Source organism: Saimiri boliviensis, chromosome 5 (genome assembly GCF_048565385.1).
Source record: "Saimiri boliviensis isolate mSaiBol1 chromosome 5, mSaiBol1.pri, whole genome shotgun sequence".
NCBI lineage: Eukaryota > Metazoa > Chordata > Mammalia > Primates > Cebidae > Saimiri > Saimiri boliviensis.
In genome coordinates, this window is record NC_133453.1 from 39978726 (window position 1) to 40122329 (window position 143604).

General features: G+C 41.2%; 4 protein-coding genes and 1 non-coding gene across 10 annotated transcripts; 4 read left to right on the top strand and 1 right to left on the bottom strand.

Moving 5' to 3' along the window:
* Nucleotides 1–3888: 3888 nt before the first annotated feature.
* Nucleotides 3889–55774, top strand: ORC2 (origin recognition complex subunit 2). Of its 2 annotated transcripts, XM_039470038.2 has the most exons (18): nt 3889–4109; nt 7935–7982; nt 9886–9989; nt 10494–10637; nt 18453–18542; nt 25600–25692; nt 27104–27135; nt 30607–30667; nt 32977–33170; nt 35157–35255; nt 38422–38531; nt 42815–42947; nt 44104–44200; nt 49412–49558; nt 50150–50321; nt 53297–53358; nt 53859–53977; nt 54556–55774. In XM_039470038.2, the coding sequence occupies exons 3-18, from the start codon at nt 9896–9898 to the stop codon at nt 54640–54642; spliced, it is 1734 nt and encodes a 577-aa protein (XP_039325972.1). In that variant the 5' UTR covers nt 3889–4109; nt 7935–7982; nt 9886–9895; the 3' UTR covers nt 54643–55774. The 2 variants fall into 2 exon arrangements, 1 of the variants encoding a protein (XP_039325972.1); XR_005579611.2 differs by lacking the exon at nt 53297–53358 and having other exon boundaries at nt 54556–54641.
* A 5265-nt stretch (nt 55775–61039) lies between these two features.
* Nucleotides 61040–77059, bottom strand: NIF3L1 (NGG1 interacting factor 3 like 1). 3 transcript variants are annotated; one of them, XM_003925670.4, is made up of 7 exons: nt 77009–77059; nt 74390–74849; nt 73040–73202; nt 70654–70780; nt 68845–68983; nt 66575–66658; nt 61040–61473 (listed from the first exon to the last, which is right to left on the bottom strand). In XM_003925670.4, the coding sequence occupies exons 2-7, from the start codon at nt 74823–74825 to the stop codon at nt 61289–61291; spliced, it is 1134 nt and encodes a 377-aa protein (XP_003925719.2). In that variant the 5' UTR covers nt 74826–74849; nt 77009–77059; the 3' UTR covers nt 61040–61288. The 3 variants fall into 3 exon arrangements, with proteins under 3 accessions (XP_003925719.2, XP_074255396.1, XP_010334756.2); XM_074399295.1 differs by lacking the exon at nt 77009–77059 and adding an exon at nt 75214–76001; XM_010336454.3 differs by lacking the exon at nt 66575–66658.
* On the top strand, nt 76978–99823 carry PPIL3 (peptidylprolyl isomerase like 3). Of its 3 annotated transcripts, none has more exons than XM_039470034.2 (7): nt 76978–77065; nt 78555–78627; nt 80147–80221; nt 83736–83829; nt 85028–85095; nt 92720–92838; nt 99652–99823. In XM_039470034.2, exons 2-7 carry the CDS (start codon nt 78625–78627, stop codon nt 99776–99778), a joined length of 486 nt encoding a protein of 161 aa, XP_039325968.1. In that variant the 5' UTR covers nt 76978–77065; nt 78555–78624; the 3' UTR covers nt 99779–99823. The 3 variants fall into 3 exon arrangements, with proteins under 3 accessions (XP_039325968.1, XP_039325971.1, XP_039325969.1); XM_039470037.2 differs by lacking the exon at nt 76978–77065 and adding an exon at nt 77080–77212; XM_039470035.2 differs by lacking the exon at nt 76978–77065 and adding an exon at nt 77227–77430.
* On the top strand, nt 84357–84463 carry LOC120364422 (U6 spliceosomal RNA). The gene has a single exon (XR_005579684.1). It is a non-coding gene; the product is annotated as a U6 spliceosomal RNA (small nuclear RNA).
* A 6639-nt stretch (nt 99824–106462) lies between the features above and the next one.
* CLK1 (CDC like kinase 1) lies at nt 106463–117957 on the top strand. The gene is made up of 13 exons (XM_003925669.4): nt 106463–106575; nt 108754–108914; nt 109155–109383; nt 110396–110486; nt 110865–110931; nt 112153–112269; nt 112359–112525; nt 113646–113740; nt 113823–113952; nt 115638–115720; nt 116026–116105; nt 116409–116499; nt 117519–117957. Exons 2-13 carry the CDS (start codon nt 108754–108756, stop codon nt 117660–117662), a joined length of 1455 nt encoding a protein of 484 aa, XP_003925718.1. The 5' UTR covers nt 106463–106575; the 3' UTR covers nt 117663–117957.
* Nucleotides 117958–143604: the final 25647 nt, after the last annotated feature.

Consider the following 143604-nt stretch of genomic DNA (forward strand, 5'->3'; position numbering starts at 1 on the left):
CAATGGCAAAATCTTGGCTCACTGCAACCTCTGCCTCCCAGGTTCAAGCAATTCTCCTGCCTCAGCCTACTGAGGAGCAGGGATTACAGGCGTCTGCCACCATACAAACTAATTTTTTGTATTTTTAGTAGAGACAGGGTTTCACCATGTTGGCCAGGCTGGTCTTGAACTCCTGACCTCAGGTGATTGCCTCATCCTCCCAAAGTGTTTAACAGATATAAAACATCAAGAGTTTATTACAGTTTTGACTAAATTTTCTGCTGGGTTCTACATAGTATGTTTGCTCTGCTTTATTCTTTCTCTTTCAGAGCTGAGGCTTTATTCCAAAGTTTGGTAATGCTAAAATTGATCGGAAGCTCAGCATGCAGGGACAGGGCTTATCAGTATGTCAGTGTAGGTCTATATTGATAAGCCTGGCTTTTTCAATTGGGGCCTCCTATCTTTTCTGATTAGGTTGCCTGGAAAAAGTCTTTAAATTTAATGCCCAGAGCCAGGCGCAGTGTAATCCCAACCAACATGGTGAAACCCTGTCTCTACTAAAAATACAGAATTATCCAGGTGTGGTGGCTCACACCTGTAATCCCAGCACTTTGGGAGGATGCATAAAATGGTGCAATCTTGGCTCACTACAACCTCTACCTCCTGGGTTCAAGCGATTCTCCTGCCTCAGCCTCCCAAGTATCTGGGATTACAGGTGTGAGCCACCACACCTGGATAATTCTGTATTTTTAGTAGAGACAGGGTTTCATGTTGGTTGGGTTAGTCTCAAACTCCTGACCTCAAGTGATCCACCTGCCTTTGCATCCCAAATTGCTGGGATTACAGGCTTGAGCCATTGCACCTGGCCCATGCTGCTATTAACGCAGCGATTCCTGAGACTACCACCTGGAGTTCTGTGACAGAAATAGGCTGCTTACTGGCTTCCCCCTCTGCAGGCCTGGATTCCAGCTTACCAACTATCTCACCTGTTTTTCTGTTCTGTTAATTTTATGTTTATACTTTTTAAATGGTTATTTTAGTGGTATTTAAAAAATCTTCAATTCACCATGTTTCACAGATGACATTAGAGATCTTTTAAAGCCAGCCCCTAAATTTCAAACTATAACTCAATTAACTGCCTGTGTCTCTCTACCCCTTACAATATTAAGCTGCTGTTTCCTCCATTGGAACAGTCTAATGCCCTACACGTTTCCGTGAATACATGGGAAGTTGCAATTTTATGGTCCCCTGTGACTTCAACTTCCTGCTGCTCTAAATCCTGCATCTCCATTCTGAAGATACAGCTCTTTGTTGTTTTCTTTTTCTTTTTTTTTTTGTGATACAGCTCTTTGTTTTTATCTGCGTATCTAAACGCAAAACTCAGCTCCTTCCCTCTATTTTACACACATATACCACAAAAACTATATACAAACCCACCACTGAAACCAAGGCCTCTGTATCTGTAGAAGCCTTTTTTCAAGCTGTGGAAAGGAGAGGAATGAAGGGGAGTTTACTGACATCATAGAAATATAAAAAACAGCCAGGTGCAGTGGCTCACGCCTGTAATCCAAGCACTTTGTGAGGCCAAGGTGGGCAGATCACTTGAGCTCTGGAGTTGGAGACCAGCCAGGACAATATGGTGAAACCTCCTCTCTATAAAAAATGCAAAAATTGGCCAGCCATGATGGCCTGCACCTGCAGTCACAGCTACTCAGGAGGCTGAGGTGGGAGGTTTGCTTGAGAGCAGATAGTGGAGGCTGCAGTGAACCATGATGGTACCATTGCACTCCAGCCTGGGCAGCAGAGGGAGATGGCATCTCAAAAAAAAATTATATAAAATGCATAAATTGAACATATCTAATCAATATTCCTAGGTCTTCATATTTTTCTTCAAATTTCTTTTTCAAGAAATGGGGTCTCAATGTGTTGCCCAGGCTGGAATGCAGTGGCTATTCACAGGTGAGATCACTGCTCACTGCAGCCTGGTACTTTGGGACCCAAACAATCTTCCGTGTCTCAGCCTCCCAAGTAGCCGGGATTCCAGATGTGTGTGCTTGGCTAGATTGTCTTGTTTTCTTCACATTTTCAAACACTCTTCAAGCACATCATTGTTAACTGTTAAGCTATGTTCTCTTTAACTTCTGTCTCTAGTCACCCCCCCCAAATTATTTTTATTTACAACGCACAAAAAATACTGGCTTTCCCTTCTGTTTTCTCTTTTTTCTTTTTGTTTTTGTTTTTCTTTCTTTCTTTTTTGTTTTTCCCTTCCGTTTTCTTAACTCCAGCTAACCAAAATGGAATAATGAGGTATCAAGGCTATGATAATTTCTTTCTCAACTGGATTTCCTGAACAGCTTCCAAATCGTGTGACTCCATCTCTTCTCTCCCAATCCTTCCTCCTTTATCCAATGATCTTTCAGTACAAATCTGACCAGTGCCTTAAGGGCCAACTAGCCCTTCATAATAACAGACCCAACGCTTGGCATTTTACACAGTTGTTACACTGAACTGGACCTTCTACCTGGAAAATTTAACCCCTCTTGGCTTCTTTTAAATTTATTCGATGCTCGGGTTTCAGTTTAAACATCTTTTCCCCCAAGAAAACTGTTCCTGACTCCTTCTGGACTTTTTTTTTTTTTTTTTTTTTTTTGAGACAGCCTCACTCTGTCGCCAGGCGCCAGGCTGGAGTGCAGTGGCACAATCTTGGCTCACTGCAACCTCCTCCTCCTGGGTTCCAAGCAATTCTTCCGCCTCAGCCTCCCAAGTAGCTGGGACTACAGGCGCACGCCACCACGCCCAGCTAATTTTTTTATTTTTAGTAGAGGCGGGGTTTCACCATGTTGGCCAGGATGGTCTCGATCTCTTGACCTTGTGATCCGCCCGCCTTGGCCTCCCAAAGTGTCCTTCTGGACTTTTAATTAGATATTCCTACCATGTACTCCAGTGCACTTCCCATAATCATAGCATTTTTCTCACTATTGTCCCTTAAATATCTTCATATGCTTAGTAACTACAGTGAATGCAAAGATCTTAGTTGTCTCGCTTGACATTGTGTCCTTATTGTCTGCTTCGTTGAGTACTCTGTAGTTTTGTTTTAAGTGAATCCAAATTAAATAGTACTCTGTTCTTAATACTGCATGGATCCCATCCAGCTTGATTCATTTTCTTCCTCATTTTCTGTCTTGTCTTTTTTACATTTTAGATAACTGAAGTCAATCATTTTCTCTATTTACTGTTTTCCCAGCCTCTTCATCCCACTAGCAATCCGATCCCATCTCCATATTCAGTGCTTCTCTTAATGTCTCTTCTCCGACCTTACCCCAAACCCTGGAGATGTACAAGATCCTACCTCACTCGCCAAATGACGAAAATTTTTAAAAAAGAAACGCGAATCCATTTCCACTAACTTTTTCTTCAAAAGGTAACTGGCGAAAGCAAGGAACACCTCAGCCTCCGGAGTAGCTGGGATTACAGGCATGCGCCACCACGCCCGGTTAATACTGTATTTTTAGTAGAAACGAGGTTTCTCTGTGTTGGTCAGGCTGCTCTCAGACTCCCGACCTCAAGTGATCCGCCAGCCTCGGCCTCCCAAAGGGCTGGACTACAGGCGCGAACCACCGCGCCCAGCCTCAAAGAACATTTTTTAAAGATTGCTACAAGACAAACAGCAACCGCTCAGCAAGCTACTCCTCCGCAAACTTCCTTGTGTTCAAACAACACTTTTCCTCTCTTCCCCGGAAACGGAAAGAGGAAAGAAAAGATAAGTCCCACGACCCAGAGCCTAAGGATTCGTTTTCCTCAGGTTTTCTGATGGGCGGAGCCGAGCGCCCGGCGCCGACTGGCCGGCGGAGCCATCGCTCTTGGCCGACTCCTCTTCCTATTGGCTTTCCCGGGCGCCGCCCCCTGAACAGGGCGGGAGATTCGGTGTGCCTCACGCAGGCCTCCCATCCCCCAGCTGGCCTCTGGGGCTCCCCATCTCCGCCGTCGTTGGGCGGAATACCAGAAACTGGCCTCTCCCGTTGGGGCCGAAGATTCCTTTCCTGTGGCGGCGAATCAGTGAGGTATCAATCAGTGAGGTATCGTTCGGCCGGCGTGAGGCGGCTGGGCCGGCACCAGCCGGAAACCTGGCGGTGAGTAGCGGGGTGTCGGGGCAGCCTGCCTCCCTTTCCTGCTTAGCTCGCGGCTTGTGAGGTGCGTCCAGGTGCACCCAGCCCCACGTCGGAACTTGGCCCCCAGCGTCCCGGGTCGCGCATCTCAGGGCTTTCCCTCGGTACTCGGGGCAGGGTCTCTGCGCCTCGCTGCCCCCCGCAGGCTGCCCGCGGGCTCTAGAACCCCTTTCGGGTGGAGCGCAGCAACTGGCCCGAGGCTGGAGGCGCAGGCCAAAGTCCTTTAATATTTGGGGTGAGAGGCTCGCTCTGGGAGGACCCTTCGTTAGTCCGCCCAGCAGTTACAGACCTTTTGTGCAAGAGACGCCTGATGCTAACATACCTGGTTCCCAGCTTACCCACCCGTGGAAAGGGAGAACTGTGAAGATCTGTAACCCAAGTGTTAAAGTGCCCCGTGAGGTATGAAGAGGAAGAGGTGAAGAGATCACGTCCCAAAACCACTGTAGCTAGAACCTTTGATGTCATGCTAGCCTGGAGACACCAATGTGTCCTGCTAACTAACTGATCCGTCACCTTGGGAGTCATATTTGGTTGTAAAATGTTGATAAGCCAGACTCTTTCAGTAGAGCTTTTCGATTAAAAGGACGTTGAGGCCTTACTTTTCGTTTTACAATTGAAATCATAATAGAATCGTTACTCTTTCCCCCAGTTAAATTGGAATCTGAATAGCACAGCCCTGCACCGTTATGTAAGGGCACTGCACGTTAAACGGACATCATCACTTATTGAGCCGTTTTTCTGTTAGATGTTGAATGAGTTAGAGCTGTACGAGAGATGTACATGGTTAAGTTGAAGTTTAAAACTATCTCAGTGTGTACTGCAGTAGGGAGCTAAAAAAGAAAAAAAAAAGTAAAAATACCGATAATTGAGATCATTCAGTAGCCACTTTTATATGTCAGGTTATGATTTCATTTAATCGTCAGGACTTTGGACAAAGTCACACAGTTACAAACTATGGAGTGGAGATTGGAACTCAGTTTTCTCTGATATTAAAATTGATGCTTAACCACTAATCTATACAACCTTCTTTTAAAAGAATTAAGTTTTTTAAAATTACAGCAAATCCTTTATTTGCTTTCAAAGGAGAGTGTGTTGCTAACACTTACTTGGTGCTGCTGAATTGCCTTGAAGTTAACTCCTTGAAAGGGGTTGACCTATAAGCACCAAGGCAGTGCCTTGAATGGTCATAATGGTTACTGAATATTGCTTTTTATTGTATGATTGTTAGGTAGCTTTTGGTTTTTTCTTTTTTCCAGGAACTGTTGGAGAGGAAAGAAGGAAAAGTTTCTCATGAGGTCTTTGTAGACATTTTCTTCAATTTGGTGATCTTGTACTATTTAATAAGATGCCCCAAAATTAGAAAAGTTAATGTTTCTATAAATAGACTTGACTACAAACAAGACTGAGTTAGGCTGCCTCTGTCCAGGCAATTCTTAGGTAAAATACCACAGGGAAATTGCCTAGGACAATACTCAGTTGCCTAGAATATTTCCTTTTAAATTTGCCTAGAAATCTCATCCCCCATCCCCAAGAATTACTAAACTTTTTCCAGTGAGAATTATGTAATGACCTTTACTTGCTTTTTGTTTTGCCAGGAAACTCAAAGCCAAAAATTCATTGCATGATTTTGTTTTCTGCTTTTCTTTATATTTTTTTCTGATGCAGATTCCCTATTAGCATTTATAATTTGTCATTTCTTTTATTGCATTTGCTCATTGACACTGCTTCAAATCGTTTGTAGTACACAGTAGTGTATAATTAAGTAAAATCATGTAGATTATGCTGACTCTGGCCATGCTCTTTGAAGTATGCTTGATAGAACTAGTAATGTTTTACCTAATGAACTGGAAAGTTTGAAAAGCTATAGAATTCTTTGGACATTCTATAGTTATGAGGTATAGAATACCCTAACCCTAACTGACATATAGGGAAATAATTAGATCTATTATTAATAGTTTTCAGAAATCAAAACAAGCATTTAGTTTCTGGCACAGTGATTCACACCTGCAGTCCCAGTATTTGGGGAGGCTGAAGTGGGCAGATCGCTTGAGCTCAGGAGACCAGCCTAGGCAACATGGGGAAACCCCGTCTTTACAAAAAAATACGAGAATTAGCTGGGCTTGGCATTGCATGCCTGTTGTCCCACCTACTCAGGAGGCCAACGTGAGAGGTTGCAGTGAGCTCAGATCGCACCACTGCACTCCAGCCTGGGTAACAGAGCCAAACGACCCTGTCTCAAAACAAAACAAAACAAAAAAGCCAAAACAACAAAATAACACAAGCATTTAGGATAACATTTTTATTTGATGATAGAAGAGGTATGTGGTATAATAGAGTGGTCAAGAAGTTAGGAATCAGTCAGACCTGTATTTCAACCCCAGTAGCCTTTATAATTGTGTGTATGCCTTGGCATTAATAATTTAATGAGTTTTAATTGACTTTATAATTGTGTGTATTGGCATTAATAATTTAATGAGTTACTAATATTTAATGAGTTAACTTCAGTTTACTCATTTGTAAATTGGGTAAATAATGTATGTAAAGAGAGATGCAGAATACCTGTGTAAGAGTATCTGAGGATTTAGTGAGCTGGTGTACATAAATGTGCCTAATACAGTGCCTCACAAATGGCCCCTCAAAAACCTGTTTATTTTATGCAAATATTATGTAAATAGATTAAACTTTTTCCTCTAATATACCCAGAATCCCCATAATAGGAAGCAGTATCATGACTAGAAAAATGGCCCAGGAAGACATGTTTCACAAGCAATGATCATAAGTTATAGATGAAATATTTATTTATTTTTTATTTTAAAAATTTTTTTCTTCATATCACAGCAAAATCCAATTTTTTTTATTTTTTGTTTAAAAAAATTTTTTTGGCCTGGTGTGGTGGCTCACTCCAGTAATCCGAGCACTTTGGGAGGTAGAGGTGGGTAGATCACTTGAGCCCAGAGGTTTGAGAATAGCCTAGGCAGCATGGCAAAACCTCATTTCTACAAAAATTAACTGGGTATGGTGGCACATGCCTGCAGTCTCAGCTATGTGAGAGGTTGAGGTTGGCAGATCACCTGAGCCCAGGAGGTCGGAGCTGTGGTGAGCCAAGATTGTACCACTGTTCTAGGCAACAGACCCCAGACTTTGTCTCAAAAAAAGAAAAATAAAGTTAGAGACAGGGTTTCACTCTGTTGCCCAAGCTGGAGTGCAATGATGTGATCATAGCTCAATGTAATCTTGAACTCTGGGGAAGGAATCCTTCCACTTCAGCCCCCGAGTAGATCTAGGACTGTAGGAGCCTGCCACCATGCCCAGTTAATTTTATTTATTTATTTTTTTGGTAGAGACAGGATCTTACTATGTTGCCAGGCTGGTCTTCAACTCCTGGCCTCAAGGAATCCCCCTGCCTCAGCCTCCCAGAGCACTGGGATTATAGGTATGAGCCACTGCACCCAGCACAGTATTTATTACCTTTATACATGAAGTATGACTTTCATAGAGTTGTGCAGATTAAATGAGATTGCATATGGAGTACTCAAAACTATGTCTAGCACATTGTAAGTGCTCAAATTTTGTCCTCCTTTCTTCCCACTCCAGGTGTTTCTTAGTCTCTAGGACTTTCTGGCCAAATTTATATGGTGGTTTTGTCCTTTATACCGTTAGAACTGCTTTGGCTTTGTAAGGTCTACATTTATCTATTCATCACGCTTGTTAAAACTTGTGGACTTGTTTTTGCCCTACTGCTTTTATTTTTCTGTTAGCTGACCTTGACAGTTCTTTTTCCAATTGCAGGTGACTCTATCTGAATTTTCCAGCTGCAGAATGTGTAGACCTTAAAAGGTAAATGAAAACTGAAACAAGTCATTTAAATGTGTCGATTGTCAAAATAAAACTTGGTAACATTGAATTAGTTATCTCTTCCTGCAGATAATGAACTCGGAAGAGTGAAATGGCTGGTCATAGTGGCCCCTGCCTGTAATCCCAGCAGTTTGGGTGGCTGAGGTGGAAGGATTGCTTAATTCTAGGAGCTCAAAACCAGTCTGGGCAACCTAGTGAGACCCTGTCTCTGCAAAAAAAGAAAAGAAAACCTGCCAAGCATGGTGGCATGTGCCTATAGTTCCAGCTACTTTAGAGGCTGAGATGGGAGGATTGCTTGAGCCTGGGGGTTAAGGCCACACCAACACAGTGAGACCCTGTCTTAACAAAAAAAAAAAAAAGAAAAAAAAAAAAAAAAAGAAAGGAGAGACACAGTCAATAGTTTCTCCTGCCAAAAGAAAAGGTAAAAACAGGATTTGTAAGAAAGAGAGGAGAGAAAAAAATTCACCAAGAACGCTGAATCTTAGGTTACATTTCTTGGGTAAACTGATTAGCTGGTAGCAGTTAAATCATTAGTTATTTTCAGGCCAGTAGCATAATAAGTTCTGAAAGTACATTTTGTCAGACTAGCCAGAGTTGATCAGACTTTTGCTTGCTAAACTCTGATATTTGTTAACTAACTGTAAAGTGTTGGAAAGATTTGTGTTTACTATTTAGTTATCCAGATAACTAGAAAGCCATATTCATATTTGTAAAGTTGTTTGGTAAGTATTCCATAAAAGTAAAGGGAGGTGCTTGAGGATTTTTTTGATCCAGGCTTGGTACACCAATTAAGTGTAACAGACTCCTCAAAATTGATGGTAGTTTTCTAATGAACAGATAATAAGATCCACCAAACCATTATTCTTTGTTTGGTTACCACTTTTCTTTCTTTCTGTTCTTTCTTTTTTTTCAAACATGGAGTCTTACTCTGTCTCCTGGGCTGGAGTATAGTGGCACAGTCTTGGCTCACTACAACCTCGGCCTCCCGAGTTCAAGCAATTTTCCTGCCTTAGCCTCCTGAATAGCTGGGATTACAGGCGTCCACTGCTACATCCAGCTAAATTTTTTTTTGTATTTTTAGTAGAGACGGGGTTTCACCATGTTGGCCAGGATGGTCTCAAACTTCTGACCTTGTGATTTGTCTGTGTCAGCCTCACAAAGTACTGGGATTACAGGCATGAGCCACCATGCCCGTCCGATTGGCTACCACTTTTCTAAACACTTAGGTATTAACCACCCCATTTCTGTTAATGTGCTTGTCTAGATTGATTAGAGCTTTCCTTAAAACTTGAATTGTTTTTCTGAATATATTTCATTTTACTTTTTTCTGAGTATATTTTAGCTACCTTGATTGGATTTAGCTCTTCTCACCTCAGACATCTCTTTCCCTCCCCAGTTTTTTAGATAAAGAATTGAGTTACCTACAGTCAATATATATTAATACAGTAATGCATAATATGTTTTTCATACTTGAAAAGACTTTTGGCCAGGCATGGTACCTCTAGCCTATAATCCCAGCACTTTGGGAGGCTAAGGCGGGGAGATCACGAGATCAGGAGATCAAGACCGTCCTGGGCAACATGATGAAACCCCATCTCTACAAAAAATGCAAAAAATTAGCTAGCGTGGCAGCTTGCACCTGTAGTCCCAGCTACTTGGGAAGCTGAGGCTGAAGAATTGCTTGAACCTGGGAGGCAGAGGCTGTGGTGAGCCGAGATTGCACCATTGCATTCCAGCCTGGGCAACGGAGTGAGACTCTGTTTCAAATAAAAAAAAGGACTTTAAAAAATATTAGATAAAAGATGTGTATTCATTATGTGAATGTTTAATTTAGTGGTTGATATAATTCTTCATCACTTTTGAGTAACTTACTATTTTTGTTTAGGTTGGTAACAATGAGTAAACCAGAATTAAAGGAAGACAAGATGCTGGAGGTTCATTTTGTGGGAGATGATGATGTTCTTAACCACATTCTTGATAGAGAAGGAGGTACTAAGTGATTGTACAATTTGAAGAGATGTTTATTATAATGTTTATGGATTATTTCACTTTTAAGACTTTTAACATTTTATTTTGAAAATATAGCACAAAGTATTGATCTAGTTAGTAAAACTAAATAAAAATTGCTTTAATTTTTAGTTTAATTATTTCAAACTTTAATTGAAAATGTTAAATAAAGCCTAATCTAAAATGGAATGCTCAGTAGTCATAGTCAATGATAACTACCCATTGTAATTTAAAATATGTGGTTATTTTGACCCCTAAAAATATATACTTTCAACGTACGTACGTGTGTGTGTGTGTGTGTGTGTGTGTGTGTGTGTTTTAAACTATTTATATAAACTGTGGAAGAGTGGTCAGTTTTCATAAAAGAGAAAACTTTTTGCCCAGTTTTAATGACTATATAAATATTACTTTTTTTTTTCTTATTTAAATGTAATGTTTACAAAGAACTTATACCTGTCATCTCTAATTCTTTGGATGTTCTTATAGGAGCTAAATTAAAGAAGGAGCGAGCTCAGCTATTGGTCAACCCCAAAAAAATAATAAAGAAGCCAGAATGTGATTTGGAGGAAGATGACCAGGAGGTCTTAAAAGATCAGAACTATGTGGAAGTTATGGGAAGAGATGTTCAAGGTATTTAAGGGAATGAAATATACACTCATGTTTCTGCTAGTAGCAGAAATTGCTTTATAGGATACACAAAAGTAGTCTGATAGGTTAAACAGTGGGGTTCTATATTATAATATTTCTCATCTAAAAAGCATTTGCTTCAATTTCAGTTTTTCCACAGTTCTTTTTTATTAACAACCAGTCCTGCGAGTAGCTTTTAGTAACAGGGAATCTATAGACCAACACACTCTAAAGTTCTTTTCTTTTTTTTTTTAAATTTTTCCGGCATACATGTGCAGAATGCGTAGGTTTGTTACGTAGGTATACACATGCCATGGTGGTTTGCTGCACCTATCAATCCATCATCTAGGTTTTTTGTTTTTTTAATGACACAAATTTATTCTTTTACAGTTCTGGAGGTCAGGAGTCTAAAATCATGGTATGGCAGGGCTGATTGCTTCTGCAGGTTTCTCGGGGAGAATCCATTTCCTCCCTGTTTCTAACTTTTTTTTTCTTTTTGAGATAGAGTTTCACTCTTGTTGCCCAGGCTGGAGTGCAATGGCATGATCTTGGCTCACTGCAGCCTCTACCTCTTGGGTTCAAGTGATTCTCCTGCCTCAGCCTCCCAAGTAGCTGGGATTACAGGCACCCATGCCTAGATAATTTTTTGTTTTTTTTAGTTTTTTGAGACGGAGTTTCGCTCTTGTTACCCAGGCTGGAGTGCAATGGCGCGATCTCGGCTCACCGCAACCTCCGCCTCCTGGGTTCAGGCAATTCTCCTGCCTCAGCCTCCTGAGTAGCTGGGATTACAGGCACACGCCACCATGCCCAGCTGATTTTTTGTATTTTTAGTAGAGACGGGGTTTCACCATGTCGACCAGGATGGTCTCGAACTCTCGACCTCGTGATCCACCCACCTCGGCCTCCCAAAGTGCTGGGATTACAGGCTTGAGCCACCGCGCCCGGCCTAGATAATTTTTTAAATATTTTTAATAGAGATGGGGTTTTACCATGTTGGCAAGTCTGCTCTCAAACTCCTGACCTCAGGTGATCCACCCACCTTGGCCTCCCAAAGTGCTGGAATTACAGGCATGAGCCACCACATCCAGCAGTCATCTAGGTTTTAAGCCCCACATGCATTAGCTATCTGTCCTGAAGCTCTCCCACCCTCCACTACCCCCGCCCCCACAGGCTGTAGCATGTGTTGTTCTCCTCCCTGTGTCCATGTGATCTCCTTTTTCAACTCTCACTTATTAGTGAGAACATATGGTGTTTGGTTTTCTGTTCCTGTGTTAGTTTGCTGAGGATATTGGTTCCAGCTTCATCCATGTCCCTGCAAAGGACATGATCTCATTCCTTTTGATGTCTGCCTAGTATTTCTAGTTACTTTCAAGATATTATTTATTTATTTTAGAGACAGGGTCTTGCTCTGTCACCCATACTGGGGTACCATGGCACAATCGTAACTCACTGTAGCCTCCAACTTCTGGGTTCAAGAGATCCTCCCACCTCAGCCTCCTGAGTAGCTAGTAGTATCTTTTTAAAATAATTTTTTTAAGACAGAGTCTCCCTCTGTTACCCAGGCTGGAGTACAGTGGTGTGGTCTCATCTCACTGTAGCCTCTGCCTCCTGGGTTCAAGCGATTCTTCTACCTTAGCCTCCTGAGTAGTTGGGACTACAGGTGCACACCACCATGTCTGGCTAATTTTTGCTTTTTTTTTTGAAATGGAGTCTCACTCTGTCTCCCAGGTTGGAGTGCAGTAGTGCAATCTCAGCTCACTGCAGCTTCCACCTCCCAGGTTCAAGCGATTCTGCCGTCTCAGCCTCTTGAGTAGCTGGGATTAGAGGCGTCTGCCACCACACCCGGCTAATTTTTGTATTTTTAGTAGAGACAGAGTTTCACCACGTTGGTCAGGCTGGTCTCAAACTCCTGACCTTGTGATCCACGCGCCCTCGGCCTCCCAAAGTGCTGGCATTATAGGCATGAGCCACTGCACCTGGCCATTTTTGTATTTTTAGTAGTGACGGGGTTTCACCATCTTGGCCAAGCTGGTCTTGAACTCCTGACCTTGTGACCCACCCACCTCGGCCTCCCACAAGTTCTGGGATTACAGGCATGAGCCACCACGCCTGGCTCTGCTAGTACTATTTTTTTTTTTTTTTTTTTTTGAGACGGAGTTTTGCTCGTTACCCAGGCTGGAGTGCAGTGGCGTGATCTCGGCTCACTGCAACCTCCGCCTCCTGGGTTCAAGCAATTCTCCTGCCTCAGCCTCCTGAGTAGCTGGGATTACAGGCACGCACCACCATGCCCAGCTAATTGTTTGTATTTTTAGTAGAGACGGGGTTTCACCATGTTGACCAGGTTGTTCTCAATCTCTCGACCTTGTGATCCATCCACCTCGGCCTCCCAAAATGCTGGGATTACAGGCTTGAGCCACCGCGCCCGGCATAATTAAGGCTTTTTTTTTTTTTTTTTTGAGACGGAGTTTCGCTCTTGTTACCCAGGCTGGAGTGCAATGGCACGATCTCGGCTCACGGCAACCTCCGCCTCCCAGGTTCAGGCAATTCTCCTGCCTCAGCCTCCCGAGTAGCTGGGATTACAGGCACGTGCCACCATGCCCAGCTAATTTTTTGTATATTTAGTTGCTAGTACTATTTTTAAGATACGTATTTATTTATGGCCAGGCATGGTGGCTCACACCTGTAATTCCAGCACTTTGGGAGACTGAGGCAGGAGGATTGCTTGAGCCTGGGCAACATAGTAAAATCCCGTTTCTACAAAAAAAAAAAAAGTTTTTAATTAACTGGAAGCTGGATGTGGTGGTTCATGCGTGTAATCTCAGCACATTGGGAGAGCGAAGCAGATTGATCCCTTGAGTCCTGGAGTTTGGGATTAGCCTGATGTGGTGGCACACCCCTGTGGTCCCAGCCACCAGGGAGGCTGAGGTGGGAGGATCACTTAAGCCCGAGGCTGAGCATGAGGCTGAGGCAGCAGTGAACCATGATCATACCACTGCATACCAGCATGAGCCACAGAGTGAGACCCAGTCTCAAAAAATAAAATTAGCTGAGCATGGTGGCTTGTGCCTATAGTCCCAGTTACTTGGGAGGCTAAGGCAAAGGATTGTTTGAGCCCAGGAGGTTGAGGCTACAGTGAGCTGTGATTGAACCATTATACTCTAGCCTGGGTGACAAAGGAAGACCCTAGCTCAAAAAAAAAAAAAAAAAACAAAAAAAAAAACCAGATATTTATATTTTTAACTTATTTAAAATAGCTTTCTAAAGCAGGTTACTTTATTTTTGCCTTGATCTTTACAGAACTGGGAGGAGCATTTCAAGAAGTAGTGTTCTAGCTCAGGGATGCTGGTATTGTGTGTGTGATTTTAATTTTTACTTCTAAGCCAGATTCCTGCAAGATTGTTCTTAACTAAAACATTTTTTAGGCTTGAATTATATTTTAGTTAGGTTTTTCCTGTATACAAGTAACATAGATCTCCTCAACCTAGCTTAAAACAATGAAGACAAAGGAAATAAGTCAATATTGTTGGGCACTAGGAGAGTTGGAACTGGGACAATGTTAAAAACTGCGGAACTGTACTTTCATGAGTCTCTAGATCTCCCTGTGTCATCTCTGTGCATCTGTTCGGATTTCTCTATGCCACTTATTTTTTCATGTACAGATGTTTTATTCTCTCATACTTACAAATGTCCATCAAGTTCCCAGTGTTAAATGATTTGTTTTTCAGTTCTCCCATTCTAGATTCTCAAGAGTCGATTTCGCTCAATTCATTTTTTAAAGCTGGACATAGAAATAACATATAATTGGAATATCCACAGATAAACCACAGTTGAGCTATATGTGCCTATTACTTAATTCATTAACTATGTGGGTAGAGTCATATACTCCATGTATAGGGTTATACAGAAAATGACCACTGCTCCTTTAGTAGGTTTAGTGGGCTAGGTAGGGTCTCCTATGTGTCCACAGCTAGACAGTTGACATTTTTTGAGCATATTCTGAATAAAATTCGATTTTTTTGACTCCATATTATGCCAGGCCAAAGAAGAGAATCAAAACAGTATTCCAAAAAAAAAAAAAAAAAAAAAACTTTTATTGTCAAAATTGTTTCTTAAAAAAGTGGTATGTTTGTTGTAGAAATTCAGTGCTTCCAACCTTTCTCACATAACATCACTCACAGCAAATGATATTTAGAGGCACAATGGAATAAATAGAGGAGAATGCTGCAGACCAAGGACAAATACCCCAGGGCCCTAACCCTACCCCTACTACTGGCCTTGATTGTCATCCTCAAAGACCTGAGAGAATCAGTACTTAGCACAGATGAAACCCATACCTTTAATTAATTTATTTATTTATTCATTCGTTCATTCATTCCTCACACTGGTTGGGGAGCTTTGCCTTATTTTTTGGCATCATGCCTTATGTATTTTGACCTTTTAAAAATTATTGTCTCTTAAGTAGCCTTTTTAGACATTTTCTCTTTTTAGACATTTTCTCCTAATCGCTTTTTTCCACCCATAAAATTTCAATACTACATATATGCTGTATATCTCTTTATGTACTGTGACCCTTTGGCGGCCTCCTGAGTAGCTGCGACTACAGGTGCGCACCACAATGCCCACTAGTTTTTGTATATTTTTTAGAGGTGGGGTCTCACCATGTTGACCAGGCTGGTCTCAAACTTCTGGGCTCAAGTGACATGTCAGCCTTGGCCTACCAAACTGCTGAGATTACAGGTGTGAGCCACCATGCCCACCCTGCCTTTTTTTTTTTTAAGATAGCATATCCATAATGCATCAACTGGAATTTTCCAGTTTCATTTTCCAATTTCATTATCAGTAGACTGATAATGATACTGTTGATGCTATCTGAGTGTAGTAGGCTTTCATGTTTCTCAAATTTTCTTTTAAATCTTTTGCAATGTCTCATTTATACCTTATTTAAAACCAATTGTTTTAGTTAATAACTTTTTCAAGTTTATATTTTGTATTTGGCATACAGACAAAATATAAATTATATAAATATATAGTTATATATTCTATATTCTAATTATATATTCTAGTTACAGTTCTGTGATTGAAGTAACAAGTTCTCCATAAACAGAATTCTGCATATATGAAAACTAGATATACTATAAAAAATAGCATTGCAGATCATTGGGCTAATGATGAACTGGTCAGTAAATGGTGATGGGACAATTCTATATTTCCATTAAAAAGGGGGGCTCTCTACTTCCCATTATAAACACATTGTAAATGCTTTTAGAAGAAAATATAAGAGAATATGGTTTTGGTCTTGATTATAGAAAGTTTTCTTACAAAATATGTAATCGAAAGAAAAATTGACAAATTCAACGAATTAAAACTCATGTTTCTCAAGAAAATTAGAAGACTACAGACTGGAAGAAAATGTTGCAAAAGACATGTCTGATAAAGGACTTTTAATCCAAAATATACAGAGAGCTCTTAAAATTCAGCAGTAAGAAAACAATTCAATTAAAAAATAGGCAAATAGGTATTTGAACAGATACCATATGCTTATTTGCCATCTGTTTTTATTCTTTATTACCAAGGAAAATAAATAGATGGCCAATAAGCATATGAAAATATGCTCAATATCGTATCATTAAGGAATTGCAAATTAAAGCAACAATGAGATACCACTGTGCACCTATTAGAATAGCAGAAATCCAAAACACCACCTCCACCAAATGCTGGTGAGGATGTAGAGCAACAATAACTCATTTATTTCTAGATAATGTAAAATGGTACAGCTCTGTGAAAGACAGTTGTGCTGCTCCTTACAAAACTCAGCATACTCTAACCGTATAATCCAGCAATTATGCTCCTTAGTACTTACCCAGAGGAGTTCAAAACTTATGTTCATACAAAAACTTGCAGGTGGACCTTTATAGCAATTTCATTCATAATGGCCAAAACTTGGAAGCAACAAAGAGGTCATTCAGTAAATGAATGGATCCACAAACTGGCATATCCTGACCATGGAGTATTATTCAGCACTTAAATACAAAAGAGCTATCAAGACATGAAAAAGACATGAAAGGACTTTAAAAGTATGTTACTAAGTGAAAGAAGCCAATCTGAAAAGGCTACATACTGTATTATTCCAACTATATGACATTCTGGAAAATGCAAAACTATGGAGACAATAAAAGACTAGTGCAAAGTCTATTTTATAAGAAACTAACACTTCTGTTCAAGTGACACCATAAAAAGAGTATAAAGACAAGCCACAGTGTAGAGAAGATACTTTTTCTGAGAAGAAACCTGTGAAAAAAGTTCAACATCATTAATGATTAAGGAAATACAAATTAAAACACCTCTCTTTTTTTTTTTTTTTTTTTGAGACGAAGTTTCGCTCTTGTTACCCAGGCTGGAGTGCAATGGCGCGATCTCGGCTCACCGCAACCTCCGCCTCCTGGGCTCAGGCAATTCTCCTGCCTCAGCCTCCTAAGTAGCTGGGATTACAGGCATGCGCCACCATGCCCAGCTAGTTTTTTTTTGTATTTTTAGTAGAGACAGGGTTTCACCATGTTGACCAGGATGGTCTCGATCTCTCGACCTCGTGATCCACCCGCCTCGGCCTCCCAAAGTGCTGGGATTACAGGCTTGAGCCACCGCGCCCGGCCTAAAACACCTCTCTTAATGAGATTCAGTTTGTGCTCATTGACAAAGATTAAGGAGTTTAGATAAGGCAAATGTTAGTACAAATACAGATCACTCGGAAAGCTTAAACAGTAAGGAGGATGAGCACAAGTTTAGCACTATTTTGTAATAAATTCATTAAATGTTGACGTAAATTACATATATTTAAATGAAAAACAACTGTTTCAAAAAATGAGGAGGGCATTGTTTTATATTTTTAATGTCTGGCTTCATAGAAGGCAACTGTATTATCTGCTTCACAGATTCCATTAGTCAATATGATAATGTATTATCATGTCATGTTGTCTCTGGAATACCTCATTATATACTCTTGATTGAGAGTCTAAAGATAATGTCTTAGTGTTATTGTGAAGTAATTTTGACCTTAGGGACCCTAGCAATCCTCAGGCCACATGTTGGAAATTGCTGTGCTAGGGAGTAGGATACTAGAAATGAGTATTCAGTAAGTTGTAGGTAGCAGTTGATATTTAAAGAGGAGATTGAAGAATGTCAGTTAAGTCAGGATCAGTTAAGAAAGCTTCTACCGTAAAACAGCTGTTTAAATCTCAACCTCAACAATTCTACTTCTCATGTTTTCTTCAGGAAATGAACTAATAAAGTTGCTTTAGTCTTCCCTCCCCAAGGGCAACTATTGTTATGCATTGAATGCATGTCCCTCTAATCTGGGGTTTTGCTATGTTTTTTGATTTTTACATATATGCCTGTATATCTTTGAATAGCATGTTAAAATTACATAAACAGGCCGAGCGCGGTGGCTCACGCCTGTAAGGCTGAGGCAGGCAGATCAGGTCAAGAGATCAAGACCATCCTGACCAACATGGTGAAACCCAGTCTCTACTAAAATACAAAATTAGCTAGGCATGGTGGTGCACACCTGTAATCCCAGCTACTGGGGAGGCTGAGGCAGTAGAATTGCTTGACCCCAGGAGGTGGAGGTTGCAGTGAGCTGAAATTGCACCACTGCCCTCCAACCTGGAGACAGAGCGAGACTCTGTCTCAAAAATAAATAAATAAATAAATAAAATTTACATAAATGAGGGATACAAATCTTAACTTTATTGTTAAAAGTTTTTCTTTTTTATGTTAATTTTGTTCTTTTTTCCTAAATGTATGTTACATTTTTTCTTTCAGAATCATTGAAAAATGGCTCTGCTACAGGTGGTGGAAATAAAGTTTATTCTTTTCAGAATAGAAAACACTCTGAAAAAATGGCCAAATTAGGTATGTTGCTTTTCTGATTTCTATAATTATTTTTCATCTTTCCTAAGGTAGATTTAACCACATTCCCCATGATTATCATCTCGCTGCATTTCCTGAAAGAATAAGAGAGATTCCCTATAGTTTACATAATAATGAGACATTTCCTAAAAGAAGGATGCTATATTAAGCACAATTAAGTTCATTTGGTTTTTTTTCATGCTCAGATGTCTTCTGTTTTCAGCTAGATTATAAGCTTCTTGTAGTATGAACAAGTCTTTGTTTTTCTTTAGTTCTCTCCAAAATATGTAGCTTTTTCTTTTCTTTTTTTTTTTTTTTAAGATGGAGTCTTGCTCTGTCACCCAGGCTGGAGTGCAGTGGCACGATCTCAGCTCACTGCAACTTCCGCCTCCCATGTACAAGTGATTCTCCTGCCTCAACCTCCCGAGTAGCTGGGACTACAGGTGTGTGCCACCACACCTGGCTAATTTTTTGTATTTTTAGTAGAGAGGGTGTTTCACCATGTTAGCCAGGTTGGGTCTTGATCTCCCAATCAAGTGATCTACCTGCCTCAGCCTCCCAATGTGCCGGGATTACAGGCATGAGCCACCATGCCCAGACGTAGCTTAGTTTCTTCACAAAGTTTTTTGAAGTAGTAAGTGCATTGAGAGTCACACAGAGATATTCTGAATTGATTAAATAAGAGTTTTGCTGGGCATAGTTGCTCATGCCTGTAATTCCCAGCATGGGAGGCTGGGGCTGGTACATCACTTGAGGTCAAGAGTTTGAGACCAGCCTGGCCAACATGGTAAGACCCCGTATCTACTAAAAATACAAAAAAATTAGCTGGGTATGGTGGTACACCTGTAGTCCCAGCTACTCAGGAGGCTGAGGCAAGAGAATTGCTTGGACCTGGGAGGCAGAGGTTACAGTGAGCTGAGATTGACCGCTGCACTCAGCTGGGTGACAGAGCAAGACTCCATCTCAAAAAAAAAAAAAAAAAAAAAACAAGAGTTTTACACTGTATATGGAAAAATGTGGTTTATATTATAGAAAAATGCTTACATAAAATTATTAGGAATAGTCTTCTAACGTTTTTCTTACTTGAGTTACCACTATACCAATTATACTTCAATTGCTGATTTTCAGAGAACTAAGCTGTAGTAAATTACATATAACCTTAAAATTAAACTCAGTTATTTTTCAAAATTCAGGCCAGGCATGATAGCTCACACCTGTAATCCCAGCACTTTGGGTGGCCAAGACAGGAGTATCTCTTGAGGCCAGTAGTTCAATACCAGCCTGGGCAACATAGTGAAACCCTATCTCTATAGAAAATTTAAAACTTAGCCAGGCATGGTGGTACATACCTATAGTCCCAGCTACTTGGGAGGCTAAAGCAGGAGGATTGCTTGAGCCCAGGGGTTCAGTGTTGCAGTAAGCAATGATCACACCACTACACTCCAGCCTGGGTGACAGAGTAAAACCCTATCTCAAAATTAAAAAACAAAAACTCAGATGGCATTGTATTTTCATCTTATGGTATGAGGGGTGTCATCATTTTTGAAAGCCTTAAGGAAGGGAAATAATAAATGTGAAAGCACTTTGAGAATTTAAAAGATAATGTAAATAGAACGTTTGGAAATACTAAAAAGTCTGGAACAATAGAGTAATAATTATCTACCTGGTAAATGTAATAGTTGAAAAAGAGGACTTAATGTATAATTATAAAACATGTATGTATATTTCTTCAGTGGTTTGTTTTTATTCAATCACTGTAGCCAATGACACATGTAAACATTCAAGCTCAAGTAAAAATGAAACATGTTAAATGTTGATACTGATGAGGAATATATGAGAAGTAATTATAAAACCAGTATTTCTGAATATAAGTTAGTTAATCACTTGCTACAATCACCTTAGTTTTTCTTTTTTTGTGTGTGTGATGGAGTTTTGCTTTTGTTGCCCAGGCTGGAGTGCGATAGCACAATCTCAGCTCACAGCAACCTCTGTGATACTTATTTTCTTTTACCTCATACCCCTCCCAGGTTCAAGCAATTCTCTTGCCTCAGCCTCCCGAGTGGCTGGGATTACAGGTGCCCGCCACTATGCCCACCTAATTTTTTTTATTTTTAGTAGTAACTGAGTTTCACTATGTTGGCCAGGCTGGTCTCAAACTCCTGACCTCAAGTGATCACCCACCTTAGTCTCCCAAAGTGCTGGGATTACAGGCATGAGCCACCATGCCAGGCCTCAGTTTAGTTTTTTTTAAAAGGTATAACATTAAATACATTACTAATTTTGAACATAACATGGTACATACAATAATTTGCATGAATTGATACGTTTCTTAGTATTTATTATTTATATCAAGAAATTAAATTCTTTTTTGGTTGGGTGTGGTAGTTCACGCTTATAATCCCAGAACTTTGGGAAGCCGAGGTGGGCAATCACTTGAGGTCAGGAGTTCAAGATGAGCTTGGCCAACATGGTGAAACCCTATCTCTACTAAAAATACAAAAATTAGCTGGGTGTGGTGGCGCATGCATACCTGTATTCTGGCTACTGGGAGGCTGAGGCAGGAGAATTACTTGAACTCAGAAGGTGGAGGTTGCAGTGAGCCAAGATTGTACCACTGCACTGCTGCCTGGGAGACAAATTCCATCTGAAAAAGCAAGAAATTAAGTTTTAAATCTACAAAAATGGCTGAATCCTGTATAGGAGCACTGAGAAACCAGAGAAGAAATGCTGATGTAATTATTAGAAGAAAGATAAAATAGACATCAAGACCAAAATGAAACCCTATAACAGTGGTGCAGGATAAAGAAATACCACTGGAGAAAGAGGGGAGCTATTACTATGACGTGAAATAGAACTGACAGGAGTAATCAAGTAGTAGTTCTCCATTTGGAGAATCAGCATGCACATAACTTAAAGATGATAATGTGTTGTATTTGTAAGCGCTGGATAAAACTAATATTATCATTCTGTGCATTTCTGTCATCTCATCTGAAAGAAATACATGTTTTAAAGTCAAGAGAAAACAGTTTTATAGATACTTAGTCTTTGTTATTATGACCGTGAAATTTCAGGAGCACAATTTGACAGACTGATCAGACTTTCTAAAATCTTTTAGTTATGACCCATGTTTAATTACAGTGCTCTTTAATGAATTTCATTGACTCATTAAGTATTGTGCTAATTGTTTTTACATCTAAATATATCAGTAAAATGGAATGCCTTAATATGCAATAAATAACATGATCTTCCAGAAAATAATGTTATTCTGAGTATAAATGATGATTTTGGCCAGGGATGGTGGCTCACACCTATAGTCCCAACACTTTGAGAGGACAAGGCAGGAGGATCACTTAAGCCTAGGAGTTTTGAGACCAGCCTGGGCAACATAGTGAGACCTTGTCTCTATAAAAAAAAATAAAGATAAAAAAATGATTTTCATATAATCGGGCTAACCAAGATATAGGGCTAGAAATAGACTATAGTTTAGACAGGAAGGCTTTGTAAAATATTGCGAATGTATGTAGGGTAAGAAAAGAAATGTAAACAAAAGAGCAAAAGCAGAAGTACCAGGTAGAGAAGAAAGTGAGGAGTTCATTCAGGTTGGAGAAATAAATGGGTAAATTAAAAATAGATTGAAATCCAGCAATCCCACTATTGAATATATACCCAAAGGTTATGAAATCAGTATGTCAAAGAGATATCTGTACTCCCATGTTCATTGCAGTATTATTTCACAACAGTCAGGATATGGAATCAACCTAAATGTTTGTCAACAGATGAGCAGATAAATATAAATGAGGTAAAAGAAAATAAGTATCTTTTTTAAAAAAAGAAAATAGATTGGTTTGATAGGATCAGATAATAGACTTATCTAAAGCTATCATTTGGCAAGACCAGCTTATTGTATAAAATACAATATAGATGAATTATTAGAATAATGAAAATAAAGACAAAAATTTATAGCTTTTTTTTTTTTTTTTTTTTTTAACAAGACCACAAGTAACATCATAACTAATTTTTTTTTTTTTTTTTAGGGACTCACTGTGTTGCCCAGGCTGGAATGTGTGGTGTAATCTCAGCTCACTGCAACCTCCACATCCTGGGCTCAAGCAATCCTCCTACCTCAGCTTCCCAAGTAGCTCGGAAAGTCACATGCCTGGCTAATTTTTCTATTCTTTTGTAGAGACAGGGCTTCCTTATGTTGCCCAATCTGGTCTTGGACTCTTAGACTCAAGCAATCCACCCACCTTGGTCTCCCAAAGTGCTGGTATTATAGGCTTGGGCCACCATGTCCAGGAATAATTTTGTATTAGTAGAGTCAACAGCCTTGCCATTACATTTCATTTAACATCATCAAAAACAAATATGACATAGGAGCAAGAAAAGAATGACAAAAACTGTACACATGCCTTGAAAGTATGCATGTAGATGATTTTTTTGTAATAGCTATTTATTAGCTTTTTAATAAAGCAACACTGTATAGTGAAAGTAATAAACTAGAAATAGCTTATATATATACATATTTTTGTTGATTTATTTTTGAGACAGTGTCTCGCTTTGTCACCCACGCTGGAGTGCAGTGGCACAATCTTGGCTCACTGCAGCTTCCACCTCCTGGGTTCAAGCAATTCTCCCACCTCAGCCTCCCATGTAGCTGGGATTACAGGCATGCACCACTATGCCTGGCTAGCATGTAGATGATTAATACAGAGTAAAGGTCAGCCAGCTTTTTCTGTAAAGGGCCAGACAGTAAATATTTCCAGCTCTGTGGGCTAGACAGTCTCTGTTGTGACTACTGAACTTGACTGTCTAGCTGAAAAGCAGCTACAAACAATGTGTATGGACGGTGCGGCTATGTTCCAATAAAACTGCTTAAAACACGTGGAAGGCTGGGTTCGGCCCATAGACTTATAGCATGCTGTCTCCTGATGTAAAGAATCACTATTTGTAACTTTTTGCCATTCACAGTCATAACTACACAAAAAGTTATGTGTTACATAGTGATTCACCACTGGGCATGGTGACTCTTGCCTGTAATCCTCGCAATTTGAGAGGCCAAGGTGGGAGAAGCACTTGAGACCAGGAGTTTGAGACCAGCCTGAGCAACATAGGAAGACCCAGTCTCTACAAAAATTTAAAAATTACCTAGGCATGGTGGCACATGCCTGTAGTCCCAGCTACTTTTGAGTTTGAGGTGGGAGGATGACTTGGGCCCAGGAGGTCAAGGCTACAGTGAGCCATGATCACACCATTGGATGCCTGGGCGACAGTTGTACTGGGCATTGTGCCTGGTGCTTGTTAGACATGCTGAGTCATCCAAGAAATGTTGGAATGTCTGCCTATCTCTGCGTGCTCACAGAAGTGACTATCTTGTTCTTATTCCTCTTCAACTCTTTCTTCTTCTTTTCTCCCTGGTTCCTTTGTAGTTTAATCATTATTTAAAATCAGGTGGAGCATTTTTATGTTTCAGGATAAAACCAGAATGATCTCAGCTAAGTTGCTTTGTGCTTATGTTGCTTTTTTTATATGAAGTTTTTTTCTCTATCTTGTAAATTAGCATTTAATCCAAAAATGACGTAAAGAGAAGAGCAAGGACTGAGCCTTAAGTATGCTTAGAATGTTGAGGAGGCTGAGCACAGTGAAGAAGAGATGGAATAAACACCACTGGTAGCTTGGGAAGCAGGATAATGTCATAAGACTCAAATGGAGGAATAATATCAAGGGAAGATTAAAAACAAACAAACAACAACAAAAATACCTAGTGAATCATATAGAAGACCAAAGAGATTAAGTAAAAAGAAGCAGCCAATTCATTTGTAAACATTGTTATGAGTATCTTAGGTCAGTTTCAAAATTGGAGGATAAAAATGGGGGCAGGTTGGGAGGCCAAAGCGGGTGGATCACGAGGTCAAGAGATCGAGCCCATCCTGGTCAACATGGTGAAACACCATCTCTACTAAAAATACAAAAAATTAGCTAGGCATGGTGGCGCGTGCCTGTAATCTCAGCTACTCAGGAGGCTGAGGCAGGAGAATTGCCTGAACCCAGGAGGCGGAGGTTGCAGTGAGCCGAGATCGTGCCATTGCACTCCAGCCTGGGTAACAAGAGCAAAACTCCGTCTCAAAAAAAAAAAAAAAAAAAAAAATGGGGGCAGGTTAGAAAGGTTTAGGAGCCAGTAAAATGGCTTTCACTTGTGCTAATTTAACGATACTTTCTCCATTTAGAAAAAGAAGAAAAAAAGGAGTTAATTTGGTTTGTACCTTTTTTCTCAGTCAACAGTGTGCCAGTGTGAGTGTTGACTTGGGAAATGTAAATCTATTTCTTCATTTGGGTTCATTTCCCACATGCCTCTCATGATGTGACTGTGAGAGCATCGTTAAAGATAATTATATTTTTTAATTTAAAATGGCCCCTGTTATAAGTGATTTGGTCTTTGGTCTTTAGTTAAAAAAAAAAAACAGAGAAAGAAAGATTTAAAAGTAAAAATAAAATGGCCCCTAAACAAAAAACCACTATTTCATTTATGCTCAGTCGAAGAAATGGCCATCTGTTCAACACTATTTTATGCATTATTCATATGTATTATAGACTTTTTGGCACAAAATAAACTCTTCCACACTTTATGGAAGATTTAAAAGATTTTAAGGTATAATTTTAACTATGCACAGTTTTCACTTGATTTTAGATCTCATTTTCTGATCTTTCTTTCTCACCATGCCCCCCAACCCCAATCAAAGATGTACCTCAACTATATATGGTAAGAAATGAAAGGAAAATAAGTTGTTGATGGAGAGGAGAGTGTGGTAATTAGAGAAAGCAGCAAGGTCAAAGTAGTTATTTGTATTTTTTTGAAGAAATCTGGATAATATGAAGGAAAATTTGAAGATGCTGGGAAGACACCTAATAAAGGTAAAAGCAGTATTGCTCCTAATATGGGTAGGTTTTTGTTTCTGATAAAAGTAACAGGTATTTTTAAGAATTTTTGTAAGTGAAATAAGGCTATTTCCCTCTTTGTCTACTGTTGTCCTTTAAAAGTTTTTATATATTTCTTTGTTTACAGCTTCAGAACTAGCAAAAACACCAAAAAAAAGTGTTTCATTCAGTTTGAAGAATGATCCTGAGATAACAATGAATGTTCCTCAAAGTAGCAAGGGTAAGACATTACATTAGTTATTTGAAAAGAGTTTTCATAGTTGCTTCAAGATAGAGCATGCTACTTTTTCTCTTGTTTGTGAATTTTCATATATTTTTCTTCTCTTCAATTCTAAAAATTCAGTTAACAAAATGCAATTAATACTTCAACTTATGTACCTTAGTGTATCCACAGTTAGCAGTCAGTAAGAGGAAAAAATATCTGTGCTAACTGAAGTTGTGCAAATCAACAGGGCCAACCAGAAATAGTCTTTAAGTCCTATTGTCATTTGCTTGAGTTAGCCAATTATTTATAGAAGATTTGGCTTTGGCAAATGCTATATGAAATAAGGCATTTGGAGTTTGGAAGTCATCTTACAGATTGTGGAGCAGCTGTTTTTGAATGATCCATTCCAACTATATGAAAAAGTGTACACTTTATTTCTCTTTATTTGAACTATATACGGTAAGAAATGAAAGGAACACTGTTGTCACTTGCCAATATTTCTGTTATTTCATTTTTTAGAGACAGGATCTCACTATGTTGCCCAGGCTGAAGTGCATTGGCTATTCACAGGCACAGTTACTGCATGCTATTAAAGCCTTGAACTCCTGGGCTCAAGTGATCCTCTAGCCTCAGCCTCTCATGTAACAGGGACTATAAACATGCACCATTGTGTCTGGCTCCATTGTACTTTTGTTTGTTTGTTTGTTTGTTTGTTTTGTTTTTTGAGGCGGAGTCTCGCTCTGCCACCCAGGCTGGTTTGCAGTGGTGTGATCTTAGCTCAGTGCAATCTCCACCTCCCTGATTTAAGTGATTCTCCTGCCTCAGACTCCCAAGTAGCTGAGAGTACAGGCACCCACTATGACTCCTGGCTAATTTTTACATTTTTACTAAAAATGGGGTTTCACCATGTTGGTTGGGCTGTTTTGGAACTCCTGACTTCAAGTGATCCTCCCACCTCAGCCTCCCAAAGTACAGGAATTATAGACGTGAGCCAGCGCACCTGGCCAATTGTATCTTGCAATAATCAAAATTTAAAAGGGCTCCATTTTTCTTTTAGAATGTTACAGAAATGCAGGAAGTAGCTGATAATAATGTGAGTAATTATGAAGTTAATAGTGATAATCCTCTAGTGGAGATGGAATTAATTTAAAATTCAGTAGTAATGTGGTGGTTTCTATGTAGAAGCTGCAATTTTGCTTTTTTTTTTTTTAATTTTTAATTTTTTGAATAGAGATAGGGTCACGCTATGTTATCCAGGTTGGTCTTGAACTCTTGACCTCAAGCAATCCTCCTGCCTCGCCTCCCAAAGAGCTGGGATTACAGGTGTGAGCCACCATGCCTGGCCAACTTTACTTTTAATGAAACTAGACCATGATGAAAAGTGAAGTGTCTATAGTAAGTCATGGCTTTTTGTTTCATTCTTTAGGACATTCTGCTTCAGACAAGGTTCAGCTGAAGGTAAGCAATTGATTAAAAAGAAGCAAAAGCCTTAGTATTACAAAGTAAGACATGATGAAAAATCACCAGAAATTCAATGAAAAAAAATTAATCTCTTAATTTATATAGCGCTTTGTAATTTACAGATACTTGGTGGTTAAATACCTAACTTAGAGATGGAGAATATGAGGTTCAGAGAGGTGAAGTGACTTTTGTGAGTTCACCTGACTAGGAAGGAGAACAGCTAGAAAATGGAGCCAGGCCCCTGCTTTTTTTGCTGTGTGTAGCTGACCTGAAAATTTTTGGGGTTATGCTTTTATCTATCATGTTCTGTTTCACTTTTTGGGGGGCAGAGGGTGGTGGTGTGCAGTTTGATCCCAAGATGCACTAAATTCATTACTCTATCCTTTTATAATTTACATATGAAAACTTAGGCTGGCTTACACAAATACATTCCAGAATAATTAAAAGGAATTGACGATTTTTATCTCCTCCTTTGAGGGTTTTGTTTGTTTGTTTGTTTGTTTTTTAAGATGGAATCTCACTCTGTAGCCCAGCCTAGAGTACAGTGGCAGGATTTCAGCTCACTGCAACTTCTAACTTTCAGGTTCAGTGACTCTTGTGTCTCAGCCTCCTGAGTAGCTGGGATTACAGGTGTACACCACGTCACCAGGCTAATTTTTGTATTTTTAGTAGAGGCAAGGTTTTACCTCGGCCAGGTTGGTCTTTAACTCTTGACCTCAAGCGATCCACCTGCCTGGGCCTCCTACAGTACTGGTATTATAGGTGTGAACCACCACGCCTGACTTCCTTTGTGTTTTTGTGGTATAATTTTCTCATGATGGCTTGTCAAGTGGCCCTGCCTGGATGTAGGCAAGCTCAGATAGGAATGGACAAATTCAGAGCATTGAGTATGTGATAGTGACTGTGTCCAGGACTGGGCAGCTGTAGATTTACCTGGTCTTATATATGGTTTAGGTTAAGGGAACTCCTTATGTAAGAATGTGGGTGTTCAATGAAAGGGCCATATATGCAAAGCATCCTCCACATGCCAAAGGAGCCAAGAAACTAAAGGACAAGGCAGAAAAGTTTAGTTTGTTGGTAAAAGGTATTTTATTGGAGACAGAAGCATGGTCTTGGCAGCCACTAGATTGGTAGCTCTCTGCATTGTTTCTCTCCAGACCCAGGGCTTATAGCTTATATACTGTAAGGAAAGGGTATACATGTTCCAGCAAGATAATTAAAGGCAACCCTCTTTAATTGTCAAGAGGGCAAGAATGCTATATGCATTGTAGCCAGTAATTTGTGTGATAGTATCAAGGTTCACGTGTTCTTTCACAGAAGGCAGTAAATAAAGTAGGAATCAGGAGGCATTCATGAAACTGGGGCTAATCAGAAGTTAACATGGTGGATTAGCGTCTAAGATGGAGTCACTTTTGTCTCCACAGTCAGTATAGACATTGAAGGCCATGGTTATGGCCTGTAGAGGAATGTCCTATTTAGACAAGTCTGGGTATGAGATCAGACAAGCAAGAATTTCATTTGTCTTTAATAATGCTTTTTCCCTATATTGTATCTGGTGTGTTGTGTCACTATAAAAGGAGAAAAACTCATTGCCTTAATCCAATCAAGAATTTAGATTATTCTTTCTCAAGTTATGGGTTATAACCCATTAGTAGATCTTGTTAACTCTCCCAAAAGACCAGAAAACCAGAAACAAAACTACCTATCACAATAAGAGACAATATCGTTGTGACAGAATCTTAGTGTACTGTCTTAGAAGAGCAAGTTCAAGAGAAAATATGTATAGGGCTTAGGGATCCTGGGCTCAAGTGGCTTAAGGCAGGTTTTTCAAGATGGTAAACTGGTTGGTATTGGACAAAGTTGGGGACATGATAATTTAGGATTGGCAGACACAATGAAGAGAGTGTCTTAAAGTGTATCTTGATAACTGTTAATAGGATAATCTTTTTGCCCTGGGCGTAATCTGTTGTCCTGATAGGAGAACAATTTGCCCAAATGAGCAAACTGTCAGGATAGATTCATTTGCAGAAATTTTCTATAACAATTTGAGAAATTATTTATTAGTCTTGTCTTTTTGAGCAGGAATTTTCTGCAACAGTTACTTTGACACAGATGTTATGAATTCTCAGACTTAAGCTGTGTAGATCTATATAAGTTATCTCAATCTTGAAATCAGTTTAATAGGACATAACCTGCATTTTTAACAAATGAAGTAGAACAGAATTTTAAATTTCTGTTTAATATTTTTTTTCAGTTGTATATACACATATGTACTAGGTCAAGATGACAAAATGTAAAAATTTTTGAGGATCTTAATCAAAAAAGTTTGAGATGTACTGTAAATCCATTGGTAAAGGATTAGCTCAGTTATTAGAATACTATTCTTAATATCCCAAATCAGATTTTAATGATGTTTATAACTATCACCAACAATCTATTACAAGACAATAAACTTAAAATTTTTTTGTCATATTTTCATGTTGACAAAATCACAGGATACTTTAACTTTTTTATTAATATTGTCAGAAATTAACATGTATATAACAGTGGATGTTTTCATATGCTAAAAACTTATGGTGTTAAAGTATTCTATAAGAAAACATACTTTGTACTTCTGTAAAAAGTTACAATCTTTTAAATACAGAAAGTAAGAAAGTATAAATCTCTGTTTCTCTCCTCACTGAATGTAATACTTTTTAACACCAGTAAATTTCTAGAACATTAAAAGGCCCATTGCCATATACATAGTGGTGCCCTCAATGCTACATAATATTATCTTTTAAAAAAAATATGCTACTGGGCTGGGTGCAGTGGCTCACACCTGTAATCCCAGCACTTTGGGAGGCTCAGGTGGGTAGTTCACTTCAGGTCAGGAGTTTGAGACCAGCCTGGCCAATATGGTAAAACCCCATCTCTACTAGAAATACAAAAATTAGCTAGGCATGGTGGCATGTGCCTGTAATAGCAGGAGTATTGCTTGAACCTGGGAGGCGGAGATTGCAGTGAACCAAGATGATGCCACTGCACTCCAGCCTGGGTGACACAGCAAGAGACTCTGTCTGGAAAAAAAAGAAAAAAAAACAAAACTATATATATATATATATATATATATATATATCAAATCTGATAGGTGAAAGTAGTTCAAAAAGCTGATATACTCATTTGTTTGGTACATAATAATAAAAGTATATACATATTTTACAGATATGTAGAATTCAATTTCTAGAATCATTCTAGTTATCCTTTGGAATTTATATTTCTTTTGTTATTTTGTTATTTTGGAACCCTTTTTTGTTTCAGATAATTCATTTGTCATTATTTTCTAGTTTTAGGAACTAGGCTTTTCTAGTTCTAGTGCAATCTATTGAAAGCAAAATATTTTTCTTCTTTTCTAGCCTCTTTTACTCAGACCAGTCATTAACTTCCATGTTATTATTTAACTATAATGCTTTTTCTGTTTTTAAACAGAGCAATGACAAAAGTGAATTTCTGTCAACAGCACCTCGTAGTCTAAGAAAAAGATTAATAGGTACGTATTTCTTTTTACATAACGTTTTTATAAAAAGTAACATCTAAACAAGAGACAATAATAGTTAAGTATATACATTCTAGATTTAGAATGCTTGGGTTTTTAAATCATTGGCTTTTAGCTGTAACACTTAGCACCATGTCTTTCACATTATAGTCAGTGTATATTGAAGTCAGCTAAAAGGGTCTTTCCAATGAAATAACATGCCTTTTATTTGTTTTAAGATAGTTTGGAAATGATTCTATTGATTTCTTTGGAAATTTTATAATGAAATAATATTAAACAATCATAGTTGTAGTGAGTATTAAACAAAATCAAGTAGACAGACATGGCTTCTGCTTCCTACGAAATTAAAAATGGCTTCAGATTTTTGAACATTTAACTTTGGGGCTAATGACTAGACCTTTATATATCAGAAAGATGTCAACTTCTTTCATACTGTTGACCCTTGACAGTAATAGTATTAACCAACATTGTTAAATTCAGCTGAACATCAGGGCTTCATACTTTATAGCCCTTTCTTTTCAAGGTATTAGTTTCATAGAGTTGTTAAAACTGTATTTTTGGGCCGGGCGCAGTGGCTCATGCCTATAATCCCAGCACTTTGGGAGGCCGAGGCGGGTGGATCAAGAGATCGAGACCATCCTGGTCAACAAGGGGAAACCCCGTCTCTACTAAAAACACAAAAATTAGCTAGGCATGGTGGCGAGCACCTGTAATCCCAGCTACTTGAGAGGCTGAGGCAGGAGAATTGCTTGAACCCAGGAGGCGGAGGTTGCAGTGAGCCAAGATCGTGCCAGTACACTCCAGCCTGGGTAGTAAGAGCAAAAAAAAACCAAAAAAAAAAAACTGCATTTTTAATCATTATAAAAATGGTAATGCTAAATAATTTGATATATTAAAGCAGTAAAAGATCTGTATTGTTGTGAATGTTATTTCATATCAACTATATCCTGTGTCTTATGATTTCTCCTTATCCCAAAGACGAGTTGTTTTTTAGACAGAAGGTAAACTTCCCTCTTCCTTCTTAATCACCACAAAACATATATACCTACATGGAGGAAGCATATGTGTAAATAAGGTAGAGACATTTTCTGGTACCTGCTGCCACTTCTAAGCTGTGCATATATCATGAGCAGCAGTCAATGTGCATCTGAATCTGCTAAGCTGTATATGTCCACAAAATCAAGCCTGTTTTTTTCTTTTTTAAATATCTGTATTGGTTATATGTTGACTTGGGATAATCCTCTGCAGTATTTCTATTGTTCAAAATAAATACACTGATTTATTTGAAGTTTTTTTACTCATATTTTGGGAGTTCACTTTTAAAAATAGTTTTATGCCTGTTGAGTATGAAACTGGCTTTATTCTTATTTGGTAAGTGTAAAACTAGCTGTATTATTTCTGGGGAGTTGTGGAGGTGAGGTTGTGATTTGTTGAAAAAGATAATTCTTGAATCAACTCTGGGATGGTGTATGTGTATGTATTACTAGTAATAATTATAATCATAACTACCATTTATTGAGTGCTATATTAGGATGATGTTTTCGGTAGGCAGCAACAGAGAAATCTATAATGGTAGTTTAAGCCATAGACATTTAATTACCTCACATCAAAACAAGTATAGAGTTGCAAGTTCCATGGTTGATGTGATTCAACAGTATCATTAAGGACCCAGATTCTTCCTATCTTTTTACTTTGCCACTAGCATTTTTCATCTTTAGGTTTGATACTTCATGTTGCAAAATGGTTTTCATAGCTTTAAACAATGGGTATAAATAGCGGCTTTTCTTCTGTGAACAAAATCTTTCCTAGAAGCTGCCAGCAATTTTCCTTCAATTCATTGGTCAAGGGGTCTTATATAGTTAACCATGGTTGGAGCGGAGGCTGGGAAAGCAGGTATCTAGTAGAGGGAAAAGGCTGTTACCGTGATTCATACCCTAGGGTGGGGCATATTGCCATATCTTGCAAAATTGGAGTTCTGTTAGCAAGGAAGAGGGAAGGAGAACAGTGTTAGGTATGATTAACCATTTTTATCACAGTTCCTGTGTATCAGGCATCATTAGTTGCTTTATATACATTTCAGTGTAATCTTTACAATGATTTATTAAAATCTGTACTATTAATTTGATAAATAAATGAACAGGTGCTGAGAAAATTTATTAATTAGCTCTGGTGAAATCATGAGCCAATAATGACAAAACCAGGATTCAGACTCTTACTTCAGAGCCCACACTCTTTCCTTTACTCCACAGTGCCTCTCTTGTCAAACCATGAAATTGTCCGAATTGCTATTTTTCCCCCCACAGTTCCAAGGTCTCCTTCTGACAGTGAAAGCGAATATTCTGCTTCCAACTCAGAGGATGATGAAGGGGTTGCACAGGAATATGAAGAGGACACTAATGCAGTCATATTCAGCCAAAAGATTCAAGCTCAGAATAGAGTAGTTTCAGCTCCTGTTTGCAAAGAAACACCTTCTAAAAGAATGAAAAGAGATAAAACAGTAAGTGAAGAGAGACTTTAACCTTAAAGAAAAATTGTATAGTATCTCAAAGATAGGCTACCCTAAGAGATCCATATCTCTCAGAATAATATGTTTTCTTCACTTTTCTCTCTTTTCTCAGCCTTCCACATAAATTCCCATATATATTTGTTTCTACTTCTGGGCTTTCTATTCTGGCCTGTCTAATATTCATTAATTAATACCATAGTATAGGTAAATAGTATATGCTAAAAGTGATATCTCAAGTCTGTTGTATAAAAATGAACTTTTTAGGCCAGGCACGGTGGCTGACGCCTGTAATCCCAGCACTTTGGGAGGCCGAGGTGGGTGGATCACCTGAGGTTAGGAGTTTGAGACTAGCCTGGCCAACATGGTGAAACCCTGTCCCCACTAAAAACACAAAAATTAGCCAGGTATGGTGTTATGTGGCTGTAATCCCAGCTACCCAGGAGGCTGAGGCAGGAGAATCAGTGGAACTCAGGAGGTGGAGGCTACAGTGAGCCAAGATCACGCCATCGCACTCCAGCCTGGGCAATAAGAGGGAAACTTTGTCTCAAAATAAATAAATAAATAAAATTTTAAATATACTATGGGATTAGAATTTTAAAAATGACAAAAAGAAAAAAATGAACTTTTTTTTTTTTTTTGAGACGGAGTTTCGCTCTTGTTACCCAGGCTGGAGTGCAATGGCGCGATCTCGGCTCCCCGCAACCTCCGCCTCCTGGGTTCGGGCAATTCTCCTGCCTCAGCCTCCTGAGTAGCTGGGATTACAGGCACGCACCACCATGCCCAGCTATTTTTTTTGTATTTTTAGTAGAGACGGGGTTTCACCCTGTTGACCAAGATGGTCTCGATCTCTTTACCTTGTGATCCACCCGCCTCGGCCTCCCAACGTGCTGGGATTACAGGCTTGAGCCACCGCGCCCGGCCTAAAAAATGAACTTTTAAGTAAATATTGATTGGACAATTGGAGGCATGAATTCTCAGTGTATATTGTTTTTGTAATACTGTCAATGTGTTCGAGACAGTGTAATGAATGATGTCTTGAGAGACAAGTCGTTTGGAAGAACACTGCAGGCACCTCACTTTAGAAAATTATCCTGGTCCTCTGTCTAAAGATTCAGAGCAATTGAGGAGCCTACTGCTTAAATAGCTTTCTGTCCCTTTTTGCCCTAGAGTTTAGTCCTGCCCAAAATCAGAAGAACATATAGTGTGGGAAGAAAATTCCACTTTAATGGAATAGTAGGCCAGTTTTTTGGTTTGTTTGTGGGATTTTTTTTTCTTTTGTTACCTTGCAATTGATTTCCTCCTCAGCCACACTAATATTAAAGGATTTGCTAAGACTATTTGAGGCCAGGCATGGTGGCTCATGCCTGTTATCCCAGCACTTTGGGAGGGCAGTGTGGAAGGATTGCTTGAGGCCAGGAGTTTGAAACCAGCCTGGATAATATAAGACCCTGTCTCTGCAAAAAAAAAAAAAAAAAAAATTTAAAAATTAGCCAGGTGTAGTAGTGCATGCCTGTAGTCCCAGCTACTTGGAAGGCTGAGGTGGGAGGATCCCTTATGCCCAGGAAGTTGGGGCTACAGTGAGCCATGTTTGCACCACTGTACTCCAGCCTGGATGACAGAGTGAGACCCTGCATCAAAAAAGAAAAAAGACTATCAGGAAAAGCAAAGATCCTGATATGTAAAACCATCTCTCTTTTTTTAGTATAAATGGAAATTACGTATTGTAACTCAGGAATCAGTTTTAAAAACAGACTACTACTTCACCTAGTCATTTCTTTAACTTATATGATCCTAGTAATTACTCAGTTTTATTACTGAAATTAAGTATGTTTGGTCTTTAACTGGTACTGTTGCTTTAAAAATAAAATACTACCTAATAATTTCACATGTCCTATTTTACATTAATATTACTGTCTAATTTTGATATAAGACAGATATCTGAAGCTACTAAGGACTGACTATTCTGTTCACTTTCAGAGTGACTTAGTAGAAGAATATTTTGAAGCTCACAGCAGTTCAAAAGTTTTAACCTCTGATAGAACACTGCAGAAGCTAAAGAGAGCCAAACTGGATCAGGTATGTTGCAAGGAATGTTACTTCTAAATTTTTCTTTTCTTTTTTTTTTTTTTTTTTTTTTTTGAGATGGAGTTTTACTTTTGTTACCCAGGCTGGAGTGCAATGGCACGATCTCGGCTCACCGCAACCTTCGCCTCCCGGGTTCAGGCAATTCTCCTGCCTCAGCCTCCTGAGTAGCTGGGATTACAGGCACGCACCACCACGCCCAGCTAATTTTTTGTATTTTTAGTAGAGACGGGGTTTTACCGTGTTGACCAGGATGGTCTCGATCTCTTGACCTTGTAATCCACCCGCCTCGGCCTCCCAAAGTGCTGGGATTACAGGCTTGAGCCACCGAGCCCGGCTTCCTAAATTTTTCTTACTCTGTCCTGAAAATTATGCTACATAAGCAACAGATTTGAAAAGTATATACAAGTAGAATTATTGTTCTGATCAAATGAAATACAAGTTAATGTGATTATTACTTCTTTTATTATATAAATAGTAAATAGGCTGGGCACAGGTGGCTCACACCTGTAATGTCAGCACCTTGGGAGGCCAAGACAGGAGGATTGCATGAACCCAGGAGTTCGAGACCAGTCTGGGCAACATAGGGAGACCTTGTTGTTAGCAAAATTTAAATAAATAAATACATAATTCCCTGATTCAACAGACTCTAATTAGGCATTTTTTCCCTCTTACTGATTTATCATTTCTTCAGGATCTATGATAATCATCAGGGTCATAGTTCCTTGATATCCATGTACCATTAATCTCTGTTATTCATTTAACCTAAGTATTCACTAAACCTCACACTGGTGATAAAACAGTGATTGCAATCTGACTTTCTCTCAGTTAGAAACTTCACAAAAAGTAGAGGCTATTCTACTTGAGGATATTATGGAAAACTTGCCCAGTGTGGTAAGGTAACAAGGTTACTATGTACTATGGTTCCACTAGCTCATTTTACAAAAAAGTACCATATAGTTATACTTGCCTGGAGCTTTATTTCTCTAAGAGAGGAGACAAAACCATGTGAATGAGAAAATCTTTGTCAGTAGTAATTGCAGTTGATAATCTAGGTCTTGGCTCATAGGTAGTGAGACTCAGATCAGAGAATATAAGCAACATGGACAAATGACTCTAGACTCACAATAGGACTTCATCAGACTTAGAGGCAAAAAGATCTCTAGAAGGATAAAAGAAACACACCTGTCAGTAAGGGAGAGGAAAGCCTTTCATTGATCATAAACATAGCATAGCTAACCAATATAATCTTCCATAGTATGTGACAATAAGCATTTATTTTTCAGGTCTGTGTGTCAGTCAGAGGTTGGTTGATTTAGGATTTGCTCCATGTTTCTCTTCCTCATTGTACCAGCAGGCTAGCTGAGGCTTGTTTTTCTCATGACTGTAGCAGAGACATAAGAGAAAAAATGGGAAAACACACCATCTCTTAAAGCCTAGGCTCAAAGCTAAATTGCCAGTTTTGCCACATTCTAGTACAGCAAATCACATGGCTGAAAACTAAGTGAAAGGGCAGAGAACTATGTATGCTCCACCCATTTAGTGGGAGGAACTGCTAAATCACATGACAAAGGATATGGATACAAGTGGGGGAGGATACAAGTGGTGGCCCAGGCCTGTAATCCCAGCACTTTGGGAGGGCAAGGCAGGCGGATCACCTGAGGTCAGGAGTTCGAGATCAGTCCGACCAACATGGAGAAACCCGATCTCTACTTAAAATACAAAATTAACCAGGCATGGTTATGCATGCCTATAATCTCAGCTACTCAGTAGGCTGAGGCAGGAAAATCGCTTGAACCCAGGGGGTAGAGGTTGCGGTGAGCCAAGATCATGCCATTGCACTCCAGTCTGAGCAACAAGAGCAAAACTCCCTCTCAAAAAAAGAAAAAGAAAAAACAAGTGGGGGACATTAGAGTTGAAAGTGCAATTCTCCATGAATATTAAAGTTTGAAATGAGGCTGGGTGTGGTGGCTGACACCTGTAATCCAAGCACTTTGGGAGGCTGAGGTGGGTGGATCACAAGGTCAGGAGTTTGAGACTGTCCTGACCAACATGGTGAAACCCTGTCTCTACTAAAAATACAAAAATTAGCTGGGCGTGGTGGTGCACACCTGTAATCCCAGCTACTCAGGAGACTGAGGCAGGAGGATCGGTGAACCCAGGAGACGGAGGTTGCAGTGAGCTGGAGGTTGCAGTGAGCGAAGATGGGCCACTGCACCCTAGCCTGGGTGACAGAGTGAGACTCTGTCTCAAAAAAAAAAAAAAAAAAAAAAGTTTGAAATGAAAGTACATATATGAGATAACATTCTAGAATTCACTCAAGTGTGAATATGCTCAGATAATCCTGTGTAAATGACTACCGGAAAAGATACTGGTCCTTTCTCTGCTTTTTCAGGGCTTTGAACTTCAGAAGGGATAAGAGAGATTTTTTTTAACTACCTACTTAACAATTTTATTTAAAGGTAGTCCTGTTTTGCTTTATGTGGCTAAATAAACACTATACAAGCCAGAGTACTTGGAATATTTATTGCAAACCTAATCTTCAGTATTTAAAGAATATTTTACTTGAAAGGTGGTAGAATCATGAAAACATGGGAGTGCCAGAGTGAAGATGCATGTTTATCTTTTTGCAGGAGTTTTCATTTCAAAAAATGATCTCCATTTGATTCATCAGCATGAATTTCCAAGTTTGGGGTACAGGGCAATGCACTTACCTTGGTTTATTTATATTATTGTTTTTTAAAATTTTCAATACTTATCAAAGATAAAGGATCTGTTAGAAACAGCTTTTGGAAAAGGAGCAGTGATAACATGTTTATTTTACTAATGATAATGGTAAGTAAATTATAAAGAACCTTTAATGTTTTCTGAAAAAATGAAAGCCTTATTCTTGAAGTTTATAATAATTTAAATGGTTCTGGACAAAACTTACCAAATTCTTTACTGTTATTACTAGAAAGAATGTTAACAATTTTAAGAAAAGAAGCAAATCATTTTTGAAGAATTTTGTTTATCAGTTGATACACCCAGTGCCAAACCTGATTAAAGTAATATTTCAATTGGCTTCTTGTAAGCTCAGCTTCTAAGGAAATTGTTTGTTTGGATTGATTTGCTGTATGTGGTTTGAGAATGACTTCCCCCCCACTCCTTTTTTTTAAAGCAAACTTTGCGTAGCTTATTGAGCAAGGTTTCTCCTTCCTTTTCTGCCGAACTTAAACAACTAAATCAACAGTATGAAAAGTTATTTCATAAATGGATGCTGCAATTACAGTAAGTATTATTACAAACCCTTGTAAAATAATCATATATAATTTTACACGAATCTTTATGTTAAATCAAAGTAAGTTAACATCTTTTTACAGTGAGTTTGATATATTCATATATAAAAATAAATGGAAAAATAGACATTCTCCCAATTTTATGACTGAGATATAGAAGTATCACTTTATTGTATGACTGTTCCCAGAAATTCTAGTTTTTAAGAAATTCATGTGGTTTATCAGACTTTACAGTCATTGATAAGATAAATAGAATTATGTTAATGGTTTAAAAAACTTGAATATTTAATTTGCCAAGATTAATAAATATACCAATTAGTTCTGTAAAAGTTTCTTTAGAAGAAAAATTTAAAAAGAAAAAATTACATATATATATATACACCAATTAGATTTTAATCCAGTTTTCCACAGCATAGTTTCTTAAATGAAAGGATAATATTTACTATAATCTTATATATGTGTAACTATACTTTCAGAATTTTATGAGCAGATTTGTCCTATAAATATTTTACTATTTTAACACTATTTCCTAGAATATTTTTTCACTTTTATTATTTTCACATACCTCAGATTAAATTTTAATTTTTCATTAAAATGCCTAGAAGAGTGATTGAAATCAAAACACAGTATTTTATTTTATGATAATTACTTTTATCCTTGCATTTTAAAAGACTTGAACATAAGGAAGTACTTAAAATCTGCACTAATGTGAATATATATGCACACTCACAGTTACATTGTCACTGAGGTAAGTAAGAAGGACCAGGTACTGTGACCCACACCCATCACTGCAGTGCTTTGGAAGGCCAAGGCAGGAGGATTGCTTGAGCCCAGGGGTTTGAGGTTACAGTGAGCTATGATTGTACCACTGTCCTCCAGGTTGGGCAACAAAGCTGTCTCTCAAAAAAAAAAAAGAAAAGAAAAAAGAAAAAGGTCTACCAAGCCCTTTAGAACATAGAAATTGTCCACAGTTTCCCCCAGCACAGTTGACCCCGGACCCTGGTTTTCTTTTGCCAATAATATGTCCAAGAGTTATGCTAGGAAGGGGCTGGGCGCAGTGGCTTACACCTGTAATCCCAGCACTTTGGGAGGCCGAGGCGGTTGGATTACCTGACATCAGGAGTTCAAGACCAGCCTAGCCAACATGGTGAAACCTCATCTCTACTACAAATACAAAAATTAGCTGGGCATGGTGGCGTATGCCTGTAATCCCGCCTACCCAGGAGGCTGAGGCAGGAGAATCACTTGAACCCAGGAGGAGGAGGTTGCAGTGAGCTGCGGTTGCACCATTGCATTCCAGCCTGGGCAACACTCTGTTTCAAAAAAAAAAAAAAAGTTATGCTAGGACGAGAATGCTAAACTTGCCTGCAAGAACCTCAGCTTCTCTCAATAACTATTTATGGATCTATGCATTATAAATTTGTAAAGTTACTCTTCACTCTAATCCCATCCCCAGCCCATCATTTTTTTTTCTCCCAGTATGTCAACTCAGATAACTGAATTTGCTTTGCTTCTCAGACCAGTTCTGAGCATCAGCAAGATCATTGGAATTGCTAGCTCCCGGGTCCTTGCCTCTTTATTTCTGCTACTTCTACCTTGGTAATCTCTACCTTTGGAGGTTACTTCTTTTCTGTTCTTCCATTTCTAGGTTATCCTGCATTGCCAGAGAGCATCACATACTATTTCTGCTTGACCTTTGTAAACAATCACGGAGTTGGACTTTAGCTTCACCTCTAGCGCTTGGTGTTCTGGGTGGTCTCATTCACTCTCCTGGCTTCAGTTGGTTTCTGTATATGAATGACTCATGTAACTGTTACCTCCAACCCATACCTTACTCTCTTAGTAGCAGACCAGGATATCTGAATGTATATTAAAAGTTTCTACTTGGGGCTGGGCATGGTGGCTCACACCTGTAATCCCAGCACTTTGGGAGGCTGAGGCGAGTAAATTATGAGGTCAGAAGTTCGAGACCAGCCTGGCCAACATGGTAAAACCCCGTCTCTACTAAAAATACAGAAAATTAGCCGGGCGGGGTGGTGGGCACCTATAATTCCAGCTACTCAGGAGGCTGAGGCAAGAGAATCATTTGAACCCAGGAAGCGGAGGTTGCAGTGAGCTGAAATCGCACCACTGCATTCTAGCCTGGGCAAAAGAGCAAGACTCCATACAAAAAAAAAAGAAGTTTCTACTTGGATGTCCTGTAAATAATTCAACATGCATAAAATTAAACTCCTCGTAGGTCCATTGTTCCCACCTTCCCCTGTTATCTAGCAGAGTGAATGAGAGTGAATGTTAGTCATTCCATTTGTGTAGTTGCCTATCTGGCAAAAAAATGAGTCTTTTTTTTTTTTTTTTTTTTTTTTTTTAAAGAGACAGAGTCTTACTCTGGCGCCCAGAAGGGTGTGAACACAGATCAAGGTAGCCTCGACCTTCTGGTCTCAAGGATCTACCTCAGCCTCTCAAGTGGCTGGGTCTGTATATGTATGCTGCCATGTCTGGGCTTTTTTTTTGTATGTGTGTAGTGATGAGGTCTCAACATCTTGCCTAGGCTAGTCTCAAACTCCTGGGCACAAGCAGTTCTCTTGCCTTGGCTTCCCAAACTGCTGGGATTATAGGCGTGAGCTACTGTGCCCAGCCCTTTTGTTGTAAAATATTTTTTTACAAAAAATATTTTTGTTGTAAAATATTTTAATTGCAGCATTTTTTGTAATAGCAAAATGGGAACCAATCCATATGTCCATCAGGGAGCTGCCCCGAGCCATTCTTAAGTATTCTTTTCCTCAGTCTCCACATCTAATCAGTTTCCAAATTTTACTTGTTTGACTTCTTATAAAGTTCTTGACATGTTACATTTTTCCCTATGACAACTAAGTTCATCTTCCACAGTTTTGTTCCTTCCTATTCATTTTCCAAACATAGCCAATATGATCTTTCTGAAAAGAAGATATTACTTTCCTACTTAAAACCTTTCAGTTAATCCCTCATTAGTTACTTTTAAATGTTCATTTTTGGCCAGGCATGGTGGCTCACACCTGTAATTCCAGCACTTTGGGAAGCCAAGGTGGGTGGATCACCTGAGGTTAAGAGTTTGAGACCAACAGAGTGAAATCCCATCTCTACTAAAAATACAAAATTAGTTGGGCTTGGTGATGCATGCCCGTAATCCCAGCTACTTAGGAGGCTGAGGCAGGAAAATTGCTTGAAACTGGAAGGTGGAGGTGACAGAGTAGGGACGCCTGGGTAACAGAGCAAGATTCTGCCTCAAAATAAATAAGCACTTTGGGAGGTAGAGGCAGGCAGATCGCTTGAGGCCAGGAGTTTCAGAACAGCCTGGCCAACATGGTGAAACCCTGTCTCTACTAAAAATATAAAAAATTAGCTGGATGTGGTGACGGGCACCTGTAATCCCAGCTACTTAGGAGGCTGAGGCAGGAGAATCACTTGAACCTGGGAGGCAGAGTTTGTAGTGAGCTATGATGGTGCCACTGCACTCCAGCCTGGGAGGTAACACAAAACTCCATCTTGAAAAAATATATATTATTAATTAATTTTTTTAACAGACACTGTCTTGCTCTGTTGCCCAGGCTGGAGTGCAGTGGCACCCTAATAGCTCACTGCAGCCTCAAAATCCTTGGCTTAAGTGATCCTCCCAGCTCAGCCTCCTGAGTAGCTGGAATTATAGGCACCCGCCACCACACCCAGATAATTTTTAAATTATTATTTTTTTAATAAAAGTATTTTTGGCTAGACGTGGTGGCTCACACCTGTAGTCCCAGCAATTTGGGAGGCCAAGGTGGGTGGATTGCTTGAGCCCAGGAGTTTAAGGCCAGCCTGGGCAACATGGCAAAAGAGCCCATCTCTACTAAAAATATAAAAATTAGCCAGGTGTGGTGGCACATATCTGTAGCCCCAGCTTCTTGGGAGACTGAGGCAGGAGAATTGCTTGAACCTGGGAGGCTGAGATTGCAGTGAGCTAAGAGAGCCACTGGACTCCAGTCTGGGTGACAGAGTGACACTCTATCTCAAAAAAAAAAAAAAAAAATATATATATATATATATATATATATATATATATATATATATATATATACACACACACACACACAAACTTTTTTGCCTTTGCCTTCCCAAAATGCTGGGATTACAGGCTTGAGCCAGTGCGCCTACCCCTTTCCTGTACTTTTTATAAACTTAATTTAAGGAAACTGGTTGATAATAAACTTGGCAGTAAGAATTACTGAACTTTAATTTCATGAATACTATCTTTCCTAACAGCCTTGGGTTCAACATTGTGCTTTATGGTTTGGGTTCTAAGAGAGATTTACTAGAAAGGTTTCGAACCACTATGCTGCAAGATTCCATTCACGTTGTCATCAATGGCTTCTTTCCTGGAATCAGTGTGAAATCAGTAAGTTTCAAAATTGTTAAAGGAAAAAACATTATATACTCTGCCACTTCATGCCCCCACATAAATGAGGATGCTATATCTCATTCTGGAGTAAAGAATTTTTGTTGGCCGGGTGCGGCGGTTCACACCTGTAATCCCAGCACTTTGGGAGGTGGAGGTGGGTGGATCACGAGGTCAAGAGATCGAGACCATCCTGGTCAACATGGTGAAACCCCGTTTCTACTAAAAATACAAAAAATTAGCTGGGCATGGTGGTGCGTGCCTGTAATCCCAGCTACTCAGGAGGCTGAGGCAGGAGAATTGCCTGAACCCAGGAGGCGGAGGTTGCGGTGAGCGGAGATCGCGCCATTGCACTCCAGCCTGGGTAATGAGCGAAACTCCGTCTCAAAAAAAAAAAAATTTGTTTTAGACTTCATAGTGGTAGGATTGTATAGTGCTTAATACTATGTGTTTGGACGCAAAAGAATCTAGCTTTGAAACCATCTTTGAACGTCCTGCCTTGTAACTGACATGTATTAAAACTTAGGAAACTGTTAGCTTTGTTTACTACACTGAGTATCAGTGGTACTTCTGAAGGAGGGAATTGTGGGGTCTTCAGTTTTGTTATAAAATATGAAAATGCTTTATTAGGCAAAAACTACATACTATGAAAATGCTTCAAAATACAACAGGATGGGATGTGAAGGCTGTAGTTTTATAATACTTTTATCATAGATCATTTTTATTTCAAATGCTTAGTATCTCTTCATCATTTGAACATTAAAGCTGTTGGTGCTGGATACCAAGCCATGTAGTATTCCTTTTTTAGTGTCTGTAGTGTTTGTGTCCTGTATCATTTGATAGAACTGTATTTTTCTAATGTTTCTTATGTTCTTGGGAGCTTTTTCATTTGTTTTTGCCACCCTCTTATATTACCTATTACCTTTACATCTTTGCTGTTCTTGTTCTGTTTTCTTTTAGCTACAACTTAGGCCAAAAACAATGAACTAGATATACTCAAGTACCAGTAGAATTTTTAGAAGTCATTTTTTAAACTTTTGGAAAATCCAAATTCATTTTTAATTTATTAAAAACGGGTTTGATTTTCTAGTTGTATTTGTCCTATATGACAATAAACTGTAATTAATGTGGTACCTCTTGCACATTCATGATATAGGTCCTGAATTCTATAACAGAAGAAATCCTCGATCATATGGGTACTTTCCGCAGTATACTGGATCAGCTAGACTGGATAGTAAACAAATTTAAAGAAGGTAACATGAAATAGATGCTCTGTAGTTTTAGGCTAAAGTTAAGCATATACTTCTACTTATTCATGTATTTATATACATAGAATATTATTTTATTTTTTGTGGTTTTTTTGGCGGGGGGCGGTTGAGACAATCTGTCTATTGCCCAGGAGTGCAGTGATGCGATCATGGCTCACTGCAGCCTTGACCTCCCAGGCTCAAGCAATTCTCCCACCTCAGCCTCCCAGGTAGCTGTGATCACAGGTGTGTGCTACCATGCCCAGTTGATTTTTTATTATTTGTAGAGATGCAGTCTTGCTATGTTGCCCAGGGTGGTCTCAAACTTCTGGGCTCAAGCAATTCTCCTGCCTTGGCCTCCCAAAGGGCTGAGATTATAGGTGTGAGCCACCACACTCAGCCCAAAAAGATTACTTTAATGATGGCACTTAACTCAGTGCTCTGAAATAATTTATCCTTTCGCTATGAACTTTTTCTGTGAATGTAACTAATAGGAAAGAAAAAAGTTTAGTCTCACTTTCTTAAATTTATATATCCAAAAGCCCCTTATTTAAGAATAATTTTCAGCCGGGCGCGGTGGGTCATGTCTGTAAACCCAGCACTTTGGGAGGCTGAGGTGGGCCGATCACCTGAGGTAAGGAGTTCGAAATCAGCCTGACCAATATGGTGAAACCCCATCTTAAAAAAAAAAAAAAAAAAGAATAATTTTCTAAGTTATGTTTTGCTTGTGTAAAAGTGCCTCCATTTGAGTGGCACTACATCTTTGTCTGATATTGTTATATTGCTTAATGTTTTTATAAAACATTATTTCTTGGCCGGGCACAATCCTGGCACTTTGGGAGGCCAAGGTGGGTAGATCTACTGAGGTAAGGAGTTTGAGACCAGCCTGGCCAATATGGTGAAACCCCATCACTACCAAAATGCAAAAGAGTTAGTCAGGCTTGGTGTGCATACCTGTAGTCCCAGCTACTTGGGAGGCTGAGGCAGGAGAATCACTCGAGCCCGGGAAGCAGGGGTTGCAGTAAGCCAAGATTGTACCACTGCACTCCAGCCTGGGCAATAGAGTGAGACTCCATTTAAAAATAAATAAATAAATAAAACATTTCTTTATTCTGTTTACATATCACTACATTAGGATAATTTTATACATACTAAGATCTCTGGTTCTTTTGCTGTGAATGTTTTAGTCACATGAGTATGTCAGAAAATTGGAAATAGTATTATATAGTCTCTGACAGTTAATTGCCATTTTATAATGACTGAATTAAGAATTAAGAGAAGTAATTGAGCCGGGCGCGGTGGCTCAAGCCTGTAATCCCAGCACTTTGGGAGGCCGAGGTGGGTGGATCACGAGGTCAAGAGATTGAGACCATCCCGGTCAACATGGTGAAACCCCATCTCTACTCAAAATACAAAAAATTAGCTGGGCATGGTGGCATGTGCCTGTAATCCCAGCTACTCGGGAGGCTGAGGCAGGAGAATTGCTTGAACCCAGGAGGCGGAGGTTGCGGTGAGCTGAGATCGCGCCATTGCACTCCAGCCTGGGTGACAAGAGCGAAACTCCGTCTCAAAAAAAAAAAAAGAGAAGTAATTGAGAATGCCTAACTGCTTTGATGGATAATTTTATTGATAATGACAATAATCCTAGCTCTATTTCCATAGTACTTTTATCTTGTCAATATTCTAGCGCATTCTTTAGTTTTCTCTTCATTTTAACCTGAAACACTTTCTGTCCCAAATTTCCCTTCACACTTCTATACCCATTTTATCTACAGTCCTCTATAGAAATGGACAGTATACTTTTTTGGGTTTTTTTTGAGATTTGCTCTGTCACTTGGCTAGAATCCAGTGGCACAAACATGGCCCACTACATCCTTAACCTTCTGGGCCCAAGTGATCCTTCCAACTCAGCCTCTCCATTAGCTGGGACTACAGGCACACACCACCTACCTGGCTATTGTTAAAATCTTTTGTAGAGATGGAGTCTCACTATGTTGCCCAGGCTGGTCTCAAACTCTTGGGCCTTAAGGGATCCTTCTGCCTGGGCCTTCTAAAGTGCTGGGATTACAAGCATGAGCCCAACCTGACAATATACATTTTAATTCCAACTCTACACATTTGAAAACTTGATTCTTATTATTCACAAATTCTCTAATAGCAAATTTACCTGCTTGCTAACATTTATTTTAATCCCAAAATCAATATTCTTGGCACGTTTGCAAAGTGAGGCATGCACAGAGTGGCAAAAACTTCACATTGCCCAATGTACACATTCTAAGCAGAGGTCAAACAAGGTAATGCTCTGCCTTGTTTCAACTCTCATACTATAAACAAGTGTCCTTTTCACAGTCTGTTCAGTGCTACATTTTTCACATTTTTCTGCTTTTATGTTAGTGATTTGGCTGTTTAAAATGGCCCATAAGCATAGTGTTAAAATACTGTCCAGTGTTCCCAAGCACAAGAAGGCTGTGATGTGCCTTGGGAGAAAAACATATAGACTTCCTTCGGTTATGAGTTAGTGTTCTTGACTGTGAGTTCTGTGCTAATGGATCAACAGTGTGTATTAAAAATAAAGTTGCCTTTAGGCTGGGTGCCGTGGCTCACACCTGTAATACCATCACTTTGGGAGGCCAAGGCGGGCACATCACTTGAGGCTAGGAGTTCAAGACCAGCCTGGGCAACATGGTGAAACCCCGTCTCTACTAAAAATACAAAAAATTAGCCGGTCCTGGTGGTGCACATCTGTAATCCCAGCTAGTCGGGAGGCTGAGGCAGGAGAATCGCTTGAACTTGGGAGTTGGAGGTTGCAGTGAGCCAATATCACACCACTGCAACAGAGCGAGACTCTGTCTCCAAAATAAATAAATAAATAAAAATAAAATTGCTTTTAAACAGAAGCACACATAAAACAAAATTATATATTGAACCTAACCCTGTATTTCCTCTGGGAACAAGTGGTTCAGTATTCAATAATTCAGGATTTGCAGCAGTATTATAGAACTTAATATAATGAGAGTCAAGTATATATATTTCTCAGAACCCTAAAACTACTGCATATGTGAACATTTCTCATCACAATCATTGATTATGTAGGCATATAGTGAATTACTAGCAGGTTATCATCATAAGATAAACCTGTTTAGTTTTCAGTTCTTTCAGCCTTATTATTTAATTAAAAATCAGTTGCTGCAATGTTTTACTCCTATAATTTTAGCTTTTTCTGTATTGTCTTTAGTTTGCAACATAAGTTCTCCTACTTAAAGAATACCAGAAGCATTGCTTTTTATTCCTTTACCACAGATCCTTGTAAGACAGCCCAATATTGTTCGTATGCTCATTAAACTAGATGCCTAAGTCACTTATTTTGTGTGCATCTATGTGTATACATATGTGTGCTTTGGGGTGTTTTTGTTTTTGATACTGTTGACTATGGTGACTTCTAGATTTCAGGGAACCTGGGATTTTCACAACTTATCATCTCAGAATCTTTGTCACTATATTGTCTCTCTTACCCATCTACCCCCGAGTAGAAGAGAAATTTATTTGCTCTTTGACTTATACTCTATCATGTATGCCAGGTCTTTAGAGAGACTTACCAATACCCGTGGGTTTTAAATATATGTTAAAAATAAAATTTACCTGATTCAGCTGCCCCTTCACACTATTTTATTTTTCTATTTTCATATGGGTATTTTTGAAGACATGTCCTGCCTTCTTTTTTATTTCCTTTGTGCTATCAGAACTGTATGCTTGATCACCTGTAATTTTCTTCTTACCAAGCCCATTGACCTTAGCTCATCCTTATATTGAGCTCTGCTATATTTAGTAATGTCAACAGTTCCGTCCTCAAAATTCTTCCTTCACTGACTTTTATAATTTATCTGAACTTTGATGCCTTGAGCAATATCTCAACCACCCGCAACCCCATTTTTGGTCTCCTCCTTTGGCTTTTGTGATAATCCGAGTTTGCTGGTGTGTGTGTGTGTGAGTGAGAGAGAGATGGGGTCTCACTGTTGCCTGGGCTGGAGTGCAGTGGCACGATCTCGGCTCACTGCAACCTTTGCCCCTCAGGTTCAAGCGATACTCCTGTCTCAGCCTCCCAAGTAGCTGGGTTTACAGACACTCACCACCACAATGGCTGATTTTTTGTATTTTTAGTAGAGAAAGGGTTTCACCATGTTGGCCAGGTTGGTCTCAAATTCCTGACCACGTGAGCCACGTGCCTGGCCTCCCAAGTTTTCTATAATCTCTGAAAGCATTATATATAATGCTTTCTGAGCACTCTTTTTGTTTTTGTTTTTGTTTTTTTTTGGTATCTTTCCACTCCCACATTGTAATAAAACATGTACAAATTAACCTTCAAGCAATTGCATACATCTTATCTATAGTCCATGCCTTATTAAAGCTGCTTTCTTTAGGCTAAGCACAGTGGCTCACACATGTAATCCCAGCACTTTGGGAGGCCAAGGAGGGCAGATCACTTGAGCTCAAAAGTTTCAGACCAGCCTGGGCAACATGGTAAAACCCCATCTCAAGAAAAAATACAAAACTTAGCCAGGCATGGTGGTACATGCCTATAGTCCCAGCTACTTGGGAGGATGGCTTGAGCCCAGGATGTGGAAGTTGCAATTAGCTGAGATCATGCCACTGCACTCTAGCCTGGATGACAGAACCAGAACTTGTCTCAAAAAAAAAAAAAAAAAAAAAAACTGCTTTCTTTAGGGCCTTACTTAAGTGCTAATCATGCCTTGCCTATTTTATGAGTAAATGACATATCTTCTCAAATAAATTACATATCCCTAAGCAATTGTTACTTTATCCTATACTACTTTGATGTATTTTTTAATAACCTAGGCATTGTGTGTGGTAGAGAAAATAATCACTGCAATATCACTAAAAATAATTATTGGATTCTGGCTGGACATGGTGGTTCACATCTGTGATCCTAGCACTTTGGGAGGCCAAGTTGAGCCCAGGAGTTCAAGGCCAACCTGGGCAACTTAGTAAGACCCCATGTCTACCAAAAAAACAGTTAGCCAAGTGTGGTAGCATGCGCCTGTAGTCCTAGAGACTTGGGAAGCTGAGGTGGGAGGATTGCTTGAGCCCAGGAGTTGGAGGCTGCAAGTAAGCTATGATTGTACCACTGCACTCCAGTGTAGGCAACAGAGTAAGGCCCTCTAAAAATAATAATAATAATTGCATTTCCTTTCTTTTTAGATTCTTCTTTAGAACTCTTCCTTCTCATCCACAATTTGGATAGCCAGATGTTGAGAGGAGAGAAGAGCCAGCAAATCATTGGTCAGTTGTCATCTTTGCATAACATTTACCTTATAGCATCCATTGACCACCTCAACGCTCCTCTCAGTAAGTTAAATGTTACTATTTTTCCTTCTAGAGATAATCAGTCGTACAAAACCAATGTAAATCTCAGAATTTTACTGTTTTTAGTATGCTTTATCCCCTTTTACACATTTAAAAACACAAGTTGCCAAAAAGGTGTACTGAATCTAATTTAGAACATAATTTTTGGAAATAAAAATTCAGATACTAAATGAGGATATTTTCGTTTAAAGTTAAATGGAGGGAAGAGCCCCAACTGCTATTTTGGTCTCTTACTCTTTTTGTAATATTACAACATTTATATTATGTACTGAATTCACAGACTTTCTGATAATCCTGTAGAAGAAAATGTTAAAACATTATTAATTTTTTGAAGAGAATGCATTGGTAGTGCTAAGATTTTAATTTATGCTTAATGTAAAAATAAAGGTTCAGATGTTGATTGAAAATGAAATTAGATTGTGAGTTACTGATTTAGATATGGAAGTGGCAAAAATGAAAAACCTGAGGATTTATTTTTATTGAATTCTTTCTCATTCTTTTGTAAAGTAGAATCTAGTAACATGACAATATGAAAATAATTTGTAATTCTTTCTTTCTTTGATCATGTGCTAGTGTGGGATCATGCAAAGCAGAGTCTTTTTAACTGGCTCTGGTATGAAACTACTACATACAGTCCTTATACTGAAGAAACCTCCTATGAGAACTCTCTTCTGGTGAAACAGTCTGGATCCCTGCCACTTAGCTCCCTGACTCATGTCTTACGAAGCCTTACCCCTAATGCAAGGTAAGGATGAAAACCATATTTCTTTTTAAAAACTATACATTTTAAGATATGCACTACTAGGTTTTAATGGTGATACTGAAGTCTCTAGTTAATTTGAAGGATTAAGAGAAATTATAGTAATAATAGTTACCAGTACTGGATATATATAATAGGCAGACAAGTCAACAGTAGTCCATCAAATTGCCCAGTAATAAAGCAAGAGTACCAACTTTTTATTTCTTAATATATTTTGATATTTCTGAATATGAGCAGCTGAGTGGTCATAATGGAGAAAAACCAGACTTTTCATGGCTTTTACTTAAATTTTATGGTTAAATTTTTCATTGCATATTGAACATTCTGATCCAAACACTGAGCACTTTATATGCAATACCTCATTTGATCCTCATCACTAAGGTGGATAGTCAGTGACACAAAGACTTTGATCCAGATATGCCCAGCTCCAAAAATCATGCTCTTAAACATTACTGTATAGTATCTCCAGTCAATTCCTTACGGCAGCCTAACCGAGAGGCATATGTGAATTAATAAATGCAAGCTGGTTAGAGCATAAGCTAGCAAAAAATAAATTGCATAGTTAGCTAAACACAGTGGCTTGCTCCTGTAATACCAGCACTTTCGGAGGCTGAGGCAGGCAGGTCACTTGATGTCAGGAGTTTGAGACCAGCGTGGCCAACATGGTGAAACTGCATCTCTACTAAAAATACAAAGTTAAAATCATATTTTGGATCATCTCAATGAATACTTTTTTTTTTTTTTTAGTAGAGATACAGTTAACAGTTATTTTATTTTATTTTATTTTATTTTATTTTTTTGAGACGGAGTTTCGCTCTTGTTACCCAGGCTGGAGTGCAATGGCGCAATCTCAGCTCACCACAACCTCCACCTCCTGGGCTCAGGCAATTCTCCTGCCTCAGCCTCCTGAGTAGCTGGGATTACAGGCACGCGCCACCACGCCCAGCTAGTTTTTTTTGTATTTTTAGTAGAGATGGGGTTTCACCATGTTGACCAGGATGGTCTCGATCTCTCAACCTCGTGATCCACCCACCTCGGCCTCCCAAAGTGCTGGGATTACAGGCTTGAGCCACCACGCCCGGCCTAACAGTTATTTTTAACCTAAAATTAGAAATAATGTAAACATCCAAACCAATAGGGAAGTGTAAGTTTCTGGTACATGGTAGATAAGCAGCTGTTAAGACTTCTTTAGTTCTTCTTATATGTGGCAAAAAAAAAAGAAAAGAAAAACAGCCAGGTGTGGTGGCATGCATCTGTAGTCCCAGCTACTACTCAAGAGGCTGAGGCCAGAGAATTGCTTGAACCCAGGAGGCAGAGGTTGCAGTGAGCTGATATTGTACCACTACACTCCAGCCTGGGTGACAGAGTGAGACTCTGTCTCAAAAAAAAATAATAAAGAAATTGCATAATTACCCTGTTGAAAGAAGCTTTTAGTAACAAACCTTACCCCCTGCCAAAAACATAAAATTATAGAATTATATTTAACAAGATGAAGTGTTGAAAAATAGCAAACTTTGCTGAGAATTGATCATTAAGAAAAACCTGGCCGGGCGCGGTGGCTCAAGCCTGTAATCCTAGCACTTTGGGAGGCCGAGGTGGGTGGATCACAAGGTCGAGAGATCGAGACCATCCTGGTCAACATGGTGAAACCCCGTCTCTACTAAAAAATACAAAAACATTAGCTGGGCACGGTGGTGCGTGCCTGTAATCCCAGCTACTCAGGAGGCTGAGGCAGGAGAATTGCCTGAACCCAGGAGGTGGAGGTTGCGGTGAGCCAAGATCGCGCCATTGCACTCCAGCCTGGGTAACAAGAGCAAAACTCCGTCTCAAAAAAAAAAAAAAAAAAAAAAAAAAGAAAAACCTTACAGTGATTGTTTTCTGGACTTGCATAAAAATGAAAATGCATAAGTTTTTGGCATACCCAAGGATTGATAGGAGTCTTAGTTTGTGTTACACTGCTTCCAACCCCGTAATTTTACTTGGTTCACTCTCCTATGGAAATAATTCAAAATATGAAGAACTAAGTGGTTTTATTTAGTGCAGAATTTTTTCTGCATCCAATCATCCATTAAGAGTTATTTTTAATCTAAAGTTATAAATAATGTAAACATCGAAACCAATAGGGAAATAATAAGTTTATGGTACATGATAGATAAGCAACTGTTAAAACTTCCTTAGTTCTTCTTACATGTAGCAAAAAAAAAAAAAAGAAAAGAAAAGAAAAGAAAACCTTGTTTAGAAGTTTTTTAAAGACATGGGAAAAATCAAAAAGTGAAGAAGCAAGGCATAAAGGAGTACATACAGTATATAAATATATGAATTCATGTTATCTCCACCTGCCTCATTCCATGAAGATTTGAGATAGCAGCATACCCAGTATGATCTCAACACCAAGTGCTAATGGCTGTTATCTTAGGGATATGAGATTGATATTTTTATCTTCAGATGTTATTCTGTATTCCAAGTTTTCCACCAAGACTAACCTAAAAAGAAAAAAATACTTTCATATTTTATTTTTATTTTTGAGACAGGGTGTTGCTCAGATACAGCCTCAAGCTCCCAGGCTCAAGTGATCTTTGCACCTCAGCCTCCCGAATAGCTGAGACCATGGTGTGTACCACTATGCCTGGCTAATTTTTTTATTTTTTGTAAAGACAGAGTCTCACTGTGTTGTCCAGGGCGGTCTCAAACTCCTGGCTCAAGCAGTCCTCCCACTTCAGTCTTCCAGAGTGCTGGGATTATAGGCATGAGCCACCACATTCAGCCTATATTTTTCTTTAGAAGAAATAAAAAAACTTTCTGTTTAAGTAGGCAAGGATATGATATTCCTTGGACGAACAGAAGATAATGCAGATAGGCTAAATATTTGACATTTTCTTTGTACATTTTACTATTAGTTGTTGCCTTTTGATGTTAACATTTTGGATTTAAATTCCTGTTTTTGTTTTTTGCCTTTTTAGGGGAATTTTCAGGCTGCTAATAAAGTACCAGCTGGACAACCAGGATAACCCTTCTTACATTGGTACCCAATATTTATGACATTCAATTGCATAATTTTTGTTTTACTCCCATACCCCATACATTTCCTTTCTCTGGAATTTAATGACATCAGTGCAGTTTTTCGTAACAGTGAATAAGTGGTCATTCATGTTGAGTATGTCTGCCACATAGCAAATTTTCAAGCAGCTCCACAGATCCACTGCTGAGTGAGGTGTTTGCCAACATAAATTGGAAGACAAACCCAGCTTACCTTTAAAATTTTCTATGCTAACTATGGATCTGTATCTGCCAATTACCTATTTTTCATATTCTAGGCATCTTAGGAGATTAACAAACATTTTAATAATTGTTCTGCTCTTACGACTTCCTTGTTGCATCTTTAAAAGTCCTGTCAATACTTGTTGACTGCTCTGGGATAACAAGCAAACAGCACTTTTATTCTGAGTTCTTTCATACAGGTGTTTGTATATCAGGTCATATCTTAAGTGCTGACTTATGTTCATCTCCTTTTGAACTTGCCAGGCCTTTCTTTTCAAGATTTTTACCAGCAGTGTCGGGAGGCATTCCTCGTCAATAGTGATCTGACACTCCGGGCCCAGTTAACAGAATTTAGGGACCACAAGCTTATAAGAACAAAGAAGGTAAGCCTCTGCTATTGTAGTATTTATGCCAGAAATAGTCCATATTATTTACTCAAGGACAAGTATACCTTTGACTCAGACCTGATTTTGAAACTTAAGTTCCATGTTGGGTCACAGAGATTCATTTAGGCAAGTGCCGTTTGAGTTTGGAGAAAGAGCCATGGTAGAAATACCCTGCTTCAGAGCAAAGCAGAAAACTCCTTATGTGAAAAATTGGGCATACTTGAATGCATTAAATTTACAGGGAAAGATCTTGTTGAAAGGGGCAAGAAAGAACAGAGACATCAATAGTGTTAGATTCAGGACAGGGCAGGAAGGTGAAGAACGATCTAAAGCACAATGAAAAAAATAAATATCCACCTGTCCACCGTCTAGTTAGTTGTCTTTCCCGCTATAAAGCTGTTTAACTCAGTATATTTAAATATATATGACTGTGTGCCCTTTTGCCTTAATTTTTATACTCATGTTTAAAATATTACATCAAAGAAATAAATTCATTTTTTCTTTAGCCTCTACAATAGAAGAGTTCATATACCTCTTATAAATGACTAACATACAGGTATTCTTACATCTTTCAGGGAACTGATGGAGTAGAGTATTTATTAATTCCTGTTGATAATGGAACATTGACTGATTTCTTGGAAAAGGAAGAAGAGGAGGCATGAAGCTTTCCTTTATTCCTGAACCTCCCATGAAGGGTCATACCCTAGCTGCCACTCCTCTAGTTGAAAGTGTTGTGTTTACATCTGACATTAAATTATTTTTCCAGCATACAAGACAAATTTGGGAAGGGGGGGATGTCCTCAATTAGAACTTCTGATCAGCCTGGCTGGTACCGTTTAGTACTATGCAGCAGTCCTCAAGCTGGAGAAAATGTGCCTTTCATTCATTACCTCTCTGGAGACTTCTTGCTGGAATGAAACAGTGTGCTCAGGGACTATTTGGAACTGGATGTTTTTGAATTATTTTATACTTAAAGAGATATTATTCTGAATTTTTTGAGGGCCTTTTAACACTCCCCGAGCTGATTGTTTGCAAGTGTGTTTGTTCCAGAGTGTGGAAGTATAAAGACATGGGCATCACATAAATTGGCTTTGTTTGCTATTCTGTGTGTCAGAACCAACGAGTGTAATGGAGAGGGCAGGTCATCTCTTACTGATTCTAAAACAACATAAAAGATATAGATTGGGAAGAGGTGGGTGATCCAGCTTTCTCCGTTTGGATTGAGGCTATGTACTTGGTGAGGGCAGGGGAGGGAATGTATCATAATACTAATGAGTTAGGATAGCGGGAAAAACAGAGTATATAGGGTATCTACCCAGCTTAGAAAGCACAGGAACAGTATATCATACATTTGGAACAGTTAATGTCTGTGCCATGACCTTCATGATACCAGTGAGAAGCCAGGCTAGAGAAATAAAATCCTGAATTACATTTTAGTAATTGTTTTCAAGACAAAAAATAAAACATTTCATTATTCTTGTATATTGACATATTTTTCTTTTCTTGAATAACATGCAGGTGAGTAGCATAATGGCTGGCTGTAAATTAATCCTGATTCCTCTGTCAAGTAGACCTAAAACTCACTGTAAGATATTTCAGTTTTTTCCATAAAGTGATGATCTCAAGTCTCCTAAATATTTGCACGAGACTTTTTTTCTTAGGAAAGAAAAAAAAGGCTAACCTTGGCTACTGTCGTCAGCTTACAGTCGTCACATACCCCCTGAAATATCTGACACTTGGAAATGGAGTTCTTCCTGAAAATATCATTGCAATAAAATACGTACTGCATCAGCATTTCTCACTCATTTCTTATCCTGTAAACCTCTTTCATGAAAATATTTCCAAAAATGCTTGAAAATTTTAAATAATTTTCTTGTGGTATATAATTAAGTAATTTTGTTCAGGCACAATGGCTTATGCCTAATCCCAATACTTTGGGAGGCCAAGGCAGGAAGATCTCTGGAGCCCAGGAATTTAAGAACAGCCTGAAGCCAGGCACGGTGGCTTATGCCTGTAATCCCAGCACTTTGGGAGGCCGAGGCGGGTGGATCACGAGGTCAAGAGATTGAGACCATCCTGGTCAACATAGTGAAACCCCGTCTCTACTAAAAATACAAAAAGTTAGCTGGGCATGGTGGCACGTGCCTGTAATCCCAGCTACTCAGGAGGCTGAGGCAGGAGAATTGCCTGAACCCAGGAGGCCGAGGTTGTGGTGAGCCGAGATCACGCCATTGCACTCCAGCCTGGGTAACAAGAGCGAAACTCCGTCTCAAAAAAAAAAAAAAAAAAAAAGAACAGCCTGGGCAACACAGTGAGACCCTGTCTCTATAAAAAATTTAAAAAAATCATCCCGGCATGGTGGCCCATGCCATGCCTATAGTCCTAGCTGCTGTGGAGGCTGAGGCATGAGGATTGCTTGAGCCTAGGAGTTAAAGATTACAGTGAGCTATGATTGTGCCACTGCACTATAGTCTGGATGCAGAGCAAAACCTTGTCTCATTAAAAAAAAAAAAAGACCTTAAAAAAATAATAATTTTATGTTAAGTCCATGAGCTTAGTCTTCTTTCTTTTCTTTTTTTTTTTTTTTTTTTTTTTTTTGAGACAGAATCTGTCACCCAGACTGGAGTGCAGTGGCGTGATCTAAGCTCACTGCAACCTCCGCCTCTCAGGTTCAAATGACTCTCATGCCTCAGCCTCCTGAGCTGGGACTACAGGCACACACCACCATGCCTGGCTTATTTTCCTATTTTTAGTAGAGGAGGGGGTTTCGCCATGTTGGTCACGCTGGTCTCAAATTCCTGACCTCAAGTGATCCACCCACTCCAGCCTCCCAAAGTGCTGGGATTACAGGCGTGAGCTACCACACCCAGCCAAGGGCTTAGTCTTAAATATAGCCTCCAGTCAAAATGTTCAAATTTGTACATGAATGTGATTTAAAAATTTTTTTTAAACTACCAAAGGATATTCAGTGAAAGTGAGTTTCCTGCCTATTTAACCCAGTTCTTTAGGCAACCACTGATCACATTTTCGTAATTATTCTGCCTGAGATAATCTATGCATATGTAAAAGTATCTGTCTCTCTCCTTTTAAAAACACAATTGGTTTAAGCCAAGACTGTTGGTAAAAAGAAAACAAAACAAAAACCACACAATTGGTAATATACTTACTAGTTTGCACTTTGCTTTTTTTGCTTAATACATCTAGCTTATAATGACCTAATGTGCAAATTTTTGCTTCTGCCCTAAATATCTACTGGTTTATTTTTATAATTTTTGTGTCTATACTATTTGCAAGCAGTATGTGTCAGTAGAGTTTATTATTAATAAATAAAAAGCCAATTTGGATAGAATCACTTTGTAAATTTGTAGTGCTGGTTTTTTACTAAAAATATTTTTAAGTTCTTCAAAAAATACTTTATGAGTGCATCTCACAGATCTGGTGAAGATCTTGGCGTATTACTGTACGCTGTTTGCTGACTTGTATCAGCATCAGTTTCTCTGAGGCTCTAGCAGTTATGTCTTGACTGCTAAGGCTCTAATTTCTTCTACTGTGTTAACTTGCTTCTGGCAAGATTGAACAGACCTACGGAAACCTTGAAAGATTTTCTGGGTACACTTAATAAAATGGTTTAAAAAAAAAAAGGCACAGGAGATATCAAACATTTACTGTTTATAAATTTGCCACAGTATTGAATTTATTGTGTAAGGATTGCTAAATTAGTTAAATTAGTCCTAAAAAAAGAAAGAAGCCAAGGCTACAGTTAGCTGTGATCATGCTACTGCACTCCAGCCTGGTGAGTGAGAGACTTAAGACCCTGCCTCAAAATAAAGGTCAGTCAGTTTGGGGGCTGATTAATAGATTTTGCCTAACTTTTAAACAAAATGACTTAACTTCAGAAATTTACTCTTTTTGTTCCAGCTAATTCAAATGTGGAGCCAGTGGCATTGTTCAGAATGTACTTTTTACATTGAATGAGGTGAAATGACTCTTCCAGCATAATCCTGAATAGTCTAGTGTTGAACACTTAATACACAAAAGGTAGTATAGTTCTGAGAATATGAAGGTGAAATGTGAAATACCTATGAGTTTTTATTTTTCAGACAGGGTGTCTGTCACCCAGGCTAGAGTGCAGTGGCGCCATCTCAGCTCCCTGCAGTCTTGACCTGCTGGGCTCAAGTGATCCACCCATCTTATCCTCCTGAGTGGCTGGTACTACAGGAAGGAAGTGTACACCACCACACCTGGCTTTTTTTTTTTTTTTTTTTTGTAGAGACGGTGTTTCACCGTGTTGCCTAGGGTGGTCTTGAACTCCTGGGCTCAAGGGATCCACCCACTTGGGTGTCCCAAGTGCTGAGATTAACAGGTGTAAGCCACCTCGCCCAGCCTATGAGGTTTTAATAGCATAAGTTATAACATCCTTTATGTGTTCAATAAAGCAAATTTTTCACTCTTACTGCCCAGTCTGGAGGGCAGTGGCGTGATCTCGGCTCACAGCATCCTCCAACTCCTGGGTTCAAGTGATTCTCCTGCGTCAGCCTCCCTAGTAGCTGGGATTACAAGCATATGCCACCACACCCAGCTAATTTTTTTATTTTTAGTAGAGGCGGAGTTTCACCATGTTGGTCAGGCTGGTCTCAAACTCCTGACTTCAGGTGATCCACCTGCCTCAGACTTCCAAAGTGCTGGGATTACAGGCATGAGCCACCACAACCGGCCTTTTGAATATATATATTTTTTTGAGATGGAGTCTTGCTCTGTCACCCAGGCTGAAGTACAATGGCACAATCTCAGCTCACTGAAACTTGTGCCTCCTGGGTTTAAGCCATTATCCTGCCTCCACCTCCCGAGTTGCATTATAGGCGCATGCCACCACGCCCGGCTAATTTTTGTATTTTTTAGTAGATAAGTAGATGAAGACCATGTTGGCCAGGCTGGTCTTGATCTGACTTCAAGTGATCTGCCTGCCTCAGCCTCCCAAAGTGCTAGAATTACAGGCATGAGCCACCACACCAGGCCTGTATATATATTTTAACACTACACATATTAAAAATCCAGATTACCTGTGCCCCCCTGAAAGATGGGGAAGACTTGGCCACACTGACCTTCATTCTGCCCAGCAGCAGTTGCCTCAGGCTGAACTGTTGCTGCCACCTCCTGGCTAGCTTCACTCCTTTCCTGCTCTAGTGTCTGTCTGATTTGGATCCTGATCTAGATTGGTATGGAGCACCCTCCAATACATGTGCACAAGATACTATCCATGGTGTCATGGATGCACAACAACAAAGGTGGTGACACTATTCCCTATGATCTGCGACCTTCCACCTGGAATATACTGTCCATTTGGACATCCAAGGCAGCCTTGTAAGTCCTACAAGGACTTACAAGTTTTCATGTGAAGTTTTTCGGGGAAGTTTTCCTGTGAAGCCTGTGAGGAAATGTGCATGTCCTTCCTCAGCCTTCAGCTTTCAGGAGTAGACAAGGGATTACTAAACCACTATTTCATGTCAGTACCTGGCTTTATTTATTAAATCAGCAAAACAACACAAAATATTGTCATTAGACACTAAGCTTAAAAATGGCATTTCAGGCCAGGTGCAATGGCTCACGCCTGTTATCCCAGCACTTTGGGAGGCTGAGTGGGTAGATCACTTGAGCCCAGGAGTTCAAGACTAGCCTGGCCAACATGGTGAAACCCTGTCTCTACTGAAAATACAAAAATTAGCTGGGAATGGTGTTGTGTACCTATAATCCCAGCTGAGGGATGTTGATGTTGAGGCAGGAGAATTGCTTGAACTTGGGGGGGGCAGATGTTGCCGGGAGCTGTGATCTCACCACTGCACTCCAACCTGGGCAACAGAGTGAGACTCAAAAAAAAAAAGACATTCCTTTTGAGCACTGTTCTTTTATATTTTAATAATCCTGCAAAATATTTAAGTTATAATGTATGTGACGTAAAATTTCCTTTAAAGATAGGTTAAGAAGATAAAATATATAAGAGGAAATAAGGGAGTCAAAATACTAGGAAAAAAATCAAACATAAAAGACAGCAGTAATGGAGAAAACATAAGTGAAAGGTGCCAGACACAAAGGACGTTTATGATTCCACTTTTATAAAATATCCAGAATAGATAAATCCTTAGAAATAGTATCCAGGGGATGGGAGGAGGGAGTTATTACTTAACAGGGCTTCCCTTTGTGGTGATGAAAAATGTTTTAGAACTAGTGGTAACTACCACAACACTGTAAATGTACTAAAAGCTACGGAATTGTATACTTTAAAATGGTGAATTTGGGGAGGAAAATAAAATGGTGAATTTTGTGTATTTACTATAATAAAAAATAAGAGAAAAAGTTGCTTTACACAAAACCATGAAGTAAATATTATTATGTGGGATGGTAAAAGAGTGCAAATCATAAAGGCAATCAAAGAATTTCTAAAATAGGGGGAATATTGCTTTAGCCAGATTACCTGAAAATGGCAGTCCATGGGTGGAGAAAGGTATCTGCCCTGCCCAACCAGCAGCAGGCAGGCAGGGGCCTCGAAGCCCAGTGCAGGTGCTGTTTAAAACAGGGCATCCACGTGGATAAAGGGCCCAGACTAAATGGAGCAGGATGGTATTTCAAGATATCTGACTTTGTTCTTTCTGCTCCGGAATTTTACTCCCTGGCCCTGCCCTCTGCCTACAGCCAAGTTGATTGCCCCAGGAAAGTGACAGAGCAGAAATCTGTAACAAAGGACTATGGAAGAAAAAAAAATTACAGGTGAGTCATCTAAAAAGCAATAAAGTAATAGTAATATGAATAATGATTGTGCATAGTTTTAAAACGACATCCTGATAAATCAATCTCATTCTGATTCTGAAGTTTAGGTGAGAGACTGGAATGTAGGTGGAACAAGGAACAGAACAAATAGACCTTATCACAGCAAAGAGGCTACTACCTAGAAAGAAGTGTTGATACCCAAAACATAAAGTAACGAAGGGCAGAGAAACCCAAATTGATCCATCCCATCTACAATTAAACTAAGGAGAGAATTACTTGAGCTCTTTCTAAAGAATGTTAAGTAAACAGATTTTATTCAATCTTTCCTAGAGTTTATAATGAATACTTGTTATTTAATATGGTAGTTACATTACAGTTTTTATCTCATGAGTGATAGAACATTTGGTGAATCAGATTAACAAACAAAAAATGATGATACTGTCTAAGACACTCTTCTGGAGGCACACCAGTCCCACTGACTCATGTTACAAATTCAAGTTGGCATCCAACTGATTTGTAGAATGTGTTATCCTGATGTTTTTGCATTTATACCACCTGAAGAGGGTCCCTGTCAGTCTCTGAGAGGATAATATTTATCTTATTCTCCAAGTGAGAGCCCAGCATATCTCGAAGGTCAGAAAGAAAGCCTCGTTCAGTGTTGCTATGTTCACAGAGGATGACATTTATTCCTTGGGAAGCAGCATCCAAAATATCATGATGGGACATCTCACCTACCAAAAAGGAAAGAACAAATTCTTAAATGCTAGATATGGAATCTGTGGAATGAAGAACCACAAAAGCAGAAATACCAAGTTTGTATTCTATATGAGGTGAATGTACAGTTTTCTTTTATGCCCTCCAACTTAAAAAGAGAGAAAAATCTGGGTGCAGTGGCTCACGCCTATAATCCCAGCACTTTGGGAGACCTAGGCAGGTGGATCACCTGAGCTAAGGAGTTCCAGATCAGCTTGGCCAACATGGTGAAACTCCATCTTAAAAACACAAAAATTAGCCGGGCGTGGTGGCGCATGACTGTAATCCTAGCTACTCAGGAGGCTGAGGCAGGAGAATCGCTTCAGTCCAGGTACTGGAGGTTGCAGTAAGCCAAGATCACATCACTGCACTTCAGCCTGGGTGACAGAGCAAGACTGTATCTCGAAAAAATAAATCAAATAAAAATAAAAGCCATCCCATTGAGAATTCCAACTTCTTTTTCCTTGGCAAACCCCAAGGCAATTATCCAATACAACATATCCAGCCAAAACCAGATCTGCAAACACCTATTCAAAGTGTTTCCACAATAAAATGAATGATCACTGCTAAGTAAAATGAGGCCTTCAGAAAATTTGCCTCTTATGTAAGTAATAAGTACCTCTGAAGGAAATTCTATGTATACTGCCCAGCAGACTCTTATGCTTTGTAAGCACCAATATTTCTATCATCAACTTAGTCCAATATATAAGGATGAAATGAATTTATGATTATTTCCAGATTAAAAACAAAGTATTTTTCTTTGACTAAGCAAAGTCCCTAGAAGCTCTGGAGGGAATCTCATCTGTTGTGAAAAATTTGGTGAAAATGCAAATATTCTGAATTTTTAATTTATTTATTTAGACAAAGTTTTGCTCTGTCGCCCAGGCTGGAGTGCAGCAGCACAATCTCGGCTCACTGCAACCTCTGCCTCCTGGGTTCAAGTGATTCTTCTGCCTCAACTTCTCGAGTAGGTAGGATTATAGGCACCCACCTAACTTTTGTATTTTTAGTAGAGACAGGGTTTTGCCATGTTGGCCAGGCTGGTCTCGAACTCCTGGCCTCAAGTGATATGTCTGCCTTGGCCTCTCGAAGTGCTGGTATTACAGGTGTGAGCCACCACGCCCAGCCTAATATTCTGAATTTTTAAAAATGCAGTTTGTGAATGTAATGACTTCTAATTTAATAGCAAAACTGCACTGTGTACAATTTGGTTTGTTCTTTAAAAAGTCTAATTTTGAAGTATATTTAGAGACAGAAAGGCATAAAAACTTTAAAAAGTGTTCTTAGAAAAAAATGTTTTTTCTTTTAATTTTCCCACAAGAAAACATCTAAATAAACAATGAGTTTTCTGAATTCCAGAATTTTTCAGTTCCCCACACTCTTCTAATATGTGTCATTTCACTTTAAGGAATAGTTTTCATTCAAGCACCTTTTAAAACATCTTAATCTATAATAGTAAAAGGCCGGGCGCCATGGCTCACACCTGTAATCCCAGCACTTTGGGAGGCCAAGGCGGGCGGGCGAATCATGAGTTCAAGAGATCAAGACCATCCTGGCCATAATGGTGAAACCACATCTCTACTAAAAACATACAAAAATTAGCTGAGCATGCTGGCATGCGCCTGTAGTCCCAGCTACTTGGGAAACTGAGGCAGAAGAATTGCTTGAACCTGGGAGGCAGAGGCTGTGGTGAGCCGAGATCGTGCCACCACACTCCAGCCTGGCACCTGATGACAAGGCAAGACTGTCTCAAAAAAAAAAAAAGCAAAAGTAAAAAGCAAGAAAAAGACACTAAGATGGCTCAGTTGGAAGCCTTGTTTTAGGAAAGATAAATCTGGCTCTCTGTACTGTACAAACTCACTGGCTGGATAAGGCATAAAAGGGGGGAAATCAGTGAAGACCCTGAAATAGTAGCTGAAGCCAAAGGAAAGAAAAGCTTGGCCCAGGATGGCAGCTTGGGAAAGAAGCAAATGGAGAATGAAAAGACAAAAGAGAATTTACATTTGCAAGGAGCAGGATCCCCATCTGCTGGTCTAGCAGGGTATTACCATTAACAACCTAAATACAATGGGAACACTGCCTCAGGCTCAGAGGAAGGGTGATGAAGTTTAGCAGAAGTCCTCTAGGTAGGGCTGCACATCCCTGAAGTTATACTCAAAAGTGATGCCTCACAGACCAGAGACAGCTAATGCTAGCCAGATAATATATTTTCTGTTTCTCCCCACAGCCAGATAGGAAAGACATTTTAACATCTTGGAACTGTTTGAATTTATCTCATGCACATATCATTATACTTTATCATTTTTTTAAAAACTAATTTTTAAAACAGTATTTATGAGAAAATAATCAGACACCCCAAACTGAGAGAGAAGCACAAAACAAATAGCCTATACTCTTTTTTTTTTTTTTTTTTTGAGACAGAGTCTCACTCTGTTGCCCAGGCTGGAGTGCAGTAGTGTAATCCTGGCTCACTACAACCTCCACCTTCTGGGTTCAAGCAATTATCCTGCCTCTGCCTCCCAGGTAGCCAGAATTACAGGTGTGCACCACCACACCCAGCTAATTTTTGTATTTTCAGTAGAGATGGGGTTTCACCACATTGGCCAGGCTGATGTCGAACTCCTGACCTCAGGTGATCCGCCCACCTTGGCCTCCCAATGTGCTGGGATTACAGGCGTGAGCCACTGTGCTCAGCCTAAATAGCCTGTACTCTTTAAAAATGTCAATGCTATTGAAGACAAAGGTGAGGAACTATTCCAGATTGAAAGTGACTAAAGAGAGATAACAACTAAATGCAATGAGAGATCATGGACTGGATATGGATCAGAAAAAGAAATGCTATAAATTTTTATCAATTGGGAAAATGTGAATATGTACTGTATATCAACTGTTTTAATAGTATTAAATTCCCACATTTGATAACTGTTCAATGGTCTTAGAATGTCTTTGTTCGTTTTCTCTCTCTCTTTTTTTTTTTTTTTAGATAGAGTCTCAATCTGTCACCCAGGCTGGAGTGCTGTGGCGTGATCACGGCTCACTGCAACCTCCACCTCCCGGGTTCAAGCGATTTCCCTGCCTCAGCCTCCCAAGTAGCTGGGACTACAGGTGTGTGCCACCACCTCCGGCTAAGTTTTTTGTTTTTTTTTTTTAGTAGAGACGGAGTTTCACTGTGTTAGCCAGAATGGCTTGATCTCCTGACCTTATGATCCATCCACCTCGGCCTCCCAAAGTGCTGGGATTACAGGTGTGAGCCACCACGCCTGGCCCAGAATATCTTTGTTTTTAGAAGATAATACACACTGAAATATTGAGAGGTAAAGAAACTGTCATGTCTGCAATTGATTCCAAAATTGTCCTGGGGGAAACACATCAATATATATTAAACATTTTAACTTGTATATTATGTATTATGTATTTATACATGCACACACAAATGTATATATACACACACATATAACATGTATACAGAGAATGTACAAATATGGCAGAATATAACCATTAGTAACCAAGGTGAAAAGCATACAGTTCATTGTACTATTCTTGTAACTTTTGCCTATGTCTGAACTTCCTTCTAAGTAAAATACTAAAATGAATTTTAAAATAGCCAGACACAATACTGTAAGATGTTCATATTGAAATTTGATTTTAATCTGGTAGAAATTTAAGGGCTTATAAAAATCTTTTATCTTCAGAAGGATAGAAAATAGCTAATAGTCACATACATGTTTTTCTTTTTTTTAATCAATTTATTGGTTTAGAGCAATTCCATCAGACTTGCTCAGATGCTGCTCCTTGGTACTTCCGGATGTGACAATGCTTTGAGTACAGCAGCCTTTGTAAGAGAGTGTGCTATGTAATAAGGCACCGGTATGGGAGGCAAGGAAGGCATGGAAGTAGCCAAGGGAATAGACAGAGGGCTAAGAGTCGAGAGCCTGGTCCTCAAAGTGCAAAAAGTAATTCTTTAACTCATACTTTACTTTTTTTTTTTTTTTTTCTTTTAAAGACGGGGTTTTACCATGTTGGTCAGGCTGGTCTTGAACTCCCGATCTCAAGCAATCCACTTGCCTCAGCCTCCCAAAGTGCTGGGATTACAGGCATGAGCCACTACGCCCGGCCTAACTCATTCTTTCCTAACCCTAAGAAGGAGCAGGTAAACAAAGTGGCAACCCCTTAAAATGCCTCCAAATCCTTTGGAGGAGTAATGGGCCATGTTTGCCCATATTCCTGAGTAGTAACTACATGAAGTAATTCTTTGAATAAAAATCAGTCAGGACCTATTAGGTAGTATCTTCAAGGATAGAGTGTAAAGCCCAGCAGCCAGACAAATAATAACTTTCCAACAGAAGCACACGTTGGAGGTCAAGGACAAAGTAATAAGGACCCACGAGAGGCAGAAGCAGGACAGTGTCAGGGAAGGCTTCTCAGAGGAGGTGTTCACTTATCTCTAGGAGTACAAGGAAAGGGGCAAGGAAAAGGCATTCTAGCCAGAGAAAACAGCATAAGCAAAGGCTACAGGAAAGAGGATGCAATGTTCAGGCTCCACCAGACAGATGAAGGAAATCACAGAAGTCTTTTTAATCAACAACATCAAATTTACACTTTCAAAAGTTAATTTTAGGAGAGATATGGAAGATAAGAGTAGAGGCTTGATGCATACTTCAAGTAGGAGATGTTGCCTGTATAGAGAGATAAGGGGGAAGATTCTAGAAAGATTTGGGAGCTTGAATCATAGGAACTGATGATTGGCTTTAGGCTGAGTAAGAGGAACCATTTCCTAGCTAAGGTAACAGGGTAGAAAGTATCCCACTGACTTGAAATCTGAAAGGTTTGGGACACTTTAGGAAGAATGTAGGTAAAATAAATGCTGACCGTTAATTTTTTAGCTAATTTAATAAATTGTTCAATGATTTCATCCCTCTACAAATAATGCAATACATTCCCAATTCTGTTGTAGTTCCTGTTTAGTTCAGGTTCAAAAAACATTAATTAGGTATCATCTATGTGCCAGGTACTGTTCTAAAATCTGCCATTTTTGATTTTGCAAAAAATAAACGAAGAGAGAGCGAAAGGCTGTCCTACCTGTGAAGTAAAGGTCAGCCTCTACACCCTGCAGAACGCTGCTCCCAGAACCAGCACACAGGGCCACAACTTTGACCTGGGACTCTTTAAAACAAAGGAAATGAGACCAATGCTTTACAATTCTCTTTCATTTTACTACTATAATTTGTACCAAGAATCCTAAACATAATTATTTCACTCCTGGTCTCATCACCAGTATATGAACTGTTCTTACTGCATTTTGAAACAACATGTTTTAATATAAACAAACAGATCATTCTTTGATATTGCATAGCTAATCCAAGGCATGGTTATTATTCCTTTGTTCTTTTTTTTTTTTTCTAACAGTCTTTGTGAATTGAGCAAAATATGGAACAATGCACAAATTTGCATGTAATCTTTGTATAGGCAACATGCTAATCTATATCATCCAATTTTTAGTATATGTGCCGCTGAAGGGAGCACCATTATTCCTTCAGACATGGCTGCACAAACCAATGAATAGTACTAATGGTGAAACTCTAGGCTATACTGCCACGTTGCTAGGTAAAGTAACCTCACCTGGGTCTTCAGACAAGAGTAAGAGGTAGGTAAGTATTATCTCTATTCTCAGGTGAGGAAGCTGAGGAACTAAAAGGACTAGTGAGAGGAATGCTACGAATGGATTTGGCACATATAGTATTTTAAAATATACTCCTTATTCTCAAAAAGCATCCTCTGAGAAGTGAAATAATGGCAATTTTCAAGCCAAAATCCAAGTATTTAGCACTCACACTCAGGTGTCTAAAATGGACACTTCTTTAGTGGTCACTCCAATTCAGCAGCATGGCATCTCAAAGAGAGGGCTTTGGAGTTATATTGGAAGTCAGATCTCACCTCTGCTATCCATTTTCTTTGGACACTGACTCCCTTGAGTTGTTTGATCTAACTGTGGACTTTTGGATAAGTTAATGATATGGTTTGGCTGTGTGTACCCATCCAAATCTCACCTTGAATTGTAGTCCCTATAATCCCCACGGGTCAAGGGCAGGACCAGGTGGAGGTAACTGGATCATAGGGGACGATCCCCCATGCTGTTCTCGTGATAATGAGTCTCACAAGATCTGATGGTTTTACAAGCGTCTGGCATTTCCCTTGCTTGCACTCATTCTCTCTCCTGCTACCCTGAGAAAAGGTGCCTTCCACCATGACTGTAAGTTTCCTGTGGCCTCCCCAGCCATGCAGAACTGAGTCAATTAAACCTCTTTTCTTTATAAATTACCCAGGCTCAGGGATTTCTTCACAGCAGTGTGAGAATGGACTAATACAGTTACTTATCTCTCTGAACTGCAATTTTTCACCTTTAAAATGTGAGAAATAATACTATCCACATAGCTAGCAACAGTTAACACTTTAACTGTCCTTAATATGAGCCAGTCACTGTGCCATGTCACATGGATTACTACGACCCTCTGAGTTAGGTTTTATTATTAATGCAGCTTTTACAGATGAGGCTACTGGGACACAGAGGGCATAAACAACCTGTCAAAGTCATGCAGCAAACAGACAGGACAGACAAATCTGAAGCCAGGTTGTCTGAGCTCAAAATCCACACCTGTAACTGCTGTGCCCCACTCCTTTTGCTGGTGGGAGCTCACATACTTAGGACAGACAATCAGTACCATGCTAGGCTCACTGCAGGTGTTGAACAAATGTCTGTTCCCTCTTTTTGTTCTCAAAAGAACTAGGAAAAGCCAGAAGAAAAAAACCACAATACTTAGAAACTGCAGTGGATCAGATCACTCAGTAGCACCTCACTAGAAAATATTACGTCTTATAAAGCGCAAAATTTATGTTGTAATTATAGCGATCGTGATTCTAGCTCTCTTCTTGACACACGGTAACACTGCACTTTATGCCTCGGTTGGTTGTATTGAGCAACATGACTAATTCTGGAAAATGAGTTGAGCAGAAGTAACATGTATCATTTCCTGGAATTTTAAACTGATGGTTTAAGACCCTCCAAAACTCTCTCCCTCTGCAACAGCAACCACAATGGCCATACTTCCTACAATGACCAACTTAATGAACAAATAGCATGAGAGAGAAATAGTCTCATTGATTAAGTCAATGAGATGTATTCCACAGCAGAACCTAGCCCACCCTGATCGATAAAGTAAACCAGTTATCTCCCATGAGCTGCTAACACATTCTCTGTTACATACTAACACAATCAAGAGTTTCAACTAATACAATCAAGAGTTTGTCCAATGTTAACAGTAGGCATACTGGATAAATGAAGATGTATTTACCTAAAGTTCTCCCCACCCCAAGGGCTAAGCGAACATAAGATAGTTTTAGGTGTCTTTTGATTCGATCAATCATGGTTGCCAGGGAGACAGATTCATCCAGTGTGCATAACCGTCCCATTCCGGTATGTTGAAGCAAAGGCTGAGGAGAAACGGAAGTTAGAAATGTTGTCCATTGTCACTCCTAAGACAACAAATGCTAAAATCAATCAACATGCACATTGTGACGTTACTATAGCAAGCTCCAGGCTAAATGTGGGGATACAAACCTGACAAAAACATTCTTTCTTCTAGGAGCTCACACTTTCCTGGGAAAGCAGATGTTTAAATCAATAATCAGGCCAGGTGCGATGGCTCATGCCTGTAATCCTAGCACTCTGGGAGGCTGAGGCGGGTGGATTACTTGAGCTCAGGAGTTTGAGACCAACCTGGGCAACATAGTGAGACCTCATCTCCACAAAAAAAAATCCAAAATTTAGTCAGGCACGGTGGCATGCACCTACAGTCCCAGCTACTTGGGAGGCTGAATGGAAGGTGGGCTTGAGCTACCCAGGAGGCAGAGGTTGTGGTGAGCTGAGATTGCACCACTGCACTCCAGCCTGGGCAACAGAGCCAGACCCTGTCTCAAAAATAAATAAATAAAATAAACAAAATAATAAAACTGTTTAAATAGGTGCTAAAATCTACCACCTGCATCGAAGTAGGTGCTACTGTTGCAGCTGCACAAGGAATGTCAAACTAAATGAGCTGTGACTTGGGAGAGCTGGGAGTACTTGGAGGAAGGACTCAGGTCTTAGAGAAAGCCCTAAAAAGAGTTTTAAAAGGGGAAATAAAAAAGAGTTTAAAAGGAGGTGATGTCAAGTGCAGTGTGGCAGGACAGAGGTATAATGAGATGGAGGAAGGCATTCTAAACAGAAAGAACATGGACAAAGGTGCCAAAGGCTTGAGAGAACACACTGGGCAGGCAGATCCAAAAGACAACACTCTGGCTACTGTGCAGAGCATGTGCTGTGGAAGGAGAGGAGGCTAGAGGCCCGGGCTGCAGCAGATCATTAAGGGCTTCCGACACTGTGCTAAAGAGCCTGGACTGCCTCCTAGCTGCTCAGTGACACCACTCTCATTGCAGAAAATGAGAGTTTCAATTACTGTGATGGCAGAGCCAATACAGAGGAGAAACACTATATAGATATGAGGCCAAAATCAGCAGGGCTTGGAGTCAAGGAGGAATGTGAAAACTTGGAAACTAAAGTAAATAATGATACTGAAATATGAAATAGGAAAAAAAAAAGATACAAAGGGGTGGTGCAGGGATAAATATTTGTATATATTGAATTTGAAAAACTTGTGGGCTTTGTAAGTAGAAAACATCTAGAAAGTAGTTGAAAATATGGGTTTTTGTTATTTTTTTCCTTAAGAAAGCATTCTAAGCCAAAAAGATAGGAATCATCATCATATGAATGGCTATAAAGTGAATGACATGGTCCAGGCAGAGGGAGTAACATAAGGAGAGAGCAAACTTGTAACCAAATCTGTAACCCTGAAGTACCAACATTTTGATTCCTGAAATGTCTCCCTTCTCAATTACTTCCCAGAGAATATTATGCTCTCATTGCCATTTTGTACTTTAGGTAACAGTGAATGGCCTGTTGATCTAATAATTTACAAATGGATTCCCTGCAGAAAAATGCAAAGTAATGACACTCACCAAACTGTACATACCAAATATGTATGATTCTTATATTGGTTATACCTCAATAAAGTTGTTAGAAAATGCACAGTATTTTAAGATCAAATACAAAATATTTTTATTACCTTCTCTAGTGACAGAATTTCTGTCTTCTGATAAAGTTGTTTGTTCTGGGAAAGAAAATCTACCACCTGCATCAAAGCCTTCTGAGTACAATTCAAACTAATCCGTGTTTGTTCCTCATCATCAATCCTGGGGGTGGGGGGGAATCATTCCATTTAGGATAAATATAGCCAAAATGTATTTTAGATAATCCACAGTTTACAAACCTACTATAATAGGAGATTACATTTACATGGAGCTAAGGATTTAACGAATATAACTCATTTAATATAAACTAATCGGTTTTCTAGAATAGCATTTCTCTAACTCAAGTATGCATCAAAATCACCTGGAGGACTTATTAAAACACAGAGTGCTGGGCCCCACCCCTGGGGTTTCTGATTCATATATCTAGGTGGGACTCTGAGAATATACCTTTCTAGCAAGTTCCAGGTGATGCTGATGTTGCTGGTCCAGGGACCTCACTTTAAAACCACCGTTCAAGAACTGTTCTCAATCCTGATCCTGCATCAGAAATTTCCTGGCACAGTGGCTCACACCTGTAATCTCAGTATTTTGGGAGGCCAAGGTGGACAGATCGCTTGAGCCCAGGAGTCGAGACCAGCCTGGGCAACATGGAGAAACCTCATCTCTCCCAAAAACACCAAAAAAATTAGCCAGGCATGGTGGTGGGCACTTGTAGTCCCAGCTACTAGGGAGGCTGAGGCAGGAGAATCACTTGAACTTGGGAGGTGGAGGTTACAGTAAGTGGAGATCACAACACTGCACTACAGCTTGGGCGACAGAGCAAGACTCTGTTTCAAAACAAACAAAAAAATTCCTTCTAGCTTCTTAAAATAACAGCTGCTGGATCCTTCCACAAAACCAGTGAAACAGAACATTTATGAATGGGGCTGGGGCAAACTGAATTTTTTCAAAGCCTTAGAGATGATAATTTTAAAACAACACTGAATCCAAGAATGTCCTGGACAGATTCTCAGGCAAACTCCATTTTACTTAGAAAGATCTGAGATGAATACAAAAATCTGCATTTTAAATAATCATCTCATTAACAATCATGTAGGGGGTCCTTGGATCACCCTCTGGGGCCGCTCCAAAATTATTGGCATCAAGAAAGCTTTACATTTAACCATAAACTCTAAATATGATCACAAAATTCTAGAACTAAAAAGACACCTTTAAAAATAATCTAGAAGCATTAATTATAAACACTGCAATCATCTGGATTTTTTTTAAAAAAGAAAGAAAACCAATGCCTTGGTCCCTATCTAATGGTAAAACCCAGATATTATCTACAATATGGAAAAACTGGAACCAAACTAATAGGTCCATGAGTAGGAAGAGGAATGCTTAAACTACCCTTCATCCATGATAACAAACAAAACAAACAAACAAAAAACCTGTAAGCAATTAAAAATAATGAGAGCTTAGGCTGGGGGCAGTGGCTCAATTCTAGTACTTTGGGAGGTCAAAGGGGGCACATGGCTTGAGTCCAGGAGTTGGAGACCAGCCTGGGCAACAAGTCAAAACTCTGTCTCTACAAAAAATACAAAAATTAGCTGGGCATGGGTGGCAAGCACCTACAGTCCCAGCTGTTAGGGAGGCTAAGGTGGGAGGATGGCTTGAGCATGTGAGGTCAAGGCTGCAGTAGGCTGTGATCATGCCACTGCACTGCAGCCTGGGTGACAAAGACCCTGTTTCTCAAAAAGAAAAAACGAAAAGAAAAACGTCCTTTCTCTGCCCTAAATAACTAAATGATTGACCTTTTAAAGAGGCGCTTAATGTATTTTTCCTTTGACACCTGTAGTCCTAGCTCCTTAAGAGGCTGAGGTGGGGCTGGGTGTGGTGGCTCACGCCTGTAATCCCAGCACTTTGGGAGGCCGAGACAGGCGGATCACTTGGAAGTCAGGAGTTCAAAACCAGCCTGGCCAACATGGTGGAATCTTGTCTCTACTAAAAATATAAAAAAGTAGCTGCATGATGGTGGAAGCCTGTAATCCCAGTTACTTGGGAGGCTGAGACAGGAGAATCACTTGAACCCAGGAGGCAGAGGATCCAGTAAGCCAAGATCACGCTATTGCACTCCAGCCTGGGCGACAAAGCAAGACTCTGTCTCAAATAAATAAATTAAATAAATAAATAAATAAATAAAATGCAGAGTATCGTCCCCCAACATAGAAAATACTCAATTAAGTGTTACTTATCGTTTTTATTGTTTTGAAAAAAAGTCAATAGTTCTCCAGGACCCACATACAAATGAGTATGCTGCTTTGTAAACCAACTCCAGAGAAAATGATTTGTTTCAAGCCTAAATACCAGGGTTATAGACTTTGTAAGGAAGAAGCTTACAAATAAATACACACAAAAAAAGACAAAAATAAATTGTACCTAGCAGAAAAAGAAGTGACAGAAACATCTTCAATTCCTTTCACTGCAGACATGACTTTGTCCAGGTCTTGGCTGTGATTAATGCTAAATTCTACTCGGTGGTTTCCCTCTGTAGGGTAGTTGGGAGCTTTGGAAGGATGTATGGGCCTGGAGGTACAATCTCCTAGAGAAAATAATTGTGGGAAAATGGGAGTTTTGGGCGATGAGAGGTTAAGATTTAAAAGATAAACTATTGTAGGCAAAATTTCTAAGAAATGACTTTTTTAAAAGATTCATTCTCATGCTTATCTAATACATAAACACACACACAAACATATCCCTTAGATATACATCACCAGTCCCCATAATCTAGGCCTTTGGTATGGACATACAAAGTCAAATTATTTTCAGAATTATTTTCCAAAAGATTCTTAAATCTCTAAAAAACTTGGACAAAAAAGATTGATTCATACATTTTTAGATAATACACAGAATTGTCTACTGCTTGGTAAATCTACCCACATAAACCATTATTCAGGTTGCAAATGCTCGTACTCTATTTGACCATAGTAATACAGATATCATTATAAAAGCTTTAGCCCAAAACAAGTAAACTAAAGACTTATTAAAATAAAGCTAAAATGCATGTATCATTCCCTCATTGGGCTAGGCATAGGTAAACATTGACTAAAAACATTCATTAAAACCCTCACATCTATCTACCTGACATATCAAGTGTATTCTGGAGAGACCTGAGCTTTCAATTTAACAAGCATTTTTCAAGTGCCTAGGTGACAGGCATTAGGCCACAAAAATGAGGAATCACGAAGCTCAGTCCAGTAAGGAAGACTTCTGCTCTTCTTATTCCATAAAGATAAAAAAAGTTTCCTTTTTCAAATGCAATTTAACTGCCAAATTGCAGCAACATTATTTTAAAATTATATACAAATGGAATGATACCCTCCCCACCCCGAAAGCAGTCAAAACTTTACTGGAAAGACATTCTAAAGTTTCTTTTTTTTTTTTTTTGAGACGGAGTTTCGCTCTTGTCACCCAGGCTGGAGTGCAATGGCCCGATCTCGGCTCACCGCAACCTCCACCTCCCGGGTTCAGGCAATTCTCCTGCCTCAGCCTCCTGAGTAGCTGGGATTACAGGCACGCGCCACCATGCCCAGCTAATTTTTTGTATTTTTAGTAGAGACGGGGTTTCACCGTGTTGACCAGGATGGTCTCGATCTCTCTACCTCGTGATCCGCCCGCCTCGGCGTCCCAAAGTGCTGGGATTACAGGCTTGAGCCACCGCGCCCGGCGACATTCTAAAGTTTCAAAGTATTTGTAGGTAAAATAACAAATATGAAAGCGGCTTCTCACCAAGCCCTTTAGCCAACCAGTTGTTGACTCCCTGGGGTGCGGCATCATAGGCTGTGTGAGGAGAGTAGATAGCCACTCTGTTCTCCAGAGCTCGGATCACCAGGCGCTCCTTCCAGGTGTTCCAGGTTATGCGTTTCATGGGTCGGAAGATAGGCGGATGGTAGGAGAGAATGAGGTCTGCCTTCTTCTGCAGCACCTCCTCCATCACTTCCTCAGTCAGGTCATTCGTCAGGAAGAGGGTATTTACAGTATGTGGTGGGCTTGGTTCTACCAGTAATCCAACATTGTCCCAACTCTCAGCAAAGGAGAGGGAGGCAAAGTCATTCAAGGAAGAAAGGAGAGCCTTCAAATCCATGAAGGAACGGGAAGAATTGCAGATAAGGGAATCTATAAACCGGACTGCTGTGGGGACCCGGCGTACACAAGATGACAACATACAGGAATCAGGTAAAATTCGTTTCTGAAGTCAAAACAAAGAAAATGGTACACATGTACACTTTAGGCCTGAATCTTTGAGGCATCAAATCATATGGACAAAAGAGTTGTCATCATAGAGATCTGGGTTCAAATAGTGGCTCTGCCACTTACCAGCACACTATAGCTTAGGTAAGCCATTTAACCTCTCCAGTCTTGTTTTCTCACCTAGGAAATGGAGATACTATAACCCACCTCACAGGCCATCCAGAGGAGCAAATGAATTATGTAACCTAGCAGAGCCTAGTATATAATACACGAATGCCGTCTCCTGCCTCACACGCCCTCGTTCTTTCTTCCCACTCTTGCTTCAACCAACCTTCTCCCTAATCCATTTCTCTAAATATTACCTTCCCTTTTCCCAGGTCCCCTTCAACTTCTTGAATGAAACTTTTCTTGACAAATCTTCCTTTTCAGCATCTTTCCCAAGGTTCCCCACCTCTCAGTGTTCTAAGAATTCCGGGTGTGCTCCATTACGCTGAAGCTACTAGGGAATAGGAACAATCTTTAATAAATCTCGGTATAGCCAATATAAGCCAGCACTAAATAATAACCGCATAGAATGACCTTGCCTACATCCCGATTACAACAGAATTTGGAGTTGGGTGATATATACTGGCATTACAACGCGTTTTATCAAAAACCAGAATAATATTTAAAATTTCAAGTGCTTTATCAGCATTAAGAATCAAGGCATACATAGGGAGGTCACTCTACAAATGGGCAGGGTCAAGGCAGAAGGGAGAAGCCACTGCCCCTTAAGCAACATTCGCTAAACGAAGACCAGGCTCAAGAGGTGGGAAGGGGTAAGGTACAGAGCACTTTCCCCACACAGCCTGTAAGCCTTCTAAATACCTACAGCAAACAAGGAACTGAAAAGGCTGGCAACAAAGGGAAGGTAGGAGGGCAACAGAGAGAAAAAAATTGCTGACTCCAAAATATGCACAATTAGTAAATGTTTAATCAAATAACTACAAAAGATAATGCTGTCAAACCCCATTCTTAAACTTACTACCTATAAACACTTTTTGGAGAAAAGCATAGTCAATTGCAAATTTGATTAAGTATCCATAAGCCAATTATTCCACAAGCAATTTTTCAACACTTCTATTTAATCAGATGGGGATGCTTATTTAATGCATTATTTGAAGTAATACAGGGTCTCCAAAAACCACTCGAGGTCTTGGAAATTTTTGTTTTTTTCTTTTTGAGGCAGGGTTTCACTCGTCGCCTAGGCAGGAGTGCAGCGGTGCTGTATCAGCTCATCGGAGCCTTGACCTCCTGGCCTCAAGCAGATCCTCCCACCTCAGCCTCCTGAGTAGCTAGGACTATAGGCACGGAACACCACGCCTGGCTAATTTTTGCATTTTTAGTAGAGATGGGATCTTGCCATGTTGCCCAAGGCTGGTCTCAAACTCCTGCACTCAGGCGACCCACCTTGCCTCGGCCTCCCAGAGTGCTGGGATTACAGGCATGTGTCACTGCATCCAGCCTTGGAAGATATTCTAATGGTCCTCACAGTACTCCGTTCTCCAGCCTCTTCTACATCTGGCAAGCTCGCAAGTGAAAACCTAGTGGGCCACCATGCAGGTTTTGACTTATTTACTGTTACAGATGAGGAAACTGAGAGGCTACATGGCCACAGTCAACGACGACAAGAAGCAGCAGCACAGTATGGTGGGAGGGACTCTGAAGTCAGAGTCACAGCTGTGCAACAACAGACAAATGAGTTATCATCTGCAGTTTCCTCTGGGGCAGGAAATAGTGCCACGGCCACAATATCGCGAGATTCACACGTAAAGCTGGAAACAGCCCTCGTACTAAGGTAAGCACTGTGTTTGCTATTAAGTAGCATCAGCAGGGCCCCTTTGCAGCCTGCAAACCGCTCCCTCTACCTTACTAATCTTTGCCTCATTTCATGTCTTTTCCAGGACAGTGAAAACCCACGTGACACAGCCAGTAAGTATGAGTCAGGACCCCTGTCCCGCTAGTACGCAGTGCTGTCTCGCGGCAGGGTACTTTTCTGACCCAATCTCTTCTCCTTGCCTCTGCAGCACCAACATAACAATCACAGCCTGCCCTAACCCGAACCCACCGCGAAGGTCACAACTACACTCGCGGGTTTTTAAATCGCCCACGACTCACCAGTCCCGGAAACGTCCACGTCACTTCCGGTCCTGCGTCGGCGCTCGTGGCGCTGTGGTAATGGGTTCCCCCTAGCTGGGCGGAAGTGGTCCTTTCAGTTCGGCAACCGAGTGTAAACCATTGAAGTTACCCAGATAGTTTTGCCTTACGCCTCTTGTCCCAGTGGAATTATTCGTAGAGCTCCCTTTCACTGTCAAATTTCCGGTGGGGGATAAATTACAGTGTCGTTTTGGTTTGAGAGAGGAAGGAGTGGGGAGGAGGGAGATGAGGCGGTAAGGGGCGTTCTCTCTCTTGGGTCCCGCGCCCAACTTCCGCTGGCCCATAGAAACTGTAATTTTGGACAAACAGAACTCTGCTGTCCTGTGCGATTGCATTTTTCCTGTTTTAACAACGGCTGTGCTAAACGAAGTGGTGAAGCCCAAGTATGGAGCAGCATCATTAATTCTTTCATTCGCTTATTCGAATACTTGCTGAGCTCTGTGTTGCTTCTGGTTTGGTTCTTGGGATACTGCGAGTGAACGTGGGCAGCGAGGCTGTTGTTGCAACGTGAAAATAAGAGAAGGGCCGGGCGCGGTGGCTCACGCTAGTAATCCCAGCACTTTGGAAGGCGGAGCCGGGTGGAACCCCTGTGGCGCGTGCCTGTAATAGCACCTACTCGGGAGGCTGAGGCAAGACAATCACTTGAACCCCGGAGGCGGAGGTTGCAGTGATCCGGGATCGTGCCACTACACTCCAGCCTGGCGACGGAGCGAGGCTCTGTCTCAAAAAAAAAAAAAAAAAAAAAAAGAAGAAAAAGAAGAAGTTAATAGTATATTAGTGATAAGTGCTGTGGGAGAAGGAAATAGTAATGTTCTAGGTCTCAAGCAGTTTTATGTAGGGTTTCAGGTCAGTTAAACTTGACATTTAAGCAGAAATTTGGAGGTGAGGAAATTAGCTGTAGAGATGTCTGAGTGTAATAAGCATTCCTGGCAAAAGGGACACCGAGTGCCTAGACCCTAAGGGAAGGTATCTGGCTTACTGGGGGACTTGAAAGGAGGCTCTTGAAGAAGAGCAAGCAGGGCAAGTTGGAGATTGGGAGGCTTGAATTGGGTAGGGTCTCTCAACATTACTCTATAGCTGGGTTTTTATTACATAGGGGATGCCATTAGAGGATTTTTTTTTTTTTTTTTTTTTTTGAGACGGAGTCTGTCTCTGTCACCCAGGTTGGCAGTGTCGGGATCTCGCCTTACTGCAACCTCCGCCTCCGGGGTTCAGGCAATTCTCCTGCCTCAGCCTCCGGAGTAGCTGAGACTATAGGGGAGTGCCACCACATTCGGCTAATTTTTGTGTTTTTAGTAGAGACAGGGTTTCGCCATGTTGGCCAGGCTGGTCTTGAACTCCTGACCTCAGGCGATCCACCCGCCTTGGCCTCCCAAAGTGCTTGGATTACAGGCGTGAGCCACCATTCTGGGCGAGGATTTTTATTTAAAATGTGCAGTAAAGGTGAGCGTGTGTGAATTTGGAAGATAGAAAGATGAGCCTAATTCTTTTTTTCTTTTGGGACTAGAGACTTATTTTTGACCTCGCTGTAAGACTCAGAAATTACGTAGTCTTTCCTGAAACCACTAAGAGGAAAAATGGTAAGTTTTGAACAATTCTTTTGAAATGTCTTTCATTATAAGTAATTTTTAGAAATTCAGTCAAGGGCAATAAAAATGCATGGGAATTGCAGTGACAAGATGGAGAAATTGTACACTATAGAAACATTTAATATGGAATACTTCTTTTAAAAATACACAAAGTTACTTTAAAATTCTTTAGCATTGTCACTTAAAACGCACAGAATTTACCTTTTATGGAGAAAGGTTGATTACAAGGTAGATAGAAATGAAAAGGAAGGGTTGAAGGAGCAGAAGAGAATAGATAGGTCTGACAATTTTAACTGGGTTATTTTGCTCTGGATCTAAAGTAGGCAACTAGGCTGGGTGCAGTGGCTCATGCCTGTGATCCCAGCACTTTGGGAGGCTCAGGTTACAGGATCGATTGATCCCAGGAGTTCAACACCAGCTTGGCAACATAGTGAGACCCCCATCTCTACTTTTAAAAAAACAAAGTAGGCAACTAGAACTAGAAATAGAAAAAAGCAATGAAACTAGTGCCCTGCTTCTCCCACACACACTTTTAACCTGGTCATACTCTCTAATAACTGAAGTTACTATTTAAGAAGAAGGCCAGGCACGGTGGCTCATGCCTGTAGTAATCCCAGCACTTTGGGAGGCCAAGGCAGGCCGATAACTTTAGGTCAGGAGTTCGAGACCAGCCTGGCCAACATGGCAAAACCCCATCTCTACTATAAACACAAAAATTAGCCAGTTGTGTCATCCCAGCTACTTGGGAGGCTGAGGCAGGAGAATTGCTTGAACCCAGGAGGCAAAGGTTGTAGTGAGCTGAGATCGCACCACTGCATTCCAGCTGCGCAACAAAGCAAGACTCCATCTCAAAAAAAAAGAAAGAAATGAAAAAGGAATCCTCCAGATTGTTTTCTCCCTTTCTGGAATAGAGTATCGTATCAAGGGGTATACAGTTTACAGAAAAACAGGTACAAGAAAAATAGCAAGCAAGAAAAAGCACTGTGGTTATCTGCACATTTAGGATTTAGAAACACTGACACTTATTATGTTTTTGTTAGTTGAGAAAGGAAATATTTTTAACCCTATTTCTCAGAATTAAATTACCTAAGGAAAATGGTGGCAATTATGTTTTGAAAAATCATTTTCTCATCATTTTTCTATAAATAAGGATGTTGGTGAATTGCCATATAAATCAATAATACATAACAATTGTTTTATTTTTCTTGATGAAAAAATTCAAGGTTAAAATAATTATTTCCATCAAAATGTTTGCTTCCAAATTTTTATCATGGATACTACTTAACCCTAATATTTATATTCTGGAGTTTCTTCTTGACTGTTGATTGTTATGTATTATTTATATATATGCAATTCACCAACATCCTTTGTAGATGGGTCATCTCTGAAGCAGTATTTCTGTCTGTTTTTATTCAGATTGTCATCTTGAATATCCATTTAGGGAAATAATACAGTGCATAAAGTCACCTGAAGAAATTTCATTTGTTCTCACATTTTCTCTCCTCTTCAGTCTGTGACATTGCATACAGATGTAGGTGATATTAAAATTGAAGTCTTTTGTGAGAGGACACCCAAAGCATGTGAGGTAAGTACCATTATTTACATAGTAAACATCAGTTAATACAACAAGGTAACCATTTTGGAATTGAATAACCTAAACAACAACAACAAAACTTTCTATAAAACCATTGTTAGGAAAAACTAACCATCATAACTTCTGATCTGATTTCCACTTATTTGTCCAATCCCACAGGTGAAACAAAGAGAAGGCAGTTAATTTTTCTGTAATGGTAGAGTAGCCAGTATCATTTTCTTTGGACTCATTTTCCTCAGGAAACATAATCATTAGGATTATATTATTATTATATATGTGTGTGTGTGTGTGTGTGTGTGTATGTATGTATTTTATTTTCTGGAGACAGAGTCTTGCTCTGTCGCCCAGGCTAGAGTGCAGTGGTGCTATCTCAGCTCATTGCAACCTCTACCTCCCAGGTTCAAGTGATTCTCCTGCCTCAGCCTCCTGAGTAGGTGGAATTACAGGTGCACGCCATCATGCCTGGCTAATTTTTGTACTTTTAGTAGAGATGCAGTTTCACCACGTTGGCCAGGCTGGTCTCAGACTCCTGAGCTCAGGTGATCCACTCACCTCAGCCTCCCAAAGTGCTGGGATTACAGGTGTGAGCCCCCATGCCCAGCCTTTCCCCCACCCGTGGAGTCTTGCTCCTTCATCCAGACTGGAGTGCAGTGGCCTGATCTTGGCTCACTGCAACCTCTGCCTCTCGAATTCAAACAATTTTGCTGCCTCATCCTCCCAAGTAGCTGGGACTACAGGCACCCGCCACCACACCTGCCAAATTTTTGTATTTTTTTAGTAGAGACAGGGTTTCATCATGTTGACCAGGCTGGTCTTGAACTCCTGACCTCAGGTAATCCACCTGCCTTGGCCTCCCAAAGTGCTGGAATTACAAGTGTGAGCTTCCATGCCCAGCCCAGCCAGGATATTATATTAAAGAATTGTTGAATACTTTTTTTTTTTTTTGAGGCAGAGTTTCGCTCTTGTTACCCAGGCTGGAGTGCAATGGCGCGATCTCGGCTCACCGCAACCTCCGCCTCCTGGATTCAGGCAATTCTCCTGCCTCAGCCTCCTGAGTAGCTGGGATTACAGACACGTGCCACCATGCCCAGCTAATTTTTTGTATTTTTAATAGATACGGGGTTTCACCATGTTGCCTAGGATGGTCTCGATCTCTTGACCTCGTGAGCCACTGCGCCTGGCCTTTTTTTTTTTTTTTTTTTTTTTTGAGACAGGGTCTTGCTGTGCCAGCCTGGCTGGAGTGCAGTGGTGCAATCATGGCTCACTGAAGCCTCAACCTAATGGGCTCAAGCAATACTCCCTTCTTGGCCTCCCAAGTAGATGGGACTACAGGTGCTACCACACCAGGCTAATTTTCTTTTTTCTCTTTTTTTTTTTTTTTTTGGTAGAGATGAGGTCTCACTGTGTTGCCCAAGCTGGTCTCAAAACTCCTGGTCTCCAGCCATCCTCGTGCCTCAGCTTTCCAAAGTGTTGGGATTACAGGTGTGAACCATCATGCCTGGCCTGTTCTATACATTATTTCACCTGTATATTTTTATTTATTTATTTGAGACAGAGTTTTGTTCTTGTTGCCCAGTCTGGAGTGCAGTGGTACAGTCTTGGGTCACTGCAACATCCACCTCCCAGGTCCAAGGGATTCTCTCGCCTCAGCCTCCTGAGAGCTGGGATTACAGGCATGCACCATAACACCTGGCTAATTTTGTATTTTTAGTAGAGATGAGTTGATCAAGCTGGTCTTGAACTCCTAACCTCAGATGATCCACCCATCTTGGCTTCCCAAAGTGTTGGGATTACAGACATAAGCCACCGCGCCCAGCCTGTTTCACCTGTTTAAATGACAAGGATAGAAGGAAGAAGAGTCAGTTATATATATTCATTTATTCAACAATTATTTATGTCCGGGTGCGGTGACTAGCATCTATAATCTCAGCACTTTGGGAGGCTAAGGTGGCAGGATCACTTAAGCTCAGAAATTCTAGACCTACTTAGACAACATAGTGAGACCCCATCACTACCAAAATATACAAAAATTAGCCAAGTGTGGTGATGTGCGCCTATTGCCCCAGCTACAAGGGAGGCCAAGGTGGGAGGATTGCCTGAATCTGGAGGGTCAAGGCTGTAGTGAACTCTGATCACACTGCTGTACTCCAACCTAGGCGACAGAGTAAGACTCTGTCTCAAAACAAAACAAAACAAAATAAAAACCCATTATTTATGAAAGGCCATCTTGCCTCAGAGTCTGGGGATACAGTGATGAGCAACAGACATTCCTTACCCTCATGAAGCCAATATTCTAGTTGGAAAAATAAGCAGGGCAGGAAAATTAAATACTTCTTTTTTAAAAAATTATTTTTATTTATTTATTTATTTGTTTTTATTTATTTTTTTGAGACGGAGTTTCGCTCTTGTTACCCAGCCTGGAGTGCAATGGTGCGATCTCGGCTCACCGCAACCTCCGCCTCCTGGGTTCAGGCAATTCTCCTGCCTCAGCCTCCCGAGTAGCTGGGACTACAGGCGTGCACCATCATGCCCAGCTAATTTTTGTACTTTTAGTAGAGACGGGGTTTCACCATGTTGACCAGGATGGTCTCGATCTCTTGACCTCGTGATCCACCCATCTTGGCCTCCCAAAGTGCTGGGATTACAGTATTTATTTATTTTTTAAAGATAGAGACAAGCTCTTACTATGTTGCCCAGGCTGGTCTTGAACTCCTGGACTTAAGTGATCTGCCCACCTCCCAAAGTGCTGGGATTACAGGTGTGAGCCACTGCACCTGGCCTAAAATTAAGTAATTCTAAAACATGATAATGCCCTGAAAAAAATTAACTGTTGAAAAAAAAAAATTTAGGTGTTGAGATAGAGAATAATAGGAAAGGAAGAAAGTGAGGGGAGGCCTAGCCAAGAAACTAATACTTAAACTGAATGTGAAGGTGTGAGGGCATCTCCATGGAAAGAGGTGTAAAAAGAATATTCCAGGTATTCAGAGTTGTGAAATAAAATTTTAAAAAATTCTAAGGCCAGGCACGGTGGCTCACACCTGTAATTCCAGCACTTTGAGAGGCTGAGGCAGGAGGATCATTTGAGCCCAGGAGTTCAAGGCCAGCCTGGGCAACATAGGGAGACACTATCTCTACAAAAAAAGAGAATATTCCTGGTATAGAAATATCATGTACAAAGTCCCCAAGGTGGGAAATCCTGTCCCTTTTGGGTTGTCAGAATGCTGATGGGTTTAAGTAGTAAGCAATAAGAAAGCAGTTCTTAGAATATGTGATGAAGAGATAAGCCAGGTGCTGCAGGGCTTCTTTGGCCCTGCTGAAGATTTTCATTTTGTTCCAAGAGCAGAAGGAAGCTATTGAAATGTTTTAGGAAAGGAAGTGACATCCAAAGTAATGCCAAAAGTCATAGTTTATGCTGCTGTAGCGTTTTCACTAAATAGGATTGGTTCTTTGCCTTAACTGGGTTTCTTCTTCATTGTTTCTCAATCATTATTTTTACTCTCTTCAGAATTTCTTGGCTCTTTGTGCCAGTAACTACTACAATGGCTGTATATTTCATAGAAATATCAAGGGTTTCATGGTTCAAACAGGAGATCCAACAGGTAAGTTACTCCATTAACTAAGATCCAAGGAACTGAATATGTAGTATAAAGCAGTGGGTAAAAGAAGAATTTAAAATGTGGAGGGGTGTATGTGTGTGTGTATGTGTGTGTGTTTCAGTTCTGTTCTACAAGTGCAGAACATGTAGGTTTGTTACATAGGTATACCTATGCCATGGGGGTTTGCTGCACCTATCAACCTGTCAACTAGGTTTTAAGCCCCGTATGCATTAGCTGTTTGTCTTAATGTTCTCCCTTCCCTTGTTCCCCATCCCCCTACTATCCCTGCTGTGTGTTGGTCCTCTCCCTGTGTCCATGTGATCTCGTTGTTCAACTCCCACTTAAGAGTGAGAACATACGGTGTTTGGTTTTCTGTTCCTGTGTTAGTTTGCCAAGAATGATGGCCTCCAGTTGCATCCATGTCCCTGCAAAGGATGTGATCTCATTCCTTTACACAGCTACATAGTATTCCATGGTATAATTTTAAAGCAGAAATGATTAACACCTACCCCTAAAATATAAACAATATTTTGCTCACTTTGACAGCACATATACTAAAATTTGAATGATACAGGGAAGATTAGCGTGGCCCCTGCACAAAGATAAGGTGCAAATTTGTGAAGATTTTCATACTAAAAAATATATATGAACAGTATTTATAAGGAGGGTTATTCTTTTTTGTTTTTTGTAGGTCTATTTTTATCTTCATATCTGTGAAGTTAAATTTGGGGAATTAGGAAAGGCCGTATCAAATTTTGTGTGTGTGTGTGTGTGTGTGTGTGTGTGTATTTTTTTTTTTTTTGGAAACCGAGTCTTGCTCTGTTGCCCAGGCTAGAGTGCAGTGGCACAATCTCAGCTCACTGCAACCTCCGCCTCCTGTGTTCAAGCAATTCTCCTGCCTCAGCCTCCCGAGTAGTTGGGACTACAGGTGCACGCCTCCACACCCAGCTAATTTTTTTGTATTTAGTAGAAACGGAGTTTCACCATGTTGCCCAGGCTGGTCTCGAACTCCTGAGCTCAGGCAGTCCACCCACCTCAGCCTCCCAAAGTGCTAGGATTATAGGCGTGAGCCACCATGCTTGGCCAAATTTTATTTATATTTAAGCAGTTATACTATAAAGTATTTCTTAAGTTTTGGGAAATGAGCTTGTTTTCTATTTTAATTAAATACTTCTTTTGATTTTCTTGCCTTGTAATATAGGTACTGGAAGAGGAGGTAACAGTATCTGGGGCAAGAAGTTTGAGGATGAATACAGTGAATATCTTAAGGTAAATCCTCAATTCTTTAAAAATCTATGTTCTTATGACTTGCTTATTCTTGGAAACTTTGATACATGTGTTATAGTAATACAAGTTAACATAATTGCAAAATGAATACACTTTTTTATAGTTTTTGTACATCTGACAAATAATGTCAGGGAGACTTGATAAATGGTGGTCCTATCCTAACGTGTACTAGAATCTCACCACCACATGACTCTTGATATTGAGTTCATCTTTGAATCTAACCTGAAATGTTTAACTAGTAATGTGCTAAAGGGGCTTAATATCTCACCATAAAATTCAGGTTGAATGACATGAATCAGTGGCCTTTTTTGACAGCAGGGAGGAAAGACTATCAAACTTCCTGGTTGCAATGTTACCCATTATCAGTGCCCAGCTTTTATCATCTTCTGTTGGATGTTTGAACATTCCTGTATTAACTTGACTTGATACCTGTGGTAGATTGCAACTAGGTTAAAGAGAAGTGCATATAGTCTTCACCATGGTAAAAATTAGGGATTTTTAATTTTCTTTGTTATATTTTTCTGTATTTTTCAAATCTCTGTGGAGTCATTTTTTTTTCTTTTGTCTAAAATTTAAAAACTAGTGCATGTCTATTTTTAAAAATCAATTCCACTTCCTAGAGATAACTTCAGTTAATGATTTATTTTGTGGTCTTTCATACTTTGTATCTGCATAGAATCATAACTTTATGATTAGAAAAAGAGTGATAAAGTATCCTCAGTCAGACCTGGGTACAGTAATCCCAGCACTTTGAGAGGCCCAGTCAGGAGGATTGCTTGAGGCCAAAAATTTGAAACCAGCCTGGGCAACATACTGAGACCCCTATCTCTACAAAAAAAAAAAAAAAAAAAAAAAAAAATACAAATCTTAGCCTGTTGTAGTGGTGTATGCCTGTAGTCCCAGCTACTCAAAGAGTCTGAGGCAGGAGGATTGCTTGAGCCCAGGAGATCAAGGCTGTAGTGAGCCAAGATCATGCTCAGAACAAGACCTTGTCTCAAAAAAAAAGTGTACTCAATTTAATACGCAGTTTAAGTGTATTATATTTCCATTATATCAAAATATACAAAATTTCTGAAAAAAATTTATTGCAGTGTTTATCTCTGGATGATGAGACTAGGAGTAATTTCTTTTCTTTTTGTGTTTTTTTTTAAACTTTTTTTAGAGGCAGGATCTTGCTCTGTCCCCAGGCTGGAGTGCAGTGATGCAGTCTTGACTCACTGCAGTCTAAATTTTCTGGGCTCAACTGATCCTCCCACCTCAGCCTCCAGAGTAGCTGGGACGACGGGTGCATGCCACCATGCCCAGGTGATGTTTGTATTTTTTGTACAGATGGTGTCTCACTATGCTGCCCAAACTGGTTCCTTTCACTCTTCTATTATAGGGAAATATATTAGTTTTGTTACAGGAGTTGAGGCTGGGAGGTGATAAACTTTTTGAAAAGTCAACTTTTTCCTAAATGAATAACTAAACAATTGTTTAGGTATTAATTACTACATTAATGACTGCTTCCATATTCCAATTGAAAACCAGAGATTGGCTGTGACAGAATCTCCTGTGGAAGTTTTTTGTTTGTTTTTGAGACTGGGTCTCACTCTGTTGCCTAAGCTGAGTGCAGTGGTCTGATCACGGTTTACTTCAGCCTTGACCACCTGATCTCAAGCAGTTTCTCCTGCCTCAGCCTCCCAAGTAGCTGGACTACAGGAGTGCACCACCATGCCTAGCTAATTTCTGATTTTTCTTAGAGATGAAGTCTCACTCTGTTGCTCAGTCTGGTCTGAAACTCTTGGACTCAGATGATCCTCTTGTCTTGACCTCCCAAAATGTTGAGATTATAGGAGTGAGTCACTGCACTTGGCTGGAAGTTTTAAAACTATAGCAGATCACAGCCTTACCCTAAAAATAAACAGTAGGGCTGATTAGGACTTTGACTATATTTTAAGGTTCCTAGATGATTCTTCTGCAGCCAGAGTTGAAAACCATTATATATTATACACCTTATACACCAAGGTTATAGATATGTGTTGTCTGTTCATATATTCTGACCCAGGAATTCCATTCCCAAATGTTTACTAAAGAGAAACATGTAAGTATGCACCAAGAGACATGTACAGGAGTGTTCAGATGTACTGTTTGTAACAGCAAGTTTAAAAACAACTGAAATGTCCATTGATTATACAATGCATATTTTGTGTATTCAGTAGTGAAATATCGCATAGTAGTAAAAAAAAAAATTAGCTATATATACATGCACGACCTTAGAAATGTAACGGTGTTATTTGTAAAAAGTATTTCCCAGAAGACTAAAATGTTATAATACCATTATATGCAGAAAGAAAAGGAAAAATGTGTTGTTCAGGCATGTATAAATGTGTTAGGGCTAGGCGTAGTGGCTCATTCTTAAAATCCCAACATTTTAGGGGGCCAAGGTGAGAGGACCACTTGAAGCCAGGAGTTTGAGATCAGTCTGGGAAACATTGAGCCCTCGCCTCTACTAAAGTTAAAAAATTAGCCAGGTATGGTGGTGTATATCTGTAGTCCCAGCCAATCAGGAGGCTAAAGTGGGAGGATTGCTTGAGCCTAGAAGGTCAAGGCTACAGTGAGTTATGATTGTATCACTGCACTCCAACCTGGGTGACAGAGTGATACCCTGTCTCTAAAAAAAAAAAAAAAAAAAAAAAATGAAAAAATGGCTGGGCTCGGTGGCTCACACCTGTAATCCCAGCACTTTGGGAGGCTGAGGTGGGTGGATCAAAGGAATTCAAGACCAGCCTGACCAACATGGTGAAACCTCGTCTCCAAAAAAAAAAAAGAAAAAGAAAAGAAAAAAAAATGTATTAGAATATGGTTTACCGGTTACCTCTTGTAGAGGCTGAGGTAATAGATGGAGAGGAGCACATAGATATATATAATTAATTGATAACTTTTATTTTTTTTGAACTCCCATTATTATTATTATTTATTTATTTGTTTATTTTTTGAGATGAAGTTTCACTCTTGTTGCCCAGGCTGGAGTGCAATGGCACGATCTCGGCTCACCGCAACCTCCGTCTCCCAGGTTCAAGTGTTTCTCCTGCCTCAGCCTCTTAAGTAGCTGGAATTACAGGCACCCACTACCACGCCCAGCTAATTTTGTATTTTTTTAGTAAGATGGGGTTTCACCATGTTGGTCAGGCTGGTCTCAATCTCCTGACCTCAGGTGATCTACCCACCTCAGCCTCCCAAAGTATGAGATTACAGGCGTGAGTCACCACACCCGGCCAGAGCTCCCATTATTTAATGAATTGGTAAATTTTAACTCTGAAAGCTGGGAAATATGTTAATGGATGCTTATTTTATTAACTTTTTTTTTATTAACTATATTTTTGTGTAGGTATTAAATGTTGTATATGTATTAAATATTACATTGTATATGTATTAAATATCACATTGTGTATATATTTGATATATATCAAACGTAATATTATATTTGATTGGTAAACACATTTTAGAGAGACAGGCATTAGTATTTTAATATAGCTGCATCTCGGTGGGGTGCAGTGACTCATGCCTGTAATCCCAGCACTTTGGGAGGCTGAGGCAGGTGAATCACCTGAGGTTGGGAGTGTGAGACCAGCCTGTCCAACATTGTGAAACCCCATCTTTACTAAAATTACTAAAATTAGCCAGGTATGGTAGCAGGCACCTGTAATCCCAGTTACTCAGGAGGCTGAAGCAGGAGAATCACTTGAACCCAAGAGGCAGAGGATGTAGTGAGCAAAGATCACAGCATTGTACTCCAGCCTGGGCAACAAGAGCAAAGCTCAGTCTCAGAAAAAAAACACAGAGCTGCATCTCTATAGCTTGTTAGTGTCACCTAATGAATAGCTAAAGCTAGGTTGTAGTGAGCAAAGATCACAGCACTGTACTTCAGCCTGGGCAACAAGAGCAAAGCTCAGTTTCAGAAAAAAAACAGAGCTGCGCCGGGCGCGGTGGCTCAAGCCTGTAATCCCAGCACTTTGGGAGGCCGAGGCGGGTGGATCACAAGGTCGAGAGATCGAGACCATCCTGGTCAACATGGTGAAACCCCGTCTCTACTAAAAATACAAAAAATTAGCTGGGCATGGTGGCTCGTGCCTGTAATCCCAGCTACTCAGGAGGCTGAGGCAGGAGAATTCCCTGAACCCAGGAGGCGGAGGTTGCCGTGAGCCGAGATCGCGCCATTGCACTCCAGCCTGGGTAACAAGAGCAAAAAAAACTCCGTCTCAAAAAAAAAAAAAAAAAAAAAAAAAATTTAGCCGGGCGCGGTGGCTCAAGCCTGTAATCCCAGCACTTTGGGAGGCCGAGGCGGGTGGATCACAAGGTCAAGAGATCGAGACCAGCCTGGTCAACATGGTGAAACCCCGTCTCTACTAAAAATACAAAAAATTAGCTGGGCATGGTGGCGTGTGCCTGTAATCCAAGCTACTCAGGAGGCTGAGGCAGGAGAATTGCCTGAACCCAGGAGGCGGAGGTTGCGGTGAGCCGAGATCGTGCCATTGCACTCCAGCCTGGGTTAACAAGAGCGAAACTCCGTCTCAAAAAAAAAAAAAAAAAAACAGAGCTGCATCTCTATAGCTTGTTAGTGTCACCTAATGAATAGCTAAAGCTAGAGTAATTGGTGGAGTTATTTGTAGTGTGTTACCGGCACCTCCTTGTAACATAGTTCACAGTTATATCTTCATTCTTGTCAGTAAAGTCCTTTTAATTTTATACACAGTCTCTTGTAAACAAATATTATCATAATAGAGATAGGTGAGACCTTTCTTAGATCATTCAGTCCTGGGGTTATAAACTAACTGCCCATGAGTGGGCAGTTGCATTATCCATAGCCGTTAGTTAAAAGAAAAAATGTTTAATGCCATTAGTCAAGAGAGAGCCTTTATGGCTCAAACACTCATGGATCTCATTTTGCCAGACTTCATTTCTCTTTAATGTTTACACTCTGCCCAATTCTCAGTTTATCTGCTTGACCCTTGTGAGCATCTAAATTGTAAATAGACCCTTGAACTAGTCCAACCTCCCTTGTTTTACAGATAAAGAAAGTAGTGAGAGTCCATTGTGTGTGAGACGAGATTGTGGGCATTTTGGTTTTGTTGTCTTCGTGACTGTTTCATTCCAGCACATTATTCCTTAATATAAATGTAAGGATTAATTTTATTATTTGTTGGCATTGAAAAAAGTGTCTGTGGCTATATTTCTTCAAAGTGAAAATGAAATGAATTGAGAAATATGATTTGATATATTAACTTTTTACATACAAGTTTTCAAGGATAAAGAAAAGGTAGAAACTGAACGTTTAGGACAGGCACAGTGGCTCATGCCTGTAATCCCAGCACTTTGGAGACTAAGGTGGGTGGATCATTTGAGGTCAGGAGTTTGAGATTAGCCTGACCAACAGGGTGAAACCCAGTCTCTATTAAAAGTACAAAAAGATTAGCCAGGCATGGTGGTGCATGCCTGTAGTCCCAGCTACTTGGGAGGCTGAGGCAGGAGAATCACTTGAACCCAGGAGGTAAAGGTTGCAGTGAGCTTAGATCGCACCACTGCATTCCAGGCTGGGTGACAGAATGAGACTCTGTCTCAAAAAAAAAAAAAAAAAAAAAAAAAAGAGCCGGGCATTGTAGCTCAAACCTGTAATCCCAGCTCTTAGGGAGGCAGAGGCGGGAGGATAGCTTGAGCCCAGGAGTTCGAGACCTGCCTGGGCAATATAGTGAGACCCCATTCTCCACTAAAAGGAAAAAAACAAAAAGACAAAGAAAAAAAAAAAAAAGAAAGAAACTGAACATTTAGATTAGCCCTAATAGAGAGAAGTTGGTTAAATGTTTTCTTGCTCCCTTAAATATTGTGAAGGTAATGAGTGAATGTCTTGGCTAGGTGTAGTGATACACAGCTGTAATCCCAATGCTCTGGAGGCCAAGGCAGGAAGATCACCAGAGCCCAGGAGTTAGAGACCCATCTGAGCAACATAGTGAGACCCCCCGTCTCAAAATACTTCTAAAAAAGAAAGCAAAGGTGTGCCTGTCTTGTTTCAATCCTATATTTGGGATGGTTATATAAAAGGCTGGGCGCGGTGGCTCACGCCTATAATCCCAGCACTTTGGGAGGCCGAGGCGGGTGGATCACGAGGTCAAGAGATCGAGACCATCCTGGTCAACATGGTGAAACCCCGTCTCTACTAAAAATACAAAAAATTAGCTGGGCATGGTGGCGCGTGCCTGTAATCCCAGCTACTCAGGAGGCTGAGTCAGGAGAATTGCCTGAACCCAGGAGGTGGAGGTTGCGGTGAGCCGAGATCGCGCCATTGCACTCCAGCCTGGGTAACAAGAGCGAAACTCTGTCTCAAAAAAAAATAAAATAAAATAAAATAAAAAAATAAAAAAAAATAAAAAATAAATAAATAAAAATAAATAAATACATTTAGTTTAAAAAAAAAAAAAAAAAAAAAAAAGAAAAGGTAGAAACTGAACGTTTAGGACAGGCACAGTGGCTCATGCCTGTAATCCCAGCACTTTGGAGACTAAGGTGGGTGGATCATTTGAGGTCAGGAGTTTGAGATTAGCCTGACCAACAGGGTGAAACCCAGTCTCTATTAAAAGTACAAAAAGATTAGCCAGGCATGGTGGTGCATGCCTGTAGTCCCAGCTACTTGGGAGGCTGAGGCAGGAGAATCACTTGAACCCAGGAGGTAAAGGTTGCAGTGAGCTTAGATCGCACCACTGCATTCCAGGCTGGGTGACAGAATGAGACTCTGTCTCAAAAAAAAAAAAAAAAAAAAAAAAAAAGAGCCGGGCATTGTAGCTCAAACCTGTAATCCCAGCTCTTAGGGAGGCAGAGGCGGGAGGATAGCTTGAGCCCAGGAGTTCGAGACCTGCCTGGGCAATATAGTGAGACCCCATTCTCCACTAAAAGGAAAAAAACAAAAAGACAAAGAAAAAAAAAAAAAAGAAAGAAACTGAACATTTAGATTAGCCCTAATAGAGAGAAGTTGGTTAAATGTTTTCTTGCTCCCTTAAATATTGTGAAGGTAATGAGTGAATGTCTTGGCTAGGTGTAGTGATACACAGCTGTAATCCCAATGCTCTGGAGGCCAAGGCAGGAAGATCACCAGAGCCCAGGAGTTAGAGACCCATCTGAGCAACATAGTGAGACCCCCCGTCTCAAAATACTTCTAAAAAAGAAAGCAAAGGTGTGCCTGTCTTGTTTCAATCCTATATTTGGGATGGTTATATAAAAGGCTGGGCGCGGTGGCTCACGCCTATAATCCCAGCACTTTGGGAGGCTGAGGCAGGCAGATCACAAGGTGAGGAATTTGAGACCAGCATGGCCAACATGGTGAAACTCCATCTCTACTAAAAAATATATTTAAAAAAATTAGTTGGGCATGATGATACACACCATTTGTCCTAGCTACTTGGGAGGCTGAGGCAGGAGAATCAGTGGAACCCAGAATGTGGAGGTTGCAGTGAGCCAAGCCGAGATTATGCTGCTGTACTCCAGCCTGGGTGACAGAGTGAGACTTAATCTCAAAAACAAACAAACAAACAAACAAAACACAGTTAAATTAATACTTTGGTGTGTCTTTTTTCAGCACAGTGTTAGAGGTGTTGTATCTATGGCTAATAATGGCCCAAACACTAATGGATCTCAATTCTTCATCACCTATGGCAAACAGCCACATTTGGACATGAAATACACCGTATTTGGGAAGTGAGTATTCTGGTTATGGTTTTCTTTTGGCATTTCAATGCAAGTGGTGCATGTGCTCGGCTGTAATAGTAGCATAACTAATATTGAAAAGAGTGACACTAGGTGTGGTGCCTCACACCTGTAATCCCAGCACTTTGGGAAGCCAAGGTGGGTGGATCATCTGAGGTCAAGAGTTCTACACCAGCCTGGCCAACGTGGTGGAACGCTGTCTTTACTGAAAATATTTTTAAAAAATTAGCCAGGTATGGTGGCACACACCTGTAGTCCCAGCTACTTGGGAGTGTGAGGCAGGAGAATTGCTTGAACCTGGGAGGCGGAGGTTGCAGTGAGCCGTTGTACTCCAGCCTGGCAACAGAGCAAGACCCCATCTCAAAAAAAGACTCTGCCTCAAAAAAAAAAAAAAAAAAAGAAAAGAGTGGTGTGAGAGCTAAATGTACCTGGAGTTTAAGTCTACCACTTAGCAACCCTATGACCCTGGGAAAATTATAATTTCCCTGAGCCTTATTTTCCTTATTTTGTAGAACAGAGGCCAGTAATTTTTAAAATATTATTATGCAAATTAACATAGTTTATCAATTTTTTTTTTCCCCAGAGATGGGATCTTGCTATGCTGCCTAGGTTGGAGTTCAGTGGCTATTCACAGGCATGATCCCACTACTGATCAGCACAGGAGTTTTGACCTGCTCCATTTCTGACCTGGGCTAGTTCACCCCTCCTTAGGCAACCTGGTGGTCCTCCGCTCCCAGGAGGTCACCATATTGATGCCAGATTTAGTGTGGACACCCGATTGGCATAGGACACTATAGCCCAGAACTCCTGGGCTCAAGCGATCCTCCCACCTCAGCTTCCTGAGTAGCCGGGACTACAGGCATGTGCCACTGTGCCTGGCCTTTGTTTTTTTGAGACACAAGGCTTTGTTGCCAGGCTGGAGTGCAGTAGTGCAATCACAGCTCGCTGCAGCCTCAACCTCTCAGGCTCAAGTGATCCTCCCACCTCAACCTCCTGAGTAACTGGAACCATGTGCACCATCATGGGCAACTAATTAAAAAAAAAAAACACTTTTTTTTGTAGAGACAGGGTCTCACTTTGTTGCCCAGGCTGATCTGTTTTCATTAATAATAGCATTTCACAGCAACTAACAGATCTGAAAAATAGTGGCTTAAACAAGATAGACTGGCATGGTGGTTCCATTATGTTACCAGTGTTCTGGGCACTTCTGTTATATTGGCAGCACAGCTCTTGTCAAAACTGCTGTGTATCTGGCAGTAAGGAGGAGGAAAGACAAAAGGTATTTGCCAGCTGACTCAGCTTTTTTTTTTTTTTTTTTTTTTTTTTTTTTTTTTTTTTTTAAGAGACAGGGTTTCTCCACGTTGGTCAGGTTGGTCTCAAACTCCCAACCTCAGGTGATCCGCCTGCCTCGGCCTCCCAAAGTGCTGGAATTACAGGCATGAGCCACGGTGTACAGCCCAGCTTTTTTAATTAACAGAACTTTCCCAGGCCTGTAATCCCAGTGCTTTGGGAGGCTGAGATAGGAGGATCACTTGAAACCAGGAGTACAAAACAGACCAGCCTGTACAACATAGCAAGAACCCATCTCTACAAAAAAAATTTAAAAATTAGCCAGGTGTGGTGACACACACCTGTAATCCCAGCTACTCAGGAGGCTGAGGTGAGAGAATCACTTGATCCCAGAAGTTCAAGGCTGCATGAGCTGTGATCACACCACTGTACTCCAGCCTGGGCAACAGAATGATAATGATACCCTATCTCTAAATAAATAAATAAATAAATAAATAAATAAATCCAGACCTGGTATCTCATGCCATAATCCCAGCACTCTGGGAGGCCAAGAAGGGCAGATCACAAGGTCAGGAGATCAAGACCATCCCGGCCAACATGGTGAAACTCCAGCTCTACTAGAAATAGATAAATTAGCTGGGTGTGGTGGCACGTGCCTGTAATCCCACCTACTTGGGAGGCTGAGGCAGGAAAATGGCTTGAACCCGGGAGGTGACTGCAGTGAGCTGAGATCACACCGCTGAACTCCAGCCTAACAGACAGAGGGGAGACCATGTCTCAAACAACAACAAAAACAACTTTCCCAAAGGACCCAGAACTTGGTAATGTGACCACTTTTTACCTACAGGGTAAAAAGGTACTCCTGGAAGGTAGAAATGTATTTCAGCCAGACACATTGCCACCCTTACTAAAATTAGATTTCTCTGAGTAAGAAGAATGGCTCTTAGGAAGGTGTTTGGCAGTTTATGCCAGGGTATTTGTTAAAAGTACTCTATCTGGGAGTTGCTTTTGTAAATCAGTGAGAAGTAAATTTGTTTATTCAACAAATAATTACCATGCTTAATAAACTGAGGCAGAATTCTAGAGTTCATTCTATTTAATAGTTTGGATGCCAAGTTAGGTTAATTAAAAATACAGGACTCCCGGCCTAGGCAACATAGTGAAACCCTGTCTTAAAAATTAGACAGGTGTGGTGGCTCATGCCTATGGTCCCAGCTACTTGGGAGGCTGAAGTTGGAAGATTGCTTGAGCTCAGGGGGTCAAAGCTGCTGAGTTTGATTGCACTACTGGACTCTATAGCCAGGATGACAGAGCAAGACTCTATTTCAAAAAAAAAAAAAGAGGACTCTACATCTTTTCATTTTCATTCCATATACATGTGTCTAATTTACACATTATAATGATTAAGGAAAAAAGAAATATTACAACATCTAGTAGTTTTTTGTGTGTTTATAAATAACCCAGTTTCCCTTTTATTTTCTCCTCTAACCCATCATTCAAAATTATTGTTCAATTATTACAAGACTTATTTTACTGGATTTGTGACAAAACTATAGAGTTTAGAACAAAGATTAACCCTAGGTTTATTAATTCCTTACAGTTGTGTGTTGTATACATATGCATGCACATTTTTCTGGGAAAATGGTCCAGTAGCTTTCCTCTAGTTCTCCAAGGGGTCCGTGTCCAGACACTTGACACTACTTAAACTGCCTGAGTTCTTCCTGCCAGGTTTTTTTTTTTAACTTTTTACCTGAGACCTATGTTTTCTATATTATCTGTTTCTCTTACTGATCCAGAAGGTGGGGCAGCCTTTAAGACTTACAATTTAAAGACTTAAATGTCTACATTTAGGGGTAAAATCAAAATGTTTTGGTCGAAGTACCCTTTTTGTGAAAATGCAAAATAAAATTCAAATCTGTTAATTTTTTAAAGTACATACCACTGCTTGAGAATCCCTAATCTGAAAATTCAAAATTAGTAACTTACTAAGCACTGACAGGATACCACAAGTAGAATATTCCACATCTGACCTCATGTAACAGGTTGCAGTCAAAATGCAGTCAGATGGCCAAGTGCGGTGGCTCACGCCTTTAATCTCAGCACTTTGGGAGGCCGAGGGGGTGGATTGCTTGAGGTCAGGAGTTCAAGACCAGCCTGGCCAACATGGTGAAACCTGTCTCTACTAAAAATATTAAAAAAATTAGCCGGGCATGGTGCAGCTACTTGGGAGGCAGGAGAATCACTTGAACCTGGGAGGCAGACGTTGCAGTGAGCCAAGATTGCACCATTGCACTCCAGCCTGACAGAGCGAGACTCTGCCTCAAAAAAAAAAAAAAAAAAAAAAAAAAAAAAAAAAAAAATCCCAAATGCAGTCAGACCTTTGTTTCATACACAAATTTTTAAAAAATATTGTATAAAATTACCTTCAGCCTATGCATATAAGATATATATGAAATATAAGTGAATTTTGTGTATAAATTTGGGTCCTATCCCTAAGATATATAATTAGGTTTATGTAGATATTTTCAAACGTGAAAATATTCAAAATCCAAAATAAATCTGGTCCCAATAAGGGCTATTCAACCTATATAAATATTGGGAATTGATTTGAATTATACTTGGAGTTATAATCTAGAAAGCCACTCTTAGCAAATGTTTTAGACTGAAATTTCCAAAACTTGTATTTGAAGAATAGCTCTCAAGATATTTTTTCTTGGTGGTAATATGACGTGGGCTTGCTGAAGGCTGAGTTAACTGTCAGCCTTCTCTTTTCCTATTTTATTACTTCTTGTTTTCCAAAAACAAAAAGTAGAAATACTAAAATTAGGCCGGGCGCGGTGGCTCAAGCCTGTAATCCCAGCACTTTGGGAGGCCGAGGCGGGTGGATCACAAGGTCAAGAGATCGAGACCATCCTGGTCAACATGGTGAAACCCTGTCTCTACTAAAAATACGAAAAAAATAGCTGGGCGTGTTGGCGCGTGCCTGTAATCCCAGCTACTCAGGAGGCTGAGGCAGGAGAATTGCCTGAACCCAGGAGGCGGAGGTTGCGGTGAGCCGAGATCGCGCCATTGCACTCCAGCCTGGGTAACGAGCGAAACTCCGTCTCAAAAAAAAAGAAATACTAAAATTAGGCCAGGCGCGGTGGCTCATGCCTAATAACGCCAGCACTTTGGGAGCTGAGGTGGGCAAATGATTTGAGGTCAGGAGTTTGAGACCAGCCTGGCCAACATGGTGAAATCCCTTCTCTACTAAAAATATAAAAATTAGCTGGCTCTGATGGCATATGCCTGTAGTCCCAGCTGCTTGGGAGGCTGAAGCAGAATTTTGTGAACCTGAAGGCAGAGGCTGCAGTGAGTTGAGATCGTGGAATCTCCAGCCTGGGCAATGAGAGTGAGACTCCATCTCAAAAAAAAGAAAGAAAGAAAGACCATAATTAAACAATTAAGTAGAAAGTATAGTGGTCACCTACTTCAGGACTCTCATTGTGGGGCAATATTGCTAATCATGTAATTACATACTTTTTTGTTTATTTGTTTTGTTTTGAGATGGAGTCTTGTTCTGTCATCAGGCTAGAGTGCAGTGATACAATCTCGGCTCACTGCAACCTCCACTTCCTGGATTCAAGCGATTCCCCTGCCTTAGCCTCCTAAGTAGCTGGAACTACAGGTGTGTGCCACCACCCCCAGCTAGTTTTTGTATTTTAATAGAGATGGGGTTTCACCATGTTGGCTAGGATGATCTCGATCTCCTGACCTCATGAGCCACTGCCCTCAGTCAGTGCCATCTACTACTTTCTCCAGGTATTTCCTATAGCAAAAAATCCTGATGACTAGTGTGTTGTAATAAAAAATACATATTTAGACTTCATTCTTGGTTTCTAGCATAGTTCCTTTTTTTTCTAAAACATTATTTTGTTACACATTAATGATACTATATTGTTATGTATATAAGTCATAAAGTAATTGGAATATTTAGAGGAGCAAAATCAAGAAAACTCCAGCAATCCTATCACCCAGTGTCTAGCATAGTCCTTTTTTTTTTTTTTTTTTTTTTTTTTTTTTTTTTTGAGACAGAGTCTTGCTCTATTGCCAGGCTGGAGTGCAGTGGCGTGATCCCAACTCACTGCAACTTCTGTTTTCGGCTTTCAAGCAATTCTCCTGCCTCAGCCTCCTGAGTAGCTGGGACAACAGGCACACACTACCACACCCGGCTAACTTTTTTGTACTTTTAGTAAAGATGAGGTTTCTCTACCATGTTGGCCAGGGTGGTCTTGATCTCTTGAGCTCGTGATCCACCCACCTCGGCCTCCCAAAGTGTTGGGATTACAGGCGTGAGCCACCACGCCCGCCTAGCATAGTTCTTTTGAAAAACCTTGCAATTTCCTGAGTGACAGAAATGAAAGGAATATTTTGTTGTTTGTAGCAAGCTCCATTCAACCATACCTGAGTTTATGCTAATGAGGTGAATCTTGGTGGGGCCTCTAGATAGCTTCAGAATGGGAGGTGGGGCTGGTCACTAGAGGAATCGGCCATGTATTTTTAGAGGACTGGAACATTCACTGACCTCCTACTCTTGACCTCTGGGAAGGAGAGAAGGGCCGGAGATTTTGTTCCAGTCACCAGTGGCCAGTGATTTAATTAATCATGCCTACCTAATGTGCTCTCCATAAAAACCCTGAAGGGTTTGAGAGCTTGCAGGTGGGTGAACGAACACATGTAGATACTGAGAGGGTAACACACCCCAAGAAAGCATGGAAGTGCTATGCCCCTTCTCAAACTTTGCCCTATGCATCTTTTCCATTTGGTTGTTCCTGAGTTGTAACCTTTATAAAAGCCCATAATAATAAAGTGCTTTCCTAAGTTCTGTGAGCCACTTTAGAAAATTATTGAACAGAGCTAGGGGGCATGAAAAATCCCAGATTGTATCTGGTTGGTCAAATCACAACCGGGACTTCAACTGGCATCCAAAGTAGTAGGGGCAGCCTTGTGGGACTTGTAGTTAGTGTCAGAATTAAATTGTCGGCCAGGTGTGGTGGCATGCACTTGTAGTCCCAGTGAGACCCTGTCTTAAAAATAATAATAAAATTTTGAAAAGATAATTAAGTTGTCAGACACCCAGATAATTGGAGAATTAGGAAAACCTACCCATTTGGTGTTGGAAGTGTGAAAGTGTAGAAAAACAGTTTGTTTTCCCCTTTAGCTGGTTATATTAGTCCCATTTATAGCTGTTCTGTGTCACATTCTGTATGAATGAGTGGAATATAATTTAAGTGGAACTTTGGTGGAAGTATTCCTACCCTTTGTATTGTTGACTAAGAGCATAAAAATAAATTTTTATTTCTGAATTTTGATCCATATTTATGACGGTAAATCAAGTGAATATTTTATTGTACATTCAGCTAGAGAATTCAGAGATTTCTAAGACTTATTTTTTTAAGAGGACTGTAATTTTCATAGGTATGGATATTATGTTTCAATGTAAGGAATTCATATGTTACATTGTTTCTCTTTCAGGGTAATAGATGGTCTGGAAACTCTAGATGAGTTGGAGAAGTTGCCAGTAAATGAGAAGACATATCGACCTCTTAATGATGTACACATTAAGGACATAACTATTCATGCCAACCCATTTGCTCAGTAGCTGTAATAGACCTGGACACGTAACTTGACAAACTGTTGGAACACACTTATTGTGGTTTACCTGGTTTTAATTATGTCGGAGATTGCATCATTCTTCTGCTTGTTCACAACTATGATCTATGAAATGGTGGTACCAACGGGCTCCCAACAGCTTTTATCCCCATTCTTAGAGAATATTCTTAACTATGATTATCCAAAATATTTTAGTTTTAATACAGAAAATATATTGTTTAATTTTTGTTACATATATTCATTTTTAAATGCTGAGCCTTAAGTGCAGGCATTTTTGAACAGCCTGATACATAGCATAGTTCTTTTGAAAAACCTTGCAATTTCCTGAGTGACAGGAGTGAAAGGAATATTTTGTTGTTCATAACAAGCTCCTTTCCATGATACCTGAGTTTACGCTAATGAGGTGAACCTTGCTGGGGCCTCTAGATAGCTTCAGAATGGGAGGTGGGGACTGGTTGCTAGAGGAATCAGCCACGTATTTTTAGAGGACTGGAACATTCACTGAACTTCTCACTGACCTCCTATTCTTGACCTCTGGGAAGGAGAGAAGGGCCGAAGATTTTGTTTCTAATGATCCTGTCACCTAGATAGTTAACATAGTACATAAAAGGAAGTTTTTCAGCCTTTGCCCCCATCCCTTCCTCCTCCTTTTTGGAGTCCCCAGTGTCCACTGTTCCCATCTTTTTGTCCATGTGAACCCAAGATTTAGCTCCCATTTATTTTAACTGAATGCAGCCTGGGCTGCACACCACTTGCAAAGTCAATAACGGGGAGATGCAGTGAAAGGAAGGTGGCTTTATTCCAGAGCTAGCAGTGGGGAAATGGCCAAAGCTACTCCCTTAAAACATCATTTCAAACTTTAGGCTGGGGAGAGGGGCTTAAAAAGGGAACTTAAAATGGTAGGCATGCGGGAGTGGTGTAGGGTTTCAGGTTTCCGTGGCTTGCTCTGGTGGCTGTCCTTGAGTTGTGTTCACCTGGAGTGGGGGCTGGCACCATCTCAACAATGGCTGGATTGTTGACTAACCACCTTAAGGTAATCTCTGGAATTTTGCAGCTGGGTCTCCAAGGCTGGTCTCTCTCACAATTAACCCTTGATGGGCCAGGTGCAGTGGTTCACACCTATAATCCCAGCATTTTGGGAGGCCAAGGTGGGAGGATCACCTGAGTCCAGGAGTTTGAACCAAGCCTGGGCAACATAGTGAGACCTTGTCTCTACTAAAAATAGGAAAAAGAAAAAAAAAAGCTAGGTGTGGTAGCACACACCTGTAGCCCCAGCTACTTAGAAGGCTGAGATGGGAGGATTGCTTAAGCCAGGGAAGTAGAGGCTACAGTGATCCATGGTCATGCCACTGGACTCCAGCCTGGGCAACAGAGTGAAGACCCTGTAGATAAGTGCGTATAGTGTAAGTTTAACAGGCATACAGTTAGATAAATGTGCATAGTGTAAGGGAGTGTGAGGTGGGAAAGGGAGGGAATCAGGGTTTTAACAAGATTACATCCTGAAATTAAGAATAAAAAGGCCGGGCGCGGTGGCTCAAGCCTGTAATCCCAGCACTTTGGGAGGCCGAGGTGGGCGGATCACGAGGTCAAGAGATCGAGACCATCCTGGTCAATATGGTGAAACCCCGTCTCTACTGAAAATACAAAAAATTAGCTGGGCATGGTGGCACATGCCTGTAATCCGAGCTACTCAGGAGGCTGAGGCAGGAGAATTGCCTGAACCCAGGAGGCGGAGGTTGCGGTGAGCTGAGATCGCGCCATTGCACTCCAGCCTGGGTAACAAGGTAACAAGAGCGAAACTCCGTCTCCAAAAAAAAAAAAAAGAATAAAAAAAAAATTTAAAATGTATTTCAAGGCTAGGATACTTGGTTACAAGTGAGAACATAAGGCATATCTTTGAAAATATTGAAGAGTAGAGCTTTACAGAAGATCCATTTGAGAAATGCAATGGCCGGGTGTGGCGGCTCACGCCTGTAATCCTAGCACTTTGGGAGGCGGTTTCACCGTGATGGCCAGGCTGGTCTTGAATTCCTGACCTCAGGTGAGGTAGGTGGATCACCTGAGGTCAGGAATTCAAGACCAGCCTGGCCATCACGGTGAAACCCCATCTTTAAAAAAAAAAAAAAAAAAAAAAAAAAAAGAAGGCCGGGCGCGGTGGCTCAAGCCTGTAATCCCAGCACTTTGGGAGGCCGAGGCGGGTGGATCACGAGGTCGAGAGATCGAGACCATCCTGGTCAACATGGTGAAACCCCGTCTCTACTAAAAACACAAAAGTTAGCTGGGCATGGTGGCACATGCCTGTAATCCCAGCTACTCAGGAGGCTGAGGCAGGAGAATTGCCTGAACCCAGGAGGCGGAGGTTGCGGTGAGCCGAGATCGCGCCATTGCACTCCAGCCTGGGTAACAAGGGCGAAACTCCGTCTCAAAAAAAAAAAAAAAAAAAAAAAAAAAGAAAGGAAAGAAAAGAAAAATGCAATGAATTAGTTAAAGGCAGTGGTTGTGGAGTCCCGGTCTGTGTTCGAATCACAGCTGTGCCCCTTACTGTTAACTTTAGGCAAGTTAACATCTCCAAGCTTTAGTATTTTCATCCATAAATAATACATCATAAGACAATTGTGAGAGTGAAATGAAATGTGTGTAAAGCTGGCATGTATGTAGTAAGTAGATGGAAGCCACTCTCCTAACATTCATGTCCACCACAGGGCTCTCACCTCATCAAGCCATTTATTGGGCTCTGCCATTAATTTCATCAAGACTATATTCTGCTCACTGCCTAGATCAAAGTGGTTGGATTGGTGTGGCATCAGTTTTTGGTTTGTCTCATGTCTTCCATGGCTGATCTAATTAATGTTTTGATTCTTTCTTGACTAGTTCAGAGTTAGCTTATAGCTATTCTCTTGTTACCGTTTATGCTTTCCACTAAACTGAGGTGCTTTTACTAGCAGAGAATCTGTATCTGTACAGGTCTGCAGCAACCTCAATTCTTGCCTCCTCAGAAGAAATAATTCGACTAAGGGGCACAAGGCAGGAGAGACTGAGTCCTGTTTTAAAGCAAGAGTGAAAGTTTGTTAAAAAGCTTTAGAGGGGGCCGGGCACGGTGGCTCATGCCTGTAATCCCAGCACTTTGGGAGGCCGAGGTGGGTGGATTACGAGGTCAAAAGATCAAGACCATCCTGGTCAACATAGTGAAACCCCGTCTCTACTAAAAATACAAAAAATTAGCTGGGCATGGTGGTGCGTGCCTGTAATCCCAGCTACTCAGGAGGCTGAGGCAGGAGAATTGCCTGAACCCGGGAGGCAGAGGTTGCGGTGAGCTGAGACCACGCCATTACACTCCAGCCTGGGTAACAAGAGCAAAACTCCAGCTCTAAAAAAACAAAAGCTTTAGAGGAGGAATGCAAGGACGGAAAGTACACACTTGGAAGAGGACTAACTGGGCGACTTGAAAGACAAGTGTGTGGCTTGAGCTTTTGACTTGGGTTTTTATACATTGGAATGTATAAAGAAGTAATGGAGCCCTGAGATACTTCTCCCCACTCGCACTCCTGATATCTTATTGGGAAGCTGCTGATCATCAGTTTCAGTTGTTTTCCATTAGGAGACTGATTTTTCCCTGGTGCCAGCTGTTACCAATTATTACTTTAGCAAGACAGTTATAACCACCTGACCATCTCACCTGATGGTTTCGCAACATTCCTAGTATGTGTTTGCGGGGAGCCATCTCCTGGCCTGCTCATACCTGACTAGCTAGCTACCTACTGTAACAGTGCCAGTTATACTAATGACTTTACATTGTGTTTCATCTTTTAAATTTAATCACTTAGGTTTCTAGAAGTAGTATTAAGGCCTTTCTTTGGCCAGACCTTGTTTTGCCACTTTTTATTTATTTATTTATTTTTTGAGATGGAGTCTCACTCTGTAGTCCAGGTTGGAGTGCAGTGGCGTGATCTTGGCTCACTGCAACCTCTGCCTCCCAGGTCCCAGTTCAAGCAATTCTTCGGCCTCAGCTCCAGAGTAGCTGGGATCTACAGGCACACACCACCATGCCCAGCTAATTTTTTTGTATTTTTAGTACAGACAAGGTTTCACCATGTTGGCCAGGCTGATCTTGAACTCCTGACCTTGTGATCCACCTGCCTTGGCCTCCCAAAATGCTGGGATTACAGGTGTGAGGCACTTTTCTGGCCTTGCCACTTCTTATACCTTGTACGTTTCTTCCCCAAACATGTCATTTAAAGTTTTGTGGTTACTTTTAAGTAACATGACTGTTAGGATGTTTTGTACTTAGTGATATTCCTCCAAGTTTTATTCTAAACTCTGCCACTTTTTTTTTTTTTTTTTTTTTTTTTTTGAGATAGTTTTGCTCTTGTCACCCAGGCTAGAGTGCAATGGCACAATTTTGGCTCATTGCAACCTCTGCCTCCCGGGTTCAAGTGATTCTCCTGCCTCCGCCTCCCGAGTAGCTGGGATTACAGGGGCCAGCCACCACACCTGGCTAATTTTTGTATTTTTAGTAGAGATGGGGTTTCATCGTGTTGGCCAGGCTTGGTCTCGAATTCCTGACCTCGTGATCCACCTGCCTCAGCCTCCCGAAGTGCTGGGATTACAGGCATCAGCCACTGCGCCTGGCCAACTCTGCCACTTTAAATTAATGGTGCCAATATGGTGATTTTTTGGTTTTGGGAGTGTTAGTCCAAACTGCAGCATTTTGTAACCCCCTGACCGCCCCCCCCCCGCCCCATTTTTGCAGACCTTGGTCAAAGTGAAACATTCCACGGGGGTTCGGGCTGTGAGAAACAGCCTGCCCAACCACCTGACCACAAAACGGACAAAGGCCCAACTAAAGAAACAACCCAATCATATTCTGCTGGAAGAAAGCGCAAAGAACACCACATTCCTGCGGGGGCATGGCGGCTCACGCCTGTAATTCCAACACTTTGGGAGGCGAGGCTGGTGGATCACCTGAGGTCAGGAGTTCCAGACCAGTATGGTCAACATGGCGAAACTCCTCTGTCTCTACTAAAGGTACAAAAATTAGCCGGGCGTGGTGGCGCCTGCCTGCAGTGCCAGCTACCAGGGAAGCTGAGGCAGGAAAATGACTTGAACTCAGGAAGCAGAAGTTGCAGTGAGCCCAAATCGTGCCACTGCATTCCAACCTGGGTGACAGCAAGACTCCATCTCAAAAAAAAAAAAAAAAAAAAGAAAAGGTTGCGGGAGGGGGGGGGCGGGCAGACGCAGCGGCTTAGCCTGTAATCCCAGCACTTTCGGAGGCCGAGGTGGGCGGATCACGAACTTGAACTCCTGACCTTGTGATCCACCTGCCTTGAGACCATCCTGGTGAAACGCCGTCTCTACTAAACATACAAAAATTAGCTGGGCGTGGTGGGGGGACTCCTGTAATCCCAGCTACTCCGGAGGCTAAGGCAGGAGAATCCCTTGAACCTGGGAGGCGAAGGTTGTAGTGAGCCGAGATCGCGCCACTGCACTCCAGCCTGGTGGCAGAGTAAGACTCCGTGTCAAAAAAAACAAACAAAAAACCACCACCACATTCCTCGGGAACAAGGGCCAAAAACGACCTTATCATGGGAACATCTTATCAACATCGTGCAGGGCAGCAAGCCATATGGCCCAGACCCCTCCCACCCATACGTGTTAAGTACCCCAGCGGTGGACACTGGCATTCCGCTGGTTCCCCACTTCTGTTGGTCTTAGGCTGGACCTAAAGCCTGCATTTGCTGTACAGCCGCCAGTCTTTGTCTAATTTAACGCTCACTTTCCCTTCAGAATTTAACAAGGAGCTTATTCTTAAAATGTGTGCCCAGTTACGGCCATAAAGGTATCATAGACAGGGAAATATGCTGCCCACGTTGGGCGTAATGCAGGTACCATGAGGTGCAGAACGTTGATTTCTGTTGGCTCACAGAGGTGACACGCTCACACTGATCCCATTAGTAATTTGAAGCCATCTGATGCTAGTGGTGCAATATTTTTTTACTTATTTCTAGAGACAGGGGTCTCGCTATGCTGCCCAGGCTGGTCTCGAAATCCTGGGCTCAAGCGATCTGCCCGCCTCGGCCTCCGAAAGTGCTGGGGTTACAGGCGTGACCCACCGCTCCGTTAAGCATTATTTTTATTTTTTTTTATTTTTATTTTTTTTAATTTATTTTTTTTTTTTTTGAGACGGAGTTTCGCTATTGTTACCCAGGCTGGAGTGCAATGGCGCGATCTCGGCTCACCGCAACCTCCGCCTCCTGGGCTCAGGCAATTCTCCTGCCTCAGCCTCCTGAAGCATTATTTTTAAAGCAATTGTTGGAGTGGTCACAATCAGGGAACAGGCTATTGTGTGTCGTGATTCCCTCACTTTTCGTTGTTCACATGTTGTTTCTTGCTTTATCGTTGAGAAACAATTTTCAGTAAGTGGGGACAACACTCTCCTCCCCAAACACTTCCAGTGTTTTCTTGGGATCGCGAGACTAGAGAAAACAGGGCGGCCACCAGCAGCTTGTTTTTCTCCGCCACAGTTGGCTCCGGCCCCGGCACCTAAGCCAATGGTGGCCGCGCGCGCGCCACGCCCGCCCTCCCCCCGCCCGCGCGCACGCACGCCCCGCCCTGCCCCGCCCCGCGACGGAGACGCGCCCGCTGCGTCATCAGTGTTTAAAAGGCGAGTCCCGACGCTGCGGCTGTCAGTTCCATTTTGTCGTCGTTGCTCGTCTTGGTCAGTTGGGTGATTCCCGTGCTAGCGTTACAAGCTTTGTCTCCTTCGGCTTGGAGTCTCCGTCCAGGACGGTAAGACGCAGGAGGGAGCGGACTAGGTGACAGGGCCGTTCCTCCGAGCTTCGCGGGCGTCCGGCGCTGCCCCTTTTTCCCGCTTGTTTGCTGCCCTCAGTACGCGGTGCGACGACTGCCTGCTGCCTTCTCTCCCGGGCTGCACAACGGCGGCGCGCCCCTCTTTTCCTGTGCGGCTGAGCCCGTCGCCGCCGGGTCTAGCCTGCGGGGGTAGGGACGGTGTTTGCTAGGCCGGCCGCCCCCTAGGAGCGTACCCCCTCCGCAGAGGGAGCGGCGCGGCCTGACGCGGGCTGGCCCGGCGGGCGCCATGTTGTCGGCCGCCTTGGTGGAGCTGTAAGATGGCGGCTGGGCGGAGGCCGGCGTCGGTCACCCGGCGGAAAGGCGAGGCTCTCTGTTGGGGGTGGGGTGTGTTGGGATTCCAGAAAAACGCCGCTGTGGGGGAATGTCTGCAGCTAGGGGAGAGAGAGACAGAACCCGTAGGGGTTGTACTTAATGTCTAATGATTAAGGGGTCGGCGTAAACATCGCGAGTGGCTTTGTCCTCAGTGGGGTTAACAAAAACCAGATGTAGGGACCGGAAGAAAGAGAAATTACTGGGTGTATTTGAAGGAGCGTTGTGACAGAAGTCCAGTGACCGAGCATTTTATGCGATGGCGTTGCCCACTCCCACTGGGTTAACAGTTGGAGCTTGCTTGCTTTTTTTTTTGGAGACCGATTCTCTCTGTCGCCCAGGCTGGAGTGCCGTGGCGCGGTCTTAGGTCACTGCATCATCTGCCTCTCAGGTTCAAGCGATTCTCCTGCCTCAGCCTCCCGAGTAGCTGGGATTACAGGCGTCCGCCACCACGCCCGGCTAATTTTTTGTATTTTTAGTAGAGACGGGGGTTTCACCGTATTGGTCAGGCTGGTCTCGAACTCCTGACTTCAGGTGGTCCATCCGCCTCGGCCTCCCAAAGTGCTGGGATTACAGGAGTGAGCAACTGCGCTCAGCCTGCTTTTTTATTTTTTGACACAAGGCCTCGCCCTGTCCGGAGTGCGCAATGATGGCTCACTGCAGCTTCGACTTCCGGGCTCAGGTGACCGCCCACTTGAGCGTCCTGAGTAGCTGGGACTACAGACGCGCACCACCACTCCCGGTTTTTGTTTTTGTTTTTTTCCTATGTTGCTCTGGCTGGTCTCGAATTCCTGGGCTCAAGCAACCCTCTTGCTTCGGCCTTCAGAGTGCTGGGATTCTGCGCCCGACCCAGTTTGAGTGCTTCAAAAGTTGAACCGAGGCTGGTCCAGTGGTAGTGGGTTGTCAGAACTTAAAAATGTTAGTGTAACGAAAGTTGGTATACAATCCCCACCGCTGAATTTGACTGGCTTAAAAAAAAAAAAAATCCTACACGAAGACGTGGAGAGGTCCCGCCACTAAGAAAGATACCGGCAGTTTATGAAGTCGTTCTATGTAATGTCTTTTTCAAGTTGTTAGGTTAGAGATTTTCGATTGTTGGAAGCATTTCTGAAAAGAAGGTAGCTCCTACCATTCTCAAATTGATTGTGTTAACATTGCGTTTACGATAAACTATATCGTACGTGCTTGGGAGTGGTACTGGAAACATGGTGTTTTGTCGTTTTTTCTATTCTGATGCCACCGTTGCCTTTGTGTGTAATTAAAGTTGTTGGTAGTTCACCCATTTACAGAAATAGTCTATAATGATTTTGTGTGATTCTATCTGCAACTCACGTACAAGTCTGATTACGTTTGCAGTAATCAGAGTAATGCAGTGTTGGTGAAGAACATCTATGATTGCATTTGAGTTGGAGACTAGTTTCTGATACCCGTTTAAACTAGGAGAATGACATGTGTGGACTCTTAACAGTGCATTTGTGCTACTGGCAGGGCAGAGGTAAAATTTACCAAAGTTAGTAAATTGTGATTGCTCCACTTAACTTTTTTACATTCTTCCAATAAATCTGGGCATGACATGGCTAATGCAGAGAGCCTGTGAATAAAGTTCAAACTCCAGAATATGGGACAACACAATTGGATTTATCAGTGATTTCAGACTGGGTGACAATGATTTTTGAATTTTGATTTAAAAAAAATTTAAGAGGTAATAAGGGGACCTTTGTAAATAAGAGTTTTAAACAGCTCGGTGTGGGATACAATTTAACTAGTAAAAACTTGCCTTTTGTGTAGATGAGACACTCAAAGAGAACTTACTGTCCTGATTGGGATGACAAGGATTGGGATTATGGAAAATGGAGGAGCAGCAGCAGTCATAAAAGAAGGAAGAGATCACATAGCAGTGCCCGGGAGAACAAGCGCTGCAAATACAATCACTCGAAAATGTGTGATAGGTAAGAAGAGTACTTAAAATGTCTGAATATAAAAATACATTTTTATGATAAAGTTAGTATCACTTAAATACATGGTTACTGTTCCTTTGTGTTTCCAATGAGAGATTTTGGTGGTTTGTAATGTTTGTAAAATTGTGCTGGTCGTGGGGGAGTCTTAAGTGCTATCTGGAAAGATTTACCGAGAACGTGAGGATATTTGGTCTTAGCATAAAACATTGAAAATAATTTTTATTTCTCTAGCCATTATTTGGAAAGCAGGTCTATAAATGAGAAAGATTATCATAGTCGACGCTACATTGATGAATACAGAAATGACTACAATCAAGGATGTGAACCTGGGTATCGCCATAGAGACCATGAAAGCCGATATCAGAACCATAGTAGCAAGTCTTCTGGTAGAAGTGGAAGAAGTAGTTATAAAAGCAAACACAGGATTCACCACAGTACTTCACATCGTCGTTCACATGGGGTATGAACATTTTTAAAACATTTTGGAAATTTTATATCCCATGTGGAACAGGAAAACTTGAATTTTTGTGTTTGAGAAAGTTTTAAGATGAAGCATCTCAGTTTTAATCTGCAGGTTTTTTTTTTTTTTTTTTTTTTTTTAGTGTTTGTGCATTGGATAGGAAGTTCCTGAAATAAAGTACACATTTAGTGTTATAATTTAATTATTGTCTCCTAATTGGCATTCTAGTGAAATGGTGGAAGTTAATTTAGATTAGTTGAAACTGATTACTAATATTCTAAAAGGTTTTTTATGATACTTCAAGAAATCTGATTGGTTTTGATATATTGAAACCTTATCAGAAAAGTAGAACAGGCATTTTTGTGTAATTTAGGATTAGGTATGCTTCTTTGTTCTAACAAGGCATGTTTTCTAACCCTTCTTTCACTAAGCAAACCAGAACAGATTTGAACTGTTTCAGGTTATATATTAATTTGGAGATCAGCTCAGATGACACTAAAAATGCCATAATGTTGTTCTTGTATGCCAAATCATTTTCCCCCCAAAATTAGTACTTTAATTTTATTTATTGTTACAGTATTTGTTTTCTTAGATTAGGTAGGAGTCTTAATTTGGCCACAGTCTACTTTAACAAGTAAATATTACATCCTACAATTTTGCAACATTAAATTAGAACACTAGAAACTAAAAAATTATGTTTCAATGAATGCTACAAATAAGCATTTTTTTTTTTAAGAAAAACAATTGTATTATGTTTTGTTGCCTTGCCACTTTGAGTATCTTATCTGAAAATCTGTTCCTTGCCATGTTTTTCTCCTGTTAACATAAACTATGTGCCCTGTGAATTTCTGGGGACTGAATTTGAAATTGCTCCTGCCAACCGTTTGTGGCCTGGCGTGTATCTGAATGCCTGAATATCTCCCCGCTGAATGAATTTCGTATTCTGCCCTGAATTCACTCGGGTATATTGATTGGCTGGATGATCTTGGTGCCGCCCACTTGACGTTTCCAGAAGAGTCACCGAAGGAAAAGAACCAGGAGTGTAGAGGATGATGAGGAGGGTCACCTGATCTGTCAGAGTGGAGACGTACTAAGTGCAAGATGTATAGAATATTTTTCAACACTTATTAACTTTTCAGATAACATAATCTATATATAGATTAAGCTTTCAGGGATTTGGAAATCTTTTTTTCTTTCTCTTTTTTTTTTTTATTTTTTTTATTTTTCCATTTCTTTTGGTGGGGGGGATTGTAATTTTGCTTTCTTTAGAAATATAATGTTTGTTATACAGAACTTCCGGAACAGTAATCAAAATTAATGAAATTAGACTTAATTGTTTTTGATGGTGTTGACCAAAATAAAATAAATATCTAGTGATAAGGAAATTTGTAGCATCAATAGAATAATCTACATTGATAGTATTGTGATAAGTACATTGTTTGCACTTCTTGGTATGACTGAGATTTATTGCTCTCTTTTAGATGAAATTGTTGATACTTTAGGTGAAGGAGCTTTTGGAAAAGTTGTGGAGTGCATCGATCATAAAGCGTAAGTTTTCTATGTTAGAATTACATTTAGGGAGGTTGGCAATATGGGTAATTAATTTAGCTTTAGAAAATGATCTTACGGCAGGGTGTGGTGGCTCACGCCTATAATCCAAGCACTTTGGAGGCCAAGGCAGGCGGATCACCTGAGGTCAAGAGTTCAAGACCAGCCTGACCAACTTGATGAAACCCCGTCTTTTTTAAAAAAAAAAAAAAAAAAAAAAAAAAAAGGCCGGGCACGGTGGCTGACGCCTGTAATTCAAGCACTTTGGAGGCCAAGGCGGGCAGATCACCTGAGGTTGGGAGTTCAAGGCCAGCCTGACCAACATGGTGAAACCCCGTCTTTTAAAAAAAAAAAAAAAAATGATCTGACCATAAGTTACATACATACACCTTTTTTACTTGGCTGTAAGAAATTTCAAGTAAGAAATACTTGTCCTTCATGGTTTTTTTTTTTTCCTTTTTCTAACTTTGCAAATAGCCCTTCATATTTTTTAAATACCTATTAAAAGTATGTATAGCTTCTAATTTTAGGCTGAGAACATACTTTATGTTGTTTTGAAAGTGCTGGGATTACAGGCATGAGCCACTAGAGCTCTGCTTTGTCCCTGCTGTATCTTAACACTTCTGGCAACCAGGACTAAAAGAACATTTGAGATAATGTATGACTGTGACAGGTACCATATAGGAAGATGATGTTTAGCTGAAGGACCAAAAATAACTCATGTCAGTGCATGGTTTGATGAAATTTGTGGCTGGGTACAGTGGCTCACACCTGTTGTTCCAGCACCTTGGGAGGCTGAGGTGGGTAGATAGCCTGAGGTCAGGAGTTCAAGACCAGCCTGACCAACATGGAGAAACCCCATCTCTAATAAAAATAAAAAAATTAGCTGGATGCAGTGGTGCCTGCCTGTAATCCCAGCTACTCAGGAGGCTGAGGCAGGAGAATCACTTGAACCCAGGAGGCAGAGGTTGCAGTGAGCAGAGATGACGGCATTGCACTTCAGCCTGGGCAAAAGAGCAAGACTCCATCTCAAAAAAAAAAAAAAAAAAAATTAGCGTCATTTAGCATGTAATACAATCAGTCAAAAACTGAACACTAAGCCATAAATTCAAGAAAGCAAATCCAGTGGGTTAGAGTAGAGATAAGAGTTTGAAGACTGGGATAACCGGAATTGAGCATCCTGTCTGTCATTCTTAAATTTACATGCATTCTTTCTAACAGGGGAGGTAGACATGTAGCAGTAAAAATAGTTAAAAATGTGGATAGATATTGTGAAGCTGCTCGCTCAGAAATACAAGTTCTGGAACACCTGAATACAACAGATCCCAGCAGTACATTGTAAGTATAAGATTGGAACCTAGGAAGTGGTCTCATGTATATTTAAATTTGGAGCAACTGTACTTAGTTACTATTTAATGTGTTTGTAGCCGCTGTGTCCAGATGTTGGAATGGTTTGAGCATCATGGTCACATTTGCATTGTTTTTGAACTACTGGGACTTAGTACTTATGACTTCATCAAAGAAAATGGTTTTCTACCATTTCGACTGGATCATATCAGAAAGATGGCATATCAGATATGCAAGTCTGTGAATTGTAAGTTCTTGGTATCGCTTTGTTAATTTGCTAGTTTTACTTATTTTGCAAAATACATCAAAAGGTACACCATAAGTATGTACAATTTTTATTTGATTAAAAATAGAGGAGGAAGAAAAGTAGGTATGAAGGGACTTGATTACAGGCTGTTGACCAGCAGTGTGTATTTCATTCAGTAGATAGGATATCCAGCATATAACCACATACTGTGTTGCAGACTATGATTTAGACTTTCTGATGTATAAAAGTAGTAATTTCAAATGCTGGGTAAAAGTTAAGGTGTGGTATTTCATAAAAGAAAGCTTCGTGGCCCCGTGTGTTGGCTCAGGCTGGTCATCTCAGCACTTTGGAAGGCTGAGGTGGGCGGATCATGAGGTCAGGAGATAGAGAACATCCTGGCTAACATGGTGAAACCTCATCTTTAGTAAAAATACGAAAAATTAGCTGGGTGTGGTGGCACATTTCTTTAATCCCAGCTACTCAGGAGGCTGAGCCACGAGAATTGTTTGAACCCAGGAAGCGAGTTTGCAGTTGAACCAAGATTGTGCCACTGCACTGCAGCCCGGGTGACAGTGAGAGACTCCCATCTCAAAAGAAAAAGAATCACCAGTAACTAAAACTCACTACCCTCTTTAAAAAATCCACCAACAGCAAAACACTTAAAAAGCCAAGAAGGAAAAAAATTTCCTTCTGCGAAACTTTTTTGGATGGATTCTCGCTCTGTTACCCAGGCTGGAGTGCCGTGGCGCAATCACTGCTCCTTGCAACATCCACTTACAGGGTTCAAGCGGTTCTTCTGCCTCAGCCTGCTGAGTAGCTGGGACTACAGGCACGTGCCACCATGCCCGGCTAATTTTTTGTATTTTTAGTAGAGATGGAGTTTCACTGTATTAGCCAGAATGGTCTCGATTTCCTGACCTCATGATCCGCCCGGCTCGGTCTTCCAAAATGCTGGGATTACAGGCATGAGCCATCGCACCCAGCCAAGTTACTGGTGATTTTCTACCATACAGGAATGTTGTTGACCACTCTTAGGGCATATGAGAAAGCAATCAAGTTTTTGTGGTGGGGTTTTGTGGTTTGGCATTTTTGTTAACAGCAACTTTCTCTTTATTCTCAGTTTTGCACAGTAATAAGTTGACTCACACAGACTTAAAGCCAGAAAACATCTTATTTGTGCAGTCTGACTACACAGAGGCATATAATCCCAAAATAGTAAGTCTTCCAATATATTCATAAAGTATCTTATGCTTTAATTAATAGCTATGTCTTCTTAACCATCATTTACGATTTTCAGAAACGTGATGAACGTACCTTAATAAATCCAGATATTAAAGTCGTAGACTTTGGAAGTGCAACATATGATGATGAACATCACAGTACATTGGTATCTACAAGACATTATAGAGCACCTGAAGTTATTTTAGGTGAGTGTTGCTCTTTGAGAACCTTTGTATTTCCTTATTGAGACTTTTTTTTTTTTTTTTTTTTTTTGCAGTTTTAGGTCTTAGTTGTGGGGCTTTATCATTTTCTTTTTTTTTTTTTGGAGACAGAGTTTCGCTCTTGTTACCCAGGCTGGAGTGCAATGGTGCGATCTCGGCTCACCGCAACTTCCGCCTCCTGGGCTCAGGCAATTCTCCTGCCTCAGCCTCCTAAGTAGCTGGGATTACAGGCACGCGCCACCACGCCCAGCTAGTTTTTTGTATTTTTAGTAGAGACGGGGTTTCACCATGTTGACCAGGATGGTCTCGATTTCTCGACTTCGTGATCCACCTGCCTCGGCCTCCCAAAGTGCTGGGATTACAGGCTTGAGCCACCGCGCCCGGCTATCATTTTCTTTTTAAGAGATGAGTACCAAGGGGAGGAAGGCAGCAAATCACACTGCCATGTGTGTACCTGTGCAACAATCTTGCATGTTCTTCACATGTACCCCAAAACCTAAAATGAGATTTAAAAAAGAGATAAGTACCATAGGCCGGGTGTGGTGGCTCACACCTGTAATCCCTACACTTTGGGAGGCTGAGGTGGACGGATAATGAGGTCAGGCGTTCAAGACCACCCTGGCCAACATGATGAAATCCCATCTCTAAATACAAAAAATTAGCTGGGTATGGTGGTGTGTTTCTGTAATCCCAGCTACTCGCAAGGCTGAGGCAGGAGAATTGCTTAAACCAGGATCCGGAAGGTGGAGGTTGCAGTGAGCCTAAATCGTGCCACTGCACTCCAGCCTGGGCTAGAGTGAGACTGTCTCAAAAAGAAAAAAACGGTAAGTATGACGTGCATTAAGGATTTTAAGTTCTCAATTTTGCCAGATAGCTCTGGGAATTTGAGCAAGTGGCTTAACCTTTCTGAAATTGTTTTCACATTTGTAATGTGGTAGGGTTTTTAAATGTAATTATTTAACACCTATTAGATTTCACACACTGTAACACTAATATTGCATTCATTTATTTTTATTTATTTTTTAGACAGACTTGCTCTGTCACCCAGTCTGGAGTACAGTGGTGCGGTCTTGGCTCACTGCATCTTCCGCCTCCTGGGTTCAAGCACTTCTGCTTCAGGCACCCACCACCATGCCCAGCTAATTTTCATTTTTTTTTTTAATAGAGATGGGTTCTCACTATGTTGCCCAAGCTGGTCTTGAATTCTTGAGCTCAAGCAGTTCTCCTATCTTGGCCTCCCAGAGTGCTGGGATGACAGGTGAGAGCCACTGTGCCCACCCTACATCATGTTTTTTTTTTTTTAAAGTATTATTAGGGGCCAGGCATGGTGACTTAACACCTGTAATCCCAGCACTGGGAGGCTGAAGCTGGTGGATCACGAGGTCAAGAGAACAAGACCATTCTGGCCAAGATGGTGAAACCCCTGTCTCTACTAAAAATAGAAAAATTAGCTGGGTGTCGTGGCACATGCCTATAGTCCCAGCTCCTGGGGCAGCTTAGGCAGTAGAATCGCATGAACCCGGGAGGTTGCAGTGAGCCAAGATTGCGCCACTGCTGCACTCTAGCTTGGTGACAGAGTGAGACTCCGTCTCAAAAAAAAGTATTGTTAACTTAATATCTTAAACAAATGTTGAGGATTTTTTTCCCTTATATTTTGTTTTGCTTTCCAGCTCTAGGGTGGTCCCAACCTTGTGATGTCTGGAGTATAGGATGCATTCTTATTGAATACTATCTTGGGTTTACCGTATTTCCAGTAAGTAACAGTGATCTATTTGTCTTGCTTTGCACAAGAAAGGTGCCTGTTTATATGAATAAATACTTTAACTCAAAGTATACGTAAACATTTAGATAGCTTCCTCCCCTAAGCATAAATAAAAATGAAACTAATTTATATTCTTTCATAATTGTTTTATTTGAAACATCTTTAGGTATATAAGCAATTATCCTTGTCCTTGTAGAGAAATGATTAGTAAGTTTGTTCTGCAAGCCCCAGTACGAGTTTTTTCCTGTCTGTCTTGGTGGTCATCTTCCCCAAGTTTGTTTTTATTTTATTTCTAGACACATGATAGTAAGGAGCACTTAGCAATGATGGAAAGGATTCTTGGACCTCTACCAAAACATATGATACAGAAAACCAGGTACGTTTTAAGAGTTAGTGACATCCTTAGTATCGTTGGGTCATAACTTCTGATTAGAACTTAATTTAAAAAAAAAAAAATTTCAAGTCTCAAGAGCTGATTAGGACTTTATAAATAATGAAGTCAAACTAATACTTGTAGTTAAATAGCAGATTATCTTGGTGCAAAAGCAGGTAACAATTCTTATCCTATGGCTGCCATTTAAATCTCTAGAAAAGTAATCTGGGAAGGCATAGTAATTGATACCTTTGCTTAGCTGTTTTTAGTGTTTATAAACATGAATGGATATTGATTTATTTTTAGGAAACGTAAATATTTTCACCATGATCAGTTAGACTGGGATGAACACAGTTCTGCTGGCAGATACGTTTCAAGGCGCTGTAAACCTTTGAAGGTAAGCCTCTGAGACATTGCTGAAATAGTCAAAACTTTTAGTTTGTTTTTTGAGACAGTCTCACTTCGTTGCCTAGGCTGGAGTAGAGTAGGACTATTGTGGCTCAGCTCACTACAGCCTCTGCATCCCAGGTTCAAGAGAGTCTGTCTCCTGAGTAGCCGAGATTACAGATGCAGGCCACTGGGCCCAGCTAAAAATTTTTTTTTTTTTTGAGACGGAGTTTCACTCTTATTACCTAGGCCTGGAGTGCAATGGCACAATCTTGGCTCACCGCAACCTCCGCCTCCTGGGTCAGGCAGTTCTCCTGCCTCAGCCTCCTGAGTAGCTGGGATTACAGGCACGCGCCACCATGCCCAGCTAATTTTTTTGTATTTTTAGTAGAGACGGGGTTTCACCATGTTGACCAGGATGGTCTCGATCTCTCGACCTCGTGATCCACCCGCCTCAGCCTCCCAAAGTGCTGGGATTACAGGCTTGAGCCACTGCGCCGGCCTTTTTTTTTTTTTTTTTTAAAGTAAAGATGGGCTATGTTGCCGGGCGCGGTGGCTCAAGCCTGTAATCCCAGCACTTTGGGAGGCTGAGGCGGGTGGATCACGAGGTCGAGAGATCGAGACCATCCTGGTCAACATGGTGAAACCCCGTCTCTACTAAAACCGCAAAAAATTAGCTGGGCATGGTGGCACGTGCCTGTAATCCCAGCTACTCAGGAGGCTGAGGCAGGAGAATTGCCTGACCCCAGGAGGCGGAGGTTGCAGTGAGCCGAGATCGCGCCATTGCACTCCAGCCTGGGTAACAAGGGCGAAACTCCGTGTCAAAAACAAAAAAAAAAAAGATGGGCTGTGTCTTTAGTAGACAGGCTGTGTTGGCCAGGCTGGTCTTCAACTCCTGCCCTCAAGTGATCCGCCCAGAGTGCTGGGATTGTAGATGTGAGCCACCATGCCTGGCCTCTTTTCTGGTGGAGAAATACAATATATTAAATGGTAGTGGAAAGGGCTATTGAATTTTTTTTTTTTTTCCAGGAATTTATGCTTTCTCAGGACATTGAACATGAGCATCTCTTTGACCTCATTCAGAAAATGTTGGAGTATGATCCAGTCAAAAGAATCACTCTCAAAGAAGCCTTAAAGCATCCTTTCTTTGACCTCCTGAAGAAAACTGTATAGATATATAATTGTACAGCCCTCTTGAGATCTTGGACTGTATCAGTCTAATTTTTAAATACTAAGTTATTTTGTACAACTTTGTAAATTCTTAACATTTTTATATTACCATGTTTATTTTGTTTGGGTAATTTGATTCATTATGTAGCTAAGTAATTCAGTAATTGTAAAGTGATTTATTGAGAATAAATTTTTTGTGCTTAGGAAGTTGGTAACGTATCTGAACAGTTTGTTCTAAGTACTGTTTTTCTTTCTACCTCTATTACATTAAAGACTGGACATAGTTTTTTTTTTTTTTGAGATTTCCTCAAGTCTTTAGGAAAATATCGCGTCATTTCCATTTTAGGGATTGTCAAAATTGAGAATTACTGCTCTCAAGTTTAATGAAACCAGATTATGGGACACACAAAACTAAAGATAAGCCAAGAAGAGTTCTGTCTTTATTCCTACTCAAACTTATCAAGTGAGTGTGTGTAATGTGGCAAATTTTTGTCTGTGGTTTCATCTATGCTTGATCCATTTGGAATCCTGAGGCTTAGATCTTTCCACAGTTTGTTATTTGGTTTGGAGAATTTTGGGGGGGTGGTGGCAGCGGCGGCTTCTTTTTAGTCATTTTAAAATGCTGGCCAGGTGCAGCCTATAATTCCATCACTTTGGTAGGCTGGGGTGGGCAGATTGAGGCCAGGAGTTTGAGACCAACTTGGCCAACATGGTGAAACCCCATTGCCACTAAAAACAAAAAGCTGGCTGTGGGATGTGCCTGTAAACCTAGCTACTTGGGGTGCTGAAGCTTGAGAATAGCTTGAACCCGGGAGGCAGACTGCAGTGAGCCAAGATGGCGCCACTGTACACCAACCTAAGTGACAGAATGAGACTGTCTTTAAAAAATGCAGTTAGGTCTGAGAGATGATTATTTTTTTAATAAAGATGGGGTTTCACCATGTTGGTCAGGCTGGTCTTAAAACTTTCGACCTCAGGTGATACTGCCCGCCTTGGCCTCCAAAGTGCTTGGATTACAGGCGTGAGTGACCACGCCCAGCCAGGCCTGAGAGTTTTTTTTTTTTTTAAGACAGAGTTTTGCTCTTGCTACCCAGGCTGGAGTGATTTTTTAAGCAGATAGTCTCCCTCAGTTGCTCAGGCTGGAGTGCAGTGGTGTGATCACAGCTCACTGCAACTTCCGCCTCCTGGGTTAAAGTGATTCTTGAGCCTCAGCCTCCCGAGTAGCTGGGATTACAGGTGTGCGCCATCATGCCTGATTAATTTTTGTGTTTTTAGTAGAGATGGGGTTTCACCATGTTAGCCAGGCCAGTCTTGGAACTCCTGATCCCAGGTGATGCACCTGCCTTGTCCTCCCAAAGTGCTGGGATTTACAAGCCTCAGCCATGGCTCCTGGCCTGAATCTTGCTTTGTGTTATGTAAATTGCCATTGTTAAGTGGTGGTATGGATAATCATTTGTACCAATGAGAGTCAAAAGTACATTAGTTACATGTTTGACTAAAATGTATTAGATTGGATTGACTTAAACCTTAAGGGCCTATATTTTCTCAGGTTTAAAAGGCAAGCAGTTCCAGTCCTTAAGGCTTGTTTCTCAGAAATGGTGTCCAGAGCAAATCTGCGAACATTTGTCAAGTCACATGGCTTGACCCAGAATCATCGGAGGGTACTGCAAGGTTGTAGGGAAAAAGATGTGGAGAATTTGGGCCATCAAGGCAATCAATTTACCCACCCTACCTATCCCCAATCTATTAACATAGGAGCCAGAGTGAGCCTGTTTATCACTCATCTAAAAATCTCCAATCATTTGATCCAGCAACCTTACTACTGTGTATACCCAGAGGCTACTTCTTTACCCAGAGGAAAAGTCATATGAAAGATAGGTACGTGCATTTTTACAGCAGCATGATTTGCGATAGCAAAAATATTGAACCAGCCTAAATGCCCATCAACCAATGAGTGGATAAAGAAAATGTGGTATATCAGGCACATGTTCTCGGGACATCCTGAGGGCTGTGTCACAAAAGTATATATACAACAGGGAATACTAGTCAGCCATAAAAAGAAACAAAATAATGGTATTCACAGCAATCTGGATGGACTGGAAACCATTATTCTAAGTGAAGTAACTCGAATGGGGAACCAAATGTATGTTCTCCCGGGTGGAAGCTAAGCTATGAGGATAGAAAGGCATTAGAATAATATATGGACTTTCAGGACTTGGGGAAGGGTGGGAGGGAGGTGAGGGATAAAAGACTACACATTGTGTACAGCAGGTGTCCCCAAACCACGGGCCGCATGCGGCCCCTTGAGGCCATTTATCCGGCCCCCGCCACACTTCAGGAAGGGGCACCTCTTTCATTGGTGGTCAGTGAGGAGCACAGTATGTGGCAGCCCTCCAACGGTCTGAGGGACAGTGAACTGGCCCCCTGTGTAAAAAGTTTGGGGACGCCTGGTGTACAGTGTACACTGCTTGGATGACGGGGTGCACCAAATCTCAGAAATTACCACTAAATAACATCCATGTAACCAAAAACCACCTGTCCTCTAAAACTATTGAAGGAAAAAAAGAAAGGGAAAAAATCTTCAATAGCTTCAGATCCTCCTTTTGTAGAGAAAATGGAAAAAAAAAAATCCTCCAATGGCTTCCATGTCAGTTTTACCAAAGTATTTACAGTGACCTTTAAAAAGGTCTACAATATCGGCTGTGCCACTCCACTTTTCTGACCACGTGGCTAGTTCTTCCCCACATGCAGCAATAGCCACACCAAGTATATAGTCAATCCTCAGATACCCACATCTCCCTCCCCCTCCCATCATTCAAGAGCTTACTCATTTCAGTGAACTATCCTCTGACTGCATTACTTAAAATTGCAATACTCTTCCTTGTCAACTCTATTTGCATCCTCTTCTCTGCTTCCCTTCACCCCCATTCATAAGAATTTTTACTGGGGCAGGGCGAGGTGGCTCTTTCCTGTAATCCCAGCACTTTGGGAGGCTGAGATGGACCGATTGCTTAAGTCCAGGAGTTCAAGACCAGCCTGGGCAACATGGCAAAATCCCATCTCTACAAAAAATAGAAAAATTAGCCAGTTACGGTGGCATGCACCTGTAGTCTCAGCTACTTGGGGGTGCTGAGGTGGGAGGATCGCTTGAGCCTAGTAAAGTGGTGGTTGCAGTGAGTTGAGACCATGCCACTGCATTCCAGCCTGGGTGACACAGTAAGAACCCGTCTCCACCCCACCCCCCGAAAAAAAAGTTTACCGGCCAGATGCAGTGGCTCATGCCTATAACCCCAACACTTTGGGAGGTTCAAGCATTGCCTGAGCCTAGGAATTCGAGACCAGCTTGGGCAATATAGGGAGATCCTGTCTCTGAAAAAAATTTAAAAATAGTCAACCAAAAGAGAGCCCGCATAGCCAAGTCAATTCTAAGCAGAAAGAACAAAGCAGGAGGCATCACACTACTGGACTTCAAACTATACTACAAGGCTACAGTAATCAAAACAGCATGGTACTGGTACCAAAACAGAGATATAGAGCAATGGAACAGAACAGAGGCCTTGGAGGCAACACAACACATCTACAACCATCTGATCTTTGACAAACCTGACAAAAGCAATGAGGAAAGTTGTCCCTGTTTAATAAATGGTGTTGAGAAAACTGGCTAGCCATGTGCAGAAAGCAGAAACTGGACCCCTTCCTGACACCTTACACTAAAATTAACTCCAGATGGATAAAAGACTTAAACATAAGACCTAACACCATCAAAACCTTAGAAGAAAATCTTGGCAAAACCATTCAGGACATAGGCATTGGCAAGGACTTCATGACCAAAACACCAAAAGCATTGGCAACAAAAGCCAAAATTGACAAATGGGACCTAATCAAACTCCACAGCTTCTGCACAGCAAAAGAAACAGTCACTAGAGTGAATCAGCAACCAACAGAATGGGAAAAAATTTTTGCAGTCTACCCATCTGACAAAGGGCTGATATCCAGAATCTACAAAGAACTAAAACAGATTTACAAGAAAAAAACAAGCCCATTCAAAAGTGGGTGAAGGATATGAACAGACACTTTACAAAAGAAGACATACGTGAGGCCAACAAACATATGAAAAAATGCTCATCATCACTAGTCATTAGAGAAATGCAAATCAAAACTACATTGAGATAAGACCTCACGCCATTAGAATGGCAATCATTAAAAAATCTGGAGACAACAGATGCTGGAGAGGATGTGGAGAAATAGCAACACTTTTACACTTTTTGGGAGTGTAAATTAGTTCAACCATTGTGGAAGACAGTGTGGCGATTCCTCAAGGACCTAGAAATGGAAATTCCATTTGACCCAGCAATCTCATTACTGGGTATATATCCAAAGGATTATAAATCATTCTACTATAGGGACACATCCACACGAATGTTCACTGCAGCACTGTTTACATTAGCAAAGACCTGGAACCAACCCAAATGCCCGTCGATGATAGACTGGACAGGGAAAATGTGGCACATATACACCATGGAATATTATGCAGCCATCAAAAACGATGAGCTCGTGTCCTTTGTAGGGACATGGATGAACCTGGAAACCATCATTCTCAGCAAACTGACACAAGAACAGAAAATCAAACACCAAATGTTCTCACTCATAGGCAGGTGTTGAACACTGACAACACATGGACACAGGGAGGGGAGTATCACACACTGGGGTCTGTCGGGGGGAAATAGGGGAGGGACAGTGGGGGGTGGGGAGGTGGGGAGAGATAGCATGGGGAGAAATGCCAGATATAGGTGAAGGGGAGGAAGGCAGCAAATCACACTGCCATGTATATACCTATGCAACAGTCTTGCATGTTCTTCACATGTACCCCAAAACCTAAAATGCAATTTTAAAAATTAAAAAAAAAAAATAGTCAAATGTGTTGGCATGTTTCTGTAGTCTCAGCTGCTTGAGACTTGAATTCATGGGCTCAAGCAATTCACCGGGGGGTGGTGGCCCACGCCTGTAATCCCAATACTTTCGGATGCTGATGCAGGCAGATCACTTGAGTTCAGGAGTTTAAGACCTGACTGAGCAATATAGTGAAACCTCACATCTACTAAAAACACAAAAGTTAGCCAGGCATAGTGACACTCACCTGTAGTCCCAGCTACTTGGGAGGCTACAGTGGGAAGATAGCTTGAGCCCAGGGAGGCAGAGGTTGCAGTGAGCTTAGATCATGCCACTGCACTCCAGCCTGAGTGACAGAATGAATGAGACCCTGTCTCAAAGCAATTCAGCCAGACGCTGTGGCTTATGCCTGTAATCCCAGCACATTGGGAGGCCGAGGTGGGCAGATCGCCTGAGGTCAGGGGCTCAAGACCAGCCTGACCAACATGGTGAAAACTGTCTCTACTAAAAATACAAAAATTAGGCCGGGCGCGGTGGCTCAAGCCTGTAATCCCAGCACTTTGGGAGGCTGAGGCGGGTGGATCACGAGGTCAAGAGATCGAGACCATCCTGGTCAACATGGTGAAACCCCGTCTCTACTAAAAATACAAAAAATTAGCTGGGCATGGTGGCACGTGCCTGTAATCCCAGCTACTTAGGAGGCTGAGACAGAGAATTGCCTGAACCCAGGAGGCGGAGGTTGTGGTGAGCCGAGATCGCGCCATTGCGCTCCAGCCTGGGTAACAAGAGCGAAACTCCGTCTCAAAAAAAAAAAAAAAAAAAAAAAAAATACAAAAATTAGCTGGGTGTGGTGGTACATGCCTGTCATCCCAGTCACTTTGGGAGGCTGAGGCAGAAGAATCACTGAACCTGGGAGGTGGAGGTTGCAGTGAGCTTGAGATCATGCCACTGCACTCCAGCTTGGATGGCAAAGTGAGACTCTGTCTCAAAAAAAAAAAAAAAAAAAGGCAATTCACCAGCCTCAGTTCCTCCAGTAGCTGGGACTACAGGCACATGCCACCACACCCAACTTTGAGAATACGTGTCTTAAAATTATTCCACCTGAGGGGCCAGAGATAGAGCTATTTATATACCAACCCCTGTCAGTCACTGAGTTAGGCTGCTATGACTTCATGCCAGGGGATGTTAATCTTGAGCACGGTGCATTCAGAGTGGGCTCTTGCAAGCAAAGAAAGCCCTCAGCCAAAAAGCCATAGGTGGCCAGGAGTGGTGGCTCGCACCTGTAATCCCAGCATTTTGGAAGGCCAAGATGGGCGGATCACCTGATGTCAAGACCAGCCTGACCAACATGGTGAAACCCTGTCTCTACAAAAATACAAAAATTAGCCAGGCATGATGGTGGGTGCTTGTAATCTCAGCTACTTGGGAGGCTGAGGTGGGAGAATCAGCTGAGCCCGGGAGGCAGAGGTTGCAGTGAACCGAGGTCACACCACTGCACTCCAGCCTGGACAACAGACAGAACAAGACTCCATCTCCAAAAAAACCAAAAAACAAAAACCAGGTGCTGGCAGGAGACATTGTACCTATATGTATCATTAAGGAAGGCCTAAGAGTATCAGGGAGCCAAAAATGTCTACTAAGGCCACTCCTTGCACGCTGAGATCCACTCAACCACGTCCTTGGTGCGTTTTTTTTTTGTTTGTTTGTTTGTTTGTTTTTCCCTTTTAAAGGGATTTTAAGGCCAGGTGTGGTGGCTCATGCCTGTAATCCCAGCACTTTTGGGAGACCAAGGCAGGTGGATCACCTGAGGTCAGGAGTTCGAGACCAGCCTGGCCAACATGGTGAAACTCTGTCTCCACTAAAAATACAAAAATTAGCCAAGCAAGGTGGTGTATGTCTGTAATCCCAGCTACTTGGGAGGCTAAGGCAGGAGAATCGCTTGAACCTGAAAGGCGGAGGTTGCAGTGAGCTGAGATCAAGCCACTGCATTTTGGCCTGGGTGACAGAGAAAGGCCCCATCTCAAAAAAAAAAAAAAGATTTTATAACAGGAGGATGAATGGAATAAGCTATAAAGTCTTCACAGTTGTAATTGGTCCTGAGGTCAATAAAGAGAACACCTCTGTCCTCTACCACACATTCAAGATTCTCACCTTACTGACTGGTCTGGAATGCCTGTCCCTGATGAGGTACTATGATATGGCAACATAATACAAAATACGTATTTGAGGCTGGGCACAGTGGCTCACACCTGTAATTCTAGCACTTTGGGAGGCCACGGCATGTGGACTGCCTCAGCTCAGGAGTTGGAGACCAGCCTGGGCAACATGGGAAACCCTGTTTCTACTAAAATACAAAAAACTAGCTGGGTGTAGTGGTGCACACCTGTAGTCCCAACTACTTGGGAGGCTTAGGCACAAGAATCACTTGAACCCAGGAGGCAGAGGTTGCAGTGAGCTGAGATTGCACCACTGGCCTCCAGTCTGGGTGACAGCAAGAGACTCTGTCTCAAAAAAGAAAAAAAGGAAATATATATTTGATCTTTGTCTCCAGTTCAGACCTTCTAAAAGCCTTTAAATTGCCTAGGAGATAAGAGGTGAGATAAGAGGGGGAGATAAGGCTGGGCGCAGTGGCTCACTCCTGTAATTCCAGCACATTGGGAGGCCAAGGAAGGTGAATCACGAGATCAGAAGTTCGAGACCAGCCTGGCCAACATGGTAAAACGCAGTTTCTACTAAAAATACAAAATTTAGCTAGGCGTGGTGGCATGCGCCTGTAGTCCTAGCTACTCAAAAGGCTGAGACAGTAGAATCACTTGAACCTGGGAGGTAGAGGTTGCAATGAGCTGAGATTGCACCACTGCACTCCAGCCTGGGCGACAGAGGGAGGCTCTGTCTTTAAAAAAATAAAAAAATAAAATTAAAAAAAAATGGGAGAAGGTAAAATCAGCTTCTTTTGTTATTCATAACAGGCCTCTTTCAACCACACCTGAGTCCATGTTTATGTGTGAAACATAAACATTTCCATTATTTGGAAAGCCTCCAAGTATGGGGATTTGTTGCCAGAAGAACCAATCATGAGATGAGAGGGTGGAAACTTTCAGCCCTGCCTTCCTGATCTCTGGGACAGGGAAAAGGTCTGGAGAGTGACTGAATCACTAATGGCCGATAATTTAATCAGTCATGCCTACCTGATGAAACCTCCATAAAACTCACAAATGATGGGGTGTGGGGAGCTTTGGGGTTGGTGAACACACGGAGGTGCTAGGAGGGTGGGGGCCTGGAGATGGCCTGGAAGCTCCACGCCCCTCCCTAGCACCTTGCCCCAGGCAGCTCTTCCACCTGGCTGTTCCTGAGCTGTATCCTTTATAATAAACTGGTAGTCTAGAAGTAAACTGCTTTCATGAGTCCTGTGAGCTATTCTTCCAAATTACCGAACCCAAAGAGCAAGTCATGGGAACTACAAACCTCCAATTTATAGCCAGTCAGCTCTCAGCTGCCATGTGTAAATTCTCCCAATACTTTGAAGAGCTGACCTCTTTGGACTGCCTTTTCCTTTCTCAGGGATCTTAGCCCCTCAAGTCATCACTGCCTTGGTAACTGCGCAGGGTTTTCAAACCTCAGTATTTTACATTTTGTCCAGGTTTTCTAGTTATTTTTAGTGAGAGGGTTTGTTTGGAGTAAGTGATCCTACCATAGCTAGAAGCAGAACTCCCAGGCCTACAATACTGAAGGAAGAAAAGTGAACATAAAAAGAATTTCTTGGGCTCTGTTAACAAAGACCAACCAAATCGAAACTGAGCAGTCTATGGCCATACCACCCTGAATGCACCTGATCTTAGAAGCTAAGCAAGCTCAGGCCTGGTTAGTACTTGGTTGGGATTCCTACCAGCTGCCGTAGGCTTTTGACCCCGCAACTCACTCTTGCCAGGTGCAGTGACTTGCACCTATAGTCCCTGCTACTCAGGAGGATCACTTAAGCCCAAGAATTGGATTCTAGCTTAGGCAACAAAGTAGGACCCCATCTCTAAGAACAAAAACTCGGTATTTTATCGTAAATAGCAAAACTCCGGCTTTTCATTTTGCATGTCAATTGACTACTAAGACATCTGTAAATCTACATCCCACCATAAGCTTTGTTTTCCTGAATCTTGTGAAATTCACTCTACTTGCTAGGTTTATAAATTTGGCAAACGCCAAGCATTGAAATAACTCCCACTTCGTCGCCTTCATACAGCATGTTTTTGTTTTTTCAAGCTCACTTCCGGCCATAAAGCACTTTGGATTGTAAGTTCTAGATTTTTCCTTGTGTGTCTCACATCTCTCTGAAAACCCCTGTGTTTCTTTCCCTGCCCCCAAAACCCACCACCTCCCTGGGCCAAACCTCTGTGTTCCTAATCCCTAGACCTTAATCAATGGCATTGTGTAAATTCATACTTACATACTTGTTGCCTTAAATTTTTATTTTGCCTGGGAATTTGAAGGCATCCATAGCTTATATTATTTATTGAGAACTGATGTTTTCAACATTGATATTGTCATCTTATAATTTTAAAATAAGCTTTCTTTAGGTATAATTTACATACAATAAGCTTACCAATCTTAAGTGCATGGTACCGTATTTTGACAGATTGACATGTAGCCACCAGCACAATTAATATTCAGTTAGCACATTTTCTTAGCACATGGCTGATTAAAAAGAATAAAAGAAAGAACATTCCACAATGCCCGTCCATTTCTTCATACTCCTTTTCTGGCAATCTCTATTCCACTTTCAGCAGCTGGCAACCTTACAGTTTTGTCTTGTCTGGTTTCTCTCTCTCTCTTTGGTCTCTCTCCCTCCCTCCCTCTCTTTCTTTCCTTTTGAGATGGAGTCTCACTCTGTCACCCAGGCTGGAGTGCAGTGGCGCGATCTCGGCTCACTGCAAACTCCACCTCCTGGGTTTAAATGATTCTCCTGCCTCAGCCTCCCAAGTAGCTAGGATTACGGGTGGGCACCACCAGGGCACCTGACTAGTTTTTTTGTATTTTTAGTAGAGATAGGGTTTTCACCATGTTGGTCAGGCTGGTCTTGAACTCCTGACATAGGTGATCTGCCAGCCCCGGCCCCCCAGAGTGCTGGGATTACAGATGTGAGCCACTGTGCCCAGCCCTTCCTTTCTTTTCTTTCCTTCCCTTCCTTCCTTCCTTCTTTTCTTTCTCTCTTTGGGACAAGCTCTCACTCTGTTGCCCAGGCTGGAGTGTAGTGGTGCAATTATGGCTTACTGCAGCTTTGACCTCCCCAGCTCCCGTCTCAGCCTCCTGAGTAGTGGGGACCACAGGTGTGCACTACCATCCATGCCCAGCTAATTAAAAAAAATTTTTTTGAGAGATGGGGTCCCATTATGTTGCCCAGGCTGGTCTTGAACTCCTGGGCCCAAGCAACTCTCTTGCCTTGGCCTCCCAAAGTGCTAGGATTATAGGCATAAGCCACTAAACCTGGCCCAGTTTCTTTCACTTGGAATATATGATTTGGAGATTTTTTTTTTTTTTTTGTTACCTGAAGTATCTGTATCTTAGCTTTGGAGATTTATCCATGTTGTATGCATCAGTAGTTGGTTCCTTTTTATTGATAAGTATGGATTCAACATTGATATTTTGCTACTCAAATAATACATAATTCTCATACAATACAAAAGAATGTAGATCAAAATGTGAAAGTCTGGCTTTACCTATCTCCCTATTCCCCATTAAAGAGATAATCAGTGGAGGAGAGAGATCCAAGATGGCTGATCACTAGCAGCTCCGGACTGTAGCTCCCAGTGAAAGTGCAGAGAACGAGAGGATTCCACACTTTCAGACAAATTTTTGTTGCTCATGGACCAGGAGATTCCCAGCAGAGGAGCCCCTCAGGTCCCCAGCACGACTCTTGTGGCTGGTGTGGCAGTTTTGCCGGCCCCTCGGGCGGTTCTTGGTGCAGTCAGAAAAGCACCATCAATCTTAACGCTGCTGTTTTGGGTGGCGCAGTGGGTTGCTCACATTCCGGTGCTGGGAATCAACAAGTTGGATGTCCACTCAGAGACCTAATGAGAAAGTTGGTAATTACAAAGACGACAGATGGATAAATTTATAATGAAGGGAAGAAACCAGCCTAAAAAGGCTGAGAATACCCAAGATCAGAATGCCTCTCCCTCTACAGGGGATCACAGTTCCTCATCAGCAACGGAACAAGGCCTGATGGAGAACGAGTGTGTTCCATTAACAGAAGTAGGCTTCAAAAGGTGGATGATAAGAAACTTCTGTGAGTTAAAAGAACTTGTTTCAACCCAATGAAAAGAAACTAAGAACTTTGAAAAAAGGTTTGACGAAATGCTAATGAGAATAGATAATTTAGCGAAGAATATAAGTGAATTAAGGGAGCTGAAAAAAACACGAGAAATTCATGAAGTATGCACAAGTTTTAACAGCAGAATTGATCAAGCAGAAGAAAGGATATCAGAGGTCAAAGACCAATTTAATGAAATAAAACAAGAGACAAGATTAGAGAAAAAAGGATAAAAAGGAATGAGCAAAGTCTCCAAGAAATATGGGACTATGTGAAAAGACCTAATCTACGTTTGATAGGTGTACCTGAAAGTGATGAAGAGAATGGAAAATACTCTTCAGGATATTATTCAGGAAAACTTTCCCAACCTAGCAAGGCAGGACAATATTCAACTCCAGGTAATACAGAGACCACCACAAAGATATTCCTCAAGAAGACCAACTTCAAGGCACATAATTGTCAGATTCACCAGGGTTGAAATGAAGGAGAAAATACTAAGGGCAGCCAGAGAGAAAGGTCAAGTTACCCACAAAGGGAAGCCTATCAGACTCACAGCAGATCTCTCAGCAGAAACCCTACAAGCCAGAAGAGAGTGGGGGCCAATATTCAACATCCTTAAAGAAAAAAACTTTCAACCCAGAATTTCATATCCTGCCAAAAACTAAGCTTCACAAGTGAAGGAGAAATAAAATCTTTTGTGAACAAGCAAGCACTCAAGAGATTTCATCACCACCAGACCTGCTTTATAAGAGCTTCTGAAAGAACCACTACACATAGAAAGGAGCGACCAGTATCAGCCTTTCCAAAAATATATCAAAAAGTAAAGAGCATCAACATAATGAAGAATTTACATCAACTAATGGGCAAAACAGCCAGCTAACATCAAATGGCAGTATTAAACTGACATATATTATTATGAAACCTAAATTTAAATCGACTAAATCCCCCAATCAAAAGACACAGCCAAAACCCATCAGTATGCTGCATCCGGACCCATCTCACATGCAAGGATACACAAAAACTCAAAACAAAGGGATGGAGAAAGATTTACCAACCAAATGGAGAGCAAAAATAAATAAATAAATAAAAAGCAGGAGTTGCAATTCTCACCTCTGATAAAATAGACTTTAAAGCAACAAAGATCAAAAGAGGCAAAGAAGGACATTACATAACGGTAAAAGGATCAATGCAACAAGAAGAGCTAACGATCCTGAATATATACGCACCCAATACAGGAACACCCAGATACATAAGACTTATAAAGAGACTTAGCCTCCCACACAATAATAGTGGGACACTTCAACATCAATATTAGACAGATCAACAAGACAGAAAATTAACAAGGATATCCAGGACTTCAATTCAGATCTGGAACAAGTAAACTTAATAAACATTTATAGAACTCTCCACTTTACATACACAAAATATTATTAGCACCACATCACACCTACTTACAGGTTTAAATGAAATATTGGTTGAATGCTTGTTTGTTATTTTCTTCCCTCATTTTTTCCTGTCTCCATTATTAAGCACAATTATTGCTATAAAAGAGGTTTTCAATACCCATTTTTAGACTGCATTCTAGCCTGGGCAATAAAGCAACATTTCGTTCTCTTTCCCTCTCGCTCTTCCTCCTTCTTCCTCTCCTTCATTCTTTTTATTTATTTTTCTTTCTCTCTTTTTTCTTTTCTTTTAAAAAAAAAAAATCTTCCCCCACCCCTTCCAGAAAAAAAAAAAGAGATAATCAGTATGAAAATCCCATTACCTTCTGGTTCTCTCTTTAGCATTTGCACCTGCCCATATGTACACATTGTAAAACTTAGTGAGACTGCTGTAATTATTGTTCTGCCTCCTTTTTTACACTTAACAAATACAAGTACTTCTGTAAAAAGTCTGACAGATTGTATTTCCCAGAAATGTCCACAACAATATCTCCTACTTCACATGCTCTTTGGAACTAGTAACTGCTTCAAATAATGGACTATGGGAGACGTCATGCTAGGTAATAAAATGTCATGCAACTTCCAACTGGTCTTCACAGAACACTTGCTCTCTGGCAGCTCCCTCTTGGAGGGCTATCTTTTGGAATCCAGTCATCAGCTATGAGAAGCTGTCACATAGAAAGACTACATGTAAGTAACCTTTGGACAGCCCTGGTCTTCAAGTCATCCCAAGTCAGGGCTAATGACTCCAAGCCTCTGTCATGTGAGTTACTTCTCTTCCCAAGTGTTTGGATTTTCTCAGATTAGGGCCCAGGCATGTGGGACAGAGGTAATCAATCTCCACTGTGTTCTACCTGAATTACTGAACCACAGAATCTGTGAGCATACTAACATGGTTATTGTTTTATGCTGCTGAACTTTAGCATCTAGCAACCTATAACCGAAATAAGTTTTTGGGATTGGAAATTGCTGAATTAAAAAAATATGTTCATTTTGGCTAGGTGTGATGGCTCATGCCTATAATCCTAGCACTTTGAGGCCGAGGCAGGCAGAATGCCTGAGCTCAGGCATTCAAGATCAGCCTGGGCAACACAGTGAAACCCTATTAGCTGGGCATGGTTGCAGGTGCCTGTAGACCCAGCTACTTAGGAGGCTGAGGCACAAGAATTGCTTAAACCCGGAGGCGGAGATTGCAGTGAGCTGAGATTGTGCCACTGGTCTCCAGCCTGGGCAACAGAGCTAGACTCTGCCTCAAAAAAAAAAAAAAAAATTTTTTTTTTTCATTTACAATTTCTGACTCAATGCCAATTGCTTCTCATCAGTCATTGATTAAAAAATAAATATGAAATCTGGCTGGGCATGGTGGCTCATGTCTGTAATCCCAGCACTTTGAGAGGCTGAGGCGGGCTGATCATCTAAGGCAGGCGTCCCCAAACTTTTTACACAGGGGGCCAGTTCACTGTCCCTCAGACCGTTGGAGGGCTGCCACATCCTGTGCTCCTCTCACTGACCACCAATGAAAGAAGTGCCCCTTCCTGAAGTGCGGCGGGGGGCCGGATAAATGGCCTCAGGGGGCCGCATGCGGCCCGTGGGCAGGAGTTTGGGGACGCCTGATGTAAGGTCAGGAATGTGAGACCAGCCTGGCCAACATGGCAAAACCGCATCTCTACTAAAAATACAATTACGGCCGGGCGCGGTGGCTCAAGCCTGTAATCCCAGCACTTTGGGAGGCTGAGGCGGGTGGATCACGAGGTCAAGAGATCGAGACCATCCTGGTCAATATGGTGAAACCCCGTTTCTACTAAAAATACAAAAAAGTAGCTGGGCGTGGTGGCACATGCCTGTAATCCAAGCTACTCAGGAGGCTGAGGCAGGAGAATTGCCTGAACCCAGGAGGCGGAGGTTGCGGTGAGCCGAGATTGCGCCATTGCACTCCAGCCTGGGTAACAAGAGAGAAACTCTGTCTCAAAAAAAAAAAAAAAAAAAAAAAAACAATTACTCAGGCGTGGTGGCACACACCTGTAATCCCAGCTCATCGGGAGGCTGAAGCAGGGAGAATTGCTTGAACTGGGAGGCAGAGGTTGCAGTGAGCTGAGATCATGCCATTGCACTCTAGCCTGGGCAACAGAGAAAGACTCTACATCAAAAAAATAATAATAAATAAAAATAAAAAATAAATAGAAATTCTGAACAGACCTATAACAAGAAGTTGAATATGTAATACAAAAAGTTTGCACAAAGAAAAGCTCAGGCCTAGATGCCTTCTCTGCTGAATTCTCTGGTCAAAGCCCTCATCTCTGCAGGCTACAGCGACATGCTACAGAGCACACAGCTCTGCCTTGTGCTGACACCAGAACAACACAGCGGGAACTGGGGCAGCAGCAGCAGGCCCCCAAGCATAGACCATGGAATCTGAGATTGTCCCTGCATGAGGAATTAAGGAAGCAAATACAGTATCAAAATATCAAAAGTGCACAGGTTGATCAGATAAGAAATGAACATTGTAACAAAGAACCCCACAGTGGGCATTTCTAGTTGGCACTTGGTGGGCCTGGCAGCCAGGGAAGGATCTTCAGCCTGACCAGAGGCCTTTCCACACAGCAGCTCACAGCATGCTCAACATTAGAGGTTTTTTTTTTTTTTTTTTTAACTATCATCCAGGCTGAGTGCAGTGGCGTGATGATGGCTCACTGCAGTCTTGGTTTGCAGGGCACAAGTGATCCTCCCACCTCAGCCTCCCAAGAAGCGGGGACCACAGGTGCACGCCATTATGGCCAGCTAATTTTTTTTTCTAGAGACACAGACTCAGTCTTGCTATGTTGCCCAGGCTGTTCCCAACTCCTGAGCTCAAGCCATCCTCCTCGGCCTCACAAAGTGTTGGGATTACAGGCGTGAGTCATCACTCTGGCCAACATTAAAGCTTTTTTTCCCCTCCCATTAAAAACTCAGAGAATGGGCCAGGCACAGTGGCTTACGCCTGTAATGTGGAACACTGGATGGCTACCCCGGTGCCCTTGGCCCCGTCACTGGCACAGGCATGACTTAAGCTTAGGGTGGCCGACTTGGCCTTAGGGGCAGCTTTGGTGGGTTCATACCAGGTCTGTATGGTCCAGCTTCAGCAGCTCCGGCCGCTGGGTCCGTGCCGGCTTCCGCGGGATGCCCATGCGCAGCAGCGAGTTCAGCGCCGCCTCATCCTCTGCGGCTGACAGCTGCGGCTGTATCTCATCCCGCTGTGATGTACTCGTTTCACCTGGTGGCAAACGTGGCGCACAGCGAGAAGGTGGCCGCGTCCTCCTCAGGGACGAACACCTGAAGCTCATTGCGCAGCTTCATCCTGGTCTGGGTAACCCTGGTCTTCTTCTCATACTTGCCTTTTAGCTTGGCGAGGGCCACCTTAGCGGCCTGCTCGCTGACCTGCAGCACAGTGCGCAGCGTGGGGAGCTGCTCCCGCTTGATGCTCAGCGCGACTTCAACTTGAGGATCTCTTCCATGAGAGCCTCCTTGAACTTGTCTGTGGTTGGGCCCAGCTCCTTTGAGGTGGTGCGCCCCCACGACCGCTCTGTTGTGCGGTTCACAGCTGCCTGCAGGTGCTTGATCTGGTGGCAGATGATTCGAAACAGGCGGCAGATATTCATGAGCTCCCAGCATGGGTCACCCAGGGGTGATGGTAGCTAGGAGCTATGTGAGGGGCTGGTGTCCCTGGTCCCACTGTGTGCTTGGCCTGCCTCTGCAGCCAGCAGCCCCTTGGGTAGGAGGGAGGAGTACCCCTCTGGGGCTGGTGCAGCTGGCCCAACCCCAGCCCTCGGGCAGTTAGTCCCCCGTGACAGAGCTGGGCCCCCAGTTGTTGCACAGGTGCATGTGACAGCAGAGGCTGGCCTTTGCTGTGCAGAAGGCTTTTAACTTGGCCGTGATCCCATATTCTCCATGTTTGCATCAGTTGCCTGGGCTTGTAGGGTATTGCTCGAGAAATTTTTGCCCAGCCAATGTCCTGGAGAGTTTCCCCAGTGTTTTCTTGTAGTAGTTTCAGAGTTTGAATTCTTGGAGTTAAGTCTTTATTTTTTATGTATTTTATTTATTATGTATTTTTAGAGATGGGTTTTCACCATGTTGGCCAGGCTAGTCTCGAACTCCTGACCTCCAGTGATCCTCTCACCTTGGCCTCCCAAAGTGCTGGGATTACAGGTGTGAGCCACCGCACCCGATTTTTTTTTTGAGATGGAGTTTTGCTCTAGTGCCCAGGCTGGAATGCAATGGCTCGATCTCGGATCACTGCAACCTTCGCCTCCTGGGTTCAAGTGATTTTCCTGCCTCAGCCTCCTAAGTAGCTGAGATTACAGACATTCGTCACCACGCCCGACAAATTTTATATTTTTAGTAGAGATGGGGTTTCACCATGTTGGTCAGCTGGTCTCGAACTCCAGACCTAGGGGATCATCCCACCTTGGCCTCCTAAAGTGCTGGGATTACAGGAGTGAGCCACCACGCCCGGCCCTAGATTTAAGTTTTTCATCCATTTTGATTTGATTTTTGTATATGGCAAGAGACGGGGTCTAGTTTTATTTTTCTGCATATGAATATCCAGTTTTCCTCATTTACTGAAGAGACTGTACTTTCTCCATTGTATGTTCTTGGCACCTTTGTCAAAAAATGAGTGTACTGTGGATGACATGGATTTATTTCTGGGTTCTTTATTCTATTTCATTGGTCTATGTGCCTGTTTCTTTCTTTTTTTGAGATGGAGTTTTGCTCTTGTTGCCCAGGCTGGAGAGCAATGGCGAAAACTTGGCTCACCGCAACCTCCACCTCCCAGGTTCAAGTGATTCTCCTGGCTCAGCCTCCCAGTAGTTGGGATTACAGGTGCCTAATACCACGCTCGACTAATTTTGTATTTTTAGTAGAGACAGGGTTTCTCCATGTTGATCAGGTTGGTCTCAAACTCCCTACCTCAGGTGATCCGCCCATCTTGGCCTCCCAACGTGCTGAGATTATAGGAGTGAACCACCATGCCTGGCATCTGTGCCTGTTTCTTTCTTTCTTTTTTTTTTTTTTTTGAGACGGAGTTTCGCTCTTGTTACCCATGCTGGAGTGCAATGACGCGATCTCGGCTCACCGCAACCTCCGCCTCCTGGGTTCAGGCAATTCTCCTGCCTCAGCCTCCTGAGTAGCTGAGATTACAAGCATGCACCACCATATCCAGCTAATTTTGTGTTTTTAGTAGAGACGGGGTTTCACCATGTTGACCAGGATGGTCTCGATCTCTTGACCTCGTGATCCACCCGCCTTGGCCTCCCACAGTGCTGGGATTACAGGCTTGAGCCACCGCGCCTGGCCAATCTGTGCCTCTTTCTAAACCAGTACCATGCTGTTTCAGTTACCCCAGCTCTGTAGTATAATTTGAAGATTCCTCCTGTTTTTTCTTTCTCAGGATATCTTTGTCTATTCTGGGTCTATTACGGTTCCATATAAAGTTTAGGAGTATTTTATTTTAGGACTATTTTTTCTTTTTTTCTTTTTTTAATTTTAGTTTTTTAACCACAACATTGCTTTGAAGGATGAGTTTTTTTCTATTTCTGTGAAGAATGTCTTTGGTATTTTGATAGGGAGTACAATGAATTTGTAGATTGCTTTGGGTAATATAGACATTTTAACAATATTGATTCTTTCAATCCATGAACATGGAATATATTTCCATTTTTTGGTATCCTCTTTAATTTCTTTCCTTTCTTTCTCTTTGTTGACAGAGTCTCCGCTCTGTCACCAGGCTGGAGTGCTGTGGTGTGATCTCGGCTCACTGCAACCTCTGCCTCCCGGGTTCAAGTGATTCTCCTGCCTCAGCCTCCTGAATACCTGGGACTACAGGTGCCCACCACCATGCCCATCTAATTTTTGTATTTTTATTAGAGATGGGGTTTCACCATGTTGGCCAGGATGGTCTCAATCTCCTGACTTTGTGATCTGCTCGCCTCCCAAAGTGCTGGAATTACATGCATGAGCCACCGTGCCCGGCTACCTGGCCCTAATTCTTTAAGATGTATCATAGTTTGAAATTTTTCTTTTTCTTCTTTTTTTTTTCCTTTTAGAGACAGGGTGTCAATCACTCTGTTGCCTGGCTGGACCGCAATGCCATGCTCTCAGCTCACTGCAACCTCCACCTCCTGGGTTCAAGTGATTCTCCTGCCTTCCTGTCTGACATTTCTTGGTTAATTTTCTGTCTGGATGATCTGTCCAGTGCTGAAAATGAGGTGTTGAAACCTCTAGAAATTATTTTATTGGGGTTTATTTCTCTCTTCAGCTCTAATAATATTTGCTTTATATGTCTGGGTGCTCCAGTTTGGTGCATATATATTTACAATTGTTAAACCCTCTTGTTGAATTGACCCCTTTATCTGTACATCATGACCTTCTGTGTCTCTTTTTATAGTTTTTGTCTTAAAAATCTATGTTATCTGGCTGGGCATGGTGACTCATGCCTGTAATCCCAGCACTTTTGGAGGCTGAGGTGGGTGGATCACTTGAGGTCAGGAGTTCAAGACCAGCCAGGCCAACATGGTGAAACCACAACTCTACTAAAAATGCAAAATTTAGCCTGGTGTGGTAGTGCATGCTTGTATTCCCAGCTACTCAGGAGGCTGAGGCAGGAGAATCACTTGAACCCAGGAGGCAGAGGTTTCAGTGAGCTGAGATTGCTCCACTGTACTCCAGCTTGGTGACAGAGCGATACTTTGACTCAAAACAAAACAAAACAAAACAAAACAAAACAAAACAAAAAACAAAACTATGTTGTCTGACCAGGTACAGTGGCTCATGCCTGTAATCTAGCACTTTGGGAGGTTGAGGCAGGCAGATCACGTGAGGTCAGGAGTTGTAGACCAGCATGGCCAACATGGGGAAATCCCATCTCTACTAAAAATACAAAAGTTAGCCAGGCATGGTGGTGAGCACTTGTAGTCCGATGCTTGGGAGGCTGAGGCAAGAGAATCACTTGAACTCAGAAGTCAGAGATTGTAGTGAGCCAAAGAGATTGTAGTGAGCCATTCAATGTTGTTATTAATAAGTATAGACTTACTCCTGCCATTCTTTGTTTTCTGGTTGTTTTGCGCTCTTCTTTCCCTTCCTGTTTTCCTTTTAGTGAAGGTAATTTTTCTCTAGTTGGTATGTATTAATTGCTTGCTTTTTATTTTTTATCTATTGGTTGTATGCTTTTAGATTTGAGGTTACCATGAGACCTGCAAATAATATCTTATAACATTTTATTTTAAACTAATGACAACACTGTTTGCATAAACTAACACACTAGCAAAAAGAAAACTAATAAAAACTCTAATTCTGTCTCCCCACTTTTAAATTTTTGTTGCCAGGCATGGTGGCACATGCTTGAAGTCTCGGCTACTTGAGAGACTGAGGTGGGAGGATTGCTTGAGCCCAGGAGTTCTGAGCTATAGTGTGCTATGCCAATTGGGTGTCTGCACTAAGTTCAGCATCAATATGGTGACCTCCAGGGAGGGGAGACCACCAGGTTGCCTAAGGAGGGGTGAACTGGCCCAGGTTGGAAATGGAGCAGGTCAAAATTCCCAGGCTGATCAGTAGTGGGATCGCACCTGTGAATAGCCACTGCACTCCAGCCTGGGCAACATAGCGAGACCCCATCTCTTAAAAAATAAAAATAAAAATAAAAAAACTTTTTGTCATTTTTATTTATATCTTATTGAACTGTCTGTGTCTTTAAAAGTTGTTGTAGTTATTATTTTTGATTGGTTTATCTTATCTTCCTACTTAAGATATGAGTAGCTTATACATCATAATCACTGTTATAATATTGTTTCTGTGTTTTTCTTTGTACTTACTATTGTCAGAGAGCTTTGTACCTTCAGATGATTTTGTATTGCTCATTAATATCTTTTTCTTTGAAACTGAAGAACTCTCTTTAGCATTTCTTGTAGGACAGGTCTGGTGTTGATGAAATCCCTCAGCTTTTGTTTGTTTGGGAAAGTCTTTATTTCTCCTTCACGTTTGAAGGATATTTTCACCAGGTATACTGTTCTAGTATTACAGACATTCTTCTTCCTTCTGCACTTTAGATATGTCATACTAGTCTCTCCAGCCCTGTAATGTTTCCACTGAAAAGTCTGGGGCCAAATGTATTGGAGAGCCATTATATGTTATTTCTTTCTTTTCTCTTGCTGCTTTTAGGATTCTTTCTTTATCCTTGGCTTTGGAAATTTGACTATTAAATGCCTGGAAGTAGTCTTTGGGTTAAATCTGCTTGGTGTTCTATAACCTTCTTATACTTGAATATTGATATCTTTTTCTAGGTTTGGGAAGTTCTCTCTTTTATCCCTTTGAATAAACTTTCTACCTCTTCTTTAAGGCCAATAACTCTTAGATTTGTCCTTTGTTTTTAGATAGTCTTTCTCTGTCACTCTGGTTGGAGTGCAGTGGCACGATCTTGGCTCACTGCAACCTCTGCCTCCCAGATTCAAGCGATTCTTGTGCCTCAGTGTCCCAAGTAGCTGGGGTGACAGGTGAGCGCCACCACTCCTGGTTAATTTTTCTATTTTTGGTAGAGACGGGTTTCACCGTGTTGGACAGGCTGGTCTTGAACTCCTGACCTCAGGTGATCCACCTGCCTTGGCCTTCCGAAGTGCTGAGATTACAGGTGTGAGTCACCGGACCCAGCCAGATTTGCCCTTGAGATTCTTTTTTTTCTTTTCTTTTCTTTTTTTTTTTTTTTTTGAGATGGAGTTTCGCTCTTGTTACCCAGGCTGGAGTGCAATGGCACGATCTCGGCTCACCGCAACCTCTGCCTCCTGGGTTCAAGCAATTCTCCTGCCTCAGCCTCCCAAGTAGCTGGGATTACAGGCACGCACCACCATGCCCAGCTAATTTTTTGTATTTTTAATAGAGACGGGGTTTCACCATGTTGACCAGAATGGTCTCGATCTCTTGACCTTGTGATCCACCTGCCTCGGCCTCCCAAAGTGCTGGGATTACAGGCCTGAGTCACCGTGCCCGGCCTTCTTTTCTTTTCTTTTTTTTTTTTTAAGATGGAGTCTTGCTGTCACCCCAGCTACGTGTTAGCCAGGCTGGTCTCAAACTCCTGACCTCAGATTATCCACCTGCCTCAGCCTCCTAAAGTGATGGGATTATAGGCATGGCCACCACACCCAGCTAGCTGGGGGTGTTATAAATGCTCCCTCTATGGGCATTGGCTGAGTTTTGCCGTGTTGGCATCACTGAGTTCCAATGTCAAGTCCTACAAACTCTGCACCCTCTCTCCCCCAAGCTCACAGATTCTCTCTCCACACCCTGGGCCAGTGGCATGAGACCACTGCTGGGAGATGGGGGTTGGGTGGTGTCAGCAATTCAAGACTGTCCTTCCTCTCTCTTCAGCGCCTCTTTGAGCAATAATTTGAAGTTAAAACCAGATACTATAATCACTCACCTGACTTTTGGTTCTTGGGAAGGTGCTTTTTTGTGTAGATAGTTGTCAAATTTGGTGTTCCTGCAGGGAGGATGATCAGTGGAGCCTTCTACTTGGCCATATTGCTCTGTCTCCTTCCTCTGTTTAACAGTTTTGCAATTTGTTTTTATACATCGTTCCTGTTCCATTATTGTCTTCTTTTAAGTTAGGTATTTTTAGGGTACCATTTTAGTTCTGTACTTTTTGGAATACTTTTCTTAGTGGTTGTGATGGTATTACCTTTAGCATCTTAATTTATAACAATCTAGTATATGAAATAATGCTAACCTAATCTCAATAGTATGCAAAAACTACTTCTCATATAGCTCTGCTCCGCTCCCGCGCGTCTTTGTGCCATTGTTGTCACACAAATTACATCTTTACACATTATAAGCCAATCAAAACTGTTTTATAATTTAATTGGCTTATGAATTATCTTTTTAAGCAGATAAAAGAAATACAAACAAAAAATAATTCCTTATGTAAATTTGAGTTACTGTCTTTTGGATTTGAGTTGTGTCCTTTTGTTTCAATCTGAAAGACTCCCTTTTGTATTTGCTATAGTCTGAATTTGTTCACCCCAAGTTCATATGTTGTAATCTTGACTCCTGGGGTGATGGTATTAAGAATTGGGACCTTTTGTGAATTGACTAAGTCATGAAGGTTCCACCTTCATATGACGGGTTAGTGTCTTTATAAAAGAGGTCAAAAGGAGTGTGTTTGCTTGTTCTGCCATTTGAGGACACACAGAAGGTGACTTCCATGAGGAATAGGTGCTCACCAAACATCAAATCTGTTGGTGCTTTGATCTTGGACTTTCTAGCCTCCAGAACTGTAAGCAATAAATTTCTGTTGCTTATATATTTTTTGGTGTAAGGTATTTTGTTACAGCATCATGAATGCATGATGACAAAAATTGGTACCAGAAGTGGGGTGTTTCTATAACAAATATCTTAAAATGTGGGCCAGACATAGTGGCGCATGCCTGTAATCACAGCACTTTGGGAGGCTGAGGCAAGTGAATTGCTTGAGGTCGGGAGTTCAAGCCTGACCACCATGGGGAAACCCATCTCTATTAAAAACACAAAAATTAGCCAGGCTTGGTGGTGCGTGCCTGTGATCCCAGCTATTCAGAAGGCTGAGGCAGAAGAATCACTTGAACCCGGGAGGTGGAGGTTGCAGTCAGCCGAGATTGCCCCACTGCACTCCAGCCCGGGCAACAAAGTGAGACTCTGTTTCAAAAACAAAACACAAATGCAAACAAACAAAAATGTGGAAATGGCTTTAGGACTGGGTAATAGGTAGAGGTTCTAAGAGTTTGAAAGTGGATGCTACAAAAAGCCTACCTTGCTGTGAATGGAGTGCTAAGGACAATTCTAGTGAAGGCTCAAAAGAAAAGAAGTGCCATGAAAAAATCCTCAGTCTTCCTTACCTAAGTGGTACAAACATGGATAATAAAGGCTATTCTGATGAGGTATCATATAGAAATGAGGAACATGCTTTTGGAAACTGGAGGAAAAGCTATCCTTTTTATAAAGTAGCAAAGGGCTTGGCTGAATTGTGTTTATGTCCTAGTGTTTTGTGGAAGATAGAATTTTTTTTCTTTTTTTTTTTTTGAGACAGAGTCTCACTCTGCCACCCAGACTGAAGTACATGGCATGCTCAGCTAATTTTTATTTTTTTTAGAGATGAGGTTTCACCACGTTGCCCAGGCTGGTCTAAAACTCCTGGGCTGAAGATTGTTCGCCTGTCTCAGCCTCTCAAAGTGCTGGGATTACATGTGAATGCCGTTGCACCTGGCCCAGAAGATTGAACTTATAAGTAATTTTTTTTTTTTTTTTTTGAGACAAAGTCTCACTCTGTCACCCAGGCTGGAGTGCAGTGGCACGATCTTGGCTCACTGTAACTCCCACCTCCTGGGTTGCAGCGATTCTCCTGCCTTAGCCTCCTGAGGTGCTGGGACTACAGGTGTGCACAACCATTGCCTGGCTAATTTTTGTATTTTTTAGTAGAGATGGAGTTTCACCATATTGACCAGGTTGGTCTTGAACTCCTGACTTCATGATCTTCCCACCTCAGCCTCCCAGTGTTGGGATTACAGGCGTGAGCTACTGCGTCCAGCCTTACAACTAACTGAATAGGACATTTGGCAGACAAAATATGTAAGCAAAGTGTTGAGGGTACAGTATGGCTTCTCTTCACTGCTTACAGTAAAATGTGAGAAGAGAGAAATAAATAAGATAAATTTTTGGCTACTCTCTGTCCATAGGGTAGCCCTGCTCTGCAGGAGTAGTCACCAAAAACAAAAACAAAAACAAAAAAACATGGATTTTTTAAAAGTTATATAAATTCCCTTAAGAGACAGAATCTTGCTCTGTTACCCAGGCTAGAGTGCAGTGGCATAACCATAATTGACTGGAGCCTCAAACTCCTGGGATCAAACAATCTTCCAGCCTCATCCTCCTCCTGAGTAGCCAGGACTACAGGTGCATACCACCATGCCTGGCTATTTTTTAAATAAATGTGGTCTTGCTATGTTGTCCAGGCTGGTCTTGAACTCCTGAACTCAAGCAATCTTCTTGCCTTAGCTTCTCAAGTACCCAGGATTACAGGAGTGCACCATGTGTCCTGAAGATGGAATTTGTAATCAAAAAGGAAGACAGAAGTTAAAAGATTTGGGAAATTCTCAGCCTGGCCAAGTTGTAAAAATGAAAAAGTATGTTTAGGACAGAACATCAAGGATACAGTCAAAGCAATTGTGTGATAAGAAAATTACTATGGCTTAGAGGAAGCCAAGTGCTATTCATCAAAACAGTGGAAGATTGATCTTAGACATTTCAGTGGTCTTCAGGGGCTACCCTGCCCATCACAGGCCCAGAATGCCAGGACCTTGAGGACAGAACAATTTCAAATGATGGTTTCCCCAAAGTCATGTTGAAATCTTAACTTCCTATCACTAGATTGTAGGAACTTTTGGGAAGTGATTAAGTCATGAGGACTTCACCATCATGAATGGGATTAATGCTTTTAGAAGAGGCATAAATGAGCATTTTTTGCTACTTCCACCATGTGAAAACATAGAAGGTACCATCCATGACAGTGGGCTCTCAGCAGAGACTGGATCTGATGGGTGGCATCTTGATCTTGGACTGCCTAGCCGCCGGAATTGCAAGCAACAAATTTCTGTTGTGAGTAAGTTACTCACTCTAAGGCATTTCGTTACAGCAGCAGGAATGGACTAAGACAATATCTTTTAGCAACAAATTTAAAGTTTTTGTTTGTTTGAGTAGGAATGTCTTAATTATTTTCATGTTTGAAATATAGTTTTGCAGGATGTAGAATTCTTGTTTGGCATTCTGTTTCTTTCAGCATTTTGAATACATCATCCTATTCATTGCTTTCTGGCCTCCATGGTTTCTGATGAGAAACCAGCTTTAAATAGTATTGAGGATCCCTTGTACATGAGTCACTTCTCTATAGCTGCTCTTTTTGATTATAATGATATAGGTGTGGACCTGTTTGAGTTTATCCTGCTTGAGTTTGCTTATCTTCTTATATGTCTACATTAATGTTTTCTATCAAATTTAGGAAGTTTTAACTATTATTTTAGTATTCTTTCTGCCCATTTCTCTCTCTTTCAAATATGCATGTTTGTATGCTTAATGTTGTTCCACAGGTCTCTGAAACTCTTACCTTTCTTCGTTTTTTTTATCTTTCTATTTATCAGACTGGATAATCTCAATTGATACAGCTTCATATTCACTAATTCTTCTGCCAGCTTAAAATCTGATGTTGAGCCCCTCTAGTAAATTATTTGTTATTACAGTTTTCAACCTGGAAATTTCCTATGGA

Coding starts and splice junctions, on each gene's coding strand:
- ORC2 (XM_039470038.2), top strand. CDS start 9,896: ATGAGTAAACCAGAATTAAAGGAAGACAAGATGCTGGAGGTTCATTTT. Junction 25,693..27,103: donor TGTTCCTCAAAGTAGCAAGG/GTAAGACATTAC, acceptor TTCATTCTTTAG/GACATTCTGCTTCAGACAAG. Junction 27,136..30,606: donor CAGACAAGGTTCAGCTGAAG/GTAAGCAATTGA, acceptor GTTTTTAAACAG/AGCAATGACAAAAGTGAATT.
- NIF3L1 (XM_003925670.4), bottom strand. CDS start 74,825: ATGTTGTCATCTTGTGTACGCCGGGTCCCCACAGCAGTCCGGTTTATA. Junction 70,781..73,039: donor GTCACTTCTTTTTCTGCTAG/GTACAATTTATT, acceptor CCCCACCCCCAG/GATTGATGATGAGGAACAAA. Junction 68,984..70,653: donor AAATTCTGTCACTAGAGAAG/GTAATAAAAATA, acceptor GTTTCTCCTCAG/CCTTTGCTTCAACATACCGG.
- PPIL3 (XM_039470034.2), top strand. Junction 80,222..83,735: donor GGACACCCAAAGCATGTGAG/GTAAGTACCATT, acceptor TACTCTCTTCAG/AATTTCTTGGCTCTTTGTGC. Junction 85,096..92,719: donor AATACAGTGAATATCTTAAG/GTAAATCCTCAA, acceptor GTCTTTTTTCAG/CACAGTGTTAGAGGTGTTGT.
- CLK1 (XM_003925669.4), top strand. CDS start 108,754: ATGAGACACTCAAAGAGAACTTACTGTCCTGATTGGGATGACAAGGAT. Junction 109,384..110,395: donor CACATCGTCGTTCACATGGG/GTATGAACATTT, acceptor TGACGTTTCCAG/AAGAGTCACCGAAGGAAAAG. Junction 116,106..116,408: donor CATATGATACAGAAAACCAG/GTACGTTTTAAG, acceptor ATTTATTTTTAG/GAAACGTAAATATTTTCACC.